This window comes from Sarcophilus harrisii, chromosome 2 (assembly GCF_902635505.1).
Source record: "Sarcophilus harrisii chromosome 2, mSarHar1.11, whole genome shotgun sequence".
Lineage (NCBI taxonomy): Eukaryota > Metazoa > Chordata > Mammalia > Dasyuromorphia > Dasyuridae > Sarcophilus > Sarcophilus harrisii.
In genome coordinates, this window is record NC_045427.1 from 116,035,495 (window position 1) to 116,157,281 (window position 121,787).

At 36.8% G+C, this 121,787-nt stretch overlaps 1 protein-coding gene across 2 annotated transcripts; it reads left to right on the forward strand.

The window, feature by feature from the left end:
* The first annotated feature begins 3,603 nt into the window (after nt 1-3,603).
* Nucleotides 3,604-114,937, forward strand: TGFA (transforming growth factor alpha). Of its 2 annotated transcripts, none has more exons than XM_023494689.2 (6): nt 3,604-4,527; nt 47,924-47,977; nt 94,853-94,973; nt 105,378-105,527; nt 110,051-110,160; nt 113,530-114,937. In XM_023494689.2, exons 1-6 carry the CDS (start codon nt 4,488-4,490, stop codon nt 113,535-113,537), a joined length of 483 nt encoding a protein of 160 aa, XP_023350457.1. In that variant the 5' UTR covers nt 3,604-4,487; the 3' UTR covers nt 113,538-114,937. The 2 variants fall into 2 exon arrangements, with proteins under 2 accessions (XP_023350457.1, XP_031806493.1); XM_031950633.1 differs by having other exon boundaries at nt 3,607-4,527; nt 94,856-94,973.
* The last annotated feature ends 6,850 nt before the right edge of the window (nt 114,938-121,787 follow it).

Sequence of the window (121,787 nt, forward strand, 5' to 3'; positions counted from 1 at the left end):
ATCACTTCCACAAATGAATCAGGAAGGAGGGGGTGGTTGATTACAGTGAAGAAAGAGTCTATTTAAGCACATGCTTGGTAATAAGCATGTCGAAGAAAGGAAACATAGAAAAATGACAGAAAGGATTTTACTGGTCTTTGAGATGAACAAAACATATTCATAATATGAAGGGAAGAGGGTTAGGAGAGACAGGGATGGAAAAGAAGTTTTGTTTGGGTTTTCTGAAAGTGATGCTATCAATTGCAAAGCCCCATAAAGAAATATTTACATGATGGAAGTACTAGAAGTAATCAGGGAGAAAGCCACATTATGTGGGCAGCCCAAAACTTGGAGTAACGGGACTTTATGAACTAAAGCATGAGAACACATATGTACCTTTAGGTATTTGAATTTACTGAGTCACCACGAAGTTTGCAGGAACTTTGGCCAGAATTTTCCAAAGTGGTAAAATTAAGTAGGACAAGACATTCCAAACAATTAAAAACTCAGAACACTACAAAGACTTAAGAAGAAATGGCCTGGGGCAACTTGATGGGGTCAAGGATAGAGTATCAGCCCTAACTTTAGGAGGACCAGAGTTCAAATTTAGTCTCTTATACTTAATACTTATTAGCAGTATGACCACAGGCAAGTCACTTAATCCTAATTACCTCCAGAAGTAGAAATGGCCTTTTCACTTTAAATCATCTTTTTTAAAAAAAATCTATCTCCCTTTATTCCAAAAGTTAGCAATAAAAGATAATGGTATTTGACTTTTTATCAGTTGCCTCCTGTGAGCTAGCTATGTTTTTGGTTTGCCTAAATGAAGTGTTAGCAAATCGTTAGGCTATGTGAACCATAAGGGACAAAAAGGAAGGCAAAATATGTAATCTAAAGTCAGTTTTAAGACTCAGCAGAAACATATTTTAGAAAAGGAATGATTTCTTGTTTTTTTTTTTTTCTCAACCATAAATAGAAAAATAAAAGTATTTCAGATTGTTACAAGCAGAATGTAAAAATGAGAGGCAATGTAATTTAGTGTAAATAGTAGAATTTGGAGTCAAGAGATTTGGGAAGAAATCCTGACTACAACTTTTGTCAGGTACCCAAGACTTCATTTCCTCATTTATCAGATGGGAATAATCCTGGACTACACAACTCACAGTACTGTGTAAATAAGAATTGTTAGTCTTTTGTTCATATGTAATGTAATAAATAATTATTGCTATTACAACCAAATGTTGATTACTCAGTCTAAGGAAGAACATTTGCCAAGATAATACAAAAAGTGAAATAACCGAAAAACTAGAGATTAAATATTGAGAGAAGCAGATTTTTGAAAGTGTTGGGGAGTCATCATTTTTTCTTTTTCTTTTGATTACTGCCCTCTTTTTAGTTTATTTACCTCATGACAAAATGACTTCTTGACTAAACAGAAAACTCAGCCTATTTTTTCCATGAATGAAAGGAGAAGGGCTAGCTCACTGTTTTGACATTGTTGCTACTCCCTCCCATTGCCCTTTTTCTCCCTTATGTTGAAAATGCCTCACTCAGCTGCAGCCAATTCTTGCCCTGAAAGCAGCCAACATTCTTCTTTTGGGCTGTGAGTGAGCTCCAAAGAACAAATACCATTGTCAGTTCTGCTCTCCAGCAACGGTCAGATAGTAATGGGAGCTTAAAGGGTCACAGGAAGAGCTGGACAAATTGCAAGGCTTTATTCATCCCTGGGCTCTCTGAACAGGGAGAGAAAATCAACCAATAAGGGATTTGCACAAATTCAAGGAAGTATGCCTACCTAGGAAATATGTGGGTAGGGAAGATGATTCTTGGGGAAGTCCCCTCTACCTTAGCCTAGATATAATCCACAAATCAGATTATTGAAAGTACTATTCTGAAAAGTAAACAAAGCAGGAAAAGTGTCCTTGAAAGTCAATAATGGAGATTAAATCGCCGTTTGAAAAGAATTATACAACGTTTCATCAATGCAAAAAAATTGGAACACTCTCCCTCCATTCCTCCAGCTAACCAAATTCAACCCATCCTTGAAGACTACCCTCAAATCCCACTTCCTCTGTGAAAGCTTCCTTGTTGACTAAGGCCCACAATGTACATTGCAATTATTATACAGAATGACATTAGCACTTTAGCACATGCTGTATCATTCCTTGATGAAGATGTTCCCATCTGGTTTCTTGAGGTTAGGACTTTACCTTAAAAATCTCTCTGCCTCTGCCTGCCTGTCTGTCTCTCTGTCGCCCTCCCATTGCACATGCAAGCACACAAAATTTTAATACATTGCTGGACACGATACAATTATACATAAGCAAGAGGTGTTACTGCAGGCAGGGAGAAACCTTAAAGATCTTCCATTTAAAATAACCCCTTTATTTTACTGAAGAAACCCAGGCCTCGAGAAGGGGAATAATTTTTTACGGAACTTAGTCAATTTAAAAAGCCCAGGTACAGTTCCGGCTGAGCACAGGTGCAGCAAAACTCCTCAGGGGAGTCTTAATTCAAATCCAGTATTAGGGGACTCTGGTCAAGGCCGGATCTTCCATTTATTTTGCAAAAACAGTGTCTTTTGTTTCAATTCACGCGACGAAAAGGCATCTTTTTTTTTTTTAATTTATTTAATAGCCTTTTATTTACAGGATATATACATGGGTAACTTTACAGCATTAACAATTGCCAAACCTCTTGTTCCAATTTTTCACCTCTTACCCCCCCACCTCCTCCCCTAGATGGCAGGATGACCAGTAGATGTTAAATATATTAAAATATAACTTAGATACACAATAAGTATACCTGACCAAAACGTTATTTTGCTGTACAAAAAGAATCAGACTCTGAAATATTGTACAATTAGCTTGTGAAGGAAATAAAAAATGCAGGTGTGCATAAATATAGGGATTGGGAATTCAATGTAATGGTTTTTAGTCATCTCCCAGAGTTCTTTTTCTGGGCATAGCTAGCTCAGTTCATTACTGCTCCATTAGAAATGATTTGGTTGATCTCGTTGCTGAGGATGGCCCGGTCCATCAGAACTGGTCATCATATAGTATTGTTGTTGAAGTATATAATGATCTCCTGGTCCTGCTCATTTCACTCAGCATCAGTTCGTGTAAGTCTCTCCAGGGAAAAGGCATCTTTTAGAGATCATATGATCTACCTTCCATTTTACGAATAGGGAGGCTGAGGTACAGAAGACAGAACAAAAAAGGGAACCCACTTCTCCTGGTCACAGACTTTTGCCCCTATTATACCACAATTTTTTAAAATGAGATCTTAGGGAAGCGAGGAAGGACAGAGCAATTCTTCCCAGCTGCTGGATAGTAGCCATAGAATCAAGATAATTTATGTGCTAGCTGGGTGACAACCTTTCTGAGCCTCAGTTTCCTCACTTGTAAAGCTAAGGGACTGGGCGACTATGAAATTAGTCTCTAAGACTCCTTCCCGCTTTAACTTTCCTCGGGCTTTCTTTGTAGCCAGAGACGCAGGTGAAAGAGCCGAGCGGCCGCTGTCCGCCCCACTGCTGCCGCCTAGAGCCCAGAGGCCGCCAGGGGAATCTTTGCTAGGGCACTAGGACAGGCGGAGCAGTTCGCGGCTGCCTCTTCTGGCCAATGCGCTTGGGAGAAGACTGCTGTAACTGCTGGGAGCCGGAGCCTCCGGGGCTTGCACTCTGTTAAAATAGCTGTTGCAGCAACAGCAGCTCATACCCAGCCTGTAGCTCCCCCTACTCCAGTCCAGGCATCCAGATTAGTGCGCTGGTGGCCCTTCTGCTGCTCTCTCTTAAGTGTCTGCTCTTGCTCGGGTTCCTTTGCGTCCCTCAGCGTCTTTTCCCCTCTTTGTTGTTCCCCTCTACCTCTCACCTCTGGCTCCATTCCGCAGGTAGCCAGCCCCTAAGCGTCCGGACTGGAGGAACACTCAGTCCCCTCCCTTGCCTCCCACTAACCCATCCCCGGCAGGGTTTCCAGTCCGCTGCCGGGTGCACCCAGCTGCTGCTGCTGCTACTGCTGCTGCTGCTGCTTGCCGCACCTCTGGCCGCAGCCGCCCCGAGGTTCCCTCCCACCTCAACTCCCACGCCTTCTGTGCGCCCCCCCCCCTTTCCTTTCCTCTCCCCTACTCTTTCAGCCCCAAGTCCCCACCCCCTGTGCCCTCAGGGGGGCACCCCCAAGGGGTGGGAGGGTGGTCAGCCGTGCCCAGGTCGCCAAGTGGCGGAGAGGTGACGGTAACCGCCTTCCTATTTCCGCTCAGCAGAGTGGTGGGGTGTATGTGTGTGCGCGTGTTGTGTCAGAAGGAGCGAGAGCTCAGAGAGACACGAAGGGGAGAGAGCGCAGAGAGAGGAGTTTCTGCTTCGCTCGCTCCTTCTCCCACTCACGGGAGCCTTGGAGCAGGGCCTGTCCTCCCGCCCCACTTCCCCCTCCTCCCCCCGCACCGAGCAGCGTCTCAGTCACTTGGGCGCAGCAGGTTGGGGCAGGAGGCTCCAGCGCCTGCAGCCTGCCTGGAAAATGGTTACTCCGGCGGGGGAGCTTGCACTGATCGGGATAGGTAAGTGCACTACCTTCTCTCCTCTCCTCGTCCTCGACCCTTCTTTCCTTCTCATTCACCTTCCTCCCCCAGCCCCTTTCTCTTTTTCGGAAGGGAGCCAGAGCTCCCTTTGCGGGGATGTGGTGGGAGAGAAGCTGAGAATACCAGGAGTCTGCAGCTTAGGGAAGTGGTGGGCGAGGGAGACGGAGGGTGAGAAGACAGCCCGCTCCCGGAGACTGACGTTTCTGCACCGGTTTCCAAAGAGAAGCTGCATCGCACACCCCTTCTCCATCCATCTCTCCAAGGATGGTCCCCTGAAAAAGGTTCTGCAAACCCAGTTGAAAGCTGCCACGGAGAAAGGAGGTCTTTTGTAAGGAGTCGAACTTTAAAGCTGTGTGTAGGCATCTTTAAATTTGCTCTTACACACATCATCGACCTGCTCACCTCCCTTCTTCCTTCTCCCTCTTTCTTGAAGGCTGCTTCTTCCCTTCCCTCTCCTCCGCGTCGCTCCCCGCAAGTGTCGGTAGCCGACAGTATGTTGACTCGTTTAATGAACCTAGATAGGGTGCCCTAAACTGGATCCTGCTACTAAGGCGGTAGAGACTGTCGCTGGCTTCGGAGGTTAGATTTGGGGTCCAACTCAGATACTCCTCACTTGTGTAACCTTGAATAAATCTGTTTCCCTTTTTTTTTCTTTTTTTGGAGGGGGGGGGGACTCAGTTTCCCTATCTGTAAGAAGAAAATATTACACGAAATGATCTTAAAGGCCCTTTTCCAATTCTAAATCCTGAGCAGGTGACATTTTTGCCCCACCCCCACCCGCTTCGGTCTCAGGTAAACTTTTCCCTCCCCCAAGCACTTTAAAAGTCCTTATTGCCTCTGTTTTCGATCGTTTTTACCTTCTGCTTTTCATTTGGTCTTTCGGTTTTTTTTTTGAGACCTTGGAATCTGTGGTGTTTGTAGGTATTTTTCTGCAGATATTTTCCTTGGGGAAAAGATTGGTTTGGTGGCGGAACAATGGAACAGGAATGAAACTCTAGAAGAAGCTTGGCTAATTTCCTTTGAGTTTGTTCTTGGAAATAAGCAGGGTTTGGGGAGGGGGGGCGCGCCCTGAGGGGAGGAGAAGTTTAAACCCTGCAAATTTTAGAAATTACGATTGATGAAGTTTTTTTTTTTTTTAATTTTTATGAGGGTTTTTTTTTTGTTTTGTTTTGTTTTGTTTTGCATTTTTCATGGATCTGGATCACAGGTCAGTCTTTGGCTATCTCTGCACTGCAGAGACCAACCAAAAAGTACTGCTCCTTTACTTCTTTACTTTAAAAAACATACATTTATTTGATTAATTCATTTTTCGCTATTCATTTATTAAGTTTTTGAGGCCATCTAGTTCTTTTCATTTTCATTTTACAAAAAAGGAAACTAAGGCCCAGATTACTTCATCATATTTATGGGAAAACTTCAAAATTCAGTCAATATCTGGTGCTTGATCAAATGAAGTTTATAGTCTAGTAAGATAAGACCCCAATAAAGAGTAATAATAAACAATATTTCATGATGCTTGTATCAGCCAGATACAAGAGGAGCAGGAAAGGGAAGGGCATCTTGGAGAAGGTAGCATCCACTTGAGCATTAGATTAGAGTTAGGAATCCAAAAAAGCAATGGATCACAAGGTCATAGATTTAGAACTATCTTCTCATTTTACATCAGAAGGAAATTGAATTCCAGAGAGATTATGACTTGCTTAAGGTCACACACTTAGAAAATGGCCAGCTCACACACTTAGAATCTGAATTTAGGACCTCCTTTCTGAAGATAGGGAAAGGCATTCCAAACATAGGGAAGAGCATGAATATAGAACTTACATTCAAAAAAAGTGTGTTTTGGGGGCAAAAAGAGTTGTCGAGTTTATCTTAAGTATAGAGTTGGTGAAGGGGTAGTAAGTCATATTATAGCTAGAAAGGGTCATTCCCAGAGACAAGGAGAACTAGGCACATTGAGGTGTGAATTTTGCTTGGTAGATAGTAAGGAATTGCAGAAGAAGATTTTGGGGATAGAGAAACAACATATACTGAGTCTGAAGACCAGAAAGATCAATTTAGTAATGGGAAAAAGGATGGTTGGCAGCAAGGACAGTGATTTTGTAGTCCAGAAAGAGGGATTAGAGGTGTTAACATCCTCTAGAGAGGGAAAGCACAAACAGATATGCCAAAGTTGTTAACAAACAATAATTTTATATACATAGAAATAAATTATAGAACTATTTCTTGGTTAGAAAACAATCAATACTCCGCTGAACAAAAATTTAAATATTGGTCCTACTCTTGATCAGTGAGAATACAGAAGCTTAAAAAAAAAAAAAATCCCAGAGTTTCTGTCCTGGGGCATAAAGTTTCACAAGGAAAGAATCTTTAGTTCCTGATTGTAAGTGTAAAAAGTCATCTGGATTATGGGAGTTGAGAATTCTATATATTCTTTGCTGTCTCTAAGCTTCTATCAAGGGAATGATCCTTGGGGATTCTCCTTACTGCAAATTTTTCTACTAGATTTTAAAAGTCTCAAGGTGATCTTAGAATCTTCAGTGAAAATGTAGATGAGAAATAAAGAAACTGGATAATTCATTTACTTTAGTATCATCCATTTTCCATTGGAAAAGAACCATACAGCTCCTCTTATTCATTTCTTTCCTTTTACAGATGAATAAAGGTACTCTCTGAGAAGGGGAAATAATTCTGGAAGGGTCTCACTTCTACCAAGTGTCAAACCTTCCCTATCATGGGCATAGTATGCTGCATGTGTTTACACTTATATATATTTCTTTCTCTTTTTGCCTGTTACAGAATCTATTTTTAGCTTCATCTTTTGGGGATTTTCTCATCTTATATTTATGAATGAAGAAAATACTGCTCATTTCTAAAAGGACCAAATTAAAAGGCATATGGAGAGTATTAAGAAAAAGGAGTAATTTGCACTAGTGACAAATCTTTCATTTATTTTAAAAAAACAAAAGAAAACAAAACATTTGGAGCAATTAGCTGCCCAGCCAATCCCTGACCTAATTATCTGGCTGGAGGAGAGAGACTATCCCCACCTGAAGAGAAATCAATGTAGGACTAGGATTTTCAGAATGTGATTAGTTTTTTTTTTTTTTTTTTGATGCCTTGGACAAAAAAAAAAATAATGTTGCTTTCTTCTAATCTGTGGTTAGCTGGAAGAATTTTTTTCAATCTGCAAATTTCCAACCCCTTCTATGTCCTTCTTGCCCATGGCTGTGCTTAAATTAGTCCTGGGGGAATGTTTGAAAGAATGGAATAATGTTCCATTCTTTGCAAGTTTCTGTTTAAGTTAAAAATGGGACCTCCCTTCCCCAAGGGAGGGAGGACAGAATCATCCTTTTAGAATCTGGTGTTTAAGCCCCCTTTCAGGAGATGGGTTGGGACTAAGTGAACTCTAAGATGTATCCCTTCCAGCTCTAAGACCTATGATCGATCCATCTTTGAGGAATAAGAGTATCAGTGGGAAAACTGTTGGAATTGTGTTAAATCTGAGTGTCCTAAATGACCTTACTGAGAGACCCTGACTATGGTGGTATTTATGCCACTCCAGCCTTATTGTCCTTGACAGGTCAACACAAAATGTATTCGGTTCTTAAAGACTTGTATATTTTTCTCTATCATAGGACTACATTATATTAGTATTTGAACTCCACAAGACTTTAGATGTCTTACTACAGTCTAAACCTCCCGGAAAGTCCTTTATAAATTTAAAACACGGAACGTCTATAAATTATTGCTTAAAAGTGAAAATCTTGTTTTCTCCTAAAAGTTGCCTGATATGTAAACAAAGTAAAAAACAGATGAAAAGCCTCAAGGAACAAAAGATATAATCCAATCTTGCCCAGATAGAGCTCGAATGTCTTTGCCCCTCCCAAATAAAAAAAAAAAAGGTAGCTTCATATCCAATGTATGATGATACTTCCCCAGTGATGTCCAATGAATATTGTTCCATGCCCCACCCCAATTTCTGATGTCATTTTCTTTTCTTTTTTTTAAAATTATTATAGCTTTTTATTTACAAGATATATGCATGGGTAATTTTTCAGCACTGACAATTGCAAAACCTTTTGTTCCAATTTTTCCCCTCCTTCCCCACCCCCTCCCCCAGATGGCAGGTTGACTAATACATGTTAAATATGTTAAAATATTTGTTAAATACAATATATGTATACATGTCCATAGAGTTATTTTGCTGCACAAAAAGAATCAGACTTTGAAATAGTGTACAATTAGCCTGTGAAGAAAATAAAAAATGCAGGTGGAGGGATTGGGAATTCTATCTCCCAGAGTTCTTTCCCTGGGTGTAGCTGGTTCGGTTCACTACTGCTCCATTGGAACTGATTTGGTTGATCTCATTGCTGGACATGGCCAGGCCCACCCGAAGTGATCTTCATATAGTATTGTTGTTGTGTATAATAATCTCCTGGTCCTGCTCATTTCACTCAGCATCAGTTCATGTAAGTCTCTCCAGGCCTTTTTGAAATCACCTGATGTCATTTTCTTGGCTTGGAGGTGACCTCATCTTCCAGAGGCTTTGCTTAAGACAAAAGAGACCTATGGAAATGTAAAAGTCCACCTTGTGGACCTGCCTGCCTGCTGTCTCTAAGGGTCAGTTTAGCATTGTGCATAAAATGCTAATTTCCAACCATAGACTGCCATAGTCTGGAGGCTTTGAGTCTTTTACTTACATCTCTACTGATTTCTTTAATTTTCGTTATCACACAATGTTTAATAGTTCTTCTGCCAGTCTATTGACTGAGAAGTATTTATCGAGGCTAGGGAAAAGGGAGAGTAATAACTATAAGGCTGCAGAGAGTCAATAATCTAGTTGAAGAGACAATGCTAATATACATGGAATAATTAATGAATAAAGAAAAATAAGTAATTGACCAAGTAATACATTGCTCAGCCTAGTTTGCCCATTGAGTTCTGGGAATGGATAGATTGATGTGATCTGTTACAGAGCCTCAGGGAAAATGGAGAATTTGAGTGGCAGGCCTTGAATCTTAAATAAGAGATAGACAGCTCAGTTTCCTCTAACTTTTGGGGAGTAGACTTGGGGATTTCAAGGTGAAGTTAAAGGTTTACTTTCTCCACTTTTGGAAAGGATGCCATCTTAGACATGCCTTTCCAAGCTCTGTAGTCATATCTGCCTGATTTAAATATTTTCCCACCATTTTCCTGGTTACAAATATTTAGTATACAAATATTTAGTTTCTGAACTGGGAGGGGACCACAGAGATTATTTAGTATCATTTCTGCTTTGCAATTAGGAGGAGCTTAGGTGGCAAAGTGGATAGAGTGTCTGGCCTGAAGTCAGGAAGATTCATCTTTGAGTTCAAATCCAGCCTCAGACACTATTGATGTGACTATAGTCAAGTCACTTAACTCTGTCTCTGTTTCCTTATCTGTCAAATGAGCTGGAGAAGGAAAACGGGTCATAGGGAGTCAGACACAACTCAACAGCTAGTTGATATAGAGGATACATTATGTAAAATATGGTAATTCCAACCCAATAGAAATATGCTGTGAGAATTTGAATGATGAGACCATATCAGAGAGATTCATTATTTGCACTACTGATCTACCTGTACAACATTGGATTTGGAATCCAGAAGAGGTGATTCAATCTCACCTCAGTCACTTAGTTACTGGCCTTGGTTTCCTCATTTGTAAAATGGGAGTAATAATAGCACCCATCTCATACAGTTATGAGAATCAAATAAAATTATACACATATATATGTATCATATACAGCACTTTATGTGCTATATAAAAGTAACCAATATTATCATTATTATTAATGTATAGTTTCAGAGTTAGTTGGGGACATTGAAAAGGTAAGGGACTTGCCTCTGGTTCACACAAATATATATAAAAAAACAGGACTTGATCTTGTATTTTCCTGAATTGAGACCAATTCTCCATCCATAATGCCACTCAACCTCTGGAAAAAATTACTTCATGGAAATCAGACTTTTATAGCCAAAATAATTAATTAAATACAAATAAGGAAATATCCAAGAATCATGAAATCCCTCCCTAAAGGTATATTTAAATATAATTTACACAAAAAATTATTTTTTGTAGAGCTTCTTTTGTGGAGATGGTTTAGATTACTTTATAAATCTCCGATCATTACATCTGTGAATTTCTTTTTAAAGTATTAAACCTTGTTATTTATAATCTACGGTAGTAGGTAGGGAACATGCCTGGGTTCAGTTTCCCATGACTGGTTTCCTCAAAAATTGGTTTCTCAGGACATGAGCTTCATGTATTTACTAGATGCCCACTGCAAAGGTGAAATTCCTAGCAAGCTTAAGTTTGTTGCTAGAGTAACTAAAGACAAAAAGAACACTACAAAGGTTTAATGAAAACTTTTTTTTCAATGAGCACTTTACACAATGTTCCATTTTCCTGGTTCTTCATCTAAGAAGATTAGAAATGAAGATTGTGATGAACCAAAATAAATTTTTGTAAATGAAATTATAAAATTATTGCCCATTGAACATACTTTCCCAAAGATTGTTTCATGCTCCAAATTGCTGCCATATCCATGATAATAATCCTTAGTTATTTTGAAAGTTTCAAGCTCACCCATTATGTTTCTTTAAAGTTTGCATCTGATAAATGCTGGCATTGGTTAATTTACAATCCATGAAGATGTCTACCAACTAGGATATTCTGTTTTCATTTTCCTCCCAATTCTGACATTCTATTTTCTAAAATTCCTTCCAGCTCTGGCATTTTATGATTTTAATTATATGAGTTTCTGCTATTAAGATGTCTTTAACAGGGAAAAATTTCTCAATAATCTCATAAAAAATATTTTTTTCTCAATATATTTTTTCTGTCTGTAAAATTAGGAATCTTCCAATTCCCCAAAGGGGGTATGGGGAAGGGGGAAAAGAGCAAGAGGCAAGAGAAAGAAAAGACTTTTTAGCAGTTAGGATTTTGATGATGTTCCAAACCTTTCAGATACTTGGTTGGTGTTGTTCAGTCCTTTCAGTCATGTACAACTCTTTCTGACCCCATTTTAGGGTTTTCTTGGCAAAGATACTAGAGTGGTTTGCCATTTCCTTATCCAGTTCATTTTACAAGTGAGGAAACTGAGGCAAAGAGTTAAGTGACTTGCTCAGGATCACACAGCTAGGAAGTACTTGAAGCCAGATTTGAACTCACAAAGATGAGTCTTCTTGATTTCAAGTCCAATACTCTATACTCTATCTAAGCTGTAAAATGAGAAGGCAGGACTAGGTTAGCCTTAAAAATATCTTCTAACTTGAAATCCTAAGTCTTTTGATACTTCATAGGATTACAGGATTTTAGAACTGAAAGGGACCTCATTAGAAGTCATTTCAGACCAGCTCCTTAATTTTCAGATAGGAATTTAGGGCTTATAGTAATGAAGATTGATCTATTTGTTGACCTACTTGTTGACCTGTATTGTTTGTTAGTCTTGGTGTTCCAAGTCAAGTTTTTTTTCATAAGAAGTTGATTCTATATATAATAGATTCCAATAAAGTGAATTTTCAAATATTGAGTATAGGTTTTCCTTTTATAAACATTCTCCTTACCTCTCCTCATTTCACTTTGAAGCATTAAGTTTTTGATGCCTTTGTGTTTGTATTTTCAAATATTGATAAGTTTTGTAATAAATCATATATTGATAAGTCTTATAAGTCATACACAGGTGTGTGTGTGTGTATATGTATGCGTATGATGTATGTGTGTGTGTGTGTGTGTGTGTGTGCGCATTCTTTAATGGCCTCCTCTCCTCCATTCAGGTTCTCCTTTTGAGTCTCATTGTGGTATAGAGGACATCCTGACTTCTTGGAGGCTCTGCCAATTCTGGCAGACTCTGCATATAGGCCCAGGAATGAAATATTTGTTTTCTATGGACCATGCTAGATGTGTGGTTCTTCACCAGGTTGACCACCAGGTGATGCATTATTATTGTCAAAGAAATTCAAGATAAACAAAAAGTACAAAAGAACTGTAACCTACATTAGTGGAAGAGGAGCCCTGTCCACACAGATGAAGTAATCTCATTCTCTAGTCTTTTATCACCTCCATTAGAATATGAGCTCTTTGAAGGCAGATGATTTTTTCCCCCTTTCTCATATCTCAGCTTAATTTAGCACTGTGCTGGACACATAAGAAGCTCTTAATTAAAGCTTTAATTCACCTTTAAATTCATCCACTGGATGATTCTAACCTTTTTTGTCTTTTAATCCCTGCCCCCCCCCCTTTTTTTTTTTAATTTAGGAATTTCTCAGTACCCAAATCCTCTAATATAGAGGCAACCAAAGCACACTTTGCAAATACAAACCTTAGTTTGCAAATCTCTACTTAAGTAGTTGTTGTCAAAAGTAATACACTTTGAAATGGGACAAGTTGATAGGTGTAGTACAGACTACAAATAGGGATTGAATTTGATTGTATGGTCAAATCAAGAAGTGTTTTTTGAATGCATACTTATGTGCCTAGTAACATGCTCACTGGTGACACAAAAGAAAGCAAAAACAATCCCTAATATCAAAGAGCTCCCAGTCTGATGGGAGAGATGTCTTGCAGACATACGTTCAAACAAGATATAGCTAGACATATACATATAAATAAATAAATATACACAAATAAGTATGTCTATATAAAATAGGTATATCTATGTTATATATATATTACTATAGAGAGAGAGACAGAAGGGGAGAGAAGAAGAGAGAAGGAAGAAAGAGAAAGAAGAAGGAGATAGACAGAAAGACAGAGAAATAGACAGAAACAAAGAAAGACAGAGACAGGCAGAGCCATAGAGAAATAGGCAGAGAGATAGACACAGAGATAGAGAGATGAAGACAGGGAAAAAAATAGACACAGAGAGAGAGGGGTTAAGTTGGAAGTAATTATAGAGGAAACATACTAGAATTAAGGGGACCAGGAAGATATTCTATAGAAAATTTTAGATGGAACTTGAAGGAGAACATTCCAAACATGGGGGACAGTCAGTGAAAATGTACAGAAATGTACAATAGTATGGGCTTCTAATTTATCAGATTAGAATATTTAAGACTAGAGAGATTTGAAAATTGTAAAATTTTTCTCTTAAAATGCTGTTACATCAAGTCTTCAGACTATTAACACACAGATAGATAGACAGATATTTGAAAAAATAGAAACAGTAACCACTACTTTTACAGTAGGGCTAAAAAATATTTCCATTTCAGATCCTGTTGATATAGCTTTACCGAATTTGAAACAAAAAGAGTTTCCAAAGTAAAGGGTACTTTCTGTATCTTTTATTACATTTCTTGGCAGTGATCTTAAAAAAAAAAAAAGACTTTGCAAAATCAATAAACTGAATGTCACAGGAGATTTCATGCTTAATGTAGTTTCTGCAAACCTGTGTCATAACTTTATTTTGCCATTATAAATTCATGTGCCAAGATTGTGATGTTGTTTTTGAAGAATAGGATGGATGACATTGTTATTAATGACAGGAGCTCCAAAGCACTCTATAAAACCTACGGGGTTTATGGAGTTTTAGAAACCTCCCAAGTGCTGTGTTTTCTTTCACTAAGTTACCACTATAGTATCTGAAACCAAGATAACCCTGGATCAGAGAGCTGGATTCTTCTGCAGAGATGGAATGAATATTTGAGTTTCAGTTCCTGAATCTCATTTTGAATGAGAGCAGTAAACAACCAGGTTGTAACCCTTTGTGACGATTACTTTGGTACCATTTGGGGCCTGTTACATCATCTCTTACCTCTTTTTAATTATCCTACTTCCAAAAAGGTGCAGGAGATTAACAAGCTTAATGTATGACATAACTAAGAGGTCAGTCGGGGTGATACTCTGGTTTCTTCTCACTCTTTCAGTCCTTGCCTTGGTACAGTGGAAAAACTTGATCTGGAATCAAATTCTGCTTCTACCATTTACAATTTGTGTGTACTTAGGCAACTCACTGTGGGCTTCAGCTTCCTCCCATGTAAAATGAAGGTAGATGATCTATCTCAGAGGTCCCTTCTGGTTCTAAATAACCTGAGTTATTCATCCAGGAAAATCCAGTGTTCCACTAAATTATAGTGGGAATGTGCAAACAAGCTAAGGCTTAAGAAAGACTAGTCTTTTTTACTTTTTCTGGTAGGGGCCCCTTGGAATCAGATTTAGAAATCTTAGGAGGGTAAAACTCATTGTCTTAATTATCCTACTGAATGTCTTTACTTTGGCCTGCCTGGGTTGTAACTTTATCACCTCTGTGTAGGGTTCTGTGTGACAATTTTAGCACAAGAGGAGAATATTTTCATGCACGTATACAAGCATTCTACAGACGCTGCAAGTGAATGTGAACCATGACAAATGTTTTTCATCGGCATAGCAGGCCTTTGGGTGTTATAATTAGGGCTTTCAGGGTATGATTCATAGGACCTGGACTAGGGAGAAGCTCACCAGCAAAGCAAATCTCGAGCCTGGGCATTTTTTTTTTTTTTTTTTTTTTTTTTTTGGTTGTGAGGCAAGTTCATGGAACAATCAACATCATGGTAAACAGTGTGGTTTGGAAGACCGTTTATAGGAGGGAAGAGGAAATATTGTGGTGCTATTCTGACCCCGTGTTGTTCTAACTGTAAACTTTAGGGTCTGGAAAGAAGATATTTCAGCGAACTTGTGATTTGATTGGTATGGAAGTAGCTTCTATGGGTGTACATTAGAACCCCTCCATACCATCTTGACCTATGCAATTCACTGTCTTTCTGTAAAATTTCCATAGAGCCTCAAGGCTTATATTCAATTCTTTTAATATTTACAAAGACCTTCTATTATGCTTGGACTATTTATCTATTTTTTTTTTCCCAATACATCACTTTATGAAGTATCTAGTACATGTATTAGAAGTGAAAAGTATGGCATAGTGCAGAGAAAACTGATCTTGGAGTGAGGAAAATTACAGTTCAAATCTTGTATGACCATTGCCATATCAGCGGGAACTTCTCAGGATCCCAAGCACTCTTCTAAGATCATAGTGACAGCCCTATTGCTGATAAGCATGTTGGAAATTTCCCATAACAATGAATTCACAAGTTTGGGAGAGAGGGATGTACAACAAATAATATTACCTTGTCAGCCTTATATTTATTTTATATATGCATATAGTATAAATATAAACCAACTAAGCCCTAAGGCAGCTTACGATTTACTAGAGGTATGTAATATTAAATACCATTAGAATATAAGCTTCTTGAAAGTAAAAACTGTTTCACTTTTGTCTTTTTTTTTTAAATCTGTAAAATAAGCTGTGGAGAAGGAAATGGTAAACAATTTCAGTATCTTTGCCAAGAAAATCCCAAATGGGGTCACAAAGAGTAGAACACAACTGAAATAACTCAATAGCAACATGCACCAGATATTGTGCTAGACACTTGAACACTCTACATTTATGCTACATCTTGTACACAGGTCCTTGCTAGCAACATGCTGTGGGCTTCTTTTATCCACAAGTGCATCTTTTGATTGCCCTTTGGGACACCTGCAATTTTGATTTTTATGAGATCACGATGTTCTATGATTCATGGGCCTATAACATCATTAGGAGAATATTCGTGTAAAGGAGAAAGATACAAAGCAAATAATATAAAATTTTCCATTCTCTAATTTTTGTTCTGCCTTTGTCATTTGTGATTTGAAAATTTTTTGCTTTTGATGTCATTGAATGTTTTGATTCAGTTCCTTTAAATAAGGTTTTAAGCTCCCTTGTAGAACCAACGGTTAGGAGGTGATAGCATTTGATTAATTGAAACAATATACACTGCATTAAAGTTATACTTTAAAAACAACTTCTCTAAATCATTTTTTAAAAAGTATTGTCTAGTCCTGGATACCTTTCAGGAGGTCTTTAATTTCATAATAATACTAAGATGTTTTAAATTTCTAATATGGAAAATACTGATAGATATAACCTACATAAGCAAAAGCTCTCTGACTCAATAATTTTTAGGAATGTAAAGGGGTCCTGGGACCAAACAATTTGAGAACTACTGATTTAGCTTATATTTCAAGAACTTATGACAGTTTCAGGTAGTAATTATAATCAACAATTATCATTACATAGAATTATAAATATATAATAAAACTTTTATTAACTAGAATGTTTGGGGAATGAGGTATTCTTCATTTGTTTTCTTGCCTGAGGGTTAACCAATACTTTTGTTTCAACTTTTATTGAAAAATATTAATAAAATACATTGGTTCACTTACGTTCCTTACTCAATATTATTGGGGTAATAGGATCTTTAATGATTGAACATTATTAGGGCCATTGACTTGAAAAGACTATCTCATTGCAGAGTATTCTGCCTGTAGTCAGTATAAGCAAGTGGACTGAATATACTTTGGAAGGTTTGTTTTTTCTTTAACTAAATATATGCTGTAGTCTTATATTTTTGTTAAAAGGGGAAAATAGCCAGTTGTTTGAGGTTTATGTTTAGATTTTGGATAATAGCAATTTTACTCTTGCTTTAATCACAAAAATAAATATTTTGGGGGCACCATAGACTTTATTCCATATATGTCAAAGCAGCTGTGATTTTATCCTTCTGCTTTCCATGCAACTAAAAACCTCTGTATACCTTAGTAAAGGGTTTCATGAGCTGCTGTGGCTGACAAATAAGTTGCCCGGCCAGGTAGATGAGGCCTTATGTATAACAAATAAATGTTCATCTCTGCATTTAGCTAAGTTACTTCTTATAAGTACTTGGCAGAAAGTCCCTTTTTTAATGCTTTCCTAAAATGGAGCTAAAAGAACATGGGAATGTAGAAAAAAAAAAGACTGGATTTTAAATATGAAGACTCATTCTAAATCCCATTTGTAATATTTGCTAAGTGTATGACTTTGAACTTGAATTTTCAGGTTCTTCATCTGTAAAATGAGGGGATTGGACTGGATGTTCATAATCCTTACATAAATCATAAAATAGTTTATGATGATTTCTTTTTATGAGAGAGGCACAACTTCATAACCAGAACATCCATTTGGTTACTAACTTATTCAAATAAACAATGATGGAATGCCACGCGAATTGACTAGACCTTTGGTCATGGGACCAAAGAAGTGAATGAGATATCAGCTGGAATGCAATCATGTTATTGGAGTCCTTATTTTAAAAATAAAAAGCTCTATAAAGCATGAAGCAAATCCACATGCTAAAATCAGACATCTGTGCTAAAAGTAGTCTTAACTTTCAGACAGCTTTTCATAAATATTTGCTATATAAAATCCTAGTTAAAAATAAATACTATAAGCCATGGGGAAATGTTAGTAACATAAAGAAATATAATATAAAATGTAAGTGATATAAATAAAAATATAACATAAAATTTTAATTTTTTTTCTCCTTTAAACAAAAGTTCAGCTAGACACAAGAGACAGAAATTTAAACCTTCACCAATAATTTAAAACATTTGGTCCTAGATTATCAGTTATGACATGTCATTTCCATTGTGTTGATACAATAATCGATAATTAAAAAACAAATATGACATTGTTTCTCTAATATAACGGAGCTATCTTCTTTCCCTTAATTAACACTCTTTTTATAAAAAGGTAGTTGTATTTCTTAATAAATTTATCTTTTCTTCATCAGAGTTGAAATCGATGGCCAAAGGGCACTGAAGAGATTTATATTATTCAGTCACATCTAACGCTTCATGACTCCATTTGGGGTTCTCTTAGCAGAGACAGTAGAGTAGTTTGCCATTTCCTTCTTCAGCTTATTTTACAGATGGGGAAACCGAGGCAAACGGGGTTAAGTAAATTGTCCAGGGTCACATAGTTAATAAGTATCTGAGGCTAGATTTGAACCAGGTCTTACAGACTCCAGACCCAGCATTTAATCCACTGAGCCATAGAGCTGCTTCTAGTACTGTTTATATATGATTAGGAAAAGAAAAAAAAAAAAAGGTGCTGGTCACCTAGAAAGAGTGAGACATGATTCAATCAATAAACATAGATTAAGTGCCTACTATGTACTACACTAAGTACTGAACATACAAAGAGCCGCAAGATAGTACCTACCCTCAAGAACTTACACTCTAAGGAGGGAGATAACATACAAACACACACACATATAAACAAAGCTATATATAGAATAAATAGGAAATAACAGGGGAAAGGCATTGAAATTAAGAAGGGTTGGAGAAGATTTCCTATAAAAGACTAGATTTTAGTTTTAGTTGGGACTTAAAGGGAAATCAGGAGAGTATAGCTTGCATATTCAATTGTTTTCCTTACCATGTCAAAGTTATTTGAAGAAGACAATACAGTAAAAGTGGGTGAACTCTTTGTGAAGAATTTGTAGGAGAGATAAGTCATGTAGGATCAGCAAGCATGAGTGGAGACATTATGCATGGCCAGACTCAATATTGAGAAAACTGACCCACTGAAGGTAGATTTGATATGTACAAAAGATCAATGAACATACAAACAGAAAACTTCATTGGGGCAAATGGCCTTCAAAAATTTGTTCTGAATTCAATATGATTCATTTAACATTTATTACACTTGCATTGTGGATAGAGTGCCAAAGAATCAAAAAGACTCATTTTCCTGAGGTCAAATCTGGCCTCAGATTCTTATTGTATGACACTATTTCCTAGTCTATAAAATGAGCTGGAGAAATAAATGGCAAAAGACTTCCATATCTTTTTCAAAAAACCTTAAATAAGAGTCACGAAGATTTAGATACAACTCTGAAAACAATTCAACAACTGTGTGCAAAGGCTTATGTTGGAAATTTGGTTTCCAGAATGAATTAAGCATAGTTCGTAGGCAATACCATCCGATGCTATCAACCTTGTTGGAACCAGGCTGACATGATGCACAACCTTTTATTCTGCAAAGAATAGATATAAATATATGCAGACGAGAATTGTTTCCTTGATGTAAAACTTTAAACAAGAAAATATTCTAGGGATTCTAGTGGATGGGAAAAGGAATGTTGGACCTGTATTCCTTTTGTTAAAGTGACATAACCTCATCAGAACTCAGGAAAACCTCCATGTGGAAAGGAGATGCTGAGTATCAGGGGTCCTGTGTTTCGTCCCATGGACAAGTCACTTAACTTCTCAGGGCCTCGGATTGCTCATATGTAAATTGAGCCTATTGTACAGAATGCCCTTTAAGCTCTCTCTTGGCTGTAGTATCCTGTGATTGAGCAGAAGGCTGTTGGTTACCTTTGGGCTTGTGGGAACATTTATTTGACTCTACATAGCAAAAATGACATGGACAAACGGAAAGAATGATACCACTGTTTGCCTTGAATATTGGATTCATTAGAAGAATATAAAGTCCCTGTCTTGAGAGGAAGGACTGCTTTTTGTTTTTGTTTTGTTTTTAATTTTTGCTTTCTATTTCTAGTGCTTCGCATGATGGCCTGACATGATCAGTGCTTAATATTAAGATTCATTGAAATGGATTCAGTTTGTGAAAATTTGGATTCCAAATAAGAACAACAAAGAGAATTAAATTAATAGGGCTTATTTAAAACTACTTGCATTTTCATCACCATTATATTCTTTGACAAGGCATACAGAAAAGGGGGCAGCTAAGTGGTACAGTGGATATAGTACTGGGCCTGGAGTCAGGAAAGGCTTATCCTTCTGAGTTCAAATCCCACCTCAGTTGCTTATTAACTGTATGATCCTGGACAAATCACTTAACCCTTCTCTGCCTCAGTTTCTTCATCTGTAAAGTGAGCTAGCGAAGGGAATGACAAACCCACTCCAGTATTTTTGCCAAGTAAATCCAAATGGGGTCACAAAGAGTTAGACAATTAAAACTAACTGAAATAACAAAACAAATGCTAAAGACCTCCAAAGAGTAGTAAATAGGGATCTGAATCTTGTAATTAGCTGTGTATTCTTGAACTATTCACTTCACTAGATTTCCCTTTCTTCCTCTTTAATGAGAGAATTGAACTAGATAGGATCATAGACTTAAGAGCTGGATGGAACCACTGAGGCTAGTGATTCCAACTTTCTCCTTTCATAGATGAGGAAACTGAAGCCCAGAGAGGCTGTCACGCAGTGTCACCCAGCAGGTGTTTTAGGGAGGGTTTTGAATTCAAGTCTCCCTGACTCCAAGTCCTTTGCTCTATCCACAACATTGCACATAATCTACATATTGCTCTCAAGTCTTTGAATTACGACCAGCTTTGGGTATGGGGTAGTTATTTCCTTAGCCTTGGCTATGGTTTCCTCCTTTGCACTGGTATTTTTAGGGGTACTTGATTTCCGCACATATTGCTGTTGATAGTTTCAGGAAACCTTGGGGCTTTTCAGTCATTAGCCTTTTGCCTCATTAATGTTAAAAACTCCTTGAATACTTCCTTCCTTTTTCCCATAGCTGAAAAAAAGTCTGGAGTTATAAAATACTTGTTCTATAGAACATCTGGTCTTGAATAAATCATTATGCATTTGAAAACTCACTAGGTGGAAAATATAGAATCAATCATTGAATAAGACCCTCCCCCCCCTTTTTTTGCCCTCACAGAGTTTATAGTTTTGTAAGAAGAATTAGATATCTTTTTTTTATATTTGAATTTTTATTTCCGGCTAATTTTCTAGAAATTTAACTTCTTCCTTTTCTTGCCCCTATACTCTTCCCCTCTTCCTCCCTACTTCCAGTCCCTATAATGTCTACTGCAGATCCATGCAAACAATGAATGATTGGTTGGTAAAACATTTAATTTACTGCTGAGTGAGAATTCATTCTTAGATTTGATTCAAACCAAATCATGGGCATGTAACTTTAACTACTTTGTTTTCCTCTTTCTTCTTAGATCTGTGTTATAAGAGATGACTTGCTAAGAAAGGAATGAGGATATATTCAATCATTCAACATTTATTAAGTACCTACTATGTGTCAGGCACTATGCTAAATCTTAGGGATTCAAAAGAAGGCACAAGACAATCCCTACTTTCCAGGAGCCCATCATCTAATGTGGGAGACAGCAATTAAACAAATATGTACATATATATAGGAGTACTTAGCAGAAGGAAAGCACTAGAATTAAGAGGAGTTGGTAAAGGGCTTCCTGTAAAAGATGGGATTTTAGTTGAGATTTCAAGAAGTCAGGAAAGAAATAGCCAGAGTTGAAAAGGGAGAAGTTTACAAGCATTGAGAATAGGCCAAAAAAAATTCACAGATCTGAAAGAGAATGTCTTATTCATGGAACAGCTTTGATAAGGTGTCAAGCCATCTTGGGTGAGACAGGAATGAAGATTATTATGGAAGAAGGTATCGAAGTGACAGGTGATAAGGAAGAGCCTATGGTAAATGGCCTCACTATTTTCTGTAAAATATGGGGCAGCTCTTGAGAGAGAGAGAGAGAGAGAGAGAGAGAGAAAGAGAATACAAACCATAGGAGGTTTGAGGAAAAACTGAAATGGAGTTTGGAGTAAGGAGTTGATTGGTATGGAAACATTACCTAGGAGCAGTAAGGAACCTAATTGCAGTTATGTTACAAATTGTAGGGGACTCAGAACAATTGGATGATTTCTTCCCCCCTTATTTGTGAAAGAATGAGGGTGGCAAATGGTAGATGTGATCCGAGGCTGAGACTTGTCAGGGTATAATTGGTGAAATGATAAGTATGGGGGTAGGGATTCAAGGGCAGGGTAGGGAGGATAGTACTGAGTTGAATTAGTTCACCAAGTGGTCAAAGTGGGCAAAAGAGAAGAGAGCGGCCAGTACTGGGGTGATGGCTTAGGAGGAAAACAAATATTCTTTTGCCTAAGTTTACCTTCCTTTAACAAATATCTCTTTTATGTACATTAGTATTTGATTGTTGTCTCCCTCATTATAATGAAAGCTCCCTGAAGATGGGAACTGGTTTTACACAGTGTCTGGCACATAGTAAGCAGTAGGTGCTTAATAAATGCTTGTTGTTTAAATGCATCTTTTTCATCTTTCTACCTTTTTTGAAATAACAACAGTGGGAACAATGATGATAATAATATATTACTCAAGATTGTTTTTCAGGAATGGGGGTAGTACCCATGGGGTAAAAGAAATGATGAATTCTTAGGGGGTAAGTGAAGGCTTTAATTCATGCTTTTAAAAAATCCTTTTTTTTTTTCAAGATGGTCCATGCAACAATTACCACAGACATGTGAACCCACAAATCTGGCACAGAATTGCAACAGAGGCCTGTTAGGCAGGATCAACTCCCTAGCAAAGAGAGGAGCTAGTGAGGGCGTAGACCCAGTGTGTCAGTGTGTTCTGTCATTGTGCGGGGCACACTGGGAAATATGCCACCCTGGAACATTAATTGTGGTTTCTTGATGCTTAATGACTGGGTGATGAGGCTCTCCACCTGCTCCATCTGTGCCTTGGGCCCTGCATTTGGGGTGCTCAGGTACATGTGTTCCAACACTGTCTAGGATGATAGATAACCACTGACTTTGGTTACAGTGATATCTGTCACTCTGGGAGGGGCTGATGCATTCTATAATATACTTACAAACTGAGATACACCTTGGGATAGCAGGTGTCCCTGTAACCATGAATGCTATGGAGTTGTTGTTCTAGGGTGCAGATGGGCTGTATCTGTGAGATCCAGTTTTTTATTAAGTACCAACTATGTGCTAAATGTTGTGGAAAGTACCAAAGAAGCAGAATCTTGGAATCATTATCATTTTAGATCCAGAGATCTGGCAAATAATCTATCTAGTACTACCCATAGCCTTTATGTGTTCTTCCTTGATATATGGTCATCCATCCAGTCTCTGCTTGAAGACATGCAGTGGGAGGGGGAACTCATTGCTACCCAGATCTCTTCTTTTGAACCCTACTAATTGTGGGGAAGGCTCTCCTGCTATGAATGTGAAATATGCCACTTTGCTATTTCCCCTTGTTTCTAGTTCTGATTTCAGGGGCCGGGCTGTGATCAATTCTAATCCCCCTTTCACATGACAACTCTATATATTTGGAGACAAATAGTCGTATTTTGGCTAAATGTACTTTTCTCCAGCCAAAATATTCCTAGTTTATTCAATTTGTCTTTCTACAACAACAACCAGTCCCCTCAACTTCCTCCTGTGGCACTCACTCACTGTGAACATCATATTTGGTTAAGTCAGAGTGCAGCCAAACTATCTTTCCCTCTTTCTGGATATATCATGTATCTAATAATGTAACCAAGTATAAAACTCAACCCCTGTCTTCAAGTAGATTCCAGTCTTATCTGAGAGATAAAGATTTATAGAATAAACAATTGATTTAATTGGTGAATGACAGAGATGGATGTAACTTGCACTTGTTTTCACTTTTTAAAAAGAGCTTCATCATGTTCTGATAAAAGAATTCTAAATTTAAGACTTTTCAAACAAAGATCCTTAACGATCTTTTACTTTAGAAGCTTATTAGTTTCCCAAGAAGCTTCAGGGTCATTTCTGTGAGGTACCCATTGTAGAGCATCCTAGGAGGGTTTGGCCTGGCACCCCAAACACTTCTAATCTGCAAAACTTCTAGAAAATCAAGAAGTTTGTATGATTTGGGGCAATTCATTCAACCTTGATGGAGCTCAGTTTCCATCTCTCTAAAAGACAGAAGATTGGACCAGAAGGCTGCTAGCATCCTTTCTATCTTTAACATCCTATGGTTTTTTTGGTTCATCAGTAGTTAAGCAGCTCCCTTCTGGGCAAATAGTTTAATTTCTTTATTCTGGGGCATTTGGTTTCTGGGCAAGGCTGGGGGTCCCTGTTCAAATTAAAACTTAAAAACAGCCCAGAGATCCTTTGATCTCCTTGAGGTCCTTTAGATTCCAAGCTTGTTATGATTTAGGACAATTTCTCACATATTGGGTTTACCCACTATTGTCTCAGACTCTTAAGAGTAGTGAACGATGACTCATATCTAGTTAAAAAGCTGGACCTATCCAGGAGAAAGATAAATTGTTGATTGGACATTTTGGTGTATAGTAAAAAGAATGAGGAGTAACTAGATGATGAGATACAAAGACAAAAGTGAAAGAGCTTCTATTTTCAAAGAACTTCTGTTTTGTTAACAGGGTGGCTTAGTGAAAAGAGTTCAAATACTGATTCTGTCACTTACTGCTTATGTGACCTAGAGTGTCACATAATTTTTCTAAGCCTCAATTTCTTCATCTATAAAATATGGTTGGGAAAATTGAACTAGATGATTTCTAAGGAGCCTTCAAGTTCCAAATTCAATCATCTTTTAATTTATTATAGTTTTAGAGAAAATACATTTACACACATTCAATGTAAATATAAAGGAATTTCAAAATGGAGATAAGAGAAGTTGCAAGGGATCAAGCAAAAATTGTGATGTTATGAGCATAGTTAGAATGGTGCTAATCTCTGTACACAGTAGGAATGTATTCATTTCTTTAATCAAAGAAAGAAAAGATGAATGAACTAGAGAGCACTAGCTCCATCTTTGAATAAGTTTGTATGTACACTTTTATTGAAAGAACATTAGAAGAGAATAAAAGCAATCCTTCAACATGTTGCCTTTCTATCAAGAATGGATTGGGGCAGCTAGGTGGTGCAGTGAATAGAGCACCACCCTGGAAGCCAGGAGGACCTGGATTCAAATGTGATCTCAGACACTTAATACTTCTTAGCTGTATGACTCTGGGCAAGTCACTTTAACTCCCAAATGCCTCAGGGGGGAAAAAGTGACTAAGGAAGAATACAGGGATATGTGAAGAGGGAAAAGAATCCTTTCTAATTCTCTTCATTAGGCTTTTGAAGGGATTGTATTTGAGGTTTGTCTATGTAACCTGTAGGTGGAAATTCAAGATGGATGATAATCTCACTTTTATACCATGTCACTAAGCTATGTCTTATTTCAAAGGAGAATCTATAGCTATCTCTGAATCCCTTTACACACTGCAGAGAGACAGAGACTTCTAGGATGTTGCAGCTCTTTCTAGTATAGTAATTCTGAAACTATAGGAGGGAGGCCAGTTGGCATGTGACCAGAATGCTGAAGTTTAAGGTTCAATTTGCTAGTTTTTAAATCAGGGGTTCTTAACTTGGCTTTCATGAGCTTCTTTTTTATAGTTGTTTTCCTTTGGACTTCTATGTATTTTATCTCACCCATTTAAAAACCTAATTCAGAGAAGGGGTTTTATAGGTTTCAGCAGTCTGCCAAGAAAGATTCATGACATAATAAAGTTTAAGAATCACTACATTACGTGGCTCTTTAGACTTTCCTGGGAAAATATGGGCAAAATCTTTCTCCAGAGAAGAGCCAATAAGATCACTCTCTCCTGTTCCTACCTTCCTTTTCTAATACTTTTTTTTTTTTTTAAATCATTAAATAACTGGTTTTATCTACTTATGTGTTAAGATGTACAAAGTGCCTTCCTCTCTGTGAAATACACAGGAAAAGTATTATTTCCACTTTTTAAATTAGGAAACTTAAAGTCAAGTCAAATAATATCATGTATTTCTGTGATTAATTAAGTACACTGAAGGGGAATGAGCACTATATTTGTAATCTCAGGATTTGACTTCAAACTTTGCCCCTGCAACTTTCTATCTTGTGTGACTTGAATAAATTACTTGAAAAAATCATTGAAATTGAGAGTAGATAGACTATATCAGTTCTTCTTAAACATTTTTCCACTCTTTTTTTGACCTCTTTTCACCCAAAAAGTTTTTACATGACTATGGGTATATGGGTATATAAATTATATATGTAAATTAAACATTTATTGATTATAAATCCTAATTTCAGGACTCCCATATTCATTTATGAGACTCTCTATGGGTTTTGTTTAAGAAGCTTTGGATTAGATGATTATAATAATGAATATTTATATGACATTTTGATGTTTATAAATTGTATAGATTGTTTAGTTTGTTCCTCACAACAATCTTGTAGGGTGAGTACTTATCCCTGTTTTCAGATGAGAAAACGGGCTTGGTGAGAGGAAGTAGCTTGTCAGAGGTAAGATTTGAATTCGTATCTCACTGATTCCAAGTTCAGCCCACTTAACTATGCCCTACTGCCTCAGATTCTTGTTCCAGCTCTAAAGCCTGTGATCCTGTGGAATTGTCAAACAGCATGCTGGTAGCTGAACCAAGATTAAAATCTAAGTCTTCTAAGTCCACATCCAGGGTCATTACATATCTTTATCTAAGTCCTTCTTCACTAAACCCCCTTTCTTCCACATACTGTCCCAGGATTGTTTCTTCTAGCAGGAGAACATGGTTCTACTGCTAGGTCCTGATCAGGGCAAATGATGAATCCCACAAAGTAGTCACATTTTTCAAATTCATACAGTTCAAAGCTATAATTACAGGTAAAATATGATCATTGACTCTAGTTTAGAGGAATCGGACAGTGTAAATTCAAAGAATGAATCACTTGATAAGATTCCACCATCTAGGATTTTGCTGAATTTATTTATTCAATAAACTTTTACTTGGACGCTACAAAGTGGATCATGATGTTGATAATAGACCCATCATGTATGTAATAAAAACCTGTGTGGTTTGTAGTCTAGTCAAATTATTAAGATATGGACTGGCAGTCCAGTATCTCTGTTCCTAAGAATGAACTTAGTTCTTCTTGATGGACTATCCCTTGACCCTTGCAGAAAAATTGAAATTTTATGGTATTTAAATATAAATGATACATTATTATTTATAAGAAATGATGTTTTCAGAAAAGCCTGGAAAGATTTACATGAACTGATACTGAGTGAAGTGAACAGAACCAAAAGAACATTGTTTACAGTGACAACAGGATTATCTGATAATCAACTGTGACAGACTTGGTTCTTTTCAACAATGAGATGGTTCAAGGCAATTCCAATAGACTCAAGAGAGAGAGAACTATGGAGGCTGAATAGGGATCAAAGTATAGTATTTTCATCTTTTTGTTGTTGTTTATTTGCTTGTTTTTTTTTCGTGTATCCTTTCTTTTTTCTTTCTTCTGTTTATTATTATTATTTTTTTTTTTTTTTGCTGAGGCAATTGGGGTTAAGTGATTTGTCCAGGGTCACACAGATAGGAAATATTAAGTGTCTGAGGCCAGATTTGAACTAAGGTCCTTCTAACTTAAGGACTAGTGCTCTATGCACTGCACCATCTAGCTGATCCTGTATTTTTTCTTTTGATCTTATTTTTCTTGCAAGATGATGAATATGGAAATATAAGAAGTACATGTTTTATCTATATTAGATTGCTTGCTGTCTTAGAAGGGGATGGGAAGGATAAAAATCAGAAAGAATCATCTTTATGAGTTCAGATCCAGCCTCAGTTACTTCCTAGCTGTATGACCCTAAGCAAATCACTTAACCCTGTTTGCTTCAATTTCCTTATCTGTCAAATTAATTAGAGAAGGAAATGACAAAAACTCCAGTATCTTTGCAAAGAAAACCCCAAATGGGGTCATGGGGAGTCCAATATGACTGAAATGACAACAACAATGCTAGCTTAGTATTTAGGCTATTTCATTCTGGTGGGTGTTGTCTATCAACTATTTTTAACTTTAAAATAGTTTGCATTGGTCAGAATCTGATAGTATCTGGGCCTTGCCTCCTAAATATATACAATGCTAACAAGTCAAAAAAAAAAAAAAAAGCTCTTTGTTATAATCTTTTCTAGGAGTCACTACATTTAGAAGGCTGAATTCCATTCTCCCTATCCTGTGGTATAGTAAGAGAGAATGTTGGCCTGGAAGGGGAGCATATGGGTTCTAGTCTGTAATTCTGGTCAGATGCCACTGTTTCAGGGGGAATCTTCTCATGTTCAACAAGTCATTTCATTTCTGCCCTTCTTCCCTTCTTTCTTTCCTTCCTTCTTTCTCTCCCTTCTCTAACCAATTGGTTTTTCTTCCTATAATTTACCATTTACTACAACAAACAAAGCTCACTGGGTTCTGAACCAAGCTAGTTTGAATTGAGTCTGATTGATACATTATTCTTTGACATGTCTGCATCATTATAAACTTCTGTCAAATTGGGACATCATATGTAAGATTCTCTTTGGTTCAAACAACTAAATGTAGTTAAGACTTTCAGCAAATTAGTGGATTAAATATGCTTTGCCCAATCATAAAAATGGCACTAATGTTATCAATTCTAGCCACCCCCCCCAAAAAAAAAAAACAAATCCGTTTCAACAAACATTAATTAGAAGCAATCAGCTTCTAAAATAAGATCCTGTCCGAACCCATCATCAATAAGAAGCACTTAAGGATCTGTTATGTGCTGTCCACTCTGGTAGCTACTAGAATATCAAAAAACTAAAAAGCAACACCCTCCTCTCTCAATCCCTGCCCTCAAGATGATCACAATCGAATCATTAAATACTGTCTTATTGGTCACACTTTAACCAACCCTCACATCTAAGACTCAACAGACGTTATTGTTAACAGTCCTAATCCAAATCAGGCAATAATTTAATTCAACAAATATTTATTGAGTCCCTATAGGATATATATACTGTTGTGTACTAGGCAGGGCATGCAAAAACTAAAATCCCCAAATGTTTGGGGATTTATGAACTTTCAGCAATATATAATTTGCCTCATCCTAGACTAGTTGTCTAGCCCTTGCACAGGGCTATAAAAACTCTGCTATCAAGCTGTCTCATCTTTGGGACTTTGATCTCTGCATTTCTTTTGCTTTGAATGACCTTTCTCTCTGTTTCTACCTGTTTAGTTCCTAAAGCTCAAATCAGATGATACTTTCTTCATGGAATCTTCCTTCATCTCTGGTTGGTTGATAATGAACTTTCCCTTGAAATTCATGTTTTGGGTGTAACTATACAGCTATAGGGATGGAGCTTGATTTCACATATTGAGTGAACACAGAAAATAGTAACTCTAGGTTATAATTTTTTTTAAAAGCTTTTTATTTTCAAAACATATGCATAGTTTTCAACATTCCCCCTTGTAAAACCAAGTGCTCCAAATTTTTTCTCCCTACTTCTTCCCCCAGACAGCAAGTAATCCAATATATGTTAAACATATGCAGTTCTATACATATTTCAACAACTGTCATGCTACACAAGAAAAATCGGGTCAAAAAGGAAAAAAAAAATGAGGAAAAAAACAATGCAAGCAAACAACAACCAAAAAAGTGAAAATACTATCTTGTGATCCACACTCAGTCCTAAGAATCCTCTCCAAGACCATTGGAATTGGCCTGAATCTAGGTACAATCTTAAGAATTCACATTTCTATAGCACTTAAACATTTACAAAGAATTTTCCAGTTGGTGTGGCTCAGTGAACAGAGTGCTGAGCTAGGAAGACCCATCTAATTTAAATCTGGCCTCCGACACTTACTGTTTGTTTCAGTTTCCTCATTTGTCAAATGAGCTGGAAAAGGAAGAGTTGGATATGATTGAATGATCACTGAATTCCTTACTAGGCCCCTGGGAATTAGAGTATAACTGTTATTATTCCCATTTATAGATAAAGAAACCAAGACTGAGGTGAAGAGGGAGAGAGTGTAAAAAAACTTACAAAGGATAGTAGTAGAAAAACTAGAATTTTAATTTGGGTCTTTTTCCACATCAAGTTTTCTTTGTACTATACTATGCTTCTAGGGTGCTTCTGAGCACCCCTTAGAAGTAAATACTGGACCTAGAATCAAGAACATCTGAGTTCAAATACAGACACTTATTAATTGCATGGCCTGGGCAAGTCATTTAGCCTGTATTTCCCTCAATTTCCAACAACTATAAATTGGAAATAATAAGATGATGATGATGAAGAAGAAAATGAAAGAGGAAAAGGAGAAAGGAGGAAAAAGAGAAAGAAAAATGCTCAGCATAGTGGCCGGTACATAGTAGGCATTATATAAATGCTTATTCCCTTCCCTTCTGATCAGGTATTAAATGAATAATAGAGGCAGAACCAAAGCATCTATGAAAATCTATAGGGATGTTTAACAGCTAAGGTTATATTCTTCTAGGACTTAGAATTTGGTTCCTGAAACAAGGCCAACACTTTTCATTCCATGAAAATTAGATGCTCCAGGCAAAAGCTCACTATGTGGCACCAAAAAATGAGGGTCAGATCATTTTGTATCTTTGAATCCCCTTTCTTTCCTTTTCTCTTGATCTCTTTCTTTTCCTTTCCTTCCTTCCTATTTATTTATTTTTTTTTGTTTGCTGAGGCAATTGGGGTTAAATGACTTGCCCAGGGTCACACAGCTATAAAAGTGTTAAATGTCTGAGGTCAGATTTTAACTCGGGTCCTCTTGACTTCAGGGCTGGTGCTCTATCCACTGTGCTACTAATTATTTTTTAAAAGAAAAAAAAAGGACCTTAACTTTCCCTGGCTGCTCTGACTTTTGTTTTTTGGAAGTCCAAGGAAAGCATGTGAAACTTACCTCTCTTTCCTTCTTTCTGGTTTTTCTTCCCTTTTTATAAACTTAATCTTTGCAATCAAATAAGCAAAATGAGAAATAAAGAATTTGTAATGCCAAACATTCCAAACAATTTTTCATTTTGATAACAGGAAAAATGTAGAAACAAAATCTTGGCATTAGTATTCTATTTATTTTAAGCTTTGTGAGTTAATTTTGGTTTCTGAATTTATCAGAATCTTATTGCTGAAAGGAATCAACCTGCTAGGGCATCAACTTGTACCTGAGCACTGGTATTCATGAAGCTCTACTTCATTACTTCCAGTGATGAGGAATTCACTACCTGATGGGGCTGTCCATTCAACTCCCTCACAAATCTGTGAATTATTAGTGTAATATCCATAAGGTATTTCTCTAATAGCAGGATTTATGGCTTAAAGGGCAGGATTTGCCTTGTAAATTTTACTGTTTACTAGTCCATTGGCTAGACCAGGTTTTTTGAGTTCTAAAGCTGGACAGTAAAGCTTTTTCACACTAGGAGCCATATGACTCAATCCTCAGGAAACTTGTCAATGAGTGATTCAGTTTTGGGGCAAGTACCATCCCCCTGCTCCATACATGAAGGTACCAGTCCTTCTAGGAAGTAGAATTGGGATTTCCCCTGCTTGCCTCCCCACTCCCCAACCAGTTTCTGGAGATGTTGCTGATTAAAGGAGTGGATATTTGTAATTCTGCACGTAACCTCCCCTTCCCCCACTGATCATTTGATTAAACCTTATTTCTGCAGGGAAGGCAATTTCATTGTACACTGGAGGGTATAGATGTGAATCTGTATAGAGAGACCTTAATAAATATTGATTGAATAATTTGGCCCTGAATGCTGTTTACTGTGATTTGCAAAAGAAAGACTTTTCTTGGTATTGACAGAGTAGCTAACTGGAAGTTAGCTGAACTATGAAACTAATACTCTGGAGTGGAGAAAGAAACATTTAACAATAACACAAACAATTTAATGTATCCATAATGCTTTCAAGTTTACCAGGCACAACTCACGAAAACTACATTAATGGAGGGAGTGGTTACATGAATGAAATCATAGATCATTGAAATCTTGGAGTGTCTTTTTTATAGTCTTATGGGAATCTGTACAAGACATAAGAGTTTACTGGTTATAGGAAAAGTCCTCTATTTTCTTATAGATGACTCAGATGGAGAAACAACTAAATGGATTAAAGGGTTGTAAAAAATTCATGTTCCCAGGAATTATTAAAGGATCTGGGATTGCTGATCCCAGAGAACTAAAGGCTGAGGTCAGCCTTTAATGTAGATGTTCTTCTTAAGGATGTGCTTGTTACTCAGCTTTTGTGTATCTCCATTGAGATAAGAACAAGACTATGGACTTAACGTGCAATATTTTGTCTGTGGGCTACAGACAAAGGAAGATAATAAGATATTTGAAGATAACAAGTTTGATCAAGTCTGAATGTAGATTCTAATTTCTTATCCATCTCATCCTGATTGCCTCCAGCTATTTCCCCCTAACTATGCTTAGCTTTGTCTCTGATTAGTTTAAGGCCATTTTGCTTTAAAAAAAAAAAAAAAAAGATATCTTGGTGATGCAGTGAGAGAGTTGTTCCTTGAAGTTCAAATGTGGTCTCAGTCACTAATTGTGTGATTCTGGACAAGTCATTAAACCCTATTTACTTCAGTTTCCTCATTTGTAAAATGAGATACAAAAGAAAATGGCAAACCATTCTAGCATCTTTGCTAGATAACCCCAAAAAGGATCATGAAGAACTGGACTCAACCAAAAATGACTCAAGGATGACAAGCTACTAAAGCTTACTACTGCAGTAAGATTTTTCAGGACATTATATATAAAGGTAAACTGAAAAACTGCCTTTGTCCTCTGAGGGTCACTTGCATTCTACTATAAGAAGCCTACATGTGAGCTCTATTTATTTGGTTATTTGTTATTTATTAGAGGACAGATAGTATAACCCCCTCAGTTTACAGATGAGGAAACATATCCAGAGAGGTGGAGGGATTTGATAATTCCTAGTACTTAGTAGGTGTTTAATGAATGCTTGTTGACCGATTGTCCAAGAACATAAGTGATAGATGTCTTGGCTAGAATTTGAATTCAAGTCTTCTGATTTCTGATATTAATCTCATATGCTAATACCTATATATATATATATATGTGTGTGTGTGTGTGTGTGTGTGTGTGTGTGTGTGTGTATAGTGACTTGGTTGGGTATATCAACAAGTGGGTTGGTAAACATTCTAGAAATTAGAAATTGTTAGCAAAGAAGTACCATATTTTTGGGATATGTCTCTCCTTTCTCCCACCTTTTATCTCTCCCATTTTTATTACAATTAAAACCAGACTTCAAGGGAGTATCTAAGGGGAGGCTTAGCTTTGAAGATGGCAAACAACGGAGGGAAATAACATTTCTTATGCAATCCCTGAAAATATGTCACTGAGTATAAGGTCATCTTTAGCTGGGAGGAAAATTAAAAGACAATTGTACTCTAGTAAGAGAGGGGAACTTTAGCCAGAAGCCATCCCACTGATCAATACTTCTATAACTGTCAAGAATATGACACCAAAGAGCCAGAGGGCTATAGAGTGAGAGCAAAAGGAAATTAGAATAAGAGAAAATCTATCAAATGAAAATGCTCTTGGCCAAGAGATCAAACCTCTTTTGGCTTAAATTTAACCAGCTGGAATTTTATTTTTAAAAATACTATCTTACTTAACTTTGCAAAGAAAAGTTTTGCCTTTTATTGAGAAATCAGATTTTATCGGAATGATGGAATCCGTTGTGCTTTGTCAACAACAGTCTTAATCGAGGATCTGATCAGTGGAAAGCAGGCCCTCTGGTCAGTTCCTGTAGCAGAAAGCATTGTCTCTACCCTTAAGGAATTCACAGTCTAATTAGGATGCAGGACAAACATAAATCATCTAGCTTGGACAAAAATACATTGTAAACTTAAACTGCCATGTTAAGGCAGATGGACTGGAGGAATCATGAAATCTTCACATCCCACTTATTTTATTAGCTGTGTGGCTTTAGCTAAGTAACCTAACCTGAATCTTCAGGGATATTGTAAGGAAAATACATTGTATACCTTCAGATGCTTTAGAAACATGAGTTTATTAGTGGTGATAGTGATAATAATAGTAGTAGTAGTAATAATAGTAGTTATTCTCTGAAGTGATCTTTTTATGGTTAGGCTTCATAATACAGAAAACTTTTATCTGAAATTCTGGACTAAAAGGTATATGTTAGGACATAAGAAAAATATCTTATTCTCCCATGTGCTGAATGGAGCTTTTGGAGGTGACAGCACTAAACCTGTATTTTATAATATTGAAAAAATAAATTTAAAATATAATGACATCTTGCTACAAATATCACCTATCTAGAAAGTAATTGACTGATATCATAAATTATGCAGTACCTTTTTTGAGCCCTACTAGTTTTTATAACAGATTAGGTCTGATAAGAATCACCATGGATCAGATTGAAATAAATTTAACCAAAGGACAATTTCCTTTGATCTGAAACCTTGGAATAAGCTAGGTCCAAAAAAAAAAAAAAAAAAAAAAAAGATTAAATGGCACTAAATTGTGAAGTGTTTGAGGGCAAAAGTGTTATTTTAAAAAAAATTTTCCTTACTTCCTTGCATACTTAGTAAATGTTTATTGAATCAAATTAAAAAAGAAAAAGGAAACCAATATGGATTCAGAGGTCTGGATTCAAATTCTGTCTGACTCTGCCACCGTCTAGTTAGCTAGGGGACTAGGTATGACACTTTTCTATTCAAACTTATTTCCTAACCTATAAAAGGAAGCAGTTGAACTACATGTTTTCCAAGGAACCTTCTAATTTTATGATTCCATAATCTAAGTGTGACTGAACCAAACTTATAATTCTTGTTATAATCATCTTAGAATTCTTCAGGATGCTTGCTATAGACACTGGATCTTTGCTTTCATTATTATGGGAGATTCCTGGGAAAGCAAACTCCTTCTACTAATATATTTTCTCTGCAAATGATAGGCTTACTAACTGCCTAGAGAACTAAGAGATCAAGTAATTTAACTTATGATCACAGTCAGTGTATGTCAGAAGTGGAACCTGAGCTCTTCTTCCTGTTTTCAAGGTTGGTTCTCTATTCACTAAGCTGTGCTGCCTGAGAGATCAAGATGCTTTGTAACTTCTAATAGCCTCTAATGTCCCTTTCAGCTGTAACATTTTGTGTTTCTATGAATCATTACCTATCCTGAGCTACAGGTATGCAGGTTGTCCCAAAATGTATTGGTGTGGGTGTGTGGAATCAGTCTTATCTGTGCCTTACGCCCTTAGAAATGCTACTCATGATCTGGAACTTTGAAAAATATCTGTCCTGCATAGAGTAAGTAGGATCACAGATTTCAAAGCTGAAAGAGACATTGAAGTCCCTGATTTTACAGTTGTTGAAAGTATTTCATGCATGATAAATGCTAGAGAAAATTCCCAGTTGGAAGACTGGAGTCTTGTTGAAGTAATGGCTAGGTGATCAGTGTCACTATGTTACAGAATATAGAGGAGTAAAGTATTAATTTATAAGCTCTTTAAGGGCAGGAACTGTCTTTTGCCTCTTTTTGTATCCCTAGCACTTAACACAGTACCTGACATACACTAGGTGCTTAATAAATATTTACTGAATTGATTTCTTTTAGTCAGCAATGACCCTCTTTCCCTCAAGGGATGGTCAGTAATTTGGATATTGAGGGAGGTGATTATTATTAGTAAAGATGATTCTTATATTGGAAAAGGCATTATATTTGTAAGCCTCCATGTCCTTTTCTCTTTATAGAGGATGCTAGCTTCCCTCTAGCTCTAAATCCTACCATCCTATTTCTCTATTTCTTTTGGATCCCAAGCAGGGTGTAGCATAGTAAATAATCAAGACATTTGTTTAGCCAGTAGTTGTATTCTGGTTAGATGGGCATTTACTATAATTTGTTGAATTGTAAGGTTTTTGAATGTAAGGAGAACCAAGAGGGCTCTTTCTATAGAATAATATTGGAAAGTATAAATGATAGGGGACATAATAAGAACTCTTCTCAGCCACTTAATTCACACAGATCATAGAAAATTAGAGCTGGAGTGTTTCTATTGGGCTTATATCCCAAAGAGATCTTAAAGGAGAGAAAGGACCCACATGTGTAAAAATGTTTGTGGCAGCCCTTTTTGTAGTGGCAAGAAACTGGAAATTGAGTGGATGCCATCAGTTGGGGAATGGCTGAATGAACTGTGGAATATGAATATTATGGAATATTATTGTTCTGTAAGAAACAAGCAACAGTATGATTTCAGAGAGGCCTGGAGAGACATGAACTAATGCTAAGTGAAGTGAGCAGAACCAGGAGATCATATACATAGCAACAAAATTATAAGATGATCATTTCTGATGAACATGGCTCTCTTCAACAATGGGATGATTCAAATCAGTTCCAATTATTCAGTGATGAAGAGAGTCATCTAAACTCAGAGAGAAGACTGTGGGAATGTCGTTCACAACATAGCATTTTCATACTTTTTGTTGTTATTTGATTGCATTTTATTTTGCTTCTCCTTTTTTCTTGTGTGGCACAATAATTGTATAAATATGTATGCATATATTGTATTTAACATATATTTCTACCATGTTTAACATATATTGGACTACTTGCCATCTCGGGGAGGGAGTAGGGGAAGGGGGAAAATTGGAATATGGCTTTTCAGGGGCTAATGTTGAAGAATTGTCCATACATATATTTTGAAAAATAAAAAGTTTTAATAATAAAGAAAAAGAAAATTATAGCTGAAAGAGATTTTCTGAACTATCTACAGATTATTGTTCATAATTTTTTTCAGACTGGGAAGCTGATCCCCAGGAAGCAGTAGTGACTTTCCCAATATCATACAGTGGCAAAGCTAGAATTTGAATCCATATCTTTTGACTTCAAATCTAATACTATATTCATAATACGAGCTAGGGCAGCTGGATGGGATAGTGAATAGAATGCCAGATTTGCAGTTGGAAATACCTGTGTTCAAATGTGACTTCAGACAACTAATTGTGTTCCTGCACTAGTCACTAACCTTATTTGCCTCAGTTTCCTCATTTGTAAAATGAGCTGAAGAATGAAATGGTAAATCATTCTGTCAAGAAAACACCAAATGGAGTCCCCAAAAGTCAGACATGATTGAAATGACTAGACAATATATCTTTTTATATAGCCCCAATATCAGTCTAACTGACAGTTATAAAAAAGAAATCAATATGAAACAGTGTGGCATAGAGGATTTTGTATCAGAGGATTTCAATTTTAATTTTAGCTCTGTTATTCCCTGTGTGGTTCTGTGGAAGCCACTTTATTTAACCTCTCAGGGTCTGTGCCTCCTCATCTGTAATATGAGGAGTTTGCACTTGATGAATTTATGCGTCCCTCCTGTGCCTAAATCAATGATTCTAGGCTGCAAAGGACAAAACCTTAACATCAGAGGCATAGTTAGGAAACAGCTGGTAGCAGGATTACAGAATCCTGGGAGGGATGTCCAATAAACATATGATTTAAGCCATAGCAACTACCCATAGGCATCTGTGTCTCTTATCATAGAGGAAGAACTGGGCAGGACTTCCCTCCTCTAGCTTTGTCTCACCTTCAGATTTGATAAGCACACTTGCATGATAGATATGCCTTCATCCAAGTCTTCTGATAAAAGTATTTAAAGGAGGACAGGATCAGATCTCTATTAGATTCTATGAGACATCATCTGAATCGACAACAATAATTCTTTGGTTTTGGGTCACTCAGTCAATTTGTGAGTTCATTCTACTACCAAGCCTACATTTTATCATCTTGTCCACAAGCATACCGTACATGACTTTTAAAAATGTTTTGCTGAACTCCAGGTTTACTATGGCTTATATCATTCCCCTGATCTACCAGTCTAGTAACCCTGTCAACAAAGGAAATGAGGTTAGGCTGGCATGACTTGTTTTTGATGAGCCCGTGTTCACATTGAACATTGCTTCCCTTTCTATGTATTCACAAACCATCCCTTAAAAAATATGTCCTAAAATTTTTCTGGGAATTGAAATTAACCTCAATAGTCTACTATAGAAAGGCTATAGGTTTTACTCTGATTAAAATAAAATTGGAGTATTTTCTCTTCATTGTTTCTACTGTATCTTATTTCGTGTGGTATTTTTGAAGATCCCCAGCAATGACTATAACAATTACATTCATAATTTCAGTAAAATTACAAGATCCAGGTGAAATTAACTCATCTGGGTTAGTTAGAGGCTCTCATTTATTTTGGATTTTAAATTGCTTGTATATCACTTTTCTTCTATACAAACATCATTCTTCATTGTAGCAAAAGTAAGCAAGATAGGAGTGAATATAGGTGCCTTCTTTTTGTCCCTCCTTGTCATCATCCCACCCTAAGGGTAGTTTTATCCCTTCTTTAATTTAATGTTTCCTGTGTCCCAATACAGTATTGTTTTCCATAAATCTGAATGTTAGCTCTTTCTGGGCTACTTTTAAAAGAAAGAGCTATTCTTTTGTATTCATCTTTAGTTATCACTTAAAGAGTATTTAATACCCTCTCTTATGTCTTTTTAAAACTTGAGTTGTAAATGTTACCTGTGTAGACATATGGTGTTTGTTTTTTTTTTAGACCCTTCTCCACTTTGCCTCACTGGAATATTTGTTTATCAATCTAGTTCTCACAGATACTCCTCTTTTCTCTACAGCACTTAAAGTCTGTACCATGTTGATATATAATTATATCCTGACTCATTTGTTATCATTTATGCCCAGCACACAGTAGATGCTCAGTATTTGTTGATTGAGTGAATAAGTAAGAATTGGTCTTGTCTCCCTAGTAGACTGTAGCCCCTTTGGAGGCAGAAATGGTAGAACCTTGTACTTCCTAGATTCATCTTAGTTCTAGTACTGGGTCAAGGATAAGTTATGTGAATGTGATCTGTATTTGGTGATTGATTGGTTGATGTATCTTGCCTCTTGATATCCCTCATTTGTACAGAGCCCCAGTGGACCAGACTGGACTTCTCAGTAAATACTCAGCTTGCTTCCACCTTCAGACACTATTCCTAGTGATAAGATCTTAAAAAGAATTACTTAAGGCAAAATTCTGCTGCATGCTTTCATTTGTGCCAACATCAGTGGAAGCTAGCCAATGAGATGCAAGAAAGTTTGAGCAGGGCTAAATTAAAAGCACTAAATGAGGGGAAGAGCAGTTACATTTGGAGTAGTGAATGGTACAAGAAAGCCCCTGGCAAGATGGAAAGAGCAGTGACCACAGGAGACGACCTAGGTTCAGTCAATCAGCAAGAATACGCTTACTATGGGCACTTTGCTGAGTCTGGCATATATCAAGAAAAGCAAAAGATACAAAAAACATGATCCTTCAAGGAGGTCATATTCCAGTGGAAGAAACAACTATACAGTAGCTATCATTTACAAAACTTTATGTGTTGTCTATTTGATCCTCACAACAAACAATCTTGTAAAACAGATAGATACTATTATTTGCTATTATTATCCCCATTTGACAGATGAGGAAACTAAGGCTGAAAGAGACTAAGTGACTTGCCCAGATTTACATAGCTAATAAGTGTCTGACATAGGATTTGAACTCAGGACTTCCTAACTCCAAAAGCAGTACTCAGTCTACTGCATGACCTAGGATATAAATAACTATGTTGGCAGCTATGTGGTACAATGGATAGAGTGAGCATCAGCTCTGGAGTCAGAAGGATCTGAGTTCAAATCCAGCCTCAGACACTTAATAATTATGTGATCCCTTTTGAGTCACTTAATCCAGATTGCCTCAAAAAACAAAGGAAAACAACAACAAATCCTATGTACCACCACAGTATAAATGGAAGGTAATCTCAGAGGGAAGACTCCAGCATTGATAAGAACCTGGAAAGGCCTCCTGCAGATAGGTTGGTTTGAATTGTGTCTTGAAAGGGGATCAGGAAATCCAGAAGGTGAAGGAGCAAGAACATTCCACACATGAAAAGCAGCCATTCCTAAAGCAAGGACTCTGCAGATGTGTTGTGTGTAAGTAGCAGCCGGAACATCAATGGTCACTGGCTCATAGAGTACACAGAGAGGTATAAAGAGGAATAATACTGGAAAGATGTTAAGGGGTCAGGTTGTGGAAGAGCTTTCAAAGCTAAGTAGATAATTTTTATATTTATTCTGAAAGTAATAGGGAGCTACTGGAGTTTATTGAGTAAGAGTAGTGACATGGTTAAACTTGTATTCCAATCCTACCTCTGACATTTAACTATATGTATGCATTTAACATTTTTGAGCCTCAGTTTCCTCATCTGTAAAATGCAGAGATTGGACAAGACAGTCAGGGGGAAAGGGTCCCTTTCAGCTTTAGATATATTAAGGCAACTAGATGGCACAGAGGATAGAGTGTTGGACTTAAAGTCACTAAGATCTGAATCTGACTCTTTTTTCTGATACCCAGTTGTGTAACCCTCAGCATTTCATTTAATCTCCTTAAGCCTCAATTTCCTCATCTGTAAAATGGTAATAATAGCACCCACATCACAGGGCTCAAATGAGGTAAATATATATAAAATGAGGTAAAAATGTATAAAATATGTATAAAAGCACATGTAAATCGAAAGTGCTTTAACAATATTATCTATTATCATAAGGTATGGTCCTAGAATTCTAAGTGGAGACTATTTTAAATAGTATTTTTATTTTTATTATTATTTATTTATTTATTGCCTCTACTTTTTATTTTTTATTTTATTTTTTAAAATAACTTTTTATTGACAGAACCCATGCCAGGGTAATTTTTTACAGCATTATCTCTTGCACTCACTTCTGTTCCGATTTTTCCCCTCCCTCCCTCCCTCCACCCTCTCCCCCAGATGGCAAGCAGTCCTATACATGTTAAATAGGTTACCGCAGATCTTGGATACAATATATGTGTGCAGAACCGAACAGTTCTCTTGTTGCTCAGGGAGAATAGGATTTAGAAGGTATAAATAACCCGGGACGAAGAATAAAAATGCGAGCAGTTTACATTCATGAAATAGTATTTTTAGATATCAGTGGAGAATGGCAAATTGTGTTGAATCTAGCGTTTGATAATTTTTAAGTCACTTTAAAAATAGGTATTGGGGATTGTTCACCTCATTATCTCCTTATTACCTGGCATGGTGAGTTGTACATAACTATTTTCGTTTCAGTGTTTCACACATCGATGGTTTTGTTTGAATGGGAAGAATTCCCTCCATTGACACAGATTAAATATGCATCTCTAACCATTTGACAACCTCCTCAACAGGAGGGATTTTTTTTGTCCATAGACTAATGATGCCTGTAAAACATGATTACCTGGGGTAGATAGTTGGTGTAGTGGGTAAGAGCACCATCCTGGAAGTCAGGAGGACCTGAGTTCAAATTTGACCTCAGACATTTAACATTTCCTAGCTGTGTGACCCTGGACAAGTCACTTAACCCCAATTGCCTCAACATCAAAAAAAAAAATACATAACTACCTTGATGTTCCTACAGTACTTCAAGCTCAATTCATTTCTTTTCCCTGACATCTGTTTCTTCTTGTGATTTTATCATTTTTGTTGACAGCTCTACCAGCTATAACTGATCTTTTATTTTTTATTTTTTTTATTTTTTAATAGCCTTTTATTTACAGGTTATATGTATGGGTAACTTTACAGCATTGACAATTGCCAAACCTCTTGCTATAACTGATCTTAATCAAATTTTCCTGGGGCCCATGTTATCCTCAAAAACTGAATTCAGAAATTTTGTGATGGCCACATGGCTTTCACCTTTCACTACATGCTAAACACTCACTGATTACTGAACCCTTTGCTTGAGGCACTGAACCTTGATCAGTCTTTGAGTCTGTTTAACTCTAAAGAGTTCAGAGTCTGCCACAACTTAGCAACACATCCCTAATTATCTTCCTCCTCTTCTACCACTGTAATTGTCTAAATTTGGCCTCTACTCCTTGTCCCACTCACTCCTGCCACACACTGTGAACTGTAAGATTTGGTTTTCCAGAGTTTATTTGCAAAGGAAGAAAGACTATACAAAATCACAAATCGTATACTAAGATAAAGTCATTAGAAGTATGTAAAAGAAAACTACCCAATTTCAGACTAAATGGCGCCCAAGGTTTTTAACTAAATCTTTAACTAAAGTTTCCCAGGCCTAGCTTTTGATATCTTTTCTAAGTTGGAATGATCTGGTTTTCCCTTGATTCCAGGAAAAGATGACAAATCCCCCTTATTTGCCTTCTACCCTTACACAAAATTATCTGGAATTTGCCCACCTGGGTACACTGGTTCAAGCTGATTAGTTTCTTCCCATCTAAAATCCCAGACTCACTACTAGTCAGTCAGGAAGTTTCTTGCTTACATGGTGGGTTTGGGGGTATTTTGCCCACATTCCTATATATAGCCACTGGCTTTTTAATTGTCCTTGCCTTCTCCCTCCCCTAACCAAAAGAAAACCAAGGGGGAAAAACAAGCTACTACTATTAGCAGCACCTCAAAAAAAAAAAAAAAAAAATAGCAACTTTTCAGGAAAATCTTCAAGAAGGCCTTGCATTATAATGCCATCCTCTCTATTGCTACTGTCACCAAACCAAATGAGGCCTATAACAACTTCTTTCTGAATTATTGATATAGTCCTACCAGTTCTTCCCACCTCCACTCACACCCCCTTCAATCCATCCTTCCTATTTATCCTATTATTCATCATAGACTTGATCATGTATCTCTCTACTCTCAACCCTGTTGCCTATTGAGTAAAATTGAAAGTCCTTATCCTGACATTCAAGGTTCTCCACAATATGATACTTCCTAATTTTTAAAGCTTTGCCTCAACTGCCCATTACCCACTCAGTCTGTGCTTTATACAACTCCCATATAGTCTCTGAAATTTCTCACTTCTTTGCACTATCTGCTATGTCTGCAATGTCCCTGGGCCTTTGAACTTCCTTCCTTATTCCTGACCATTGTGAAATGGTGATTTTTCTGTATTCTTGCTGTTTCTCAAGGAAGAAAGTATGAATAAACAAATTTGAAAATTATATTATGCTCAGATTATTGCATTGGAGCAAATTCTCATTTACAAAATAAGCATTATAATAGAACTGACTATATTCGTACTTGTGGATTTAAATGTCATCATTATACTATAGTTCTCTGAATTTATGATATCTCATTACATAGTAAACTCCTTGAGAGGAAGAACTGCATCTTGCTTAAACTCTTTTATTTCCTATACCTACCTAGCAGCATTCAGAATAAAGAAGGTACTTACTACATATTTGTTTAATTAGGTCAAACTTATGTGATAACTCAAGTTTATATCCAATTGCCAGAATGACAAAATAAATGCCTCTGTGTTGTGTAGGTAGTCTCTAACTTATGTAGGACTTGTTTACATTCTTGAGGGGCAGTGTAGTGATGTGCATCTTGGAAGTCAAACAACTGGTTTCCAGTGTTCATTCAGGGATGTGAGTCCACCAGCAAGAGTGTCAGAGCTGGAAAAGTTCTTAGAGATTATTTAATCTTTTCTTTTCTACACAGTCATTATGGAAGTGAACTTTGGGGGCGTGAACCATTTATAAGACAAGAAATTATCTGCATTCATTTCTTTAACAGAATTGTGCTCACATCAGCTTAGCATCTTCCTTACTTTCCATAAATCTTCCAAAAATATTCTTCCTCCCAACTCCCCCGTCCCCCCTGCCCCAGAAAAAAACAACACACACACACACACACACACACAACAATTCTGGGATCCTTACTTCTGGTTCTTTGAATGTTTCATCAGTAATGGTGCAGTCTATCCATATTGCTACAAAAGTTGCCTATTTCCATTGTCTCCTGGGTGATATCTTTGATAGACTACTCCTTGTATTCAAGTTATTGTTAGTAATACACTAAGCACGCATCCTTTTTTGATCTTTTGGCTATCTACAGTTTTGAGGTTCTGTGGTTCACAGAGGTCATAGATGTAGAACAGGAAGGGTGAATATCCAAACTCCTCAGGTTACAGATGAGGAATTGAAGGTCCAAATTTCCTCTATTTCTTACTCCATTTTTATTCAGTATTATAATTTCATATTTTTATTTCTGATTTTTCTTTCTTAAATAAGAATAAAATTTCACATTCTCAAGATTTCCCATTATCTTTTCTCAATAGATATATCTTCAGGATAATTGTCTTTAGCTAAGTCATGTTTCATGGAGGAGTTCCTAAAGAGTCTATATTTCACCAAATCCAATTGTTAGGGAACCATATTTGCCCCAAAGAGCACCTTAACTTGAACAAATTAGATAACATGCTAATCTAAACATTTGGAACTTTGCTGCCACTATTCATCATGTCTAAAGGGCTGCCTTATAGAGAGAAAATTAGAAGAATTTAGGAGAAATGGATTTGAGTCCTATTTTCGATACATTCCAGACCTGTAATCAGGAATAAATGCTGTGTGATATAATAGACAAGTAATCAGATTTAGAGTACTTAGGAGAAAAAGATTATTGTAACTGTTAAAAAAAAAAAGAATACTATGTAATTGTGTGTGATTATTATTAGATTGCAGGTAGTGATAGGAAAGTGTCCACTTACATCCTATGTTTGAATCCTGGCTCTGTCACTTACAATCTGTGTTATTCTGGGCAAATCTAGTTTTTAGTTTCCTTCTTTGCAAAAGAAAGGGAATGAACTATATAATTTTAATAATTTTAAAGTGTCTTTTCCTATTCTAAATTTTATCATAGCATAAAATCTCATCCTAAGTATTCTGAGGAAGTCATCGATTCATCCATTCACCAAACATTTATTAAGGACATTATTGTTTGCAGAGCACTGTGCTTACAATTGGGAAGAAATAAAAAGAGCTCCCAAATTTATGGTCCAGTAGAGGGATAAGACGTAAATACAAATCTAATATGATCTTCTCCTCGATGATTCCACATTATATTAGGGTTTTTGTGTTTTTGGTATCGGTTGCTTACATAGGTGCATACTTGCCACCATTTTCTCACTTGATCTTCAAGTGAGATGTCCTTACTGGGGAACTCAATTTGTCTGGTGGTAGTAAATTACCTAGGAAGGGAGGGGGAAGCAAGTTCATAAGAAAAGTAGAGGAAGTCCAAAACAAGGAGGTTTTCATTAAGGGAATGAGTGCCACATGCGGACACCTCCACTCTCTGTTTATTACTGGTCTCACTCTGGAAGGCACAATAGGCAGGGGTGGTCTTTCCCAGCCAAACATCTCTCCCTGAGTCTGTGGTCTTGGCCGAGGCCAGACTCCCAAAAAGAGTTCAGCAGACTTGGCTCATGAATGAGGCTCACAGAGACAAGCCAGTCATTAAGTAGCTGATTTTCTCTGGGAAGGCAAGAAAATAGTTTTCTTATATTGTTCGCATTATGAATAATAAGCCAGAGCCTTTCATCTGAAGGACTGAATGGTTTTACAAACATTAATTAATTCCTGGGGCACCTTTATGAGTTAGGCAGCTATTATTATCCTCATCTTTAGAGATGAAGAAACAGAAGGGGTAAAGTAAGTTGCCTTAAGGCCAGGGCCCTAAACCATGATGAAATCTACCAGGGTGTCCAACTCCTTTTTAGATTCTTGACCCTACAACATTTCTATATTGCATCACTCCAGTCTGGAAGTATAATGTCTTGGCATTTGTTATATTCTCTTGCTCTTGACTTAGAAAAACAACAACAAAAACCTTGTCCTTGTTGAACCAAGGAACTCTTCTTTTTTGTTTTCACTTTGAGGCAGAATATGGGGAGGAAGAGTTGAGGTGGGAGTTGATTATTCTTTTGTGCTGAGAGAAACTATGAATAGGCCAATTAGAATCACTCAAGGGAGGTATGCAAAGCATTCCACTCTTAGGCTGTATCTTCTTTTGACATAATTATGGGTCATAGTCTGGCTTTCCTCCAGGGTGATTTGTGGAGGTGCCAGCAAATGTCAAAACATGAACACTTCCTCCAATTGACAGCCCTAAACCATTAAGAGCTTTCCCAGATCTGAGTAGGAATGTCCTGCTTTTAACTATTTGTGCTCAGATTACAAAAATAGCCCTTTCAAAGCTGTCCTCTCTGGTTGAATTCTGAGATCTGTGGCCAAAATTAGGTGGCTGGCTGGCCCAACCAGAGTATGTTTAGACAGCAAGAGGGAACTGCATGATCAGAATGAGTGCATACTATGCTCAACATGCACACAATTAGCTTATTTTGCAAGCATCTGGTTTGGGAATTTGGAGACTCTGCAGGTGACTGAGTTTAACAGCCCATAACACTCATTCAGATGTCATTAGATTGCCTCCTGTTAGAAATATCTGCAGTTTGCTCATTGCTGTGTTTGTCATTTCATAAAAGGAAAGGCCAATTGTGAGCCGTGACTGCCTTATTAAATCTACCCCTATGGGTTAAGTTTTTTTCTTCTGTATCCAGGTTAGAAAAAGGAAGATCTGAGTATGAAATGAAAAGAAACCTGTTTGTTTGTTTTGATTAAAATTAGAATAATAAAGCATAATTTATTTTTGAACACTTTAAATTTATTCATTCTATTTATTGTTTTGATCCATATACAATTTGGATTTTTTGCATTATTATTGTTAACATTAATCATCTATCAAAGATGATTGTGGTATAGAGGTGATCTGGGGTCTTCTAAAGCAATGATCACAGAGCATATGCTCTGGTAGTGTCTACCAAGTTAGGAAAGCTGTAAACGTAGGCCTATAATAGCAAGACTGTGTGGCTGCCTTGCAAAGATTAGCCTGACTAAATTTTAAAAGGCTCTCCACTCTAGCAACTTTCAAAGACCACACGAGAGAGGATTTTTGAGTTAGTGGCAGAATCATGAGTTCATAGAGAAAAGCTTAAATGCCATCTAATCCAATGCACTTATTTGACAAATAAAATCAGCAAGTATTTATGATAAGTCTTTACTATGTGCCAAAAATAGGGACAGCAAGGTGGCACAGTAGGTAGAGTGCTAGGCTTAGAGCCAGGAGGCTCAAATTCAAGTTCAGCCTGAGATACTTATTAGCTGTGTGACCCTGGGCAAGTCACTTTACCCTAGTTACCTTCTTAGTTCCTCATCTGTTTAAGGGGCTGGAGAAGGAAATGACAAACTACTCTACTATCTTTGCCAAGAAAACATTAAATGAAGTTACAAAAAGCCAGATACAACTGAAAAGTTACTGAAAAAGACTGAGTATTTGTTGTCTCATGATAGACTCATTACTAGGTTGCATACAAACTGGTTTATTATGACAACCCTGAGAGGAAGAGAAGTGCATTATTTTCATTTTATAGATATTGAAAAACTAACTCAAGAAATTTATCAAGAAAACAATGGAGCCAAGACAAGTTTAAATCTTAATCTTTTTTCAGGGTTCATTCCTATGAACCATGATGATGATAATAATTACAGCTTACAACATTGAAAGAATAATAATAACAGTTGACATCTTTTAAAAGACCTTATGGTTACAAAACACTTTTTGGTAGTTTTTCCTCATTTGTTTCTAGGCAGGTGGGTTTTAGAGCATTGAGTCTAGAGTCGGCAAGACCTAAGTTCAAAAATGACTTTAAACGCTTAAATAGTTGTGTGGTCTTGGGTAAATCACTTAGCTTTGATTCAGTCTCCTCATCCATACAAGGAGATAATAACAGTACCTGCCTCCCAGTGTTTTTGCAAGGATTGAATGAGGTAATATTGGACAAAACTAGCTCTTTTTATTTATCCCACTAACTTCTTAAAACACAGATGTTTGCCATTTAAAAAGCTTGTTTCTGAAGATTTAATCCTTTAAGATTGCTATATTTTGTTTCATTTCCTTATTTGACATTGTTTTGAGTTGCTTGCTTATCTTTTTTCCTTATCTTCATAGGTATTTTATTGGCCGTGTGCCAGGCTTTGGAGAATACAACATCTGCCTTGAATGGTGAGTTGTTTAATCTTCTGTGTTAAGTTCATTTCATAGAGGTAATGAAGAGAAAACCATTACTTTTGAACCAACTCAGATGTTGAGACAAGAGTTCAGACTTCTTCCTGGAATTAATTTTCCCCTTTCCTTCTCAAGTCTAGTGATTGTTCTCTAAGCCCAATTCTGGCCTTTAATTGTTAAGTACCAATTCATCACATGCTCTGATTTAACTATATTAGTATTTCAATGATCTTTATGTATCTTCTGGTCAAAAAAACTTCCTTTTTCTTATAGTCAACCCTCTGGGGACACACCTGTATTTAGCAAGGCTTGTATTTCAAAGATAGATACTCAATTTTTTATTGAGCATATAGAGATAGGTCTCATGTAATATCAGAAACTATGTATTTCAAAGATACTTTATTTGATTGATTATCCCCACCATCAGTATTGGAGTCCAATCTCAGTTTCTTTGTAGATAGTCATTATGAATATCTTCTGGTGAAAAGAATTTTTTTCTTATATCAACTCTCTGGTGACGTACTTCTGTATTCAGCAAGGCTGGTTCTTTAAAAACAGATATACAATTTTTTATTGAACACATACAGATATCCAGGTAATACCAAAAAAGAATCCTGTGAGATGATCACATTATTCAGATTCCAATGATATGAAATTATATGTAAAACAAGATAATTGCTGCTAACACAGTGGAAATGTGCTGTGTGAATTCAAACAATAAGATTAATTCAAGGAATTGCTTATTCATACTAATATAAGACTTAGCTGTACACCCTAACCTTTGGTGAGATACCAGAGAAATATTTTAGTGGAAGGATTGTACTAGGTACTTGCGATTTGAAAGATTTGAGTTCTGTTCTTGAAGTTTCACTACTAGGAGAGAGTATTTCCTATCTACCTATCCATTTTCTCATCCTTTCATATTATCAGAGAATTTGTAGTGGAGGTGAGGGGAAGAATACAGGGTCATGCCAAAAGAATTGTACTTTAAGAATAAATTTAATACAATTCACCTAGCATTTATTAAGGGCATACTTTGTATAAATTAGGGTAACTATGTAGCATCATGATTAGAGTGCTAGGTTTGGAATTGGGAGGATTTTAAATAGCTATAATACAATGAAGGATAAGATGGGTAGAAAAATGGTTTGTGGACCATCCTCATGTTCTTTACTTTCATAGGTTGTTAGAGCTAAAAGGGTTTTAGGGATCACCTGTTCAGAAGAATGGGTAGCTAGGTACATCAATGGATAGAGTTCTATACCTGGAGTCAGGAAGATTCATCTTCCTGAGTTTGAATATGGTCTCAGCTAGCTGTGTGTCTCTGGGTAAGTTGTTTAACTCTGTTTATCTTAATTTTCTTATTTGTAAAATGAGCTGGAGAAGAAATGACAAACCACTTCAGTATCTTTGCCAAGAAAACCCCAAATGAGATCATGAAGTGTCGCACATGACTGAAAAACAATTGAACTGAACAATATTCCAAAGAATATTCATCATCTTGTCTTTCTACCTCCTGTTTCCCAGTTCTTAGAAATTCCTTCTAAGCGGTGATCATCTTTTTAGCCGTCACCTTGTTCAAGGACCCCTAAACTCATTGAAACCTTGGGATCTTAATTTAAAGGCAAGAAGTCTCAGGACAAATAAAAGGAAGTACAGTGCTACCTTACCCACAGGGTAGTAAAAGAGACATGAGTAGAAAATGGAAATTGGGTCAAGGTAAATTTAGATAAATTACTCAATAATAAATCCTTGACTAACCTTTGGTAATTAGAGATGAATATTTAAAGTTCAGGGTACAACCCTAACCTTCTGAAAATGACATCATGGAAAGGATATCACATATGCTGCCATCATCCAATAGAGAGGTCAAAACTTCCTTAACAATAAGAACTCCCCTGAAATAGAAGTGACTACCAAAGTGAGTTTCCCATCACTGGAGATTTACTAGAGGAGGTCAGATGATTACTTGTCAGAAATGCTGTAAAGCAGATTCCTTTTTAGGTAATGATTAAAAACCAAGTATCTTTCAAGGGCCCTGCCATCTTTTTAAGTTTTATCATCCAGAGTGGCATTTCTTATAATCCACTTTCAAAAACTTCCATGATTTCTCAGATTCTTTCCTTTCCCTCCAATCTTCCTTTTAAGGTAACATCTATTCTTTCTACCTATCATTCAGCTTAAGTGCCATTAAGAGGGAGTAGGTGCAGCTAGAATTATCTTCATCAGCAAACTTTTACTGAGTACTTGCTAGATTGTTGGAATTTAATAATTTTCAGTTGTTTCTGACTCTTCATGATACCATTTGGGATTTACTGGACAGGTTTGTCATTGCCTTTTCCAACTCATTTTACAGCTGAGGAAATGGAGGCAACAAGGTTGAGTGACACACAGTGTCACACTTGGTAGGTGCTACAAACATAACAGGGTGAAATAAAGACGTCTCTGCCTTGGCAGTCAGCAAGCCTGAGGTTTAACCACAACTCTGTCTCCAATTCATTGTGTATCTTTAGGCAGTTACATATAGTATAGGAGGTGCTTGGTGAATGCTTGCTAACTTGCCTTGCCTTGGCTCTGGATCCTAGGATCCTTGTGCCATCCCATGAGGGATATGGGCCAGGTGGTTTCTATGGCTTCCAATTCCAGATTCTCTCAATCAAGTGCTGATGAATGATGGAGATAGAGGGATGCAGAATTTAAAATAAGATCATGGGGTTTAGTACATAAAGGCACTTCTGGTTGTAAGGGGTATTTTGGAGTGGGGACTGGGATGGGGATTGTTTATTTTTAAGGATCCTGGGATCATCCTGAAAGGACTCTTACATATCATTGAATTCCACCCTCTTATTTTACAGATGAAGAAATTGAGCCCCAGAAAGATTCAGTCATTTGTTTGAGGTACCTAGAGTAGAAAGTGATAATCCGTGCTTGAGCCTGGGTTCTTTGACTAAATCTATCATACTAATATGAAGGGTAATAACACTTGGAGAATGGAGTAGGGGATGTGGTACTCAAATGATCCCTCCTCACTGTGTATTGTTCCCTATCTCTTAAAAGGCACATTTTTATGTAGTTAGGGAGGGACAGAATGCACTGTGACTATAAAGGTGTTAGGCTGATTCTGTCTAAGCCTCAGGAACATTACATAGCTCACAGGCTGCTGGGCTGGTTCTCATATTTTAATAAGCCTAAGTATAATGATTGAGGGGGGGTGTGGTCCAGGGGCCTAGGAGATGACACTCCACTCTGCCTAGTGGTATGCTCTGGGCTCTGGACAGAGGTCTTTGTAGCCAACTGCAAACTTCCTGCAAAATCCAATGATATATAGCTACACGTGAGAAGATTTTAGGAGGGCTGATTAATTTATCATAATTTTTTTTTAAGCAGCTACTGAAGGGAGTCAGACATGATTGATTCTCTGTTGACATTGTGATTTTTAATTATCTTGGTAGTGGTGGAGGAGATGGGAACAAGAACTGTGGTGGGACCTGAGTAAACCAATTGAGTTTGATAAAAAGAGAACAGAAATCAGGAAAAACCTCTTTGGAGCTTGTGCTTGTTTGGAAATTAGAAGAATATGGGTCAGCCAGCCAGCCAGTAAGTCCTCTGTTTATTGGGCATCTTGCTCAACAAAAGCTTTTTAGAACCATCAGGCTCTTCCCCATTCCTTTGTCTGGGGACAAAGAAATTGAGCTGAAGTCATTCTAAAATTAGAAGCCTCACGTGCCCTACCCAGGTACATGGTTCACCTGCTTCAAATCTGGGAATAAAAGCACAATTTGCAAGAAACTTGGCAGGCTGCATCTGGAGGATGAAACTCCTTTTTTTAAAAAGCCTTAGCAAGCTGGGAGAGGTGGGCAGTGAGAAAGAGCTGCCTAGACTAGGAAAGGGGAAACTTCACAAATCTGTAGTCCAATAATAGAAATATTTTCTCAGAATAGAAGCATAGGTTTGAGCTACATTTCTGATAAGTACTTATTGATATAACCAAATAAGAGAAAGCAACTCAAGGGACATTTAGTCCAACCTAATTTTACAGAGAGGAAAACTGAGGCTCAAAGAGGAGAGGAATTGATTAGGATCAAGTGAGTAAGGAATAAGTCATAAGTAGTAGCAAAGCCAAGATTCAAACCTAGGCATCTTGATTTCAAATTCAGCGTTCTATGTTGCCAGTGCTACATCAACTATTCTTTTTTTTTTTTTTTTTTTTTTTTTTTTTTAAGTGCTTTGTAGTGGAAAATCAAAACAAACACACCCTGGCCTTGGACTTAGGACAGCAAGCTTTGAATTTAGGCTTTATTTCTTTATTCAGAAAATAAGGATATTGGGATAAATGATCAATAAATATTCACTTTAAGCACCTACTATGTGTCTGACACTGTTTTAAGTGCTACTACTGAGTTTTAAAAAAAAGCAATGATTCCTCAAGATGATATTCTATTGGGGAAACACCACATGCCCATAACAAGTACATATGAAATTTGTAATTTTGGTGGACAGACATTAGCAACTGTGTGGATCCATAAGGTTCTCTGTCCCCAACTTTAATATTCTATGATTCAAAATGAATTTGCTCATTGCAGCCAACCCAAAATAGAAGCATCAGGGGAAAAGCATCAGGCCCATTCCTATAGACTTGTGATGGAGATTTTTGCATCCAGAGAGGGACTGAATATGTATCACCACATATAACCCTTTTTTGTTGTTGGTTACTTGCTTTTTTCCCCTCATTTTTTTCCTTTTTGATCTGATTTTTCTTGTGTAGCATGATAAATGTGGAAATATATATAGAAGAATTATACATGTTTAACACATTGGATTATTTGCCATCTAGCAGGAAAGGCATTGGGAGAAGGGAGGTAAAAATTTTTGGAATACAAGGTTTTACAAGGGTTAATGCTGAAAACTATCTTTGCATATATTTTGAAAATAAAAAAAAATATTACTTTTAAAAAAAAATCTCCTTTAATTCACTTAAAATTTCTGTAACTTCTGTCATTGATCTTAGTTTGGCCTTCTGGGTCCAAGTCAAATAAGTTTGATCCTTCTTTCAGCTGACATCCCTCACTGCAAAAAGTGGGAGAAAAAAAAAAATCAGATTTCCCCTAAGTCTTCTCTTCTATAGGCTAACCAATTCCAATTTCTTTGATTCCTTGTATGATAAGATTTCCTGCCCCTTCTTGCTCTACCTCTGTTGAATACTCTCAAGTATTATCACCATTTTTAGTAAACTATAGCATACAGATCTTAGAACAATAATCCAGATGTGATCTGATCTGCCCAAAAATCTGTGTTATTACCACATATCTTCTAGACATCCCATTTCTAATAATGCTGTCTAACATAATGCTAACTCTTCTCTCCCCCTCTTCTCCCCCCCCCCCCCTCCCCCAGCCTAATCAGACTTTTGGCTTGTATTGAACTTACAGACATTCAAACCCTTGGATCTTTTCTTTTGAATTGTGGTTGGTCCACATTCCACCACTCCCACACCCCATTGTGCATTGCTAAGGATGATTTTTGGACCTTCTTGGCAAGAATTTACCTTTATTCTTATCCATCTTCCTCATCTTAGTTTGGGCCCATTGTTTTAGTCTGTCAAGATCTTGGTGAATGTCATTTCTGGCATGTAATATGTTAACTACCTCTCCCAGCTTTGTGCTCTCTTTTGCCTGGAGGTAGAATGTTGTAATGGAAAGAGAATTGAACTTGGGATCTGGAGAGAACAGGATTCAAATCTTGCTTCTGAGACTTAACTATCTGACTAAGCAATGAAAAGCCTTGCCCCAGGATTACACAGCCTAGTTAGTGTCTAAGGTCTTCAGGTTTCTGATCCCAAGACCTCTACCCTATCTATTATACCACCTAGCTGCCTCTGAGAATCCACCTAATTGTCATCTAACATCTTCATCTTGTTCATAAATAGAACAAGAAAAATTAGAATTTCTATTGAGTTATTCTGCTTAGTTTTTATACGGTGGATTTGGAGATCAAGGACCTGTTTGTTTCTATTACTTTTCTACTATTTGGTGATAGTGAAATGGGAGAGGAGAAGGTTTGATAGCTCTCTTCCAGAATGTATGACTGCCTTGTGATGAGGTTGGAACCTATGTCAGTAGTTGGGAATTTGTCGAGATAGATTTGGCCTAAATAGCATAAAGAATTCCTTAACAATTAGATATATCCAAGAGTGGGATGAGATGTTTTGGCAGGTATTACCTCCCAAAGAAGTTCACCTTCATTGGAGGCCTTCAAACTAAGGCCAAAAATCACTATTTGTCAGGCTTGGGGAAAAATGGGTTGGATGAAATTGACAATTCCTCAACTATTTTGGTTTCAGGACCACTTTATACTTTTAAAATTATTGAGGACCCTCCCTAAGAGTTGTTGATATTTATCATATTAGAAATTAAAACATGTTGGTATTATTATGAAAATAGTTTCAACTTCTCAGATTCCCCTGAAAGATGTCGGACACTCCAGGGTCACTGGACCACATCTTGAGAATCACTGGATTAGATGGTTTCTGAAGTTCTTCTCTGAGTTTTTGATTCAAAACTCAAGTTTGTACCTGGAGATTATTATTCCTATAAATTCATGAGAAGGAAGATGACTGGTTCCATGATTCTCTTTCTCTTTACCCCCTTTACTCTTTTAAAGTATTTCATGCCCCAGTCTGAAATTATCTGATTAGGTTTAAGATTTGTTTTCCAATTTGTGGAAAGTTTAGGGAGATCTCCAGAGCTATGAAAAAAAAAAAATAATTAGAAGATGAGGAGATCAAAGACTTAAGGGGGGGGAGGGCTACTTTCTTTGCTCATTTTTTTTTTTAAATAGTATAATGTTAAAAACAGTTTTCAACATTCATCTTTGCAAAGCCTTGTGTTCCAAATTTTTCTACCTCTTTGCCCTATATCCCTCTCCAAGACAACAAGCAATCCAGTATAGGTTAGACATGAACTTTCAAACATATTTCCATATTGGTTATGCCGCTGCACCTCAAATGAAGAGGTCAGTTTAGATAACCTCCAACATCCTCCTTAACTTCAAAACCATATGATCTTCCAAGTTATTATAAGAAAATGTCATATTTTTATAGCTCTTTAGGGTTTGCAAAGTATTCTGCCATAACAACATTATCCCCATTTTGCAGATGAGGAAACTGAGACTCAAAATTTTAAATGACATATTATGCATTACACATCTGGATATTCAAAGTGTCAGAGCAGGGATTCAGACCTGAGTCTCCTGATTCCAAATCCAAGGTCTTTCCATTATACTATGCTGTTGGAAATTGGTAACTTTACCAACAATATTGAATATACTTTAGAGGCAGCTAGGTGGCGCCAGAATGACCAGAGTATCAGACTTGAAATTGTGAAGACTCATCTTCCTGAGTTCAAATCTGACTGCAGACACTTGCTAGATGTGTGATCCTGAACAAGTCACTTAACCCTGTCTGCCTCAGTTTCCCTCATCAATAAAATGAGCTGGAGATTCCAGTGTCTTTATCAAGAAAATTCCAAATGTGGTCAGAAAGTGTCAGGCATTGCTGAAATGAATGAACACTTTCTTTTTAAGTCCTAAGAGAAATTCACCTTGGTAGATTGTCTTGCACTTTAGTACAGTAGCAAGAATATTCAGTTTACTGGGTTCAAATGACTCCTCTATTTTGGACTGTATGACCTGAGACTAGTCCCTTCCTTTTCTGGGCCTTGGTTCCCTCTATTCCATGATTTCCCATTTCCCTTCTAGTCCTAAATACATGATCTGTGTAGAAACTCTGCTTTATCAACATAGCTGAGAATCCAGTCCAACATGGGGTCATAATTTTGAGTGCTGATTGGGATCTAGTCCTACTCCTCCATGTTAGTAGTACTCCTCTAGGGAGTAAGTAACAAACAGAACTGGAACTCAGGTTTCGGATTCCAAATTTAGCAATCTTTCTACTGCACCCAGCCATCTCTGAAGCAATCTATTTCAACTCATTGCTGTGCCAAATACCCAGTAATTTTTTTGCTTAAACACAGTAAGTGAAGGGAATTCTTACTATCTACCAGAGCTCTCCATTTTCAGGCAAGTCTAATTGTTAGGAAAATTGCCTAAATTTTGAAATATTTCCACTCTTTATTCCTATTTCTTCCCCCTTTAGCCAAAAGAGAATGAGTTTAATCCTTCTCCCTGACATTCCTGCAATTACTGGGAGATAGGCATTATATATAAACCTCTTAAATCTTCTCTAGGCTAAACATAGCCAGTTTTCAATTTTGTATATTTCCAAAATCAAGTGAAATAACATCTAAAGAGCTTTACAAAAATTCACAATACAGTAACAATTGTTATTATGATGTTTCTTCATTTATAACATTATTGTATTCTACTGTTGCAAATATGCTGGTTCCCTAAGAACTAGTGACTTTTTGGAATTAGGGACACATTAGGATCTCAAATGATGCCCACATAAAGTATATTTTTAAATATGCATATATAAGTTTATTGATATATTTTTGGATACTTCATCACAAAACACAAACTCTTTACAAAGTATCTCCCTCTAAGAAAATAGTTTATAAGTTATTAGCAGAAAGAAGGAATATGTCCTTTAACTTTGGCAACATGGCACTTGACTTATAATTGATCAGTTTTGTTGCAGACCAGAATTTTGATACTTCTTTACATTGTTTTATCCTTTGTATTGTTTTCAGAACTGTGCTTTCTTTACTCTTCATCACTTTATACCAGTCCCCCTGTGCTTCTGATTTTTTTTCCTGTCCTTTGTTACAATGAAGTTACATTGCCAACTAATTTATTCTGCCTTTCCCTGATTCTTGGGCATGTTTTCTTTTTGCTACTATAAATAACTTTACCATGAATGTTTTTGTGTATGTGTTTTTTCTTGATGTTGGTAACTTCCTTTAGAGAAAAATTTACATAATGACCACAGAAGAATACAGGAAAATTATGATGAAAGACTTCAGAATTCTGTTCAATGCAGTATTTAGTCACAACTTCTGAAGACTAATAATTAAGTGTCCTGTCTCAGAGAAATTATAAGCTACATTTTCAGACATGGCCAATATACCAAATGTGTTTGCTTGGCTATAGTTATCTATTACAAGAAAAGGATGCTGTTGGGAGTGAGGAAATCACTGGAAAACAACAATTACATAAAATAAAATGACATCAAAGAACATTTTAAAAGAAAAAAACACAAAACCTCTCTGGGATATAGTCAGATTTATTAAGTGCTGACTATGTGCCAACTCCTGTGCTGAATTTTGAGGATACACAGGCAAAAACAGACACTGTTCTCAAAGATCTTACATTTTAATGGGAAAGACAGCATGTAAATAAGAAGATTCACTGATGGAAGGCAATTAAAAAGGGTAAGGCCTTTTGTAGGGATGGGATTAGAACTGAGTGTTGCAAGAAGCCAGGGAATTAAGAGGCAGAAGTGAGGGGTTTGGGAAGCAGAGCTTACCAGTGGTGGAGAGAAAGGTGCAGAGACAGTACATGATATGTCCTCTCCAAGAAATTGCAAATTGACCAGTATTTCCAGATTATAGATTGAGTGAGATGGAAGTATAAGAAGACTGGGAAAAAATAGGAAAGAACCTTATGAAGCTTATGAAGAGTTGCAAGTATCAAACAGAAGAGTTCCCATTTGATCCAGGAGACAGTAGTGAACAGTAGAAGCTTATTAAGCAAGAGATTGTACAGATTTAGTCCGACTGTGTTTTAGAAAAATCCCCTCGATGGTTAAATGGGGAAGATAGATTGAAGTGGAGGTGAGATTTGAGCAAGGAGACCAGTTAGAAGGCTATGATAGTGGTCCAAGTGAGAAGTAAAGGGGACCTGAACAAGAGTTATAACTGTATGAGTGGAGAGGAAGGTAGAGGAGCAAAATCTGTCTATATAGATGTGTATTTATTTACATGTGTATGTGCACAGATGCAGATATACATATATACACACAGTTGCATACATATGTATATATTAACACGTGTATGTCATCTAGACCACCATGCATGTTATTTGTATTTATATACATATGTATATTTGTTGTTCAATCATGTGTTATTTATGACCACGTTTGAAATTTTCTTGGCAAAGGTAATGGAATGGTTTGCCATCTCCTTCTCTAGTTCATTTCATATATGAGGAAACTGAGGCTAAAAGGTTGTGCCCAGGATTACACAGCTTGTTAATGTCAAAGACCAGTTTTGAATTCAGATCTTTCCACCTCCAAGCTTGGTACTCTCTATCTATTGTACCACCTAGTTGCCACATATATACGTGTGTGTGTGTGTGTGTGTGTGTGCATACAACATATACACATACACATCTGCATAAACATGTTGTAAAAGTAGAAATAATCAGATTTGACACAGAGGATTTGATGTTTTGGGTGAATAAGAGTAATTAGTTGAGATTGACAATGAGGTTGGGTGACTGAGAAAGATGGCGTACTCCTAAATAATAACTTGGAAGTTGAGAAAATGGTTTGGGGAGAAAGATCATAAGTTCTGCTTTGGACATGTTGAATTTGAGATGCCAACAGTACTTCCCTTTCAAGGTAACAAAAAGACAGTTGTTTATAGGACATTGTAGCTCAGAACAAAACTAGGACTGAATGCATAAATATGTGAAGTATATCATCACAGTCTCTCTGAGTTAAAGGGTATGTATGTATGCAGTTTCTAACTTGGTTAAGAAGTTCATATCATGTTTCTTTCTGGTTTCCTGATCTGAAGGTTGCAGCATGTCTTCCCTACAATATTAGGCAATGAGAGTTTCACACAGCCTTTGCTTTATTTCACCATTTAGACTGATGCAGCAGGAAACTTGTTAAAAGTCTATGTCTTGCAAGAAGCATTAGTTCTTAATACCAGAAGGGGAAAATTAATGATAAGTATTTATATGCCTATATAATATTCATCATATATAGAAAAAAGAGACAAACTATAAATATAAGCACCTTGAGAATAGGGATTATTATGTGTTTGTGTATATATAGGAATAAGTTTATAAAGATGTATACATAATATGTATATAGATTTGTATATACATATTTATATTATATATGGTATGTGTATGTGTTTATATATACACACACACACACACACACACACACATACACATACACATATATGATATGTATGGTAGAAGGAGGTTTTATATTGAGATTTCTATTAGGTCTACTTATTCCAAACCCATTAAAGTATGCTGCCTCTTCCCTTCTCCATCACAGGGGGTGAACAATGTTAAAATCATAGATCTTGTCCTCCCTCTCTTATCCCCAATAAAATTAGCAACAGTAGATTGAGTTTTTATATATTATCTTAGAATGTAGGACTTTGTACATGAGTTTTGCTTTCTCACTTAATCTATTTACATTCTATGATTTTACTTTTGGAGGGAACATGATTTTGTGATTTAATAATAACATTTTAAAAATTTCACTATTTGAAGGTAAAAAGCACTTTTTGTCCAGTCGTTTAAAATATAGGCAGTCTTCAACTTACATAATAGAGACCTGCTTTATGTAAATATGTGGTGGTGAATAGGTAGCAGAGAAGGGTGAGAGAAGAACTGGCATGGTTTCTTTCATCTTTCTCTTCTTTCCTATTCAAATCCCTGTGATGGAGAAGGAAGAAGACAGCACAGTTCAATGGGTCTAAAATCAGACCTAATAAAGCCTTCTAACTCTGAGTATTAGTTTTCTTCTCTCCAAAATAAAAGGGATGGACTAGATTACAAATGTTTTTTTGTATGCTACCAAAGGAAGATTAAAATGTAATTAGGAATATTTAACAAAATAAAAAAAATATATAGATAATATTACATTTTAAAACTATATCAATATACAGCGTGTAAGGAGTCTTATACTGCTTAGTGGTCCTATTTCTGAGTTTGACAGCATTGAATTTGATGTTCTCTAAAGTTCATCTAGGGTTCAATAGTGTATGGATAGCTATCGTTTATTATGCCATATGTATATGTGTCTTCTTGTTCCTTAGTTATTTCAGTCATGTCTGACTCTTTGTAACCTCATTTGGTTTTGTTTTTTGGCAAAGATACTAGAGGTGGTTTCTTACTTCTTTCTTCAGCTCATTTGACAGATGAGGAAACTGAGGCAAAGAAGGTTAAGTGATTTGTTGCCCAGATCAACAGCTAATAAGTATCCAAGGCCAGATTTGAACATGAAGATGAATCTTCCTGACTGTAGGACCTAGTACACCCCATTTAGGAGTGAGTGGTATGTGTGTGTGTGTGTGTGTGTGTGTGTCTCCATCCTGTGTCCTTATAATGTCTCCTATGTTGAGTGATATCTAATTAGCTTCTATTCATATGGGAGTAGATAGGTTGGTATATAAATTATGATTAAATAGCAATACCTGACTGGAATACCAAAAGCTGATTTCCTGAATAATGGAGAATGAGCTTGGATTTATAAGTTAAATTCTAACCAGAATGTCTATCTGGGTCATCCTCTAAATTATCTGAGGGTGTATAAAAGGGTCCTCATTCTGGGGTAAAAGAGTGCTCTTTGGGATAATGCTTGGGGTGGATGAATATAGCTCTAAGCCTCAGAGAATCATGGCAATCAAAGTTAGCTGTATAAGTATTAGTTAATGAAGATATTTGAGAAAACTTGGGGTCCATGAGAATAGAAGTAGAATTTTGATATTTCCACAAAGTGCTTTTTCCCCCTCACGAATAAAGTGCCCCCTTCTTGGGGGAAAAAGAAAAAGACACTTGTACTCTGTATGCTGGTTGAGCATGATCCAAGAGGGATTTGAGCAAAAGGGTGCTCCATTAGGATGGAAAATCTTGTGGCCAAAGGATAGTTGCCTCCTGACACACCTGAAGAGGATTTGAAATCTCTTTTACCCCTTGGCTTTCTATTACTTCTGGGATTAAATATCAAATCCTCTGGCTTGTAAAAACTTTTACATCCTGATCCCTCCCTATTTTCCCAGCCTTAGTGCACTTTATTAGAAGGGTGACCTACCATTACCTCAATGTATTTTAAAATCCAGTAATAGTGACATTTTTTTTCATACATCACTTCCCACCTCCTGACCTTGCACTAGCTGTCCCCTGTGCTTGGAACTCTCTTATTCCTAATCTCTGCCTCTTGGCCTCTTTCAAGTTCATCTGACCTTCTGCACATAGCCTTTCCCAGTCTCCTTCCCCTTAATACTGTTGTTCTTCTTTTGAGATATGTCCTATATATCTTGTGTGTACATAGTTCTTTTCATGTCATCTTCCTATTAGAATGTAAGTTCCTCAAGGACAAAGTCCAATTTTTCCATTCCAGTTTCCTTAGGGCTTAGCACATTACCCTGGCATATCATAGCCACTTAATATATGTCCATTTACTGACTAAGGAGGGGGGATAGGCAGAAAGACCTGTAAGGAGACTATTACAGTATTCTAGCTTGGTGGTAAATAAAGGTCTATATTTAGCTAATAGCAAAACTGGAGTGGGTGACAGAAGACATCACAGGTTTTAATTTGCCTCAATAGAATACCTACAAGAATAAATCAAGGCTTTTTCTTTCTAAAAAGTATTAATCATCTTAATTTTTATATCACCTTTTTTTTTTTTAAATTAAAGCTTTTTATTTACAAAGCATATGCATGAGTAATTTTTCCAACATTGACCCTTGCATAACCTTTTGTTCCAAATTTCTCTTTCTTCCCCCCTCCTCCCCCCCAGCTGGCAAGTAGTCTAATACATATTAAATATGTTGAAATACATGTTAAATCCAATTATATGTATACATATTTATAGTTATCTTGTTGTACAAAAAAATCAAATCAAGAAGGAAGAAAAGGAAAAACGGACAAAGAAAACAATGAGAATGCTATGTTGTGTTCCACACTCTGTTCCCATGGTTCTCTCTCTGAGTGTAGATTACTCTCTTCATCACTGCACAAGTAGAACTGGTTATTATCATCTCAGTATTGAAGAGAGCCACATCCATCAGAATTGATCATCTTATAATCTTGTTGCAGTGTATAATGATCTCCTGGTTCAGCTCATTTCACTTGGCGTCAGTTCATGGAGGTCTCTCCAAGACTCTCTGAAATCATTCTGCTGGTCATTTCTTATAGAACAATAATATTCCATAACATTCATATACCATAACTTATTCAGCCATTCTCCAATTGATGGGCATCCACTCAGTTTCCAGTTTCTCTAATTTTCTATGATCTGTGTGAGTTAGTGGCTGAGAAGAGTTCTTATTATGTCCCCTATCATTTATACTTTCCAATATAATTCTATAGAAAGAGCCCTCTTGGTTGCCCTTACAATTCAGCAAATTACAGTAAATGTCCATCTAACTAAAATACAACTACTGACTAAACAAATGGTTTGATTATTTGTGCTGCACCCTGCTTGGGATCCAAAAGAAATAGAGAAATTAGATAGTAGGATTTAGAGTTAGAGGGCAGCCTAGAAATTGATCATTACCCAAGATTCAGTTTTGTTTTCAAATCGGGGATTTTTGAAAGTCTCTATGTAAAAAATGCCATTCAATACTAGCAATGTTTACCCCCAATTAGAAGTGATATTAAACTATCTCAGAAAGAGTTTGGGAATCAGGACACTTGTGGTCCAGTCCTGATTCTGCTAATCAAAACTTGGTTCTGAGGTCACACTACTTGTATGACCTCAGTTAAGTCTTCCCCTTTCTGGGTCTCAGTATTAATGTAGAATGAAGAGAGTGAATAAGATGATAACTAAGATCTTAGCTCACTTTGTAATTCTCCAGGCTGTTTTTTTCCCCCTCATATCCCTCAGGTTCCCAGGGTATTACATAATTGGTAAATGTGGGTGTGCCCGTTGCAAATTTTGTCAAGTCAGTAGATTTTTGTTTTCTTGTTTTGTAACTGGGCTTATTGTTGATAACTTGGGGCTTCAGCATCTCAGTTCTGCCCAGAACAAAAGACACAGGTTGAGAACCCAAAGCTCCAAGTACTCAGGATTACCATGGTTGACAGCAATGCTCAAAGACAAAGACTAATAGTGTGGCATCATTGATTGTGTTGAAATCCTAAGACAGACTCTCTGAATGAACTTTCTGAAAGAAAAGAGTCTCACATTTCTATTACAGGCCCCCTAAAGTTGTAGATTTTTGATTAAAAAAAATTTAACAATTTTCTCTCACTTCTAGTCACAATTTCAAGAAAAAATTAAAACTTGTGATAAATCTGCATCATCATTCAAAACAAATTCTGTCATTGGGCATGTCCAGAAATGTAAATCTCTACCCTACAGTTCTAAGTTCCTCACCTCTTTGTCAGGAAGTTGTCCTGTGGAATTATGGTTTCCCATTGTATTGAACAGAATTTTAACTCTTTCATACTTGTTTGTCTTTACAAAATGTTATGAATTTGTTCTCTTGCTTTTGCTAATTTTCCTGTACATCAGTCCACATGAGCCTTCTTTTTCAAGTTTGTCCATCCCTTTCCAGTAGAATTCCATTATATTCATATGGAATAATTTGTTCAATGTTCAATTGATAGATACCCCCATTAGTTTTTAGGTTGTAATGCTGGAGACAGGCCAGATAGAGAAAGAGAACTGTGGCACAACAAGGTCTTTGCTATCACTGGAGCAAAAAGCTACTACAAGTATTTTTTGGTACATAAAATCTCTTTCCTCTTTGATTTCTTTGGGATATAGGGTATAATTGGGTCAAAGGATATGTACAATTTAGATATTTTTAGATTCCCTGTATTTATGATAGCAAGACTGGGATTATGTCCCTTCTTCCTTATTTATAATTATATAGAATGCCAGAATCCTTAGAACCAGACAGAATTTTAGAGATTATCTCTTCTAATCTTTAACTGCCGCAAAACTTTTCTCACTATCTCCCCAAATAAACACTACACAAGAACAAAAGAAGGAGGATAGTGAAGAACATAAAAGGAAACTGGAATGACAGGTTGTTTAAAAACAAACTCCCCCCCTCCCCAAAAAAGGCGTGGTATTAAGAACTTTCAATGTGACTAATTTAAATGAATGGATTCAGATGCAAGGAGATAAGGAGATGATCATCAGGTGCTGATTTTTCTTTCTTTATTTATTCATTTTAATATTCCTTTCCTTCTAAGTAGGAAAGAAATATAGCTAGAGGATTGGAATTGATAGGATCTGAATTAGATTCTTGCCTGAGATACTTATGAACTCTGAAACCTGACAAGTCATTTAATCTTTTTTGCCCTCAGTTACCTTATCTATAAAATGGGAATAATAGCGCCTACTTCCCAGGGTTATTGTGAGTACATTATGAGATGATATTTCTAAAACAGATTTGGCAATTGTTAATGCTGTAAAGTTACCCATGCATATATCCTGTAAATAAAAGGCTATTAAATCAAAAAATAAATAAATAAATAAATAAATAAATAAAAACAGTCTGTAAATTTTAAAATACTATATAAATGCTGTTAGCATTATGCCTTTTTAAATAGGATTTTAGAATTGAAAAGAATAGGTCCCTTACTATCTGTGGGGCCATGGGCCAATCCCGACTCTTATCTATAAAAAATGGCATTAGAGGATGTTCCAATATCTACTTTATAAGGTATGTAAAGTACTTTCTTTGTACATGTTAAAGCCCCATGCACATGCCAGTCATGTGTATTTTTATTTAGTATAACCTCTTGCAGTTGAAATATAAGAAAAAGAATACTGCATTTGTAGGTGAGAGACCACAGTTTAAGTCTCAGCTTCCAAATCTGTCATAAGATTGATTATAAAAGTATTTTCATTACCTGCCTCAAAGAGTTAAAAAATAGCTCTAAAGCTTTAATGCCCCACAGGAATGCATTATTCTTTTATCAATGAAGAAAGTGACCCTCAGCTGAATTAAGTGACTTGGCCAGGGTCCCACAATTAGTTGTTGAGTGGCAGAGTCAGGGCTAAATCTAGGCGTCCTGCCTGACTCCTCATCCCATCTGCTATGCCACATTGACTCATATAATATTCAGATTCAGTAACTAAATACCAGAGAAGCATGGACATTTTTCAAGGAGCAGAAGGTTCTTTTTCAGATTGATTGCTAAGCTTATGGTGACCTTTTGCTCTGGTTGCCATGCAATCATGGTGTATCTTACTTCGCGTGCTGGTATATGTATGAATTCCATTTTCTGTATTTAACATACACTGCCTATAATTAGGTGCCTAGCAAAAGGTTTAGAATCAATCCCCATAATTGTTTTAGAGCCCAAATCAAGTGTGTCAAGAATTTTTCTCCCCCAAAACTAAGGAGATAGCTTAGGGGAGGATGAGCCTATAACAGGCTGTATATTTGAGTTCAAATAATTGGCTTCATATTCCAGGACTTTACTACCTTTGTGATCACAATCATTTGCCTCACCTTTTTACGTTTTAGTTTCCACATTTATGAAAAGATGGGTTTTAGTCCAATGACCTCTTTAAATCTCTTCTAGAACAAGATCCTATAAACCTTGTCCTTAGAGAATACACTTCAACATGTCTCTATCACAGCATATCTTCCTTACCCCTGCTGCCCTTCAACAGCCTATCCCCTCCTAGGACCATCCTTCAACAACACATCCTCTAGGGACTGCCATTCAACAATCTATAAAAACTGAGTGTGTGCACATATGTCCATACACATCACACAAACATTTGTGTATATATGTGTACCTGCACATATATTACGCATGTGTGCATATGTGTATAATTATAGACATGATGTTCCATTTTGTATATTTGCTCTGAGACTTCCAGGAGCATTGGTGAACCGTATATATAAAAATCAACCAAAATAAAATGAACCAATGTTATTCATAATTAGAAAGTAATTGGGGGACAGCTAGGTGGTGCAGTGGATAGAGCACCAGCCCTGAAGTCAGGAGGACCTGAGTTCAAATGTGACCTCTGACACATAACACTTCCTAGCTGTGTAACCCTAGGCAAGTCACTTAATCCCAATTGCCTCAGGGGAAAAAAGAAAGTAATTGGGTCTATATATAAATCAAATTAGCATTCCTATTCCTCAGTGAAGGTGTTTTATCAGGCAATGACTTGAAAGGCACTTTGGGTTTTCAGGAAAGATTTTAAATATGTGAAATCTAAATATAAGTCATGGTTATAAGTTATCCCAATCTGTGGTAAGGTAGAAAGCTAGAATTTAGGATAAAAATGGCTAATAAGACTATGAATAATAACTTTTATATAGTTCTTACAATGTTTTAGTTATGATGCTAAGTATTTTATGAAAAGTTGTTCCCATTTTACAGATGAGGAAGTTGAGGCAAACAAGTTAAATGATCTGTCTAGGATCACACAACCAGTAAGTGCCTGAGGCCATATTTGAACTCAAGTCCTTTTGAATTTGGGCTTAGACTAATTACTGTACTATCCAACTTATACCCAACCAAATAATAATAGCCAACATTTATATAGCACTTCAATGTTTGAAAAATGTTTTGTATATTATTTGATCCACAACAACTCTTTAAAATGGATGCTGCTATTACCCCCATTTTACAGAGGAGATAATAGATAATAGCATTTGTGTAGCACTTTTAAGATTTACAAAGTGCTTCATACGTCATTTACACTTTACATTTTAGCATTTCAGTCATGGAAGGTAAGTGTTATTGTTATTCTCAGGAAAATGAAGCAAACAATTTGCTTGGGATCCAAAGCCAATCAGTGATTGAGATAGGATTTGGTTCTTTTTTTGTTTGTTTGTTTGTTTTGCTGCTCAGGCAATTGGGGTTAAATGACTTGCCCTGAGTCACACAGCCAGAGATAGGATTTGAACTTAGATCCTCCTAATTCTAAGTTCGGTACTGTAACCTTTACTGCAAGTTGCCTAACCGAAGTCCATATTCTCCTGTTATCACTCACTCTCTACTCTGGAATTCCTATGAATGTACCTTGAATTACTATCCTTGAATTACTATCATTCCATCCCTTCCAGCTGGACAACTAGCCTGCTTTAAGGGCCTTGCATTTGTCACTTAATATACTATATCATCAGATTCTAGGTTCTGGAGAATTTTTATAGAATGAAAGATCATTCCTTTCCTTTCAACTTAAATTAGGAATTTAATTTCAAATTAAGAAACTCTATAAAGGACCAAGAACCCTAATTTTAAAAAATTTCTTTTGGAACTTAAGAGGTGAATCTTAGGATGACCAAACTGTCAAGCCCTATTTTATAAACCAGTGCTATTGTGGACCCTTACTCATAAAGCCTAGCCTTGCTCATCTGAAAATCTCTGTCCTCATTTTCATATTACTCTCATTCCATGATTCTTCCATTTTTCACACCTTATTTCTTACAATATTATCTCTTGCTAGCAATTCAATGTAAGACCAAAAGCTTCATACAGGGACATCGCTCAATGTTGCGTGTTCTGTGGTATTTGTGAAAGAAACCTATGGATATCTAGAACTATTCAAAAGAGGAATGAGCTGCCCCCAATAAATCTGTTGGAGGGTGGATAGCCATGTGAGGGATGTTATAACAGGGGTTCATATTCAGGTATGAATTGAACTCAACGACCCCGAGGATCCTGCCAACTATGAGGTTTTTTAACTATGCAAACATCTGCACTATGGGTCTCGTAGGCCATCTGAGTGATCTGTTTGAGAATGATCCCAAAAGCAAGGAAATAGTTGCAGTGAGGTAAGGTGATGGGAGAGATGGGTTAGAAGTGAACTATCTGTTGCTTCTGGGCTTGAAAGTGAACACTAACCGTTTTTTCGTGTCAGTTTCCACTCAGTATAGTTCATTTGATAGATAAAACCCGATATGATGATTAGTGAAACTTGTGACAGCCACTCTGTTTCCTGTTTTATAGACCCTTGACTGGGTTTTATGAATGGGTAGAATTGAAGGGAATGGAGTTAAAAGGTATACAAACATGTCAACACTTTCTTTTTTCTGGCGTGCTCCGTGGTTGGATAAATGAACGGGGCAGGGCATAGAAAGCACATATGTAGAGACTTGTTCTTGGGATGATACATTGCTGAGATGGCTGGGACGTTGAGGCGGATGTTGTCTCATGGCTTACCTGTGTTCAAAGCAAAATAAGTTGGGAGGTTAGTGAGAGACCAATTCATACCACCTCAATTATTTACTCAGAGTGACGCTGAAAGGCATTTGTGTCTTTTGGAAGTTCTCTTCGTAAATAACAGCCCTGGCAATGAAATAAAACCTCCTTTCTAGACTGGAGGGGGCAGATGCCCAACTCCATTAAAACAGCATTTGAGTAAAAGAAAACTCTGTATTCTGCAAATGAATGAGAGAACTTCCACTGTGCTTATGTAACCTTACTGTAAAGCTCACTGTCAGCCCTGAAATCTGCAAACTGAAAAGCAAATTGTGCTAGAAGAAAGAGAATGCAACATAGCCACAAAAATCATTGCCTTTGTGATGTGATTTGAATATTGACATACACTTTTTTTCCCCACATTAAAATGGCATAAATGCATTTTTTCCTGTCCTTAGGGAAAGATAAAATGCAGCATCATTTTTCTGTATTTTTAGTAATTTTACTTTAAGGTCCCATAACAGAGACCTTTTAACCCAATATATATATATATATATATTGAGCTGATTCTTAAAAGGGTGATTTTGTTTATTTGTTAAACTTCCCAAGGTAGTAGTTATATTACTGGTCAGAAATTGAAGTTTGTAGTTGGATCACCATAATGATTATTAATACAAATACCTCCCATTTCTATTGTATTTTGAAGTTAAAAGAGCAGAACTATTCTTCTTATTCCCATTTCAGAGATGATAAAACTGAGTTATCCAGAGTCACATACTACACAGGTATCCACAGGTCACACACCTAATGTCAGAGGCAGGATTCAAAGCCATGGTCCCTGACTAGGGCTCTTTCCACTATTTCATCATTATTCCTTCATTTATTTATATGACAAAATAACCAGTAGATGGGAATATATACATAGTTAAGATATCCTTACACTAAACCCAACACATCACACAAGTTTTCACTTGTCCTATGATTGCTATCCAATGCTTATAAACAAAGACACTAAAGTCCTTTTAGATGCTGATCAAAATAGTTTTTTTCAATCCCAAAGAATAGGTTACTTTTCCTTAAACATTAATAACATCTCATATTTCTCAGGGGTTTTAAGATAAGGTTTACAAAGTGTTTTCCTCATCATAGCCCTTTGAGTTTGTTATGTATTTGTTGCCCTTATTTTCATAGGTTTTGTAGGCATAGGTTTAAAGCTAAAAGGAACTTTTGAAATCAAGATTGACATTCACTCTGTCTCCCAACCCCCAGGACCCAGAGAGGTTAGATGATTTGCTTAAGAGCATATTGATTGTCCTGTAACTCCAAATCCATTATTATACCACTTTAGAAATTGAGTCAAACATGTCAAGTGATTTGCCTGTGGTTCTGTATAACTATCAAATACTGAATTCAAGACCATAGCTCCCTGAGATCCAGAACTATATGTGGAGGGACTTTGAATGCCATCTAGCCCAACTCCCTCATTTTATAGATGGGAAAAACTGAAGCCTAAAAGGTTAAGTGGTTTGCCCACAATCATGTTCTTTCCATTGAACTATCCATTGTACCATCCTGAATATTAATCTTCTGCTTCCAAGGCCAGTTTACCTTCCACTATACTGATTTGCCTCATAATTGACCTTCTAAAAGTCAGCAGCACCAGTTGCAGGAGATAGGAATTGATTACCCTTTGTGGGGGCAATTGGGTGAAAGGGCCCAACTTCTGAGTTTGAATGAAAACCTTCTTGGCCATGAAGAAGCAAGAGAGGAGTCTGAGAATGCTGGGGTTTGCAGGATGGCAACACTGCCAGGTCTCTCAGAACATCTGTCCCAGCTGTGGGAACCTTCCTTTGTAGGACTAGCTAGCGTCATTTGGTGGGGAGGAGAGATTTTGGTAAACACTGTGTAGGAGGAGGAATGAAATGGATAGAGAATGAGGTTAAGAAATGGGTGTGTGAAAAAGCCAGGGTTGAGTGAGGCCAAAGTGCCTCAGAGCAACATTCCAACTCCCACCTTTTTCTAACAGGTGGTCCGGGACACTACAGGCACCTGCCCGAAGAGCCCATGCCCCAAGCCCACTGAACCAAAATGCTCCCTTTGCCCTGGGAGCAGACTAGGGAGATAGAAACCCCAGGACACAGAATGCCTGAGGAGAGATGATATCAGAGTCCTCCCTCCATGCTATTAGAAGCTTGGTGTCAGCCTGGTGGCTTTTGGATGTGTGTGTGGGAAGCTAAGAGCTCTTGGAGCCATTGCTCCTCACTCAATTTAGCCCTCTGGGGTGAGGTGGTATGATTGGACAGTGTACAAAACTGTCTTTCAAAAAAGCAATTTCTTCCCACTGCACATCTTAATAACTAGATTCAGGTCTTAAGACTTTTTTTAGCTTATTTCCCACCCATCCTTGCCATCTCCCAAAAAGTTCTGCAGATTTGGTACCAGAGTTAGGACACAGAAGAATAGAAAGTCCTGCTTAGATTTTAGTAAAGACCTAAGTTCAGCAGTTTCATCACTGAGACAGAAGATTATAGGGTCATCTGTTTAGAAATTCAAGGAACTTTAGAGATCATGTAGTTCAAGTACTATTTTATAGATGAGGAAACAGGATAATAGAGGAGAGCTGACTTGTCAAGATTTATACACAAGTTTTCTGATCCTAAATCTGACATGTAGTTTCATACCATCAGCAGGTAAATATGTGACCAATAATGTCCTCAAATGAGGACCCAGAGAGATTAGTATCTGTGAGCTGTGTCTTATGGCATTATTTTCCTGACTTGTTAGCTGGTACAAGCACCTGTCCTGTTCTGGTCAAACTATATCTAGAGTATTATATTCAGCTTTCATTTTTACTGGGACACAGACAAACTGAAGCCTGTACATTTTATGGGTACTTGCTATCTATCATTAGTTCCCTTTTTTGGATTACTATTAAATTACCCTAGACAGAGAGTACAGAACTTAGACTTCCAGTCCTGAGGTCCATAGTGGTGGCTGGTGACCTCTGGCTGAGTATACAGAGAAGCCAAAAGTAGACATGGAAAAAACTATTTGAAGAGTTTGCTGCCTACTTTTAGCCTAAATCCAAGATAAGACTGACCATCTGCCAAGACTCATGAAACCCACAGACCCACTTCTGTTCAGTCACATGGGAATTCATGATAAAGCCAAAAGAAACCAGGAAGGTATCACAGGTGATGTGTTTTCTCTTCCTGTAGTTGAAGGTCATAACTTTGGAAGAGGAAAGGGGAAAGGATGTGGGAAGCAAACAGCTGGTTAAGAAGATGGTGTCCAAGAAACTAAAGTTGGTCTGCTAGACCATGACTTATGATACTAAAATAATGGGCTACTGGCAAGGAATACAGACAAGTAAAACCATGTTTGGCAAGAAATTTCCTGACATGGTCTTCAGTACTTCATATTGAAATATGAGGGAGAGGGAGAAAAATGCCCAAATAAAATTGGTAAACTCAGGATTACGGTGGACAAACATTAATACAGAAAAGAAAAATAATGAAGAACGAAGCCAAGTAATGCTAAGGAGAAAGTAACAGGAAAAAAAATAAGGAAAAATACTAGGGTAATGCACCAAATACAAATAAAAAATAGACTGGAAATCATAAGAAAATGAGTGCAATTGGAGAGATGGGATAATAACTGAAATACAGTTATGAAATTGTATCTTCTTCATATGATATCACAACCAAAAATACTATTATGGCCATAAACTCCTTTCAGGAGGATGCCATACAAAAGGGGGCTTGGGATAGCCCTATTGTCTAATTGTAGAAAATTGTGTGCAATTCTTGGCACCTCATTCTTAACTTTACATTCTCAAGATAGAGTGACCCAAATGAAAAGTAACCGGGATATTAAGGAAACTGGAAACTGTGTCACTAGGAATCATATTTGAAAGAATTGGGGATATTAATTAGAGAAGAAAAGACAGAAAACAAACGAGAGCTATTTCCTAGTACTTGAAATAGTATCACATGAAAAGAGTATTGAATTAGTTACACTTTGTCCCAAAGGAAGAAATAAGAACTATTAATAGGCATAGCAGAAAGACTTGTATAAGGTCAGTGTAAGAAAGAATTTCCTAACAATTAGTTGCCCTAAAGTGAAAGGCAGGAAATTCCCTGGGAAATGCCTTGTCACTGGTGTTCTTCAAGTGGAGCCTGGATAACCTGTTATGAGCAATACAATAGAAGTGATACCTGTTTAAGTAAAGATTAAATGCAGATGACCCCTGAGGTCATAGGAGGCATTACAGTTTAAAAAAAAAAAAAAAGAAGAATCTCTGGAGAGGACCAGATTTCAAATCCATACACACACACACACACACACACACACACAAAACTACCTGTGTGACTCTCTCAATGTCCAGTTGTTTGCCACCACAGAAAGATCTGCTATAAATATTTTTTATTTATAAAACCAATAGGTTTTTTTTTTCCTTTTTTTTTATCTGATTGGGATACAGACAAGTAGTGGTGCTGCTAGGTCAAAGGATATGCACAGCTTTATAGTCCTTTTGGCATAGTTGGTTGATGATGGTTAAGGTTTTCTTCATCACTAAAATTCTGAGAAAAAAGGAATATTGGCTGCCTCTCCCTCTTTTCTGAAATCTCAACAAATCTCACGAATGAATGACCTGTGATAGCAGTAACCAAATTAGAGAATTTTCTCCATCTTTGCAATGTACTTAAGTTATAATCTGATAGCTGAGGATTCATGGTTTAAAATTAGAAGCTGAACTTTTGAAGAGGAGACAGATTGATAAAACTGGAAGAGGCTTTAGAAACACCTTTTTAACCATTAGTATTTTTGTGATAAAAGGTATTAATTTGAGTTAAGTGGAAAATCATCATTTTGAGAACCCAGAGGGATCCTGGAAATATGGCCATTCTTCTGTTAATAGACAAAATGTCAGCTCAAGACCTAGAGATTTGTGGCTTTCCTAAGCTAATTATTTCTGGTCTATGATCATGGCTCCTTAAATTGAACTCTCTGTGTCCTGGTTTCCCCAACTCTAAAAGGAAGATTATGAAAAATGAACTTATACAAAGAGTGACCATTGAACATCCCACAGATACAAAGTTATAGGAAAATGCTATATCATATAATTTTGTTATAATGAAAAACTTTGTAAACCTTAAAGCACTATAGAAATATGGGCCATTGTTTTCCGTTGTTGTTGCCTATACAAACATAGAGCCTTTCTTGCTACATAGGTGTCTCCTTATAAATGTAAATTCATATGATATTAAGATTTTAGAGTTAAAAAGAAGCCTTAGAAATAATCTGGTGCAATCCCTTCATTTCATAGATGAGAAAATGGTGGTATTCTTATTGGCTATTCCATATAATTGCAGTGTTCTTCCTCCTCTACTCCAATTATTAACTTCCCTGGCTTCTTTTAAGTCAAAGCTAAATCCCCTTTTCTTATGGAAGCTTTCCCCAACTAATCCCTCTTAAATGTAGTATCTTCCCTTTGTTAATTGCTTCCTATTTACCCTGCATATAGCTTTCTTTGAATATATGTGTTTGCATATTGTTTCTTGGTTTACACATAAGATCCTTGAGTGCATAAACTATTTTTTGTACTTTTTGTATCCCCAACACTTAGCACAGTGCCGGATATATAGTAAGCCCCTAATAAATGTTCATTCACAGTTTTGATATTGTATTGCTTGCTGTCTGGGGAAGGCAGTAAAAGAGAAGAATTTGGGAAACAGGGTTTTGCAAGGGTAAATCTTGGAAAGTGTTTTTGCATATATTTTGAGGGTGAGGAGCTATTATTGGGGGAAAAAAACATTTAAATTTAATTGATTTGAACTGAAGGTTCCACAGGAGTGTGGTAGAGTTAAGTGTGTGTTAGGTTTGGAGTTGGGGCATTGCTTCTGATGGCTTTGCCATTTACTTTCTATGTATTTGATCCTGGGCAAACCACTTAACTTCTTTGAGTCTCAATTTTTCTTCCACTGACAAGATAGATGATCTGAGATTTTAGTTCTAAATCTATGTCTCTGTGATCTTTACGAACACTGGTCCTTTTATAGTAAATATGGGATTGGAACCCAGGACTTTTTAATTTCAAGTCCAAATGCTCTTCCTGCTATAAGTGAACACACAGTTCTGTGCAAGGCATTGTGCGAGGTGTTGAACATTATCCAAAGATGAACAAAACATAGTATCTCCCCTCCAGGAACTTGCAGGATAAATGAAAGCTAACATACTACCACAGATAACGATTCAGATAGAAATTGGAAGAGAATAGGTGAAGAAAAGATAGTCTCTACAAAGTTCCAAGAGAGATCCCAGGAGGGAAAGAGACATTTGTGAGGGCTTAAAGTTCAAAGAAATAAAGAGATTTTTTTTTTTTGTCCCCACCCTCTACACACACACACACACACACACACACACTCACTCACTCATTCCCTATAGGCAAACTGTGCTTTTCTTTCTTACCACTTTACCCTAGGTTAACAGTTTTGATTATGAATAAAAGGGAAACCCAGATATTCAGGTACTGCTAAGCTATAGCCTTGGGCTTTAACGGGGCCAGTCCCCTGGGACTCTGCCAGCCCAGCTCCCCTCCAAAGGGACAATGTTCCCAGTTCTCAAAGAATAATTCATCTATAGTTCAGTTCAAAGCAGGCGAATTGAGGGTGTGCTAATTAATTTCTTTGAAAGCTCTAATTGACAGAGAATAATTTCAAAGTCCTGGGTGATCTCCAAGCGGATATGATCAGAGGGGGAAGGGACCCTCTGGTTTGGAGACACAAAAGAAAAGGATTTAGCTCTTTGAAGTCAAATCTTAAAATATTAAAAGGTGAGAGAGGTTTAGCTTTCGATCCTCAAAGACAAATCAGTGCTACTAGTTGTTCTCTAGTGAGCAACAATTTATGTTGGGTTGGGGGGAATTTGGGGAAGGGAGCAGAGGGAGATAGATTTTCTTCATAAGAAGGAGAAAAAAATCTAGGAAGACAAATTTTTTGGTTGAGGCTTTTCCATCTTATTATTTAGTGAACTAAAAATCAGATAAAACTAAATCGTAGTTGTTGCAGTGATTCTAAGGTATAACCACCCCATTTGTGGTTTTTCTCTTCTTTGTATTCTTTTTCTCTTTATTTCTCAGAAAATGTGGTTGTGATGAGAGATAGATTAAAATAATAAATTACATATATAGGTTTTGGGGAGGGAGGGAGGGAGTGAAAAGGAGAAAGGAAGGAAAGAAGAGAGAACGTGGATAAGGGGGCGGGGAGGAAGGGGGTAAGGAAGAGAGACAGAGACTTTGGGAAATTTTTTTTACCTCTCACGGCAAAATGAGTGGTTTGGACTACCTGGATTTTCTTCCAGCTTTAAATCAAATAATTTTAATTAAAAGGAAAATGAATAAATGCTGAGTCAAATGCTGGTCTCCAAGAACAAAGGATGAAACATTCTTCTTTGGAGAAGTAGATTCTGTATATTTAAATTTTTGCTTTCACTGTCAGATTTAGTCTCTGCATAGGTTAGTTTTGCTTAATTGCTTTTTTTTCCCCTTTGTTATAATAGGGAGGGATTAGTTGTAGGAAAGTAATGACTATAATAATAATTTTAAAAAGAAATTATCAAGTAGACTTGTTTTAAAAAAATAATTAAAAATCCTCTTGTTGTCTGGCTTACAAAGCACTTTGTCCACAAACACCTCATGTGGTTGGCTGTGGAAGTAGTATTATCCTCATTGACAGATGAGAAAATTGAGGCCCAGAGAAGTAATCTGGCTATTTATGACCAAAAAGTAATTATGCATCATAGGTTTTAGAGGTGGAAGAGAATCTTAGAAATCATTTGCTCCAACTATCTCATTTTTACAGATTAAGAAACTAAAGTCTAGAGAAGTGAATATCTTTCACAGTCTCTTAGCAGGGAATTCAGAAACAGGACCACAATCTGAACACTGGTTTCCTAACTCCAAAAACCAACCCTATTTCCACTATATCATATGACTTCCAGAATTTGGTCCCAGATATCCTGACACCATTTCTGGATTACTTTCTATTAAAATGCTATACCTGTATTTTAGAAAGATACTCAGAGGCACTCTGATCTTCTGTGTCATTGAGGTTTTCTGTATCATAGTTAGAATGCAAACTCAGGGTGTTTTAGCCTTGGGACTTTTCTCTTTTTTTAATCTGTAAAACACCTCTGAGAATATTGATTCCTAAATCTAGATTTGTTTGTCTTCAGATGCCCTCAGGAGCTCTCTAAAGCCTCCCTTACTCCTCTGACCAAAAACTGGAAATAGCTGGTAGTATGAGAAAGGGAAACAAAGGTAATCCCGGAAAGTTCAAGTTAGTTTGAAGTCCATGTGTTTTTGAACTGGCTCCAAACTGGCAAAGTATATTCCACATTCTTGTTACCTGGTTTCATGTGTTTCATGGAAACAAAGAGGATATGGGGCAAAGCGTGAAAAGCAAACTAAGCAAGTCCACCCTCAAAACAAATACAAACAGGATGGGCACTTGTATTACTAAGTAGTCCATGAGCTTTTTTTTCTTCTCTTTTCATGTCTGTCTGTGTTCTCATGTCCTCCTCCCATATCCTATTTCTTTCCTGTGATCTTTTGTAAGTTCTACTTGCAATTTAGGCTTGTGTATCTAGAAGATAGTACATTTGGGGAACCTTTGGAGGGATCATGCTTAAAAATATATTAGGAATTAGCCTTTGCCTCCCTTTTAATTTTTAATTCATTTTATAAACACATAAATTTTGCACCAAGTGCCAACAGAGAGGTATTCCATAGCTGGAAGGGACCATTGAAATGAGAGGGTCCAGAGCCTTCATTTTCAGAGGATTTTCTTCATCATTATCATGATCATCATCATCATTTATATTAATATGTGATAAAATATAAGGTCCCTGAGAGACATTTTTGTTTATGTATCCAATGTACAATGTACCTTGCATTTATGCAATTCTAATTTTTTGAATTGTTGGATTGGATTGCTTTAAAAAGCATCTTCTTCATGACTCCTTTGTGAAATACTCTGAGTATATTTTATGACCTTTTAAATTACTATTGCTATTATTCGTTTGTACACATTAGAAGATTGATTAAGGTTGAAAGAAATTAGGCCAGACAGGTAAACAACCAAATGGCAGTACAAATATTTTTAGTAGAATTATAGATTTGACCTATGTGAAAACATTTTAATAATTAGAGCTGTTAAAGTGAGGTGGAATGCTGCAGAAGGCAGAGCACTTTATGGCTGGAGGTCTCAAAGCAAAAAATAGGATACCCACTTGTCATGTATATTATAGAGAATTAAAGTTGGACTTGATGACTTCTGAGCTCCCTCTCAGCTCAAAGACCCAAATTCCATGAATTAATGTTCTCAGCACCCTTTGGTGAACCTTAGCAGCAATAGCCGGACTCATCTATGTTCCGTATTTATAAGGGCAAATGACTATATTGGCTTATGCCATTCGTATTGGAACAAGAATTATAGTCCCATTATTTCATAGCTCTTCAAGATTTATAAACTACTTCTGTTAAGGCAGGTTTAATTATATAATACTAGCATTATTATCTCCATTTTACATATGAAGAAAATGAAGCTCATTATAATAAACAACTGTTCTCCTCAGTAGAATGTTAACTTATTGATGGCTTATTGTTTCCTTGAACAGTGTCTTACAAGAAGGATTTCAGAGGTAAACAACTTAAGGAACTCCCTGTGTGGGAATTCTTCCTACCCACTTCCGCCCACACAGATTTCAATCTGTGATCTAGGACAGAAATCAGCAAAAAATAACTAACTAAATAAAATTCTTAGCTTAGCACCCATACAAAAACAGTCAGTGAGCTGTTTCAGTTTACTGATTCCTGAACTCAGGAGGTAAGTCTTGGGGAGTTGCTTGAGACATAGAGAGAAATGACTTTCCAAAGGTCTGGTGACTGTTAGAGATGGAATTTGAACTGGTCTTCCTGACTTCAAGCCCAGCACTCTCTCTTCTACTGCCTTAACTTGTACAGAGTAGGTTCTTAGTAAACTTAATAAAAAATAAACTTGTTGCATTGAATTAAATTGTTCCTAGTCATATGATTGGTTAGTGGCAGACCCACCAGGACTCAAATTGGGGTTTTCCCAAGTTCAACTACCCAATATTATTTCAACAGGATCACATAAATGCACAGATCACCATAATTTTAATACTGAAAAGAAACCTATTCTATTCTATTTTACTCAATTTATTAGAGAATAACCTCAAAAATTCCCAAACTTGGAATGAGAACACATATTGGGCCTATCCACACCCCAGATTTGATTTGTAGTGATGGCACATTATATGGGAGAGTGTGGTGATTGTCTCATATCATATCCACAAGCTTGTAGGCTTCTCTTCCTATTTACTCTCCAAATTCCTGATTTCCCTGGACAATCCATTATGGTATCTGATACCTATGAATTTTTACTAAGCCTTATTTGTCTATACTTCCACTTGGAATAATGAGATCCATCTGTTCTCTGAATAAAGCAACACTTACTTAACGTTTATTCTCTCTGTGTGTGTCTTTGTCTGTTTCTGTCTGTCTGTCTCTCCCTCTCTCTCCCCCTAAATCCTAATATCTTGAGATATGGTGAACAAGTCTTCGAATCATCTCTATTCTTTCTTAGACTTTGATCACATTCTGGATTTTTAAAAAATCCTCATCTTTAGCTTGTTTTATACTAAACCACTTCCTGCCCCATCTCACCTGCACCTTCTCCTATAAGATTTTTCATAGAATAAAAAAGGGCTTGGTTCACAATTTATTTGACATATTATAGTACTTGAATTGAATCATTTCCCTTTTTCCATTTCCTCAATACAGACCTACCAGGGATCATTATAGATTCTGAGAAGGAAGGAGCCTTAGAAATAATCTAGTCCGAGACCCTTAATCTATAGTTGCATAAACAGAGACCAAAAGAGATTAAGTGACTAGATCAAGACTATAAAAATAGTAAATTATGTTAGTAGATTTCCAACTCTGGTCCTCTGGTTCTAAATCCAGTGTTTTCTCCTATAAAATGCTGTGATTTTGCACAATGATAGGATGTTTTGAATGTATTTTTCTGTTACTATTTCCGAAGATCAAAACACACAAGTAACCCCCTGATAGTTCACATTCACAGGATTTGGAAAGGGACCTTCAGAAACCATTCAATTCAACTTTTCCTTTTTATAGATGAAGAAAATGAGACACAGAGAGACTATGTGATTTGGCTAGTGTTACACAGGTAGTAATCTTATCAAGCTATAGAACCAGCCTCTGATTCCTGTGTTCCTTGATTCCACACCACCACCCCCTTTCTAATTGTGTCCAGAATAAAATGAGAACTGTCCACAGTACTCTCAAAGAAAAACTCCACCCAGTAGCCTTGCTGTATTTCTTTAGACTTATAATCTAAGATTCCCTAACGTTCTCCTTCCCTCTTTCACTCCTCTAGTCTCTTGATTTCTTTTTCATTGTGTTTTGTGTATCTATTTAATTGTCCTGTATCTCTCTTTTTCTGTTCTCCCCTATTTGTTTTCTCTTATCTTTTCTTTCTTTTCCAGAGTTTAAATCCCTTCAGCTTCAACCTTGTGGTTTCCTCAGTTTCCCAATTTGATAAATGAGAAGGGTTTGGACTATGCAATCTTAGAGGTCCCTCCTAGCACTGGATTTCTGATATTCTTCATGCTTTCCCTTCCATTCCTCTCTCTCTGTGTCTTTACTTTATGTTCCAAAGCTGATACAGACATTTTGGGTTTTTTATTTATTACAAAAAAAAAGTTTTATTTTCACTGTTCTTATTCTCAAAAGTTACATAAATGAGAAAGCAGCATATAAAGTAGGAAAAGTTCTGGCTTTGGTCAAAGACTGGTTTGAATTCTGATGCTGCCATTTTGGAGCTATATGACCATTAGGCTAAACACTTAACAGTCTCTGGGGTTCCATTTCTTCATCTGTAAAAGGTGGCAGTGGATGAAATAATGTCTAGCTTTCATTTCAATTCTAAATCCTGTGACCAATGCATAGGAGTTGAGCAGCTTTTCATTTATATGCAATTCTCAAAAGATAATTGAATTCAGTCAAAGAAGCTATCTTTGAATGCTGGATACATCCCCTGCTACTTGTGTGACCTTAAGCAAATCTTCACCTCTTAATTTCTCTCTTCTATAAACTGAACCCAAAGTTCCTTCCGGTTCTGTGCTGTGGCCTCCCTTCTCTCCCCGCCCCTCTTAATTTATCAGTGATTTTTATGATTGTTCATTCCCCCCCTCCCTTTTTTTCTTGAGATTAAGTGCTTTGCTCACAAGCACATGGCCAATAAATAGCAGGATCATATTAGTAAATGGCAGAAAAGATATTGAACCTAAATCTTCAAAATCCAAGTCCCAAACTTTTCCATGAGACTGCACTTGCCTTCACTTTTATTGATTTCTCCAATCACTGTATAGACTGAGGAAAGGAACTGGGAGATTTCATTAGTAAGATGGAACTACCAATCCACTGGAAACCAAACTACAATGGAATCTGCTAAAGCATGTGGTTGAATGGCATGAGTGTAGAATATGGTCCCAAGTTTTTGGTCACTTAGAAGAAGCCTGGTTCCACTGTTTATAACCTGTGTAATCAGATACAGATTGGTTTACTTTTCTTGACCTGAATTTCTCCATTTGTAAAACAAGAAGGTTGGGCTAAATGGATCTTCAAAGTGCCTCCTTTTCAGTTGAGTGTTTTTGAGTACCAGCACACAGATTTTGACTTTAAAACTCTCTACCCTACCCCTTCAAATCTTATAGCTGGGCAGCACAATAGTTAGGTTCAGACTTGGGAAGATGAGCATTCAAATCCAGTCTGAGACACTTACTAGCTGTATGACCCTGGATAAATCATTTAACCTTGTTTGTGTCAGTTTCCTTGTCTGCTAAATGATCTGGAGAAAGAAATGTCAAATCACTCCAGTATCTTTGCCAAGAAAACTCCAAATGGGGGTCACGAAGAGTTGGACATGATTGAAACCTGAACAACAACCCCTCCCAACTTATACTGCAGGGATTCTTTTTTTTTTTTTTTTTTTTTAAATTTAATAGCCTTTTATTTACAGGATATATACATGGGTAACTTTACAGCATTAACAATTATCAAACCTCTTGTTCCAATTTTTTTTTTCTTTTTTTTTTTTTTTTTCTTTTTTTTTTTTTTATTTAATAGCCTTTAATTTACAGGATATATACATTGGTAATTTTACAGCATTAACAATTGCCAAACCTCTTGTTCAATTTTTCACCTCTTACCCCACCTCCTCCCTAAATGGCAGGATGACCAGTAGATGTTAAATATATTAAAATATAACTTAGATACACAATAAGTATACATGACCAAAACATTATTTTGCTGTACAAAAAGAATCAGACTCTGAATTATTGTACAATTAGCTTGTGAAGGAAATCAAAGATGCAGGTGTGCATAAATATAGGGACTGGGAATTCAATGTAATGGTTTTTAGTCATCTCCCAGAGTTCTTTTTCTGGGCATAGCTAGTTCAGTTCATTACTGCTCCATTAGAAATGATTTGGTTGATCTTGTTGCTGAGGATGGCCTGATCCATCAGAACTGGTCATCATCTAGTATTGTTGTTGAAGTATATAATGATCTCCTGGTCCTGCTCATTTCACTCAGCATCAGTTCGTGTAAGTCTCTCCAGGCCTTTCTGAAATCATCCTGTTGGTCATTTCTTACAGAACAGTAATATTCCATAATTTTCATATACCACAATTTATTCAGCCATTCTCCAACTGATGGACATCCATTCAGTTTCCAGTTTCTAGTCACTACAAAAGGGCTGCCACAAACATTCGTGCACATACAGGTCCCTTTCCCTTCTTTATAATCTCTTTGGGATATAATCCCAGTATACTGCAGGGATTCTTAATGATTTTTGCTTCATGGCTTTCTATGGTGGTCTGGGGAAGCCTATGAATCCCTTCTCGGAGAAAAAAAGTTTTTAAATGCATAAATAAAATATCAAACAATAGGTTTGGACTTGGATTTTGAAGACCTAACTTATAAAGAAAACCAATTATATTGAAATACAGTCATCAACATTAAAAACAAAGACATTCATAAATCCCAGGTAAAGAATCCCTGCTCTACAGCAATATTTTATGTCCACCTTTCTTTGTGAGGTGCACATCTGTTTTCTTTCTTCTCAAAAGGTTAAGATGCTCCCTTGACCCTCTCAGTTGTTTCTTTAAAAGATGCAAAATGAAGAAAGCCTGAGGGACAGTGTGCTTTGACTAAAGGTCCCTGCAAAAGTGTAATAGGCTGTTATGTCATTATGACATGCTCTAGGGAAAGCCACCAAGATTAGGAAAGTGGAGCAGAAAGAACACTTGACTTTGGAATTAGAAGACCTCAGTTCAAATTCTACCATTGTCATTTACTACCTCTGCCAAAATGTGAGACATGCAAATTTAGAAATATCTCCGAACCAAACGCTCAATGTGGACTATTTGTTCCTCATCTGTGGCAATTGGAGTTAAGTGACTTGCCCAGGGTCACACAATTAGGAAGTGTTAAATGTCTGAGACCAGATTCCAGCTCAGGTTTTACTGACTCCAGGGCTTCTATCCACTGCACTACCTAGCTGCCTCATCCTTTTAGTATTAAAAGAACAAATTACAACAACTAACTAACACCAACCTCTTGACATCCTGGATAAAGAACAAATCCTCTGAGACTTAGTTATCTTATTTGTAAAATGAGGATGTTGGACATAATGGCTTCTGAAGCCTTTTCTATTCCTATATTAGTTATCCTATCATTCTGATGTTGCATTCAAGTTGCATACAATTGCCTAACTTCAACAGCAGGAAAGAATGAATTGATGAGCTCTTTTTGACTATGATTGCAATGGGAGATAGATTAAACTTGTCTCCTTCATCAGAATGTTCATTTGTGGCTACTTATGAAAGGGAATGATTGTTTCTGGAAATCCAGATACTTTCTGTTTGATTCAACTCACATTTATTAGAGGAGCCAACTGGACAGGCTACATGTTCTGCCAGTATCTGTAGGATAGCCAGTGGGCAATCAAGAAAGAGTTCTTGAAAGAGATGATCCCTGAGGTCAACTCTGAAGGAAGAGAAGAATTTCAAGAAGATGAGCTAAAGAAAGAATACCTTCTAGGGGCAAACCTGTACAAATGTACTGAATGAAGTAGGAGACAAGATGAGCTCCTAGAATAGCTAGCTGGGTCTTTGACAAGAGTACATGGTATTATAGAATAATTCAAAATAATGCAAGAAAAGTAAGTGCAAGGTATTTATGGAGGACCTTAAGTGACAGGCTAAGACATTTGTATTTTGTCACTCAGTTAATAGGGAACCACTGAAGGTTGGCCCCTTAGTACCTGGATTATCCAACATATATAACCTACATAGCTTTCTCCACCTGTGAATTGAATCTGTGATTTCTTTGTAGGGTGGAATAGACTTTTACTCTCTCTCCCCAAATTACTACAGCAGGCCCCATCCTGTGCACATGAGTTGACCCCAAGTTCTGGGACTGTGGATCTTCATACATACTTCTCACAGACTTAGCCTCCCCAGGGAACAAGAATGCTTGCAATATGTGGATTTAATCAACACTTTGGAAAAGCCTGCCATAATTTTCATGGAAACAAGAACTGTACAAGCTTTGAAGCTTCAACTGCTGATGGTCTCAGTATGAGGTCTATTTAGTAAACCAGAATATTTGCTTTCCATATCAGCTTTAAGCGATAATAGAAAACAGTACCAGACATAATAGAAAGCAGTGGGAGTCATGATCTAGAGAATTAAGAGAGCTGGGCCCTCTCTACACTATAAGTAATGTTTCCATAGCTCTTCCTTCATATTTGTATTTTCTGTTCTTTCTGCCTAAGGTTGAGGACTTATATGTTCCCCAAATCAGTTCTTCTCTTTCTAACTCTTCAATGAGAAAAACAAAAGTATCTGAGGCCCTCCTCCTTCTTTCCCTGGTTATTGACTTATGTGTTCAAAGAAAACGAATTAATGTTTAGGAAACTGAGGACGGTAGGGGAATTCCTTGGAATGCCCCTTTCTATATGATTATTGTGCCACTCAGATGAAAGATTTAGGCCGCAAGTCATTAAGCAAATTTATGGAGCCATAAAGGCTAACTTTAAATGTTATACAGGTGTAGCAGTCTTGGAGGTTTATAAGTGACTTCCATATCACAAGCACTCTATTCCTAATGTCTGAAGGACTAAAGAAAACTAGACACCCAGCCCCCCTTTTCTCTTTCTCACACATACAATCAATTTTTTTTTGCCTTATTTCCTTATCTATTACATAATAGCAATGATAAATTCTAATGCCCACCAATACTCCTCAATATACTTTTACTGATATTGTCTATACTTAACCATGAAGCATGGGATTAAACCTTTATTTCTTGAATCCTCGGTTTTCTCATCTGTAAAATGAGAATAGCAGGATTGGAATAGTTGAGCTTTAAGATCTCTTCCATCTGTGACAACTTAAGATCATGATATATTTAATGACCAAATGAAGGAGACAGTAAATCCTCTCAACCTACAAAAAGATTATTAGTCCTACTTAACAGATAAGGAAATATCACCATATTTCCTCCTAATGGAACAAGCAGTGGAGTTGGGATCTCCAGCATCTGGTCAAGTTCCCAGCTCCACTATTTACTAGGAAGATATTTAATAAGTCACTTCCACTTTTGGAATATCAGTTTCTCCAGTGTAAAATGGGGGAGCTGCACTAGATGAACCTTCCATCTCCAAATGTTATGACCCTATAAACTGGACTCAGAGGAGATTAAGTGACTAGGCCAGCAGCACAGTTATTGCTCACTCATGCCCCAAGGATCTGTTACAATACATGACTAACACATCAGTCACCCTCCCAAAATGAGATTTCATTATTGAGTTTCTAAAACATGGTATATGTTTGTGAAACAAAATGGGAATTTTCTTACAATCTTTCCAAATTCATCCTACTATTTCTACCTTATTTTTTTTTTAATATATATTTTTTTATTATAGCTTTTTATTTACAAGTTATATGCATAGGTAATTTTACAGCAATGACAATTGCCAAAACTTTTGTTCCAATTTTCTTTCTCCTTCCCCCCATCCCCTCCCCCAGATGGCAGGTTGGCCAATACATGTTAAATGTTCTACCTGATTTTTAAGGTTCAGGTGGACCTATCTGAATCAGAACTCCATATAGATCTTAAATCTGATGGCTAAGTCTGTAGGTAGATAATAGGACAAAAGCAGGCATTTCTGAGATGATGAATTCTCCAAAGGCCGTATTCATTAACTTATTTTATAGCCCACAACACAGTGTCAGAGGTCTCCACTTATCAAAAATCATTTAATGATTGCTCTTGATGTTGATGACCATCAAATGATTACCCATATCCATTATTGCTTGCTCTAGTTGGAGTCAAATAGAAGGCTACTGATTAACCAGAAATGTTAATGCTCCAGCATTAGGCATTTCATTTTGAGTAGTGTTAGATGAAAGAGAATTGAACCAAATTGTTTCTTTTGTATTACATTCATGTTTAGAAAGACCTTTTAATTCATGTGGATACTTTCTCCAAAAAGGTGGTTACAAGTCTTCCATATTCATGAATTTCCATTGCCAAAAATGGGCTGTAAGACTATGTACTTTTTTAGGCTGGTCCTCGGAGAAGAGATATATAGTCCATTACTTTGACAGTTTGGGAAGCCTTTCCAATATGAAAGCCTAGTACATGTCACCTTCAGGTCACAATCAGGCATTTGCTGACCCTGTTGTCCTTTGCCCTGGCAAGACCACATGTGGAATATTGTCTTAAGTTCTGGGCACAATATTTTAGGGGAGACATTGAAGAGGGTCTAGGTCAGAGAAGGGACTAAAGATTATGTCATTTGAAGATTTATTCAAAGAAGCAAAAATGTTTAGCTAAGGGAAACACACACACACACACACACAACATTGTAACTATGTAACATCTATTTCACTATACTCTCAAATAGGCACTAAAGATACTGTACTGCATCTGTAAGAGTCAAATAGAATTTTGAATTAAAAGGTAATCTGAGGTGGTATTTTGTAATTATAACTTGATTTATTAGATAAAACTTACTGTTTTAAAGATGGATATTGACATGCTTAACAGTAGTGCAATGTTTTTGGACTGAAATGTTTTTGGACTGAAAAATCATAGAGATTGCAAGTTATTTTTTAGTAAGGTCAAGTCTAGGAAATCTGCCAAATCAGTATTCCATGAACGTGACCTTAATAGTAAAGAATAGTACCTAGGACCTGATATACACATCTCCCAAGGAAGAGGAAAATTTAGTTGGTAAAAGAAAGACCCAACCATAACTGACTCTGTGATATCTAAACAAAACAAAGGAGTTGCACTAAAGATGAAGATTTTAAAGACAGAAGCTTTCAGGAAATATTTTGAAGGAAGGAACTATGGACAAAGCTATTCTACCTGGAATGATAGTACCACAAGGAAATGGAGGCCAACAACAATAAAGAGCAGGAAGTATAGGACTAGCTGTTTAGGACTTTGAGTGGAAGTATAGACTGGAACAACTTGAGAAAAATTTCTGAAAGAAGAGAAGCAGTGAGAGAATTTAAAGAAACAACATGGGTAAGAAGTCTTGAAAGAGCTGTTAGAACAAGCTATGGATGCAAGAGCATTACTCTCTAATGGAAGAATGAGATCAAAGCAAAAAGAGTTTTGAAGTCATTTAGACTAAGGAATAAGAGTTAGAAAAGACCCAGGAAAAGAAAAAGAGAGTAGAGAAGGAAAAGACTTTCAAACTCATGGATTATGTTAGAGCAGAAGTATCAAATACACACTGGAACCACATTAAAATATAATTGGGAAATGTTTAACAAAATAAATAAAAAATACAACAGAACATAGATAGTTAATTTATGTTTTTTCTAAATCGATATGTGACCCCAAGGATCTTTAGCAAGTTTAACAAAACTGTTTCTATTTGAGTTTGACACCACTGTGCTAGAGAACCAATTCCCAATGTATCATTTGATCACAACACTTTTGAGGCTGCCACGTTTGTACCCAGTTTCTGCTCATCTTGTATCAACAACCAAATGAAGTGGAAGATAGATTGCCCCAACTGTTAACAGGATATTATATCTAAGATCAAGTGCTCCCTTGGCCTGAACAACTATCTCAACAAAATGATTGGGAAACTAAGTTCAGAAATAAAGACTGACATGTTGTTTTCATTAAAGAAAGAAAAGTCAAGACCCTTCTCTGAATACCAAGTTCTGGGTAACATATGTGACTGAGGTATAAAGAAACTTCAAAATAAATTTGGAAAGATATAGTGCAGGAATTGACCTGGTTTAGTATGTGGTAGCTGTAGTCCTTTGGGAATGAAACCTAGTTAAATTACACTGGATTTTTCCCAACTTGGCAAACTTCTGCCTTCCTGATTAGGTTTAGTACTACGTTGTTTAGTATAGTAGTATCCCAAATTAGGTGTCATTTCTTCTTTTCACTTTAGCCATTATGTTTTCATCATATATTGAATGGAGTGGGAATCAGTGCCCTCCACCAAAACACATACATAGTGACATTTTTTAAGAAGCTAAAAATTGAAGAAACTGAATGGTGAAACATCTTACTGAGGAGAAAGATTTGGTATTTCTCTTAGGTGGATTTAAAAGTCTTCTTTAAAATAAGATTTCTTTTTCTAGAAATAAAATGTATCAGTTGTCCAGCTGGTGTTTGTTTTTGGCTTTCTCTCCTTTTTAGCTCTGAGAAAATTTCACAAAACAAACCCTAGCATCTCACACTGATTGCAGTAGAGAAGCAACCGAATTCAAGAGCATATGATATACCATTAGTAAACATCAATCAGGAAGGCCAAGGCTAGTCTCACTGCCTCAGAGCCTCACAGTAGATGTGCTATGCTAAAACCTCACCCTTGATGACTTCCTTTGTGCTTTGAGGAAGAGGGCTGCCTAATACCTTAGATAGAATAGCATCCTAGGATAGACACTCATCAGAGTATAGTCACACAGCTAGCTGAACTTCTAGTTCTTCTGAACTTCTAGATCTTCAAGTTTAGACTTACAATAAGAATGATGATTGACCCATTCCATTTATTTAGATCAAGTATAAGAATAGTTAAGGAGCTATGGGAGAGCCAAGACTATTCAACCAGAAATCTATAAGGTTCCTTTTTTTTTTTTTTGGAGGCAATTGGGGTTGAATGACTTGCCCAGGGTCACATAGCTAGGAAATACTAAGTGCCTGAGACCAGGGCTGGTGCTCTATCCATTGAGCCACCTATCTGCCCTATTCAACCAGAAATCATACTAATTTACACTGTTCCAGGGAACACTGAACAAGTTGTTACTCAAATGACTAGACATAGTTCCCATTAATGCATTATATGTCCAATGTGTACTTTTTAGTTTGTAAATACACTGTTGTACATGTATTTTTATTTTCTTTCTTTCTTTCTTTTTTTTTTTTTTTTTTTTTTGCAATTGTTAGTGTTTTTTTTGATTAAGTTTTCTAAGACAAGTCATCACAGCTTAGCTCCTAATACTTGTCATTTTAGAGGTCAAGAAAGGTATTAGCATGAACTAGTTGGATTGGATAACCTATAAGTATCATTCAGCTTTAAGTGAACGATCCTCTAAACCCTGGCTTCTTGGAGGTCTATGTGTGAAATGTTTTATTGATAGTGTATCTATTAGTTGGAGTGTTGCTAAATTGTATTTCCAAAGAAGAACCTCATTCCTACAAATAGTCAGGTATCCAAATGAGAAATCCATGAAGTCAGATACTTTCCCTTAAAAGAGCACCATGTGGGTCTTAAAATTTTATGATTCCAGAATCATTTAATTTCAGTGTTTTCCCAAACATTTGGGAAGAAGGCTTCAAACTTGTTGCACCATATTATGATAGAAAATCAAATTAGACTAATTGGATGGCAAATCAAATAAATAGAAGGTTGATATCTTACCCTTGTCCATATTCATCAATAGAATTTGCTACTTTTGATTCATTCATGCAGCCCTAATATATATATCCTCCTTTACTTCATAACTCACTGACAGGATTTTTCACTACCTATAGCAGTTTGGAGATTTCTGTGTATGGTCACTTTTTTTTTTTTAAGAGCAATTATTTTATTTTTTTAAATAGCTTTTTATTTACAAGTTATATGTATGGGTAATTTTACAGCATTGACAATTGCCAAACCTTTTGTTCCAATTTTTCCCCTCCTTTCCCCCACCCCCTCCCCTAGATGGCAGGATGACCAGTAGATGTTAAATATATTAAAGTATAAATTAGTGTGTATGGTCACTCTTGAAGATAACTTCTAAAAAGATAAAAAGAGACACTCCCAACAAAAGTCTCTCTGGAGACCCCACTATTTATATTTTTCCATCAAGGAAAGTATTCTTTTATATCTACTTTTTGCTTATCTCTAAGGCAGCCCCCTGAAATACAAACATTCCCTAAAATCTCCTGGTGTCTCCATTGTTTTAATAGTCTTTTTGTGAAATCTTATCAAAGATCTTTTGGGAAATCCAAGTATATTGCGTTTTCTTATTTCATTTGTCCATATTTACATCTCGGGAAGTCTATTCAGTACTGAGAAGCAATGTGGATATACATGGAAACAATGCAAACGTTCTTCGGTCATTTCAGTCATGTCTGATTCTGTAGCCCCATTTGGAGATTTTTGGGGAAAGATACTGGAGTTGTTTGCCATTTCCTTCTCCAGTCCATTTTATAGATGAGGAAACTGAGGCAAACAGGGTTAAGTGGTGTGTCCAGAATGACATAGCTAGTAAGTGTCTGAGGCCAGATTTGAACTCAGAAAGTTGAGTGTTCTTGATTCCCAGTGTAGTGCTCCATTCATTAACAGACAGAGAGAAGCAATGTGGAAAGTTTGTTTATTGAGTCACCACTTTTTCTACATGAATTATGGAATTTCATTTCCATAGCTAACTTGCCCAACCAGTCACATAGCTAATCAGTAACTGAACCAAAACTAGAATTGAATTGAATTGAATTCAGGCTATATTTTAAAACACGATGGGAGAACAACAGCTCCAACATTTGTGGTGGTGACTAGACCCCTATAATTTGGACTTTATCGATCCTTTAGAAATGACATGGAGTCCAAGCTCATACCAGTGAGCCAAATATTGAATGGGGATGATCTATACCACTCCAAATATACCATGAAAAGTCCAGAGCTCTAAATAGAAAGAGGTCATAGGAAAATTACAGCCCTAAGGTCTTCTTAAAGTGTTTATTATATTTCAAATGTTTCTTATGCAAGAAATGAGTTATAGGAGGTGGTTGGCACTAGACTTAGTGATAGCTTTAGCTATACTACAGCTTGGAACTCCTAAGTTCAAGCAATCCATCAGCTTCAGACTAATTACCAGTACAAGCTCTATACAAGCTCTACAAAGATATAACTATGCCTGGGCAGACCATAACTGTTAATACTCTTGACTCTACCATGAGCTTGTAGGCATCCTAAGTATGAAATGCCCGAGAAAAGGAAAAGACTTGTATTCTAACCCTGTTTCTACCACTAACATTCTTTTGTTAAGCAAGTTGCTTTTCTTCTTTGTGCCTGTTTGGGAACTGGTTAGGGTAGGAAATGAGGGGAGATAGTTTCAGAAGAAATAGACTTACCACTCAACACTGAAATCAAGAAAAAGATTGTACAATACTCGCCAAAGATGACAGCCAAAAGCAAAAGAAGGGCAATGAGGGAAAGCTATTAGGACTGCTATTTATATGCCTAAAATAGGACATGGATATATAGGGAAGAGACTATGTTACTAGAACTTTGAGCATGGTGGTCTTCAGTATACAATAGGAGGAAGAAGTCCATGATGATCCTTCAAAAGGCTGCCTTTTTGTCTTGAAGCATCATTAAACCAAGTTGTTATCAACCTAGATAGAATTCTTAGATTCACAGTCATTCCTTGCATTAAGGCAGCTTGGAAGATATAGGTGAAGGTTGGGGAGTTTTGTTAGGTAGGGGATGGGATCTTAAATGTTTTTCTCTGTTTCAGTTATCTTGATTAGGGATGTGTTAATTAATGAATGCACTTGGGAGATGAAAGTTTCTAAATGAGAGAGGAAAGGAAGGGAGAGAAAGATGGAGGGAAGGAGGGAGGGGAGAGAGGAAGAAGAAAGAAAAAAAAGAAGAGGGAGGAGGAGGAGACTCATGGTGGTAGAAATAGTGGTCTTGGTCTTGGAGGTTCAAAGTCTTTCTGACTATCACGCAGCATTTTTAGTTTTTTATCCAATGAAATTGTATGTGTATTTACATATGTAATGTAATTTGCCAAACTTAAAGTTCTATCCAAGTGTTAACTATTATTATTATGATTATTATCATCTTACAAAAAGGGAATTTAATACCCAATCTACTTAGGAACTTAGGATACTTAGGAACTAATAGATTGGTAAGTAAAAAATTCTTTAGAAATGGAAGTTTATCATTGCTTGGATCTCTAATGGGTCCAACTCTCTCAAAGTCATTTTAGTGGCTTTAAGATAGTAAAGTTTGGTGGTAGTGATATTGATAGTGGTGTTTAGTTCAGTCAACAAACATATATTAAGCACCTATGATCCAAAGCTCAGGATGAAAATACAAGAGTGAGACAGATCCTATCCATAACAAGCTTATATATCATGTAATTTTCCCATTACAATCACATGTACTTTTCTGATGTTGATGAGGTTAGGCACAAGCCCTCAAGAATGGGTCAGAATTGAATCACGGATGTCTAGATTTGTTAGTCTTTAAGGTGGGGCAGTAGTAGTTGTGGGAGAATGGAAATGGAATAATCAAGCTAGCAGTTATATAGGAAGAGACGTGTGTAGTCCAAGGAACACTAGGAGTCTTAAAGCCAGAGACCAATTTTTTTTTACTAATCCTTTTTCCTTAAATCTGAAATGTAATTCCTGGAGAAAACAGGGTAGGGAAAGCAAAGAGTATAAGTATTTAGAGTACTTCTTTAGTACCTCTACTGTGCCAGACACTGTGTCAAGAACTTTTATAAATATTATCTCATTTAATTCTCATACTCTACAAAGTAGGTGCTATTATCTCCATTTTTACAGTTGAAAAACCTGAGCCAAAAAGGCATTAAATGACTTACCCATTCACATAGCTAACAGACTGGATCTGAATTCAGATCTTCCTGACTCCACGTCCAGTGTTTTTTCCTGCTGTGCCACCAACTTACCTCGGTGTTAGGTAAAAGGAAAAGTACCCTGGGAGGCAGAAGTGCCTTCAACCACATCCTAGCTCTGTCACTTACAAGCCATGTATAGTTTTAGAACTGAAAGTCACTTTGAAGAGATATGGTCTTAGGGTGAAAGTAACGCCTTAAATTCTACAAATACTAAGTAGAAGAGCAAAGATTCAAACCCAGTTCTTGAAGGTATTTTGAAATGTAGAGGCTTTTGTGAAAGTAACCAACTGGCTCATGAATTTAAGCCCCTTTATTTCAGACATTTTAATTAAACGAGGGAAAATATAGACATAATTTAAGTTAGGAATAAGGGCTAAGGGGGGAAAACAGTTCAGGGCATCTGGATTTCAATCCCCTATGCTTGATGTGACCATCTTGAGACTACAGCAACAGCAGCACAAAACAGACCAATGATGGGCTCCTCTGAGGGAGCTCCTCTTGGGACTTGACACAACCAGGTTATACCAAATTCCTCTCATTTCCCTTGCATTCTCTATGAAATGCCTATGTTCCATTAATGCAGGTGAGAGACAAAAGTGTCACAGGCAGGGTGGGGTTCACTGAAGAATGTCTGATTGATTTCTCATCTCAGCAGGAAGATAAGCAGGGATTGACTAGTAAGGTCCAGTGGAGTACAGCATTTCACACGTAATTTCTTTCTTTCTTTTTTTTTTTAATAGCCTTTTATTTACAGGATATATGCATGGGTAACTTTACAGCATTAACAATTGCCAAACCTCTTGTTCCAATTTTTCACCTCTTACCCCCCCACCCCCTCCCCCAGATGGCAGGATGACCAGTAGATGTTAAGTACATTAAAATATAAATTAGATACACAATAAGTATACATGACTAAAACGCTATTTTGCTGTACAAAAAGAATCAGACTCTGAAATATTGTACAATTAACTTGTGAAGGAAATCAAAAATGCAGGTGGGCAAAAATATAGGGATTGGGAATTCAATGTAATGTTTTTTAGTCATTACCCAGAGTTCTTTCTCTGGGCGTAGCTGGTTCAGTTCATTACTGCTCCATTGGAAATGATTTGGTTGATCTCGTTGCTGAGGATGGCCTGGTCCATCAGAACTGGTCATCATATAGTATTGTTGTTGAAGTATATAATGATCTCCTGGTCCTGCTCATTTCACTCAGCATCAGTTCGTCACACGTAATTTCTAGCATGAACTATTTCAGATACAGAATGTTAGAGAAGAGAGGTAGGATGGGGGTACCAGGAAGCAGGAGAGAAGCTGTCACAAATAAGGCTTACATAGGTCTCAAACTCTACCACCCCCTAAAAAAAACAATAAGTTTGGGAGGATTGTTCATAGGAGAATGGACATTTAATCTCTCCATTTTAGGGATGAGAAAAACTGTTTTTAGAGAGGGAGAATGACTTGCTAATAAAGAGCAGAGCTGGAATGCAAAATTACATCTTCTGATTTCAAATCCAGTTTTTTTTTCCACTGCTTTTAGTGACCATGGATCTTACTGGATTTTCTCTAAGTCTCAGTTTCTTCATTTGTAAAAACAAGGTTGGATAAGATGATTTTGAAGGGACTTTTCAACTCTGATATACTGTATGTTATTCAGGTGTGATTCTAGCAATGTTGTCACAGACATATGACTTGATTCTAAGCTTTTAAGAGACTGTGGGTGGCAGTCAGAGTGACACAGCTGCTTCTGAACTTAGGCCAATGATTTTTGTGCCAGCTGTGCCTGAAACTCGCAATGAGACATTAAATCTATGTCTTAAACTCCTTTCTTGCTCCTCAGTTCCCTTATTTATAAAATGAGTTGAGTAAAATTGATGTTGGTTTTCAAATGGAAAATGCTGTAGTATTTAAGTAAGAGAATTATTCTGGCAACTTCCAATAACCCTTAATCCTTCAGCACCTCCCCAATAAAAAGGTTGAAAATGTCATCCTTAAGCAGCTGAAATTTATATAGTGGACATCACATCCGACTTTGCCAAGAACATTTAAATTGACTATTAAATGTGTATAATAATAATAATAATGTACATTTACTTATTGCTTTAAAGTTAGCCAAGTCCTTTATAAACATTATCTCATTTGAATCATGTAACAACCCTCCAACAGAGGTATTGTAAATATCAGCCCTATTTTACAGATGAGTATACTGAGACTTGGAAAGCTTAAGTCAATGGTAGAATTAGGATTCAAATCCTGTTGCCTTAAAAGTCCAATGTACTTTCCATGACATCATGATGTCTCACACATGGATCAAATAACTCATGTTTCATTAGGGATTTCAGACAAATTTGGTGTTCTCTCCTCAAAATTTTGCATCAAGTTAACATTTGCCCACAATCATTCCTTTGTATATCCATCTACTGCCAACATAGTATTCTGCACAAAGCAAACACTTTATCAGTATTCACTGAATGAATGATCAGGATGTATTCCACCTAATGTCTAACTCCACTCCTTTTCTTGTCCCAGCAGGTCCCCCTATGGCAGCTGCAGTGGTTTCACATTTTCATGACTGTCCAGATTCCCACAGTCAGTTCTGCTTTCATGGGACCTGCAGGTTTTTGGTGGAAGAGGAGAAACCAGCGTGTAAGTAAGTATCTCCTGGTCTGTGGACTTTTGAAATCCCAGATGTAGGTGTGGTTCTATACCTGATAGATCATTTCCCACAAAAGGAAGTTATGAAGGTCTGTAACAGCTGGTAGTGGAGAAGAAAGATCAATCATTGAAGCACTCTACTGAAAACATGAGGAAATGGGTTGCTCTCTTCAAAGTGCTTACTGTCTTATTGGGGAAATAATTACATGTATGTGTAAAAAAACCATCTTTCCCTCTCCTATCCCTTTTCTTTCTCCCTTCCCTTCTTTCTGCTTTATGTACATTCTTTCATCTAACCTTTCTTCTTTTTTCTTTCCTTTTGCTTGCTTCCTTCCTTCCTTCTGTTCTCCTTTCTCCCTCCACTTCTTTCTTTGTCTATTCTCTCCCTCATTTCTCTCTTCTGTCCCTTCTGTCCCTTGTGTTTTTCCTTTTACCTTTCTCTTTACCTCTCCTTCTTCCTTCTGTCCCTCTTCTTCTCTCTTTCTTTTTTTCCCTTTTTCTCTCCCTGTCCTTCCCTGCAATTTTGTAGCCCAGTTCACATAGAAAAGGGGCCAATAACTCAAGGAAAAAAGATTGCTTTGAATCATATGGTGACTTAACTTTAAGCTGTAATACTGTTTTGTTGGTTTCTTATTAATTTTGTCAAATATTTCCCACTTACATTTTATTCTAATTCAGGCTGCACTTGGGAGTGCTATGGGTTGCATTTATATTACAACTCCTCATGTCTTTTTTGAGGGGAGGAGGTACTAAGGCATTTGGTGTAAGTGACTAGCCCAGGATCATACAGCTAGTAAATAGTGTCTGAAGTCCAATTTGAACTTAGTTTCTCCTGATTTCAGGGCCAGTGCACTATCTACTGTGCTATGTAGCTGGCCCTTTCTATGTCTTATTAAATGACTGATTAATTGTTGTTGTTGTGTTGGGGATTTTGTTTTTAATACATCACCTTTCATATTCTATTTGCATTGGATCATAGACTCAAGCCAGAAGGGAATACAAAAAAGGTGTAGTCTACAGCCTTCACCTTCCAAATTAGGATTTGCTCAGAGTCACTCAGGGAGCAAGGAACAAAGATGGGAAGCGAATGTTGATTATTTGATCAGAATCAGCTGGACCTCTCTGTAACCACAGTGCCATACTGCTTCCAAATGTTAACTAGTCCATATTCAAGTTGTCTCAACTTTAGGGGGCCTGTTAAGTTGAGAATTCATGTTCATCTCCATGCTCCTAGGCACAGTATTTGAGAAGAATGTTACAATGGATATCAAGGTCATCCTTAATTCAACCAAGATTTATTAAGTTGGTGTTGGAGATCCCAAAATAATTTGTATAGATAATAATAAAATAGAATATAATCCCAAAGCCTTGAAAAAGTAGCCTGATTGGAAAGGAGTTGTAGACAGGAACACTAGTTTTGAGTCTTCCTAGGCAAGTAATTTCCTCTCTCAGATAAACTATGAAGCCCTATTCAGACCTCACTTTCTGTGATTTGGAAGCTAGTCTGGTAGGCTAAGAATTAAATGATAATTTCAGTTTTATTGCTATTTGAATTGAGGCTTTCTCCTTTGCAGAGCTTTTGATAAAGTACAACATAGCCCAACCACCTCCTTCTCTCTTAGAAATTATGCAAGACTTAGTCAATATTTGCACAGCACTGTGACATCCTCAGAAGAAAGATTCTGCATAATTTTTAAAAATAGCATTCTTATTAATTATCAATATTGGCATTACTAAAATACCAATTAAGTCACTCATTAACTGATGCCCTGAGAGCTGGACAGGATTGTGTTCACTGAATCTATGATGAATGGTGGTAAATAGACATTTACACTGTGACCAGGAAGGAAATTTTTTGTCTTTCATTCTCAAATTTGTAGAGAGCTTCACTGTATGACTATGAGATAGACAAGAGACAGTTTTTATTTCCATGGACTACAGAAGAGAACTGGTTGGCAAGAAAGGATGGTTTTGGTCTAAATGGGGAATGGGAAACTTTCTGAATAGTAAGCAATAGATATATGCTGAAAACAATACTGATTATAGATCATAATTAGGCTTTATAACAGCCAGACTTGGCTGGTAGTAGAGTCCAGCCTGTATCTGGGAAACAAGATAGGAGGTCATATGAATAGTTGTATAGCTGAGCGACAGAACATTGAAACAGCTAGTTGTAGCCATAGGGAGTAATTCTTCTAGGATTGTGGTCCTAGAAATGTAAGCTTTATGAAAACAATATTATTCAGAACCAAATTTTCCATAGGTACAGTGCTATAATTGGAGATTAAGCAGAACCAAATTTTCCATAGGTACAGTGCTATAATTGAAGATTAAGTTTCAGGAGAAAGCCAAAATGGCTTTTGACACCAGAAAATGCAAGAGGGAAGGGAGGAGTTAAAATTGACTTGGGAATATACAGATACTTTTTAAAAAGATACCCAATGATAATATTTACTGTGGACAATTTAAATCTAAGATTAGTCCTCTGTCTCTCCTTACCTCCACTTTTGTATCTCCCTCCTAATTTCTATATGTATTAGAAACGTAAATTTGAAAAATATCTATTTCAGGACAGTATCAACGTAAATAAATTTGTGGGAAACAAGATTAGAAATGGTCATACTTTAGTATTTTGCCTTAAAAGCAATGATATCAATAAGTGGGAAATGAGAGTGGAATATTTCTATACCAAGGATATACCCAAGTTCCTTAGTTTTATTTGTACCCCCAAACTACCCATATAAAATCTACTTTTGGGGATAAAAACAAACAAAAAAAGATAACCAAAAGTTGATCTCAGCTATCAGTGACATAGTATGAGATTTCATACTTACTCAAAATATTTCCAGGTATTTGAGCATCCCAGAATCTACTTCACACTAAAAAGTATGAGACCAACTTACCAAAAAGCCAAGAAAAATACTCCCACTAAGTTACCTCATTTCATTTCTGTGAATCTTGGAAAACTTTTTCTAAGTGGGTAAGATTTTTTTTTGGTGGGGGGGGGGTGTTGTTTTATTTTTTAGTTGGATGGGAAATCTCTTTCCTGAGTATATTTAAGTCAAGGTCAGATCACTTTGGGAAATGTCAAGAAAGGGACCTTCCTGAGGCTTTTTGAATGATTTAAGTCTGATAAATGATTGTGGGAGCCCAAAAATGGGAACAAAGAAACAGATACCTATTCATTTTACTTGTGGCAAATATTTGTTAAGCAACTACTAGTGTATGGTCTATGCTAGAGTTTCAGGATAAAAAGATAAAACCAGGCAGTCTCTGACCTCAAGGAGCTTTCAGTCTAGTTGAGGGAAACAAGTAAGGTAAGACAATACTGATCCTAACTATTTAAATTAGAATAAAATACATATCTGACAATCCTGCTTTTCCTCTAAATGTTATTATTTATGTTGAGGAACTAAGATGATCAGAACCTTTCCCTAGAAGCCAGTATCCAGGAGAATGTCTCTCTCTCTCTCTCTCTCTCTCTCTCTCTGTCTCTCTCTGTCTCTCTCTGTCTCCCCCTTCTTTTTTTTCCTTTCTGGCTGACCCTGAACTGTCACCCTCTCAGGTCCCATGAGTCTTGACCATCTTGTTCCTCTCTCAAGATATAAGGCTGCCTTCAGTAATGCATCTTCTTGTCTGGGGACCTACCCTCAGGCTGTTAACACTCATAACTAATAATAAATTCAGGGCTAGCTTTCCTCAGTTCCTCTTCTTACCTTTCCACTGTGTACCTTCTTATTAACAAACTCTTATTCCTCCTAGATTTATTTATCCTCCCTCCTAGAAGGAGGATGCCTTCTTATGTCTTCCATCTTTGGATGAAATCTACTTACTGGAATTTTATGTTTTTACTGAACCACAGCATGTAGCATCATCACTGCTTGAAACACAGGCCTACCAGGCATAAATGGAGAATTACTTTTTACTTCATACTCCTTTTAGATTCTCCTTCTCAGCAAATACTTCTCTAAAGTTCATTTTTTCCTGTCCACTTCTTTGTAGCTGTCACCTAGAGCACTAAAAGAGGTCATTCTCTTTTCATTTCCACCAAGTCCTTATGTAAATAAGTCTTTTCCACTTCAGCTCCTGCCCACTTCAGACATCCTGACTTTATTGCTACCCAATCATTACTGCCAGTCTACTTCAACCAAACATAAGAATCATCATTTCTTTCTCCACCCCTTTTTGCTGCTAATCATCCCAATCCCTTGAGTACTGACTCTTGCAAGTGCCAGAATTCCTAATTAAGGCTCTGGAAAAGCACTGTCATCCTCCTGTCCCCCAAGGTCACAAAATACTTCTTGACTTGTCTGTTTCCCTCACTCCTCTCATGTAAGCAGTTGCCTGTTCTTATCTAATTTGCCCCACAATGTTTTTCACCTCTTTTCTCTTCATTCTACTCATGTGGCCAACAACCTAGTCCAAAACTTTATCACCTCTGGCCTGAACCATTGCAGTAACCTCCTAATTGGTCTCCTTGCTTCTAATCTCTCCCCTTTCTGAGCCATGGTCTGTACATCTGCTGAAATCATCTTAAAGCACAAATCTGAAAAATCCTTAGTGACTCTTTACCAACTCCGTGATAAAGAAAACACAAACTTCTCAACCAGGCATTTAAAGCCCTCCAGAATCTGACTCCAACCTCTTGGGATTATGCCAAATGAATTCAGACTTTGTATAACAGTTGGAGGGAACCTCCAAAGTCCCTTTCAGTTATTAACTTATTTTTGCTTATTTATGTTCATGCTCGAAAATATAAACTTTTCTGAGGACAGATGGTTTTTTTGTTAAATTTTTTCCTTTATATCTATCTCTGCACTTTAAATTGAGCTTTGCCCATATTCAGCGCTCAGTAAACATCAGCTATTTGGGATTAAGAATAACATTATAGGAGAGACTAAAATTATTATGGAGAAATAACAGAGAACTCAGAATGCTGTATAATCTAAAGCCATGAACCTCAAAGGAGAAGCTGTCAGTCCTGTTGGGAGGACAAAGATATAGATGTGGCAATAAGGAACAAAGAGATTATTGCCTATGTATTGGAGAAGGGCTGACTTTTGAAAGAGGCCAAGTTGCAAAGGGTACCTTGAATTATATATACTTCATTTGCCTTTCTATGGTCCTGGCAACTCTGGTGGGATTTAGCTATATCCTAGATTTATATAGGCTCAGGAGTCTGTCACATTATAAAAATTATTATAATAAGGGTAATAGCTTATTCTAGTTCCATATAGGCTTTTAAGATTATAAAATACACATAGCAACTCTTTAAAGTAGTAGAAATACTATTTTTATACACACACACACACACACATTTTACAATGAAAACGGATGTCACATGACTTTCCTAGGACCACCACTTGATTCAGATCTTCTGATTCCAAGACCAGTATTATTTTACAATATAATGACTCAATTGTAGGGACTTAGGCAGTAGCCACTGACAAATCTTTTTACTCCTTTGATACTTTGGATCCTCTTTCAAATCATATCCTCTACCTATACATGTCTTTTCCCTCCCCCAAAAGACTCTATCCTGAATACTCTTCCAAGTTGCCTCTATACTATATTGGATGATCTCATCAATGCCATGTATTCAATTACCATCTCTACGCTGATGATTTTCAAATCTATCTATCCTGTCCCAATCTCTCTGCTGATCTCTAGTCTTGAATTTCCAATTGCTTTCAGTCATCTCAAACTGGATGTTGAATAGATTAAATTTAATATGTCCTAAGCCAAACTCATTTTTTCCTCTAAACCCTTCCAGCTTCCTAACTTTCCCTTACTATAGAAAGAAACACCATCTTTCTAGTCTCTTAGGTTTGAAACTCAGGAGTCACCCTGAAGCCCTCACTATCTTTTCTCCACACGTGGCGGGGGGGAATCTTCCCCCCAACTATATCCAATTTATTGCCAAGGCCTGTCAGTCTCACCTTAGCAACAAATACTCTACATGCCTCCTTCCCTCCTCCAACATTGCCTCCATGATGAAGTTCTCATCACCTCACTCCAGTATTATTACAGGAGGATCTGCTTGCTTCAAGTCTCTCCCTTCCCCAATCCATACTCCATTCAATCATCAAAGTGACCTTCCTAGAGTGTAGATCTGACTTTGTCACTGACTCAGTCTAATCTGGTGATTCCCTATTGCCTCCAGGATCAAATACAAAGATCCTCCTTTCCAGTCTTACCACCATATACCCTTATGCTCAGTAACCTGGTCTGTGGCTTTTTGCCAAACAAATCCCCATGTCTCTGTGCTCTCCCTCTTTTACATGTATTGACCTTTCTGGCTTCTAGGTCCCAACTAATATCCCAGCTTCTACAGGAAGCCTTTCTCAATAAGTTTTTATTCTAGCCTTCCTTCTTATAAATTATGACCTATTTATCCTATATATTCTTGCTTTTACCTAATTGTTCACTTGTTGTTTTCCCCATTAGATTTTGAAGTCTTTGAAGGCAAGGACTGTCTCTTGCCTTTTTCTATCCCCAGCATTTAGCACAGTTACCTGGCATGTAGTAAGTGCTTAATAAATGTTTATTGATGGTTTGCTATATCAGTATCACACTCAAGATCCCTTCCAGCCCTGACATCCAATGAGTCAGTCTTCGCATCTCCGCATTCTAGAGAGTAGGGTAAGAGCAGAAATTTCCTAAACAAGATCTAGTCCTGATGGAAAACCTACCCACAGATTGAGTTCTAAGATTCCTGTGATAGAGCTCTTTCTCTCTAGCCCAACAATAGTCACTTTGTTGATTGGGAATTGGGCTACTGGGTTTTTGGTTCTGGTTCCCCAATAGGACTCTGTACATTGAGAAGATTTAGAAAGCTGAGAAGCTCCACCTGGGTTTTCTGACCAAACACCCTGAATTGTACAGCTGGTGTTGGCAGTTTGTCTGAGAGCCTGGAGAGGTTCTGCTTACTTCATAGATATTTTAATTCTTCTTTTTTAGAAATGGAAATACACCCAGCCACAATATTTGCCCCTGGTAAAACACCAAAGCATCCTTGTGGTCTTTCAATTTAATCGTCTACTGCTGGGGGGAAAGAATAGGAAGAAGGTGGAGACAGGGGGAGGGGAGGACCTGGGGGAAAGCATACACCTGGCTGGAATGCTTGAATGCTTCCCCTTTCATCCAGTTACACTAGGCTCTTTATGTGGATCAGTTAATTCTCATTAACCTTCCCTTGATGGAAATCAGGTGAGTCTCATTTTTACAAATGAGTAAACAAAACTGCCGAAGAAACTGCGAGTTTGTTCCACCTTGCTGTAGGTCTATGATGAAATGGAAGGAACATTCAATTTTGGGTCCAAAGAATCTGAGCTTGTATTCTGGTATTTGTTATTAAATAAGTCCATTTTAATTCATCTAATACTTAACAAGTAACTATCACCACCCCTACTCTCTATCCCTCTGGGGATCATACTGTGTGCTAGGAATAATAAAGACAGTTCTGAAACAAATGGCGCTTGCCCTAAAGGAGCTTATATTCCACCTTCTCTATTTACTATAAGTGGGAACTTGGGATGTAGACTCATTATCATTTTTCTTGTGAAAATAAGGAATTAGGCTGGAAGGTCTTTAAACTTTCAGTACTAATCCTAATGATCCTCAGAGTCCAGGACTTCTGCTAATAACCCAGGCTTTGACTTCAGGAAGTTTTGCTTCTTAGGAGAATTTACTCCTTCTGCCTTCCATTCTCAAAAACTTGTTTAACTTATTTTGTTACATAATGTGGAGGCAGGTTGTTATTTAGTAGTTTCCAATTCTTGGGAACCCTGTGTGGAATTTACCAAGAAAAAGTGATGGAGTGTTTTGCCATTTCCCTTTCCAGTTCATTTTACAGATGAAGAAACTGAGACTAATCGGAGTTAAATCACTTGGATAGAATCACACAGCTAATAGTGTCTAAAACTGGATTTTAACTCAGTAATATGTCTTCCTGATTTCAAGCCCAGTGCTCTATTGTACCTAACTGGTTTATGTATCACCTAACTGATTAATAAATGCTTATTCTCTCTCCATCCAGCTGCCAAACTCATCTTCCAGATATGAATGTCATACTCTCCCACTACCTCTTCCCCTCTCTGGTCTCAGTGATTGATTCATTGTTCATAAAAGATGATCAAAGTATATCTTGAGATCTGAAGTGTTTTCTCAGTTTTGAAATTTAGATCCAAATAAACACAAGTTGTTTTGTCTATTCATGAACCAATTCCCACTTTAACACAGGCTATGATGTTAAAGGTTTGAATCTTACCAGTTTCCTTAGGCGTCTACATGTTCCATAGCCCTCTGGACTTCCTGCAATCATCTCTTTCCATAGGAAAATTGGTTCCTCAAATATATAAATGACCCAAGGGCCTTCGTGGGATACTCAGAAATCTTGTTTTTCCAGGCTGGAGGTTGAATCAGAATTCTTCCTTGCTTAAAGGTTTCATTCATGACACCTCAGCGTCTCACCTACTTCCTTAAAAGTTTTAAAATTTAAAATAAGAAAGTAAGGGAGTTATCTTTATGTATAGAAGTAGTTAATAACAAGTAACAGTCATTTTTAAGGAAAATACCATAAATTGCCATAAATAAGGAAAATACAAAGTTAAATAATATTCTGTTAAAAAAAAAAAAAGAACATTGAGTGAAAAGTATGAATGTATCTAATAGAATAGTTGGCATATCATAAATATAATTGACAGTATTCACTTCTTAGCCAAATTGTGATTCCCGCCCCCCCCCAATTTTGAAAGAAAAATCTCCTAGTAATAGCTACGTACAGAATTGTATATGTAAACATATGTAGTGCCTGGGTTTTTATGTATTTGTGTATCTTGAAGGACTTCTGGACAGAAATAAAAACTGTCTGGATGAAAATATCCAGGATGAGAGGTTTTTGTTTGGATGTAATATCTACATCAGAAAGTGCATAAGACCAAAATGGCTTCCTTCTGACAAGGAAGATTTCCTCTACAAAAGAGGGAAAAACCCAGCTGATCTGTGGGGTTAGGGGTTTCCCCACAGTCATTTTTTATCTTTGGCACTTGGCACAAAGCTGATTTTGATACTGTTAGAGGAGGTGGGTTAGACTTTCATACCCATGAAACTGCTGCTGCTTCTGCCACTTAAATTATCACTGCATAGGAATTTTTAAATCTAGGGTTGAATACTAAATTGAATATTAAGTATTAAATTGAATTTTGATATTGAATATTAAAATTGAGAGTGGACCTTAAAGACTAACTGACCTCCCATATTTTACAAGGGAGAAAACTGAGGTTCAGAAATTCAAGGATCAGAAATTTGAAAGGGAGATAGTCCCTAAAGGTCATCTAGTCTAACCCCTGCCTTTTTACAGGGGAGGAAACTGAAGCTCAGTGAGAATGACTGGCCCAGAACCTCACAGGTAGCAAATAACAAAGCTGAGATCCATATTTAGTGCTCCAAATCCGAATCCACCAATCTTTTTACTGTATCATACTTCCAAGGGTGTGGTCATATAGCATAGTATCATTAGTTTTTAAATTTGGGAGTTTAGAGGTCATTGAGTACAGAAGTCCTTATTTGAATAAGAAAAACCTGAGGCCCCAGGTCACAAGGTCACACAAATTAGTACTTCAGGTATGTGTCAAACTCTCAGTCTTCCAGAGTGACTTCAGGCCCAGTGTTTCTTAAATATGATCTCTTGAAACCATCATGATTAGAATTAGTTGTTAAAGAAATATTTTAAGAGAAAATAAAATTAATTTCCATCTGTAACTCTGGGTTTGATTTAAGTTAGCACAATTATTTTATCTCATCTTTTCATAATTTCTTTATTAAAAAAAAAGTACCTGGCTCTCATGGAATGTACTTTCATCCTCAGCATCTTAGTCTTTTCTTTATTTGTAAAGCTTGACCAAGTTGCTTCTTGGGGAGCTCTTTTTAGCTTAGAATCATAAAATTCATTGTCATTAATTTAATCATTATTCTGTAAAGTAGATATGTAGAAATTATGATGTCTTTGCATACATTTAGAAATAAGATCTCTGCCTTGGGTTATGTAACAATCACTAGCAGAACTGAGGTCACTTATGAGCCTGGACTTATTTCATAAATTTGCAGAATTTAGATTGTGGAAAAGCCCTGAAAAATTACCTAATTCACCACCATCACTACCAGCTTTCTCCCTCCTTATTACCTGAAAAGCTGAAATTACCTAAATTTATTACCTAAAAAGCTGAAATGCCTAGATTCAATAGGATATAAAAATCCGGCCCAAGATCAGGTCCTCTGACTTCTCCATCCAGTGTTCTTTTTCTTCTTTTCTTCTTCTCTGTTAAATCTTAATGCCTTCATCTCATTGCCACCCCAAGGTATCCTTGTAGAGCATCACTGACTTTTTTTTTCTCCACAGATGCCATTCTGGGTATGTTGGGGCACGATGTGAACACGCGGATCTCCTTGCAGTAGTGGCAGCCAATCAGAAGAAACAGACCATCACTGCCCTGGTGGTGGTTTCCATAGTAGCCTTGGTTGTCCTTATTGGGATCTGTGTACTTATACAGTAAGTATTGACTTTGTTCATCTAGAAAAATGTTTCTCAAACTGTGGTCTAGAGAATCCTGGCGGGGTCTCTAAAACTTTTTCAGAGCGTCTACAAATTCAAAAACAATTTTTATTTCTGATATGCTAAATATCTATAAATATATCTCACATGAAAACTCTTTGGACAGATCCTTAATAATTTTTAGTAGTATAAAGGGATACTAAGAACAAGTTTAAGAGCCACTGATCTAAGCTAAGTTTTGTGCACTTTAAAAAAAAATAGCTTCATTTCAGCATGATACAATATATAATCATAGGTTTTAGAGTTAGGAGGGATTTTATAAATCACCTAGTGCAATTCATTTATTTTACAAGTGGCAAAACTGTGGCTTAGAAACATTAATCGATTTGCCCACAGTCGTATAATTAATAAATAGCAGAGTTGGAAGTCCTCTTAATTCCTTCTTAGTCAATATAATCCATCCTGAGATTGTTACTCCTTAAAATACTTTAGATAGTATACTAATTTTTTTCGGGTCACTGAAGCATATGTTTTTCGAGCTGGAAGGGATTCTAGGGGCCATGTTATTTTCAGTTTAAAAATTAAAAAACTGAGACCTCTTAAGTTTAGTACCATGCATAATGCCACAGCACTGAGGCAACAGTAGAATGAGAAAAGTTCTTCTAATTCTAAAACCAAGACTCTTTCCACTATAAAAGGGGTTCTTACTTTAAGTGAACAACCCAGAGACAGATAGGGGAATATAAGGGCAAGAAAATGCTGAAATTACCAAAGATCTCAGGAGTAAGATAACTCCATTAAAAATCTTGAGAAAGTAAATAGGAATAGGAAAAGTCACCTCCAGGTCATCCAAATGAGTCCAAACATCTTTGAATATTGTATGACAAAGGAAAATGAATCAACACCTGAATATTCAGAGAGCCCTGTGGATTCCCAAAAGAGTATAGAACTATACCACAGTATGTTTCTGAAAGATTCAAGAATGAAATAAGAATCATGACAGCATAATTTATGACCTTCACAGTAGAAATGATTAATAGTATCTCATCAAAGAGAGAACAACTGATTAGAAATGCATGCATACACATAGAAATGAAGGACAATCTGGAAGAAGAGAAAACAAAACCAGTAGCATTGAAAGAAAATATGATCATTGTTTAAGAAAAATATGTATGTAGAGGTAATTTAAAGAAAATCAGTCTCCCAGAATATGACACATTGCAAAAGTTGAACACCAAAATGTAAGAATAATATATGAAAAGTACCCAGAATATCTAAACACAGAAAACAAAATACCTATTAAAAGAACCCTGTGTTATTTAACACAGTTAAAGACAGTAGTCATTAAATGTAACAGTTCAGTTCTTCAAGTTTCTTATACTTGGAGAAAGACTTTCAAATGTAAAGGAAAAAAACTCTGAATAATATAAGACTATTCTATACCTATTGGAAACTACAGAAGATTATGAAATGATGTGTTCCAAAGAGCAAAGATACTCAAAAGGTAATCAACCCAAGGTGATACACTTCACAAATCTGAACCTAATGATCAATGAAAAAAAGGTGGACATTCAATAAAAAGGAGATATTTGAAGTATTCCTACAAAGAAAGCAAGACACAAACAAATAATTTGCTTTTCAGATATCCAAGACGGTGGGTGATGGTGATCAGAAAAAGTAATATAAAGACATTATCAATAGCTCTCTCAAGAATTTTAGAATTGATTGCATGATGTGAGACACTAGCACAGGATCATCCAGCATGATGTAGTGCCCTTATCAGAAAAGGTGCTGTGCTCTACGAGCAAAGCAAAATTGAAGTCGCTCAAGAGAAAGAAAAGATGTGCAGATTTTTGAGAATCCACCCCAATTGTTCACATCAATTATGTGTGCCTGACCTGTGGTAGAGCATTTTGAGCTTGATAGTCTGATCAGCTAGAGTCAGACACATAGTAACTTAACTCTAACATACATAGTAACACTATTAGTCCTTTTCAAAAACTGAACAACCAAACCACCAAGAAAAGTAAAACAAATGTGGCACATGTAACTCAATAAATTACCTTCAGGGGAAAACACTCTAGAAAGAGAAAGACATTTATAGAGTTAAAAAACCACACCATAACTATGAATCCCAGACTATCATGCTACAGATATCCAGATGGAAAGCAAGGACTAGAATCTCCAAAGACTTCATAAAAGACACAGAATTTGAGCTGAGCTTTGAAATATAGATACAAGCAGCAAAATAACGTTTTGGTCATGTATACTTATTGTGTATCTAAGTTATATTTTAATATATTTAACATCTACTGGTCATCCTGCCATCTAGGGGAGGGGATGGGGGGGTAAGAGGTGAAAAATTGGAACAAGAGGTTTGGCAATTGTTAATGCTGTAAAGTTACCCATGTATATATCCTGTAAATAAAAGGCTATTAAATAAAAAAAAAAAAAAAAAGAAAGAAAGAAATATAGATACAAGGTATGGGTTGATAGAAAATAGACTATATACCCTATATTGGGATCATGAAACTGATCTTTACTCCCTGCCATGGACATTTTTTGGTTCCATAGGAATCTTCTCTATAAATTACAGAAACCTTCTCAGTCAACTTTCAACATAATCTGATGTTCCTTTAAGACAAAATAGACTAATATAACAGTTTATCTTAGTTCTTATTTTTAGCCATAGTTAGTTTTAATACTCTCTTTAGTTTTCCTACTTAGTAGAATTCAGCTTCTTTCTTCCCGTCATCTGCTCCTATAAATCCTTCTCACACATCATCAGTAGAGACAGATGTGGGGTAATGGAAAGAGCACAGTACTGGAAAGGAGATAAGGGATTGAGATCTTGACTCTATTCTGATCTCACTGAGATTTTACATCATTGATTCTGTTTCCTTCTCTGGGACTCAGTTTTCTGATCTGTAAAATGAAGGGTTGGACTAGATAATCTGACACTCAATGAATGAAATTCCCTTTTCAACATTATCACCAAAGTGATGTGGTAAAGATTAAGAATCTTGGTTTGAGTGAATTCAAAGCTCTCTTCTACCTCTGGATTCTGTAATAGTTGACTGATTTCTTCAAGTCCAGGGCTTTGTACATCGGGACTTCACATACTAATAAGTACCCTTTTCCAGCTGATCCCAGGGAAACAATTTATTCATTAATATTTTATTCAAAGAATAAGGCAATTTAAATTTACAGGAACAGTAGGCTGACCCTACATCTATTATTTGTAACTCTGACCTTGCAATACTCTGGTGATGACACATGTCCACAAATATATCAATTTTTCACAGACCTGATAGTTTGGGTCATCAGGATTTCTTAGTGGTCCAGAATACAAAACTGTGACTCATTTCCTTGATCTACCTCCCACCCCCACCAAGCTTTTCCTATGAGTTATCCAAATGCCTTTCTTAACTCTAAAGAAGTGTACAATATTCATTCATTTCATCTTCCTAAAATCTTCAAGAGATATGACATGGATGATATTGGACAAAAAATTTAAAAAAAAAAAGAAAGGAATGAAAATGGGGCAGCTAGATGGTGCAGTGGATAGAGCACCAGCCCTGGAGTCTGGGAGACCTGAGTTCAAATCTCTTTTCAGAACTTAACATATCCTAGCTATTTGAGTCTGGGCAAGTCACTTAACCCCAATGGCCTCAGCAAAAAAAAAAAAAAAAAAAAGTAAAGAAAGGGATGTTATTGGAATAGTTTCTCAGTCTCATCCTTAACAACTATTTTTTTTCAAATTTTTGTTGAGGCAGATGGGAGTTAAATGACTGCCCAGTGTCACACAGCTAGGAGGTGTTAAGTGTCTAAGGTCATATTTGAACTCAGGTCCTCCTGACTTTAGGGCTGGTGCTTTATCCACTGCACCACCTAGCTGCCCACCTTAGCAACTGTTTCTTAATAGTAGTGCTCTATTTAAACAGAATCTTTCAACTTCATCCAGAGACCTTTCAAAATGTTTATCTATGAAGACAATTCTCTTATCTGGGATACAGCTGGGTATGCTGTCCTCTGGGAAAAATAAGAGGATGCTTCTATAAAAACATTATAGAAATGAGAAAGCGATTCTGATACTTCCATAAATTGACGCAAGTATATTTATAACTGGAGGGAATGGAAATTTCACTAAATCTTAGGTTAGGAGAAGCTTGAGGGATCATTCTAATCTACCATGTTTACAATTCAAAGTACCTTCTTCACTATCTCTGATAGGAATCATTTTGTTTCTGCTTGAAGAAGTGAATTCTCTACCTCCTTGGGCAACCCATTTCCTTATTGACTTATAATCTGCCTCTATTTCCTCTCCCCTTTTCTCACTGTCCCCCAAATACTACAGACATATTAAGATTCTCATAATGCCCATGTGCTCTCAGCCCTAGTCAGGAGGGAGACAAAGTTCAGGCATTCCCTTTCTGGGGCAGGCGTGGACGTGGCTATTGGCTGCTGTTAATAGCTTAAGTCAGTGTTCAAATTCTCTTCTTGCCTCTCTTATATTCCAGCTGCTGTCGAATAAGGAGGCCTTGTGAATGGTGTCGGGGCTTTGTCTGTCAACATGAGAAGCCCAGTGACCTCTTGAAGGGAGGAACAACCTGTTGCCGCTCAGAGACAGGTGAGCACAAATGTCCTGAGGCTGTATTCTGTTTGGAGATCCCAACTGGCAAAGAAAATATCCAGCTTCTTTCTTGGAAGGGAAATAGAAATGAGGCAGTGGAAGGAAGGTTGATTTCTAATTTTTTTTAACCAGTTTGATTCTGATTTGTGTATGTATTACATAGATGAGGTTGAACGTATTTGGCAGCTTTTATCAACCTGTCTCAGTCAACAAACATTAAGTACCTACTGAGTGCAGAACACTCTGAGGTTGCTGGGGAGACACAGTGTTTAGATGAGACAATGTCCCTCCCTACCCTGGAGGAACTTAACAATGTAATAAGAAGCTAAGACACCAGCACAAATAATTAAATCACAATATTATGTAAGTGCATTAAAGAGATACACACACAATTCTCTGTGAAGTTTGGAGGGAGGAGTTATTATTCAGTAGGGGATCAGAGTGGCCTTTAAGTTGGATTTGAAGGATGGGTAGGACTTTGATAGCTTAAAAGAAAGAGGTTCTTCCAGGCCTAGAAAACAGGATAAGCAAAAGCCTAAGTACATGAGATTTGTTTAGTTTGGCTGGAGTAAAGAGTGCATGGAGGAGGGGGATAATAATTTTGGGAGTTCTGAATGTGGGAGAGGAAGTGACCTTCACTCAATGGACTAATAAACAGTTATGATTTTTAAATGTCTCTAAAGGACTGAAGAAACTGACAAGAAAAGCTAAATACATGGGGATTTAGATTCTATAGATCTTTAATTTTAGGTAGCTAAGTGGCTCAGTGTACAGAATGCTAGGTCTGGAGTCGCAAAGATTCATTTTCCTGAGTTTAAATCTGGCCTCAAACACTTCCTAACTAGTGACTCTGGGTAGGTCACTTAACCCTGTTTGCCTCATTAGTAAAATAAAATGAGGGAAATGGCAAGCCATTTCAGTACTTTTGGAACAAAATCCCAAATAGGTCACAAAGAATCAGACATGATTAAAATGCATGAACAACAGTCTCATCAGTATTAAAGTAATTAAAGTACTCACCCCAACCATTTTAAAATTTGAAATTTAATTTTTCAGAAAAAATAAACTCTCAAAATCCCCCTCAACATAAAGTAAAGTTTTGAAAGTGAAGTTTTGATGAGATACCTGTTGATTAATTCAATTAGAAGCATATAATTTAAAATTGCTTTTGAAATTTTACCTCTAAATCATATAGAACAATAGAAGAGAGATTTGTCCAGAGATAGATCTGAGATTTGGGATTTTCCAAAACTTGGCAACTCCTTTTCTCCCTGTTATTTACAAATCCCTCCAATTGTGATTCTAATAAACTGAACTCAATGAATGTCAGGATAAGCTTTAAACTACAGTGAAGTTCATTGGATATAGGTAAGCATTTTCAAACAGAAGATGTATAGGTAGTTGGAGAAAGTTGAGGAATATTTGTTACCCATAATTATGCTCCCCTGTATGTATAGTGACAAACAGAAGTGACATACAGAAATATTCACATTCCTTTTGGGAAGGGCTGGCTATTTCATCCCTGTAATGCTAATAAGTGAATAGTAAATGATGCTGACCTTTTATCTAAAATGTGGGAAGCTGAGGCCATGAAGTGATGTGCTTCAGTTGTAGTGAGATAACATCACAGAAAAACTTGTTAAAAGCTAGAAGGGGGTCTTAAAAGTTCCCATCCTTTCATTTTATTGTTCTCAAAGAAGGGGAATCACACAGCTAGGAACTGCCAAAGCTAGAACTCAAATCAGGCTCTCTTGAGTCTCCTATCTCCTGGTGTACCATCTTAGGCTTCTGCCTTAGGGAGAAAACCCAGGACAGACATACAAACCCCACTCCTTCACAGACATACCTTCATTAACTCTCCAGGACATTCCACTGAGTAAGTTAGTAAACTAGTAAATGTTTGCCTCCCCTTTAGACCCAGCATCCAGTTAGAAAATTATTAGTTGAAGGAAGAATTAGTTTTGTTGCAGTTGTTTTTAATGCATAGTATCTCGTTCCTTTTTGGTGTTCCCTACTCTCTCCTTAACTTCATTGAAAGGCAGAGCATTGTAGTGGGAAGAATACTAGATTTAAAGTCCAAAAATCTTGATTCAGTAGTTCTTTCACATTCTAAGATTCTTCCCATTCTAGCATGCTAAATATTGTGCATTCTCAAGTCTCTTGCAATTCTGAACTCAGTGTTCTATGCTTTAACCTTCCTTTCCAACTCCAAAGCTTTTTATTAATGACTGATTTCTATGGCTTTTCAAGGAAAGCCAAATGTGAACAGTGCACTGTAAGCAAGAATAATTTCTAATCTATTGTAGATGTTATGTACTGCCAAAAGCAGAAGCCATGATACCCTGTTCCCTCCTTCTTTCTGATAGTGGCCAATCAGGAAATAGTCACTGAAATAGATACCACAAGAGTGGGAAGGGTGAATCCAAGGTCCTGAAGACCAGATCCATATTAGCTCATTTCTAGGAGTTCTCAGGATCTCTGGAAGATAGATAAAGAAAGAGGGTACAATTCATTTCCCTATGGGAGTAATGGCCTTGTACAGACCTTCACAGCTGTGAGCAGACCTCAAGAAGATTTGGACCTGGTAGTATAGTGTCAGAAACATTAGAGTTAGGATTCAAATCCCAACTCTGGATGACTTTGGCAAATTGTTTTTATTCCCTGGACCTCTGTTTTTTTGTTTCTGAATGGAGGATGATTGAACCAGATGATCTCTAATGTTGATCCCAAATATAAATTCTATGCTCTTCTAAGTTGGGCACCTGACAAGCCCATGAGGTTACCAGGTTGGCTGCTAAGCAGTACTGGTTTAAAGGTAAGTACAAGAGCATGGATGGTCCTTTGTTCTTATGTACTCAATTTATTTTTTCAGTCTAGCAATTGAGGGTTTTTCTGCTTTCCCAATTTCATTATTCTCCTCCTCTTCTTCCTCCTTCTTCTATCTTTTCCTTCTCTTTCTTCTTTTCCTCCCCCTTCCCTATCCTTCTTTCTTCTTCTTCCCTTCCTTCTCCTCCTCTTCCCCTTACATTTCTTCCTCTATCACTCCTTCTCCTTGCCTATTTCCTTCATAATAATCATAATAACAATAACTTGCGTTTATATAGCACTACATGGTTTACAAATGTTTTTATGTAAATTCTTATTCTATTCTCTTAACAACCTCCTGAAGATGAATGCAATAAAACTTGGGACTTAAGTCTAATAGCCTACAAGCATAATATTGATGATAAATTGATAGCTTTTTAATGTTTGTTCCAAACTTCCGTCTTGAAAGTCAGTTCCTTCCTGATGACTTCCCATTTAGGATAACAACTGGAAGAGAGAGTTCCAAGCTCACAGTAATGTAGTTTTTCTCTTTTCTTATAGTGGTCTGAAGGAAGGACACTGGGGATACAGCCAGTTGGACTGCTGCTGCCCAATACAGGAGAAAGGACTCTTCTAAAGAAGTGCATTTTTCCATGGAAGCAATTATTGCTGGGGACATACTAGCAAGCATTTTTTTTTTTCCTGCATTGCCTCAAAAACTCCTATGCATCGTCTTTATTATTTGCTGGGCTTTTAAACTCTTCGAGAATCCCATCTGTTTGGGGTTACTTGGATGAACTGAGGATGGAAATCGGCAGACCACGAAACCCTTAAGACTGTGTTGTTGGAGCTGGATGACGGATGGTCCTGGAAGGAATGACAAAGAGTGTTGACTTCTTGTTTACGTAGCAGAATTGGGTGCAGGTTTGGAGGCGTTTGAGTTTGGTGCAGGTGTGTGTGTGTGCTGCCAGGAATGAATTTCAATCCGAAGTTCTTCCTCTTTTCCCCCCTTCTTGTCCATTTGTGCTTCATTTTTGTCTTTGGATTGTCCGTCCATACCCATGACCTTTTTGTGGTGTTTGGGAATCCACTTGGAACCATGAGTTTCCTTCAAGTTGTTACAATTCTGTCTCATTTTTTTGATGAGGGAAAGTGGATAAAATGGAGTTGCTGCTTACATTATGGAACGACAACCAGTTTTAAGAGGAATTGTCTTTTCTAGCTATAGAACCTTTAAGACTTTAACCCTCTGAGTCCTGGATGAATCTACCAATAGATACTGTAAACCCTCAATTGCTGTTGTTTTTTTCCAACGGTGATAATTTCTAATTTATTAGATATGAAAGATTTTCATTTTTCATCTCTTAAATCAGTGTAAAACACATACACACAATCTTTTTAAATCTTCTACTTCTGCTGTTGTTTAGTTACAGACTGAAGTTATAGCTCATAAAAAATATATTTGCATCTTTTGATCAGGGAGGGTATTTCTAGCATCCTAATTGTTCATCTCTGAGGAGGAAGACCACAAACCATATCACAAGGGGCAAAAATGCATAACTGAAATTTTAAAAGTTGAGCTTTGAGACCCTAAACCATCCCATGGGTTCAGTCTTATTCTAGATGGGATAACTTGCAAGGAGCAAACAGAAAACTCACCAGTTCTAGAGAAAGTGAGTGGGCAGATAGATTCTGGCTGTGTGTGTATAGGATAAGTAAGCTCTGCTACGTGTATAAAAAATTACCCATTTATTTAAAAAATAAACAAAATGTTGACGGCCCCCTGGAGAAATCTTCTTGGTTGTATTTGGAAACTGATGGTTAGCCAAACATCCTTGAAATTTCAGGCCAGATCCAGGAAAAGGAGAGCCAGTCACTTACTTTCCATTTGTAACTCAGTCAGTTTGTTGCTTTATTTTAAAATTGGGAATCTTTACCTTTCCTATTTATTTTCAAGCCATTAATCAAAATTGTCTAGTGATTTTTCTGTTTTCCATTAAGGATAACTTTTTTAAAAATAATAAATAAATGTCAGATAGGCCTCTTTGCCCTTTTTGGACCAGACTTTCCCCTTAGAGGACAGCAGGGTACTTTTGGCTTAGGATGCAGTTACCATCCCTGAATGAACAGTGGTAGATATCTTGTATATCATTAGACTTTGTTAGTTAAAATTTCAAGATAGAATTATAATGAGGTAGATAAATATATCATATTAATTTACTGTACTATATACAGGATACTATTTATTCATTAGTCTTTGCAAAATGAGAGACATATACTCGATATATTCTGCTCCTCAAATCTTGAAAGAATTCTGTTAAATGAATAAAGATAGTTTGAGATTGTCCTATCATGGATTCCTCCTTTGCCATCATATTTCCTCTCCAGTCTCTAACCCTCTTCTCAGTTTACTTGTTTTTTTCATTTTATTTTTTGCTAAGCAATTGGGGTTAAGTGACTTGTCCAGGGTCACACAGCTGGGAGTGTTAAGTGTTTGAGGCCAAATTTGAACTCTGGTCCTCCTGACTTCAGGGCTGGTGCTCTATCCACTGCACCACCTAGCTGCCCCTATTTGTTTTTTTTTTGTTTTTTTTTTTTTTTAAGAACTGTAGTACCATCACCCATGTCTTAATGCTGGAGCATCAATTATTTCCTTTATTATCATAATTGGAATCTCTGAAATTGAAGATGAGGTTCCATCTATTTTCTCTCCTAACCCTCTTAATTCTTTATGTAATCCAAAAGATATGTTTCCAAAGGTAGGACTTGAGAGGTTGGAACTTTTGCTACAAAAGGAGCTCCTGACTCTAGGTCACTCTCTCCCTGTTTCTACCCTGGAATTGAAACATAAAGCATCAGCTTCAAATTTATAGGCAAGCACCCTGAGCCTCCATATGAGCCATGAGTGTTTTGGGGTAAGGAACTATCACAGATTCTTTATTCAAAACCAGACCCACAGGACATTTTGTTATTTTATATTCTTTCTCCCCATCCTAGAAACATCCTAGGAGGTTAAGATGTCTGTGCAGAGGAGAGACTCATAAAAGTGCAGGTTTAAAGTTATAATTTGAAATTAGATTTACAATAGTGTTTTTAACCTGGGCCAGCATTTTCATTTTAAAGCAAATTTGTCTCTTCATAGTTTAGCAGAAGTTATTTGAGCTCTGTTTTCTTTAAAAAAAATTTTTTTTTTCAAGTACCACCAGCATGAAGTATTTGTTTTCCTAGATGGACTAACAAAAATCAAGTTTGGGATTTGGTGGTTCTGCTTCGAAGCAGCATTTTCCTGTGTGTAATTCTATCACCATTATCTGTATGTTCTCTGAGTATCTGCATGCCTTCCTGGTAGCCCAGAGTTAGCTATCATTTGAAATCAGCCACCATGTACGTGCAGGCAGTGAAACCAGGTGGAACTTTCATGACTCTCTGTAAAGGGGTTCTGGCTTGGGATCAGTGAACACTTTGATTCTTGTGCTATGTAGGTGCCTTCTTGAATCATGATAGAATGTCCATTCTCCCCATGGTTTTGTTCTGTCCCTTAGATGTGCTAGCCATACAGTAAGCACCCTCTAATAAATGCTTCTTTGGTGATATCTTTAAAGATTCTAGAAAAGAAGTGATTAGATGAGTAAGGACTGGGACTTTTTTCAAAGAGAGGGATTCAGTTGTCTTTCCTCTTCATGACCCTTTAAAGAACCTGGAGTTGAACTGATAGATTTCTCCTCCAACTGAGGCTCATAGTTGGTGATTCCTTCCTTAAAAAGGGGATGACTGATAAGCATTTGGCTAATGTACAATTTTGGGCAATGATATTTCTGACTTTGACTGTAAAAATATCTTGATGTTTTCTTTTACCAGTTGGGTTAAAATTTGTCCATTCTGTGCCCTCCTGTTAATCTCTACTGGTTCCATACTACAGAAGATTAGCCATCCATTAGGGTTTTCATGAGTTGAATCCTCATGTCCACTTAGCAAATGCTTTGAACAGAACCAACATTGAGGTCCATAAAGCCCTAATGTCTAATTGGGTTTTCACTAGGCAAAGAAGATTCAAAAGAGCCTTGGAAAAGAGAACCCAAGTATTCTGCACAGATCAATAGCAAAATTTCATTAAACATTGTTCATTAAACATGGTACAACCCAAGTGATACATTGGCCTGATTTGTTGTTTCAAATTAGATGAGAATCTTGACCCAGAAAAAAGGTACCTCTTTTGGCCCAGGGACCAAGGAACAGGATTGTAATTTGACCTCAGAGAGAGAGTTGGAATATTTAAGCCTTTTTCCAATAGAGAATCTAGATATATAGGCCCAAAAAAGCTTTTGATTGCTGACATTTCCTGCTCCCACACTGGGCTTAAGAAGTCTGTCTTTACTGCTTCTTTTGGGGAGACTTTCCATATTCAGTTGTAGGGAAGGGCATTGCATCAATAAGCTAGTCTTCTGGGGACAGGGTTTTCAGTTTGTGTATGGGCTGTTTGTTATTTACCCACACAATGTTGCCAGGGACAGACATCAAGTTTCCAGGCCTTGATGTCTCCCACCCTCCCTAGCCAAAGGGGTTGGGAATATTCAAAGGCCAGAGAGACCTAAGGTATCCATTTGCAGAAATGATGTAAGCACTTATGTTAATGTTAAAATGTTTTCAAAGGCAAACCATAGTTCTTCCTAGTAACTGATGAAGCCAGTCTTTCTGAAAGTTCCTAAGAGTATCCAGACAGACCGAAAGACCAATAGATGCCCACACTCAGAACTAAGAACTACTCATTGTAGCTTTTTACTAACCCATCATGAAAATGTTCAACTTATCATTCTCTTTATTAGGTTTATATAGCCAGCCTGATGCTTTTTAGTCATGGTTAACTCTCTCTTCTGTATATGTTGCACTGAAAAAGTTAATATTTAATGTTTTAATTTATTTTGTGTGGTAAATTAATTTTGATCTCTGTAACATGTTAATGTGATTGGCAGTTCTTTTCCTCAATATCCAAGTTAGTTATTTAAAGAGGAGCAAGCAATATAAAATGCAGTTGTTTGTGTTTTTCCAGAAATGTGCACTGTGGTTTGATTGTACTGTATCTTGTTTTGAAGGATGAAGGAATGAACTCTTTTTTTTTCTAAAACATGACTGGGACTTTTTTTTTTAAATAAGTTTGGTGTATCTTTGCAACAGTGTTGAATTTTTATTGTACAAATATTAATGTAAACATAAGTGAAGTGATCATCGCTGAACTACAAGGATTTTAAAAATTGATAAGGAATGTTAACTGCTCCCTAGAATCAATGAAATAATTCTTGCAAAGGGGACTTTTACCAACCACCAAGGATTTGCTGAACACACATACTTCATCCAGCACTGTGTAAGCTCCTTATGGGAAAAGTATAAAACAGTCTTCCTATCCTAAAGGAACTTAAAACAAAGTTGGTGAGACAAACATACATATATATATATATATATATACACACAAAAACATAAATATAAACCAGTAGAAACAGCCTGTGATTTAGCAAATAGGAACTGTGTGAAATGTCAAAAACAAATAGATTGGGCTTCAGAGAGAAAATAAAAGTCAGGAAAAGCTTCTCGGGAAAGGTGGATCAATAGGCTTTTTCCATTATTCACTTTCCAATTTAATTATACATAGTAAATGATCTTTTGATTGAAATTTGGGGGAAGTGTGAGTGTCATAGTGAATTTGGAATTTGGGGATCTGGGTTTGAATATTGGCTTTTCTGCTTGCTAGCTAAATGACCCTACTCATATCATGTCACTGCTGCAGGCCTCCCCTATAAAGGAAGAAGCTTAGAATAGATCATTTCTAAAGTCCTTTCTAATGATGGCTCCTTGAACTTCTGATTCTCTCTTTAGGCTTATTGAAACTAAGGTACTCTTCTTTATTCCCTAGTGTCTCCTTTAAAATAAACATTATAAGAACTGGCAAGTGGCATTTTTTTCTTTTCAAAAAGTAGCTTTGTCCATTAGGAAAAGTTTTGAAAGTCAGTGGACCTGAGTTCAAACCCTAGCTGTGTGGCCTCAGTCAATTCACTTTATCCCTCTTGGCCTCTGTTTCTTCATCTGTAAAATAATGGATGCAAGGTTCCCTCTGCCTTCAAATCTTATTTTAAAGCCTTAAAAATACTTTATGGTTCTGAAAATGTTGATCTTTCTAATATAATCTCATTTGGTGCATAAAGCTTTCTTAGAGCCACAAGATGTTAGGGCTTCAAGATTATCCAGTCCTAGTCTAATTCACTTTTCATCCCCATTTTGAAGAGGAGAAAGCTGAGTCATCCACAAATATAATAAACATGCCATCTATGCTGTTATCATCCAAGACATTCATAGAAAGTATCCACAGGACTGGCCATGGCAAAGCTAAGACTTTACCCCATGCCTTTCGATTTTAAGAGTAATTTTTTCTCTTGGACCTCTGGACTATGAAGGGAGCTCCTAGCTAAGCCAGAAAACTATCCTCTGATGTGTGGAGGCACAGCTAACCCATCTCTCTGACCTCTTTTTCCTGTCCTCTTTAATTTCTGATAGTTTTCCTGAACTATTGACCAAAAAGTCTTACTTTGCTCATTCGTACCTTCTCCTCATCATCTGCCTATTCTCCAACCTGTTATTTACTCTAACTTTCATCTTTGTTTCTCCTATTATTGTTTTTGCCCGTTGAGTCTTCAGATCTTACCTGTTTATTACCTTACCTCACTTTCTCACATCCAAACTCCCTTACAACAATTAAGTATCAACTGGTCAGGATGTTGGGATCAAGTGAAACAGGTATGAAAGAGATATTTTCCATTTTTTTTTATTTACTCATCAACAGAGAACTTAGGAGTAGAGCAAAATCATATTGCAGGTATCAAGATCTTTATAAATAAGGCAAAGTTCTGACTTATTCAAGAGCTAACATACTTTGTTTTAGGACAAGAATCAGTGTGTCTGAAAACTTCAAGGTAAAAGCAGGCAAAACTTCAGTGGATTTTCCCCATTTTGTCATTTTTTAACAAAAATAGGCCAATCAGGGTAATGCCTCACAATAGTACTTGTCTTTTATTGATTTTATTTTTTCTCTACTTTTAGAAAAAGCTTTTCCATTTATTATTTCTTTTTTAACCTCCACTATGAGGTAGGTAAGAAAAATGGTGTGCTTATTTTCTCCATTTTACAGATGAGAAAATTGAAGCATAGAAAAGTTAACACTTGCCCAAAGTCAAATAATGAAGTTTTAAAATAATTTAAATAATTTTTTATTGATAACTTTTGTTTTTACGTCATTTCATTTTCTCCCATCACCCATCCTAGATAGCCATCTCTCATAACATAGAATTTTTATATAAGGAATTAGTGACAAAGTTAGACATTTTAGAAGGAGGGAGAGAGAACATAGTCTGATTTTAGATATATTTGATATTTTCTAGATAGCTCCAGATACCATGAGTCCCAGAGCCCTTCAACACAAACCTACTATATAATCATGTTTACTCTAATTCCATCTTCTATTATTGCCTTTGCCCATTGGATTTTTCTCTTACTGACCTGTGACTCTTGGAATTTTGTTAGGAATATCACACACAGGCACAGGCAGAGTAATCCAGGGCAACTGTGACCAGGAGCTGAACTGGTGCATTCCTGCCTCATGAAGTCACTTAATATTCTCACCCTTGTTTCATAGACCAACAAAGAAAGCACTACCCACAGAGGAAGAGAAGGAATAGTAGGGATAGTCAAGGGTCTTCTGTTACCATCCAAATAGCAGCAAAGAGGGGAAACATTTGGGGCAAAGATGGGAACTTAAGGCTGTCACTCTTTGCAATGCTTAATACTCTAGATCTGAAACTTAACCCAATGAAAGTCTTAAAATTTTGTTAAATCTAGAGATTAGTGAAGCCCCAGAGGCTATCTGGTCCAACTCCTTTGTTATTCAGACTAGGAGATGGAGAGCCAAGAATTTTAAGTGACTTGCTTTAAAACAATTTTTTTTAGGTAATTTGTCTATGGTTATCCACCAGTCCACTGACTCAGCTGACTCAAGTTCGAATCCTGCTTCTAATTCTTAAACCTTAGATGCCCATAGACAAGAGCCTCCCTTTCCCCATCTGCAAAAGGGACTTGGATTAAATGATCTCTGGGTATCTTTCTACCTCCAGATCTATAATCCTATGAAAATCTAAGCATTAAGATACCTGCCACATATGTTCCATGCTGCTAGCTCAAAATCTTTGTCCTGTTTTCTGGAGTTTCAGATGACTAAAAATAACAACTTGATTCTAAGTATTTGATGCCTATAAAGCTCCTCAAAAAAAAAAAAAAAAAAAAGATCATCATGGAGATTTGTCTTCACTAATATTTCCAAAATGAGAGGAAAATGGAAGCTTTACCTTTCTTTCTATTTGATGAAATGCCAGAGAACCTAGGGAATTAATGAAATTCAGAAGAAAGGGGGGGGGGCGGAAAGGGGGGTTCTGCATTATATCTCATAGGAGCATCTCCCCCCACCAGAAATGAGGCTAGGAACACATTGCTAAGTATGTAGACCAAAGTCCAAGTTAATCATGGACTGTTGCAAAGACAAAGAAACAATGGTCAAGATATTCCTTGGATGTCAAAAGTATGGGATCCAGAACCGAGTCAGAGGGTGTGCGTTCAAAGCCTAGTTTCTCTTCTGTGAGACAATGGAGAAATCATTATCCTCCTCTGGGCTTCTTTCTTCCTCTTAAATATAACAGGGTTGCACTAGATGAAATCTAAAATCTTTTCCAGTTACAAATCCAGGTTCCAGTTCTGATTTTCACCATAATTATATGACATTGAGT

Excerpts from the sequence above, each read along its gene's own strand:
- TGFA (XM_023494689.2), top strand. The coding sequence starts at position 4,488 with ATGGTTACTCCGGCGGGGGAGCTTGCACTGATCGGGATAG. Across the intron at positions 4,528-47,923 it reads GCTTGCACTGATCGGGATAG|GTATTTTATTGGCCGTGTGC; the intron begins GTAAGTGCACTA and ends TTATCTTCATAG. Across the intron at positions 47,978-94,852 it reads TACAACATCTGCCTTGAATG|CAGGTCCCCCTATGGCAGCT; the intron begins GTGAGTTGTTTA and ends TTCTTGTCCCAG.